At 51.7% G+C, this 123,713-nt stretch overlaps 2 protein-coding genes across 4 annotated transcripts; both read left to right on the top strand.

The window, feature by feature from the left end:
- Positions 1–20,509: 20,509 nt before the first annotated feature.
- LOC146009840 (uncharacterized) lies at positions 20,510–32,735 on the top strand. The gene is made up of 5 exons (XM_083150374.1): positions 20,510–20,542; positions 22,228–22,306; positions 23,463–23,559; positions 24,326–24,533; positions 30,293–32,735. The coding sequence occupies exons 4-5, from the start codon at positions 24,344–24,346 to the stop codon at positions 31,459–31,461; spliced, it is 1,359 nt and encodes a 452-aa protein (XP_083006500.1). The 5' UTR covers positions 20,510–20,542; positions 22,228–22,306; positions 23,463–23,559; positions 24,326–24,343; the 3' UTR covers positions 31,462–32,735.
- Positions 32,736–38,670: 5,935 nt separating this feature from the next.
- On the top strand, positions 38,671–64,901 carry LOC146009836 (gastrula zinc finger protein XlCGF48.2-like). 3 transcript variants are annotated; one of them, XM_083150366.1, is made up of 7 exons: positions 38,671–38,822; positions 39,605–39,750; positions 41,603–41,794; positions 43,157–43,235; positions 47,697–47,794; positions 47,938–48,043; positions 61,328–64,901. In XM_083150366.1, the coding sequence occupies exons 2-7, from the start codon at positions 39,673–39,675 to the stop codon at positions 62,251–62,253; spliced, it is 1,479 nt and encodes a 492-aa protein (XP_083006492.1). In that variant the 5' UTR covers positions 38,671–38,822; positions 39,605–39,672; the 3' UTR covers positions 62,254–64,901. The 3 variants fall into 3 exon arrangements, with proteins under 3 accessions (XP_083006492.1, XP_083006490.1, XP_083006491.1); XM_083150364.1 differs by having other exon boundaries at positions 61,325–64,901; XM_083150365.1 differs by lacking the exon at positions 38,671–38,822 and adding an exon at positions 38,980–39,005 and having other exon boundaries at positions 61,325–64,901.
- The last annotated feature ends 58,812 nt before the right edge of the window (positions 64,902–123,713 follow it).

Genomic DNA, 123,713 nt, shown 5'->3' with positions numbered 1-123,713 from the left:
CTCCGGGGCAGGCTCTCATCCAGGAAGTCTCTGTACATTGCCGCATCCATCTTCCCTCTATCCTGACCCGTCTCCCCGGTCTGAGGTCGGGAGCGCTCCGGGGCAGGCTCTCATCCAGGATGTCTCTGTACATTGCCGCATCCATCTTCCCTCTATCCTGACCCGTCTCCCCAGTCTGAGGTCGGGAGCGCTCCGGGGCAGGCTCTCATCCAGGATGTCTCTGTACATTGCCGCATCCATCTTCCCTCTATCCTGACCCATCTCCCCGGTCTGAGGTCGGGAGCGCTCCGGGGCAGTCCCTCATCCAGGATGTCTCTGTACATTGCCGCATCCATCTTCCCTCTATCCTGACCCGTCTCCCCGGTCTGAGGTCAGGAGAGGCTCCGGGGCAGGTTCTCATCCAGGATGTCTCTGTACATTGCCGCATCCATCTTCCCTTTATCCTGACCCGTCTCCCCGGTGTGAGGTCGGGAGCGCTCCGGGGAAGGCTCTCATCCAGGATGTCTCTGTACATTGCCGCATCCATCTTCCCTCTATCCTGACCCGTCTCCCCAGTCTGAGGCCGGGAGCGCTCCGGGGCAGGCTCTCATCCAGGATGTCTCTGTACAATACCGCATCCATCTTCCCTCTATCCTGACCCGTCTCCCCGGTCTGAGGTCGGGAGCACTCCGGGGCAGGCTCTCATCCAGGATGTCTCTGTACATTGCCGCATCCATCTTCCCTCTATCCTGACCCATCTCCCCGGTCTGAGGTCGGGAGCGCTCCGGGGCAGGCTCTCATCCAGGATGTCTCTGCACATTGCCGCATCCATCTTCCCTCTATCCTGACCCGTCTCCCCGGTCTGAGGTCGGGAGCGCTCCGGGGCAGGCTCTCATCCAGGATGTCTCTGTACATTGCCGCATCCATCTTCCCTCTATCCTGATACGTCTCCCCAGTCTGAGGCCGGGAGCGCTCCGGGGCAGGCTCTCATCCAGGATGTCTCTGTACATTGCCGCATCCATCTTCCCTCTATCCTGACCCGTCTCCCCGGTGTGAGGTCGGGAGCGCTCCGGGGCAGGCTCTCATCCAGGATGTCTCTGTACATTGCCGCATCCATCTTCCCTCTATCCTGACCCGTCTCCCCGGTGTGAGGTCGGGAGCGCTCCGGAGCAGGCTCTCATCCAGGGTGTCTCTGTACATTGCCGCATCCATCTTCCCTTTATCCTGACCCGTCTCCCCGGTCTGAGGTCGGGATCGCTCCGGGGCAGGCTCTCATCCAGGATGTCTATGTACATTGCCGCATCCATCTTCCCTCTATCCTGACCCGTCTCCCCAGTCTGAGGTCGGGAGCGCTCCGGGGCAGGCTCTCATCCAGGATGTCTCTGTACATTGCCGCATCCATCTTCCCTCTATCCTGACCCGTCTCCCCGGTCTGAGGTCAGGAGCGCTCCGGGGCAGGCTCTCATCCAGGATGTCTCTGTACATTGCCGCATCCATCTTCCCTCTATCCTGACCCGTCTCCCCAGTCTGAGGTCGGGAGCGCTCCGGGGCAGGCTCTCATCCAGGATGTCTCTGTACATTGCCGCATCCATCTTCCCTCTATCCTGACCCGTCTCCCCGGTCTGAGGTCGGGAGCGCTCCGGGGCAGCCCCTCATCCAGGATGTCTCTGTACATTGCCGCATCCATCTTCCCTCTATCCTGACCCGTCTTCCCGGTGTGAGGTCGGGAGCGCTCCGGGGCAGGCTCTCATCCAGGATGTCTCTGTACATTGCCGCATCCATCTTCCCTCTATCCTGACCCGTCTCCCCGGTGTGAGGCCGGGAGCGCTCCGGGGCAGGCTCTCATCCAGGATGTCTCTGTACATTGCCGCATCCATCTTCCCTCTATCCTGACCCGTCTCCCCGGTCTGAGGTCAGGAGCGCTCCGGGGCAGCCCCTCATCCAGGATGTCTCTGTACATTGCCGCATCCATCTTCCCTCTATCCTGACCCGTCTCCCCGGTGTGAGGTCGGGAGCGCTCCGGGGCAGGCTCTCATCCAGGAGGTCTCTGTACATTGCCGCATCCATCTTCCCTCTATCCTGACCCGTCTCCCCAGTCTGAGGCCGGGAGCACTCCGGGGAAGGCTCTCATCCAGGATGTCTCTGTACATTGCCGCATCCATCTTCCCTTTATCCTGACCCGTCTCCCCGGTCTGAGGTCGGGAGCGCTCCGGGGCAGCCCCTCATCCAGGAGGTCTCTGTACATTGCCGCATCCATCTTCCCTCTATCCTGACCCGTCTCCCCGGTGTGAGGTCGGGAGCGCTCCAGGGCAGGCTCTCATCCAGGGTGTCTCTGTACATTGCCGCATCCATCTTCCCTCTATCCTGACCCGTCTCCCCGGTGTGAGGTCGGGAGCGCTCCGGGGCAGGCTCTCATCCAGGAAGTCTCTGTACATTGCCGCATCCATCTTCCCTTTATCCTGACCCGTCTCCCCGGTGTGAGGTCGGGAGCGCTCCGGGGCAGGCTCTCATCCAGGATGTTTCTGTACATTGCCGCATCCATCTTCTCTCTATCCTGACCCGTCTCCCCGGTCTGAGGTCGGGAGCGCTCCGGGGCAGGCTCTCATACAGGATGTCTCTGTACATTGCCGCATCCATCTTCCCTTTATCCTGACCCGTCTCCCCGGTCTGAGGTCGGGAGCGCTCCGGTGCAGGCTCTCATCCGGGAGGTCTCTGTACATTGCCGCATCCATCTTCCCTCTATCCTGACCCGTCTCCCCGGTGTGAGGTCGGGAGCACTCCGGGGCAGGCTCTCATCCAGGATGTCTCTGTACATTGCCGCATCCATCTTCCCTCTATCCTGACCCGTCTCCCCGGTCTGAGGTCGGGAGCGCTCCGGGGCAGGCTCTCATCCAGGAGGTCTCTGTACATTGCCGCATCCATCTTCCCTCTATCCTGACCCGTCTCCCCGGTGTGAGGTCGGGATCGCTCCGGGGCAGGCTCTCATCCAGGATGTCTCTGTACATTGCCGCATCCATCTTCCCTCTATCCTGACCCGTCTTCCCGGTCTGAGGTCGGGAGCGCTCCGGGGCAGCCCCTCATCCAGGAGGTCTCTGTACATTGCCGCATCCATCTTCCCTCTATCCTGACCCGTCTCCCCGGTCTGAGGTCGGGAGCGCTCCGGGACAGGCTCTCATCCAGGATGTCTCTGTACATTGCCGCATCCATCTTCCCTCTATCCTGACCCGTCTCCCCGGTCTGAGGTCGGGAGCGCTCCGGGGCAGCCCCTCATCCAGGATGTCTATGTACATTGCCGCATCCATCTTCCCTCTATCCTGACCCGTCTCCCCGGTCTGAGGTCGGGAGCGCTCCGGGACAGGCTCTCATCCAGGATGTCTCTGTACATTGCCGCATCCATCTTCCCTCTATACTGACCCGTCTCCCCGGTGTGAGGTCGGGAGCGCTCCGGGGCAGCCCCTCATCCAGGATGTCTCTGTACATTGCCGCATCCATCTTCCCTCTATCCTGACCCGTCTCCCCGGTCTGAGGTCGGGAGCGCTCCGGGGCAGGTTCTCATCCAGGATGTCTCTGTACATTGCCGCATCCATCTTCTCTCTATCCTGACCCGTCTCCCCGGTCTGAGGTCGGGAGCGCTCCGGGGCAGGCTCTCATCCAGGATGTCTCTGTACATTGCCGCATCCATCTTCCCTCTATCCTGACCCGTCTCCCCGGTGTGAGGTCGGGAGCGCTCCAGGGCAGGCTCTCATCCAGGATGTCTCTGTACATTGCCGCATCCATCTTCCCTCTATCCTGACCCGTCTCCCCGGTGTGAGGTCGGGAGCGCTCCAGGGCAGCCCCTCATCCAGGGTGTCTCTGTACATTGCCGCATCCATCTTCCCTCTATCCTGACCCGTCTCCCTGGTCTGAGGTCGGGAGCGCTCCGGGGCAGGCTCTCATACAGGATGTCTCTGTACATTGCCGCATCCATCTTCCCTTTATCCTGACCCGTCTCCCCGGTGTGAGGCCGGGAGCGCTCCGGGGCAGGTTCTCATCCAGGATGTCTCTGTACATTGCCGCATCCATCTTCCCTCTATCCTGACCCGTCTCCCCGGTCTGAGGTCGGGAGCGCTCCGGGGCAGGCTCTCATCCAGGATGTCTCTGTACATTGCCGCATCCATCTTCTCTCTATCCTGACCCGTCTCCCTGGTCTGAGGTCGGGAGCGCTCCGGGGCAGGCTCTCATACAGGATGTCTCTGTACATTGCCGCATCCATCTTCCCTCTATCCTGACCCGTCTCCCCGGTCTGAGGTCGGGAGCGCTCCGGGGCAGGCTCTCATCCAGGATGTCTCTGTACATTGCCGCATCCATCTTCCCTCTATCCTGACCCGTCTCCCCGGTCTGAGGTCGGGAGCGCTCCGGGGCAGGCTCTCATCCGGGATGTCTCTGTACATTGCCGCATCCATCTTCCCTCTATCCTGACCCGTCTCCCCGGTGTGAGGCCGGGAGCGCTCCGGGGCAGGCTCTCATCCAGGATGTCTCTGTACATTGCCGCATCCATCTTCCCTCTATCCTGACCCGTCTCCCCGGTGTGAGGCCGGGAGCGCTCCGGGGCAGCCCCTCATCCAGGGTGTCTCTGTACATTGCCGCATCCATCTTCCCTCTATCCTGACCCGTCTCCCCAGTCTGAGGTCGGGAGCGCTCCGGGGCAGGCTCTCATCCAGGATGTCTCTGTACATTGCCGCATCCATCTTCCCTCTATCCTGACCCGTCTCCCCAGTCTGAGGTCGGGAGCGCTCCGGGGCAGGCTCTCATCCAGGATGTCTCTGTACATTGCCGCATCCATCTTCCCTCTATCCTGACCCGTCTCCCCAGTCTGAGGCCGGGAGCGCTCCGGGGCAGACCCTCATCCAGGATGTCTCTGTACATTGCCGCATCCATCTTCCCTCTATCCTGACCCGTCTCCCCGGTCTGAGGTCGGGAGCGCTCCGGGGCAGCCCCTCATCCAGGATGTCTCTGTACATTGCCGCATCCATCTTCCCTCTATCCTGACCCGTCTCCCCGGTGTGAGGTCGGGAGCGCTCCGGGGCAGGCTCTCATCCAGGATGTCTCTGTACATTGCCGCATCCATCTTCCCTCTATCCTGACCCGTCTCCCCGGTCTGAGGTCGGGAGCGCTCCGGGGCAGGCTCTCATCCAGGATGTCTCTGTACATTGCCGCATCCATCTTCCCTCTATCCTGACCCGTCTCCCCGGTGTGAGGTCGGGAGCGCTCCGGGGCAGGCTCTCATCCAGGATGTCTCTGTACATTGCCGCATCCATCTTCCCTCTATCCTGACCCGTCTCCCTGGTCTGAGGTCGGGAGCGCTCCGGGGCAGGCTCTCATCCAGGATGTCTCTGTACATTGCCGCATCCATCTTCCCTTTATCCTGACCCGTCTCCCCGGTCTGAGGTCGGGAGCGCTCCGGGGCAGGCTCTCATACAGGATGTCTCTGTACATTGCCGCATCCATCTTCCCTCTATCCTGACCCGTCTCCCCGGTCTGAGGTCGGGAGCGCTCCGGGGCAGGCTCTCATCCAGGATGTCTCTGTACATTGCCGCATCCATCTTCCCTCTATCCTGACCCGTCTCCCCGGTCTGAGGTCGGGAGCGCTCCGGGGCAGGCTCTCATCCAGGATGTCTCTGTACATTGCCGCATCCATCTTCCCTCTATCCTGACCCGTCTCCCCGGTCTGAGGTCGGGAGCGCTCCGGGGCAGGCTCTCATCCAGGATGTCTCTGTACATTGCCGCATCCATCTTCCCTCTATCCTGACCCGTCTCCCCGGTGTGAGGCCGGGAGCGCTCCGGGGCAGGCTCTCATCCAGGATGTCTCTGTACATTGCCGCATCCATCTTCCCTCTATCCTGACCCGTCTCCCCGGTGTGAGGTCGGGAGCGCTCCGGGGCAGGCTCTCATCCACGATGTCTCTGTACATTGCCGCATCCATCTTCCCTCTATCCTGACCCGTCTCCCCGGTGTGAGGTCGGGAGCGCTCCGCCTATTACATATATACCTGTGTGACTGGGAGGTACCGCCTATTACATATATAAATGTGTGACTGGGAGGCACCGCCTATTACATATATACCTGTGTGACTGGGAGGCTCCGCCTATTACATATATACCTGTGTGACTGGGAGGCTCCGCCTATTACATATATACCTGTGTGACTTGGAGGCTCTGCCTATTACATATATACCTGTGTGACAGCGAGGTACCGCCTATTACATATATACCTGTGTGACAGCGAGGCACCGCCTATTACAGATATACCTGTGTGACTGCGAGGTACCGCCTATTACATATATACCTGTGTGTCAGCGAGGTACCGCCTATTACATATATACCTGTGTGACAGTGAGGTACCACCTATTACATATATACCTGTGTGACAGTGAAGTACCGCCTATTACATATATACCTGTGTGACTGGGAGGCACCGCCTATTACATATATACCTGTGAGACAGTGAGGCACCGCCTATTACATATATTCCATATATTCCTGTGTGACTGGGAGGCACCGCCTATTACATATATACCTGTGTGACTGGGAGGTACCGCCTATTACATATATACCTGTGTGACAGCGAGGTACCTTCTTTTACATATATACCTGTGTGACTGGGAGGCTCCGCCTATTACATATATACCTGTGTGACAGCGGGGTACCGCCTATTACATATATACCTGTGTGACTGGGAGGTACCGCCTATTACATATATACCTGTGTGACAGCGAGGTACCTTCTTTTACATATATACCTGTGTGACTGGGAGGCTCCGCCTATTACATATATACCTGTGAGACAGTGAGGCACCGCCTATTACATATATTCCATATATTCCTGTGTGACAGCGGGGTACCACCTATTACATATATACCTGTGTGACTGGGAGGTACCGCCTATTACATATATACCTGTGTGACAGCGAGGTACCTTCTTTTACATATATACCTGTGTGACTGGGAGGCTCCGCCTATTACATATATACCTGTGTGACAGCGGGGTACCGCCTTTTACATATATACCTGTGTGACTGGGAGGTACAGCCTATTACATATATACCTGTGTGACTGGGAGGCTCCGCCTATTACATATATACCTGTGTGACAGTGAGGTACCGCCTATTATATATATACCTGTGTGACTGGGAGGTACCGCCTATTACATATATACCTGTGTGACAGCGGGGTACCACCTATTACATATATACCTGTGTGACTGGGAGGCACCGCCTATTACATATATACCTGTGTGACTGGGAGGTACCGCCTATTACATATATACCGGTGTGACTGGGAGGTACCGCCTATTACATATATACCTGTGTGACTGGGAGGCACCGCCTATTACATATATACCTGTGTGACTGGGAGGTACCGCCTATTACATATATACCTGTGTGACAGTGAGGTACCACCTATTACATATATACCTGTGTGACAGTGAGGTACCGCCTATTACATATATACCTGTGTGACAGTGAGGGTCCGTCTATTACATATATACCTGTGTGACAGTGAGGCTCCGCCTATTACATATATACCTGTGTGACAGTGAGGTACCGCCTATTACATATATACCTGTGTGACAGTGAGGTACCGCCTATTACATATATACCTGTGTGACTGGGAGGTACCGCCTATTACATATATACCTGTGTGACTGGGAGGCTCCGCCTATTACATATATACCTGTGTGACAGTGAGGCTCCGCCTATTACATATATACCTGTGTGACAGTGAGGCTCCGCCTATTACATATATACCTGTGTGACAGTGAGGTACCGCCTATTACATATATACCTGTGTGACATTGAGGCTCCACCTATTACATATATACCTGTGTGACTGGGAGGTACCGCCTATTACATATATACCTGTGTGACTGGGAGGCTCCGCCTATTACATATATACCTGTGTGACAGTGAGGCTCCGCCTATTACATATATACCTGTGTGACAGTGAGGCTCCGCCTATTACATATATACCTGTGTGACAGTGAGGTACCGCCTATTACATATATACCTGTGTGACAGTGAGGCACCGCCTATTACATATATACCTGTGTGACAGTGAGGCTCCGCGGGACGAAAAACGTGATATATTTGTTGGAATGTGAATGCGGTATCCAATATGTGGGCAGAACGGGCAGAATGCTCAAAGAAAGATTAGGGGAGCACATCCGCAATATTAAGAAAGGGAATGAACTCCATAATGTATCTTTACATTTCAAAAAAGAACATGCATGTGATGTTAAATTTTTAAAATATTTTTGTGGCATTAAAATATGTAACAAAAATTGGAGGACCAAGAACACAGAACAAGATTTAGCAAAGTTAGAAATGAAGACTATATTCGAACTAAAAACATTGGTCCCGAGAGGTCTTAATGTAGATTTTGAATATAAATGGTTTATCTAACATGATATATTCTTTTAGGCTGCTTTTTCTATATATTTGTTACTAATATCTTGTTTTTATGTCTGTTTGTCCTTTTTATACCCAGCTCTATATTACTATGAGATATATTACTATGAGACATGTTATAATATGTATGATATATAATTCTTGTATCGATGTTTTTATGATATCGATGTTTTTATGGACTTTTATCGATGCACATGTATTTTTGTAATTTTTGTATTTTTATATGCCCATTTATATATTTTTATATGCTTATTTGTATTTTTATATACGCATTTGTATTTATAATAATATGTATTTATTTGCCGTTATCATGCGATAATATGTTGTTCAGTACAAGAGAGCCGGGTTTTGTAGGTTACAGGTATGAACCATGATAGGTGGAAACACGATCATGTGATCTTGCCATTTAGTATAAATTAAATACTGTGATAGACAGCAGTACGTCTTGAAGAAGGAGGAATCCGAAACGCGTTGACGTCAGTACTGCTTGCTGGCTCACCTTATCCCAGCGCGTCAGACAAGGTGAATAGGATCCGTCTGCGGCTCTGTCCTAAGCGTCTGCAGCGCCTGAGACAAAGAACTTTTCATCCCGCAGCAGCGTCCTGGATCTCCTACCGTGTGTGTTTTTATCGTGTTATATCTTTGAATAAATCTGTGAGACCTATCCTGGAGATTGGATCGTGATTTTAAAGATACCATTATGTGAACGCGGGTCAGAAATAAAAAGTAAGTTGTACCCCATATGTACCGATCTGCCTATTATCGTTTATTGATGCTTTGAAGATACAAAGATACCTTTTTGTGCACTCGTGATTGAAACAATAAGTAAGTGTCCAGAACCTTGTACCTTTCCGCTTAAAGAAACTGTTACGTGAACTCGAGACAGAACCAAAAAGTAAGTGTGCTTATTAACCCACCCACAACGTCAGCTGTGCTCTGATCTCCAGCTCACGATCAAGTTTCAACTCAGCGCTGATATATACCTGTGTGACTGGGAGGCTCTGCCTATTACATATATACCTGTGTGACAGTGAGGTACCGCCTATTATATATATACCTGTGTGACTGGGAGGCTCCGCCTATTACATATACACCTGTGTGACAGTGAGGTACCGCCTATTATATATATACCTGTGTGACTGGGAGGCTCCGCCTATTACATATATACCTGTGTGACTGGGAGGCTCTGCCTATTACATATACACCTGTGTGACAGTGAGGTACCGCCTATTATATATATACCTGTGTGACTGGGAGGCTCCGCCTATTACATATATACCTGTGTGACTGCGAGGTACCGCCTATTACATATATACCTGTGTGACAGCGAGGTACCGCCTATTACATATATACCTGTGTGACAGTGAGGTACCGCCTATTACATATATACCTGTGTGACTGGGAGGCTCCGCCTATTACATATATACCTGTGTGACAGTGAGGTACCGCCTATTACATATATACCTGTGTGACTGGGAGGCTCCGCCTATTACATATATACCTGTGTGACAGCGAGGCTCCGCCTATTACATATATACCTGTGTGACAGGGAGGTACCGCCTATTACATATATACCTGTGTGACAGTGAGGCTCCGCCTATTACATATATACCTGTGTGACTGGGAGGCTCCGCCTATTACATATATACCTGTGTGACAGTGAGGCTCCGCCTATTACATATATACCTGTGTGACAGCGAGGTACCGCCTATTACATATATACCTGTGTGACTGGGAGGTACCGCCTATCACATATATACCTGTGTGACTGCCGCCTATTACATATATACCTGTGTGACAGCGAGGTACAGCCTATTACATATATACCTGTGTGACTGGGAGGCTCCGCCTATCACATATATACCTGTGTGACTGGGAGGCTCCGCCTATCACATATATACCTGTGTGACAGTGAGGCTCCGCCTATTACATATATATACCTGTGTGACTGGGAGGCTCCGCCTATTACATATATACCTGTGTGACTGGGAGGTACCGCCTATCACATATATACCTGTGTGACAGTGAGGCTCCGCCTATTACATATATATACCTGTGTGACTGGGAGGCTCCGTCTATTACATATATACCTGTGTGACAGGGAGGCTCCGCCTATTACATATATACCTGTGTGACAGCGAGGTACCGCCTATTACATATATACCTGTGTGACTGGGAGGCTCTGCCTATTACATATACACCTGTGTGACAGTGAGGTACCGCCTATTATATATATACCTGTGTGACTGGGAGGCTCCGCCTATTACATATATACATGTGTGACTGCGAGGTACCGCCTATTACATATATACCTGTGTGACAGCGAGGTACCGCCTATTACATATATACCTGTGTGACAGTGAGGTACCGCCTATTACATATATACCTGTGTGACTGGGAGGCTCTGCCTATTACATATATACATGTGTGACTGCGAGGTACCGCCTATTACATATATACCTGTGTGACAGCGAGGTACCGCCTATTACATATATACCTGTGTGACTGGGAGGTACCGCCTATTACATATATACCTGTGTGACTGGGAGGTACCGCCTATTACATATATACCTGTGTGACTGGGAGGTACCGCCTATTACATATATACCTGTGTGACTGGGAGGCTCTGCCTATTACATATATACCTGTGTGACTGGGAGGCTCTGCCTATTACATATATACCTGTGTGACAGCGAGGTACCGCCTATTACATATATACCTGTGTGACTGGGAGGTACCGCCTATCACATATATACCTGTGTGACTGCCGCCTATTACATATATACCTGTGTGACAGCGAGGTACAGCCTATTACATATATACCTGTGTGACTGGGAGGCTCCGCCTATCACATATATACCTGTGTGACTGGGAGGTACCGCCTATCACATATATACCTGTGTGACAGTGAGGCTCCGCCTATTACATATATATACCTGTGTGACTGGGAGGCTCCGCCTATTACATATATACCTGTGTGACAGGGAGGCTCCGCCTATTACATATATACCTGTGTGACAGCGAGGTACCGCCTATTACATATATACCTGTGTGACTGGGAGGCTCCGCCTATTACATATATACCTGTGTGACTGGGAGGCTCCTCCTATTACATATATACCGGTGTGACAGCGAGGCTCCGCCTATTACATATATACCTGTGTGACAGTGAGGCACCGCCTATTACATATACACCTGTGTGACAGTGAGGCTCCGCCTATTACATATATACCTGTGTGACTGGGAGGCTCTGCCTATTACATATATACCTGTGTGACTGGGAGGTACCGCCTATTACATATATACCTGTGTGACTGCGAGGTACCGCCTATTACATATATACCTGTGTGACAGCGAGGTACCGCCTATTACATATATACCTGTGTGACAGTGAGGTACCGCCTATTACATATATACCTGTGTGACTGGGAGGCTCTGCCTATTACATATATACCTGTGTGACTGGGAGGCTCTGCCTATTACATATATACCTGTGTGACTGGGAGGTACCGCCTATTACATATATACCTGTGTGACTGCGAGGTACCGCCTATTACATATATACCTGTGTGACAGCGAGGCTCCGCCTATTACATATATACCTGTGTGACAGCGAGGTACCGCCTATTACATATATACCTGTGTGACTGGGAGGTACCGCCTATCACATATATACCTGTGTGACTGGGAGGCTCCACCTATTACATATATACCTGTGTGACAGCGAGGTACCGCCTATTACATATATACCTGTGTGACTGGGAGGCTCCGCCTATTACATATATACTGGTGTGACAGCGAGGCACCGCCTATTACATATATACCTGTGTGACAGCGAGGTACCGCCTATTACATATATACCTGTGTGACTGGGAGGCTCCGCCTATTACATATATACCTGTGTGACAGCGAGGCTCCGTCTATTACATATATACCTGTGTGACAGTGAGGTACCGCCTATTACATATATACCTGTGTGACAGTGAGGTACCGCCTATTACATATATACCTGTGTGACTGGGAGGCTCCGCCTATTACATATATACCTGTGTGACTGGGAGGTACTGCCTATTACATATATACCTGTGACTGAGAGGCTCCGCCTATTACATATATACCTGTGTGACTGGGAGGCTCCGCCTATTACATATATACCTGTGTGACTGGGAGGCTCCGCCTATTACATATATACCTGTGTGACTGGGAGGCACCGCCTATTTCATATATACCTGTGTGACAGCGAGGCACCGCCTATTACATATATACCTGTGTGACTGGGAGGCTCCGCCTATTACATATATACCTGTGTGACTGGGAGGCTCTGCCTATTACATATATACCTGTGTGTCACAACTGAAGGGCTGGATGAAGTCGTGTGGTGTGTAGCAACCGGAGACGGACCAGAGGAGGAAGGATTAAATCGTGCAGGTTTAATAATAGAATTCATAAATGAAATAATACACACTTGAATACTTTCTTAAAGTGGCAGTTAGTGGTAATAAGACTTGAGCCAGCACGGCACTTTGAAAGAAGAAAAAGTTCATTGAAACAATAACAGTTCACATACTGCGGACAGCAGGCTGGGGTCTTGAGAAATGAAGAAATCCGGAAAGAGAATGTACTTGATGGTAATGAGGGATCCTTGAAGACTGAAAGAAGCTGGATAATGACAGAAGAATGGGAAGTTGCTTGGAAGCAGACGGCTTGAAGGGCTTAGGCCAGGAAGCTCAGGGATGCAGGCAGAGACCAGACTGTGGAGAGAACTGGCAGCGATGGGGTTAAGCTGAATCGAGTCCAACACAGAGCACTGAAGCAAGGCACCAAGTCAGGAGAGGTGAGTCAGAGAGCCGGAGTCAGCTGGGAGCTGTGAACGCCTCTGGAGACTCTTTGTACTGACACTGAACAGGCCTAGGCAGATCCCCTATATCCCTAGAGGGCGGCTGCCATTGGCTGTCAGGTCAGTATGGGCGGAAACCTCAGACAAGGACCAATCTGCTATTTGCCCTTAACCAAGATGGCGGCGCCGGCCTCCCGGCGCCCTTACAGCACATGCCGCTACACTTGCCGGCGTCCCACGCTGCCTGCTGCCCACCAGACTGCCGCTGCCTGCTGCCGCTGAACTGGAGACCACTACACGCTAGCCGACGGCGGGCGCGAACGGGTGAGTAGTAAGCCCGCCGCGCACCGCCGCGGCTGAGTGTGACAGTACCCCCCCCTTTCTGGGTGACCCCAGGGCACCTACGCACCTTGTGTGGATTCCTTTGAAAGAATTGTCTCACCAGACGGGGAGCATGGAGATCTGCAGCATCAACCCAGGAATTCTCTTCAGGACCGAATCCAAGCCACTCTACCAGATACTGAAGATGGGTATTGCGGCAACGTGAGTCGATAATGCGCTTCACCTCGAACTCTGTCTCTCTCTCTGAGCCAATCTTGGGCGGTTTAGGCACCTTTTTCTGATATAAGTTCAGTCGTAAAGGTTTCAAAAGAGACACGTGAAAAGAGTTTGATATCTTTAAGGAAGAAGGGAGCTGTAGTCTGTAGGCCACCGGATTAATTACCTGAGTGATTGGGTACGGCCCGATGAACCGAGGAGCCAGCTTCATGGATGGTAACCGAAGGCGTATATGGCGGGTAGACAGCCATACTCGATCTCCAACCTTCAACTTAGGAGCCGCTCTTCTTTTCCTGTCTGCCATCCTTTTATATCGAGCGGATGCTTTGAGGAGAGCGGTATGGACGTCTGACCAGATCTTTGCAAACCGTTGTAGGGAAGAAGCAGCTGCAGGGACATCGGGCAATGATAGATCTGAAAACTCTGGAGATCGGGGATGTTTGCCAAAGACAGTAAAAAAGGGAGTGGTGCCGGAGGATGAATGATAGGAATTGTTGTGCGCAAACTCCGCCCAAGGCAGAAGGTCTACCCAGTCGTCTTGAGAGGAAGAGATGAATAAACAAATGAAGGCTTCCAAGTCCTGGTTGACACGTTCTGTCTGCCCGTTGGTTTGTGGGTGGAAAGCAGTGGAGAACTTGAGCTTGACTTGTACAGCGGAACATAGGGACCTCCAAAACTTTGCGACGAACTGCACGCCACGGTCAGATATAATTTCTTTGGGCAACCCATGGAGTTTGAAGATGGTGGAAATGAAGAGCTGAGCCAACACTGGAGCAGATGGAAGACCTTTCAATGGGAAGAAGTGCACCATCTTTGAAAACCGGTCAACCACCACCCAAATTACTGTATGCCCTTTGGAGGGAGGAAGTTCGCAGATAAAGTCCATAGACAGGTGGGACCATGGTTCTGTTGGTATGGCTAGAGGTAGAAGAGGACCGACAGGAGACGTTCTGGAGGACTTATGCTGAGCGCACTTTACACAGGAGGCGACAAAGGTGGTTACATCGCGACGAATGGTAGGCCACCAGTATGAACGCAACAGGAACATTAAGGTCTTCTGTGCCCCGGTATGCCCTGCGAAACGGGAAGCGTGTGCCCAGGAAAGCACTCTCTTTCGGAGACTGAGGGGAACGAAGGTCTTGCCTGGTGGAGGTGAAGGCTGGACTGTTACTTGAGCAAAGACCAGAGGATCGAGGATGGGTCGAGAAGGAGTGTCAAGATCAGCTGAAGTTTCAAAAGAGCGTGAAAGAGCATCGGCCTTGGCATTCATCGTCCCGGGTCTGAATCTGATTTGGAAATCGAAGCGTTCGAAGAACATGGCCCAGCGGGCTTGACGAGCTGTAAGACATTGGGCGTGCTTGAGGAATGAGAGATTCTTATGGTCGGAGTACACAGTAATTTTATGTCGTGCCCCCTCCAGGAGGTACCGCCACTCCTCCAACGCAGATTTGACTGCCAGTAACTCCTGCTCTCCAATGGGGTAATTCTTTTCTGCTGGAAGAAACTTCTTGGAGAAGAAGGCACAGGGATGAAGCACCTGGTCCTCCCCTCTCTGCGACAAGATTGCCCCCACCCCCTCTGAGGATGCGTCCACCTCAAGAATAAAGGGTTTGTCGAGGTTTGGCTGAAGAAGGATTGGGGCGGAGACAAAAGCATCCTTTAGTTGTTGGAAGGCTTGGGAGGCCTCAGGTGACCACTGACTCGGATCAGAACCCTTGTGGGTTAGAGCTGTAAGAGGTGCAGCAAGGGTGGAGAAGTTCCGGATGAAACGACGATAGTAATTTGAAAAGCCCAGGAACCTCTGGATGCCTTTGAGCGTTGTGGGCGCTGTCCAGTCTAAGATGGCTCTTACTTTTTCTGGATCCATCTCTATCCCAGTGCTGGAGAGGATGTGGCCAAGGAATGGAATGGAAGTGACCTCAAAGACGCACTTGTCTAGCTTGCAGAATAATTTATTTTGGCGAAGGCGCCGCAAGACCTCAGCTACTGTTTGCCGATGGAGATGGAGGTTAGACGAGAAGATGAGGATGTCATCGAGATACACCACGATGGAATGATATAGTAAATCTCGAAATATGTCATTTACAAATTGTTGGAAGACGGCTGGAGCGTTGCAAAGACCAAATGGCATCACCAGGTATTCGTAGTGGCCATCTCGTGTGTTGAAAGCCGTCTTTCACTCATCTCCAGATCGGATACGGATCAAGTTATACGCCCCTCTTAAATCCAGTTTAGTAAAGATGGAAACCCCTCGGATTTTGTCGAATAATTCGGTGATAAGAGGTAAAGGATAGCGGTTCTTGATCGTGATATCGTTCAGGCCCCTGTAATCGATACACGGCCGGAGGGTTCCATCTTTTTTTTTCACAAAGAAAAACCCCGCTCCGGCTGGCGAAGTGGACGGGCGAATGAACCCCTTATCCAAGTTTTCTCGAATGTAGTCAGACATGACTTTGGTCTCCGGCAGAGACAAGGGGTAGATGCGGCCCCACGGTGGGAACTTCCCAGGTATCAACTCTATCGGACAGTCCCAGGAACGATGAGGCGGCAGGGTATCGGCACCTCCCTTGCTGAAGACGTCAGAAAAAGAAAGATATGGTGTGGGTAACGACAAGGGTGGAGCTGATGAAGACAAAAGACTGGGACCTCCTACTTCTTGAGGATTAGTTTGATGGAGTGGAATGACACGAGGCATGCAAGTAGTTAGGCAGTTCGTACCCCAGGCTGTGATCTCCATACTGGTCCAATCAATGTGAGGGTTGTGCTTAGTAAGCCATGGTAGGCCCAGGACTACCTGGTGTGAGGATTGAGGAAGGACAAAAAATTCAAGAGTCTCTTGATGTAAGGCACCGATGAGAACTGTCACTGGATCGGTTTGAAGGGTGATTTGCCCACTGCTGATGCGACTCCCATCTACTGCAGTGAGGGCCAACGGATGGGCCAAAGGTTGCACCGTCAAGGAATGTTGCTGGACGAAAGAAGAAGAAAGGAAGTTCCCGGCTGCTCCGGAATCTAGTAGAGCCTGGATCTTGATTTTTCCCTGAGGGCACACAAGGGTAACAGGAATGGTGGGCACAGTTGAAGAGGGAGATGAAAGCAGGACTCCTAACCTGACCTCCCTCTGGGAGGTTAGGAGCGGTCGTTTCCCGGACGCAGTGGACAGGAAGCCAACAGATGAGCGGAAGAACCGCAGTACATGCATAGATTCTCACGACGTCTACGGGACTTTTCCTCCACGGAAAGCCGAGAGCGGTTGATCTGCATGGGTTCGTCTGGTGGTGTGGTTGTGGAAGGCCCAGATCTAGGAACAGGAACAGCGTTGGTGGTGAGACGAGGGCGGAGACGATCGGAGCGATTTCTCTCTAGTTGACGCTCCTGCATCCGTAGATCCACTTTGTTGCACAAGGAGATGAGTTCAGCCAAAGTAGCAGGAGAGTCATGGGTAGTTAATTCGTCCTTGATACGACCTGCCAGCCCATTCCAGAAGGCGGAGATGAGAGCCTCTTCGTTCCACTTTAATTCTGAAGCCAGAGTCTGGAACTGCACAGCATATTGTCCCACTGAACGACTACCCTGGCGAATCCTCAGGATCTCAGTAGCGGCAGACGACACTCTGCCAGGTTCGTCGAAGATGCGACGGAAAGAGGTAATAAAAGCTTCATAGTCATTGAGCAGGGGATCAGCACGTTCCCAGAGAGGGGAACCATCATATTTGCTGGGGGTTGGTAATTGCATGTGATGAGGAACTATTGGTCCAGGTGTAGAAACAGGGACTGGAACCTCTGGAGCTGAAGCCACAGAAACTGAGGGAGCCGTCTGGGGCGGAGCCAAGACCTGAAGGAATTGAGCCACTTGACGTTGGGTAGCCTCCACTTGCTCCAGACGAGCCATGATGCTGTGAAGTGCGTCCGCCATGGAAGCCTGTTCTTCACCCGACTCCATCGGGTCAGTACAAACTGTCACAACTGAAGGGCTGGATGAAGTCGTGTGGTGTGTAGCAACCGGAGACGGACCAGAGGAGGAAGGATTAAATCGTGCAGGTTTAATAATAGAATTCATAAATGAAATAATACACACTTGAATACTTTCTTAAAGTGGCAGTTAGTGGTAATAAGACTTGAGCCAGCACGGCACTTTGAAAGAAGAAAAAGTTCATTGAAACAATAACAGTTCACATACTGCGGACAGCAGGCTGGGGTCTTGAGAAATGAAGAAATCCGGAAAGAGAATGTACTTGATGGTAATGAGGGATCCTTGAAGACTGAAAGAAGCTGGATAATGACAGAAGAATGGGAAGTTGCTTGGAAGCAGACGGCTTGAAGGGCTTAGGCCAGGAAGCTCAGGGATGCAGGCAGAGACCAGACTGTGGAGAGAACTGGCAGCGATGGGGTTAAGCTGAATCGAGTCCAACACAGAGCACTGAAGCAAGGCACCAAGTCAGGAGAGGTGAGTCAGAGAGCCGGAGTCAGCTGGGAGCTGTGAACGCCTCTGGAGACTCTTTGTACTGACACTGAACAGGCCTAGGCAGATCCCCTATATCCCTAGAGGGCGGCTGCCATTGGCTGTCAGGTCAGTATGGGCGGAAACCTCAGACAAGGACCAATCTGCTATTTGCCCTTAACCAAGATGGCGGCGCCGGCCTCCCGGCGCCCTTACAGCACATGCCGCTACACTTGCCGGCGTCCCACGCTGCCTGCTGCCCACCAGACTGCCGCTGCCTGCTGCCGCTGAACTGGAGACCACTACACGCTAGCCGACGGCGGGCGCGAACGGGTGAGTAGTAAGCCCGCCGCGCACCGCCACGGCTGAGTGTGACACTGTGTGACAGTGAGGCACCGCCTATTACATATATACCTGTGTGACTGGGAGGCTCCGCCTATTACATATATACCTGTGTGACTGGGAGGCTCCGCCTATTACATATATACCTGTGTGACAGTGAGGCTCCGCCTATTACATATATACCTGTGTGACTGGGAGGCACCGCCTATTACATATATACCTGTGTGACTGGGAGGCTCCGCCTATTACATATACACCTGTGTGACTGGGATGCTCCGCCTATTACACATACACCTGTGTGACTGGGAGGCTCCGCCTATTACATATATACCTGTGTGACTGGGAGGCACCGCCTATTACATATATACCTGTGTGACAGCGAGGCACCGCCTATTACATATATACCTGTGTGACTGGGAGGCTCCGCCTATTACATATATACCTGTGTGACTGGGAGGCTCCGCCTATTACATATATACCTGTGTGACAGTGAGGTACCGCCTATTACATATATACCTGTGTGACTGGGAGGCACGGCCTATTACATATATACCTGTGTGACAGTGAGGCTCCGCCTATTACATATATACCTGTGTGACTGGGAGGCACCGCCTATTACATATATACCTGTGTGACTGGGAGGCTCCGCCTATTACATATATACCTGTGTGACTGGGAGGCACCGCCTATTACATATATACCTTTGTGACTGGGAGGCTCCGCCTATTACATATATACCTGTGTGACTGGGAGGCTCCGCCTATTACATATATACCTGTGTGACAGCGAGGCACCGCCTATTACATATATACCTGTGTGACTGGGAGGCACTGCCTATTACATATATACCTGTGTGACTGGGAGGCTCCGCCTATTACATATACACCTGTGTGACTGGGAGGCTCCGCCTATTACATATACACCTGTGTGACTGGGAGGCTCTGCCTATTACATATATACCTGTGTGACAGCGAGGCTCCGCCTATTACATATATACCTGTGTGACAGCGAGGCACCGCCTATTACATATATACCTGTGTGACTGGGAGGCTCCGCCTATTACATATATACCTGTGTGACTGGGAGGCTCCGCCTATTACATATATACCTGTGTGACAGTGAGGTACCGCCTATTACATATATACCTGTGTGACTGGGAGGCTCCGCCTATTACATATATACCGGTGTGACAAGGAGGTACCGCCTATCACATATATACCTGTGTGACAGCGAGGCTCCGCCTATTACATATATACCTGTGTGACAGTGAGGTACCGCCTATTACATATATACCTGTGTGACTGGGAGGCTCCGCCTTTTACATATATACCTGTGTGACAGCGAGGCTCCGCCTATTACATATACACCTGTGTGACAGCGAAGCTCCGCCTATTACATATATACCCGTGTGACTGGGAGGCTCCGCCTATTACATATATACCTGTGTGACAGTGAGGCTCCGCTTATTACATATATACCTGTGTGACTGGGAGGCTCCGCCTATTACATATATACCTGTGTGACTGGGAGGCTCCGCCTACTACATCCCAATATAGGTGCAGACGTTGGGCCCCTCGGTGGGAGCTGACTGGGGCCCCCAGTTGAAGGAGATGTTAGGTAGAGAGCAGCCAGGGAGCTGTGTAACAAGTGTCCGACCGTAAGGGGGAGACAGCAGCCCCCTCCAACCCCGCACCCGCTGCCTGCACCCTGTTATATCCGTCCCCGCATCTCTATGTACGTACTGACCGCCGGTCCTCTGCCCGGAGCCGCCACACACCCCACTTCCGCACTGTGCGTTCCACCCGACTTCCGCACTGTGCGTTCCACCCGACTTCCGCACTGTGCGTTCCAAATAACTCCCGCCCTCTCCGTTTCTGTTTACTTCCGCCCACAATCTGCTTTCCACAATCATCCACAGTGTTGAGTATGAAAAAAGAGAAGGTAAATGTACAGGAGGAGCAGCCTGCAGTGCCTGATATTATACAGGAGGAGCAGCCTGCAGTGCCTGATATTATATAGGGGGAGCAGCCTGTGGTGCCTGATATTATACAGGGGGAGCAGCCTGCGGTGCCTGATATCATACAGGGGGAGCAGCATGCGGTGCCTGATATTATACAGGGGGAGCAGCCTGCAGTACCTGATATTATACAGGGGGAGCAGCCTGCGGTGCCTGATATCATACAGGGGGAGCAGCCTGCGGTGCCTGATATTATACAGGGGGAGCAGCCTGTGGTGCCTGATATTATACAGGAGGAGCAGCCTGTAGTGCCTGATATTATACAGGGGGAGCAGTCTGCGGTGCCTGATATTACACAACACTTTTATTGGCAAGCTGCTCAATCAGAGATAATGTCATTCAGGTGCCAACAGGGAGGGGTTAATCTGGTTAGGAAAAAAAAAACAGTTTGTATCCCAATTGCACACTGAATGAGAAATATACATATAATAATCAGATAATACAGAGATCTTGGTTGCATATATCTGCAGATATAGGGCTAAGCCCCCAGGCCGTACGTCAAGGCATCTCTGTCACTGGGGGTCCCTAATACTGGGTGTGGGTCTGGGGTGTGGGCCCCCAATATGCCGGCACAGGCTGACTACTCCAGGGCAGCACACAAACCCTATTATACAGGGGGAGCAGCCTGTGGTGCCTGATATTATACAGGGGGAGCAGCCTGTGGTGCCTGATATTATACAGGGGGAGCAGCCTGCGGTGCCTGATATCATACAGGGGGAGCAGCCTGCGGTGCCTGATATTATACAGGGGGAGCAGCCTGTGGTGCCTGATATTATACAGGGGGAGCAGCCTGTGATGCCTGATATTATACAGGAGGATCAGCCTGCAGTGCCTGATATTATACAGGGGGAGCAGCCTGTAGTGCCTGATATTATACAGGGGGAGCAGCATGCAGTGCCTGATATTATACAGGGGGAGCAGCCTGAAGTGCCTGATATTATACAGGGGGAGCAGCCTGCGGTGCCTGATATTGTACAGGGGGAGCAGCCTGTGGTGCCTGATATTATACAGGGGGAGCAGCCTGCGGTGCCTGATATCATACAGGGGGAGCAGCCTGCGGTGCCTGATATTATACAGGGGGAGCAGCCTGTGGTGCCTGATATTATACAGGAGGAGCAGCCTGTAGTGCCTGATATTATACAGGGGGAGCAGTCTGCGGTGCCTGATATTATACAGGGGGAGCAGCCTACAGGTGCCTGATATTATACAGGGGGAGCAGCCTGCAGTGCCTGATATTATAAAGGGGGAGCAGCCTGTGGTGCCTGATATTATACAGGGGAGCAGTCTGCGGTGCCTGATATTATACAGGGGGAGCAGCCTACGGGTGCCAATATTATACAGGGGGAGCAGCTTGCGGTGCCTGATATTGTACAGGGGGAGCAGCCTGCAGTGCCTAATATTAAACAGGAAGAGCAGCCTGCGGTGCCTGATATTATACAGGGGGAGCAGCCTGCGGTGCCTGATATTATACAGGGGGAGCCGCCTGCGGTGCCTCATATTATACAGGGGGAGCAGCCTGTGGTAGACTGTGATACGTGGCACTTGTAAATCTGTATACCGCACAGTGTTCCAAGTTGTATAATCTGGTACTGTTTATCTGTCCATGCAGGAGGGGGTGTATATAGAGGAACACAGGGGTCTGTACAAGGACGTGATGATGGAGAATCACCGGCCCCTCACATCACTGGGTAAGAAGAGACATTTATTGTACAGGGGAGAGTAGGTATGGGGGTCCCCTATATACACCCAGCATCTGATAATCTCATATATACAATGTCCTCAGTCACTGTGTGTCTCCTACAGATGGGCCCAGTAACAGGAATACCCCAGAGAGATGTCCCCGTCCTCTGTATTCCTAGGATAATCACATATATATACCATGTCCTCAGTCACTGTGTGTCTCCTACAGATGGGCCCAGTAACAGGAATACCCCAGAGAGATGTCCCTGTCCTCTGTATTCCCAGGATAATCACATATATACCATGTCCTCAGTCACTGTGTGTCTCCTACAGATGGGCCCAGTAACAGGAATACCCCAGAGAGATGTCCCCGTCCTCTGTATTCCCAAGATAATCACATATATACAATGTCCTCAGTCACTGTGTGTCTCCTACAGATGGGGCCAGTAACAGGAATACCCCAGAGAGATGTCCCCGTCCTCTGTATTCCCAGGATAATCACATATATACAATGTCCTCAGTCACTGTGTGTCTCCTACAGATGGGCCAGTAACAGGAATACCCCAGAGAGATGTCCCTGTCCTCTGTATTCCCAGGATAATCACATATATACCATGTCCTCAGTCACTGTGTGTCTCCTACAGATGGGCCCAGTAACAGGAATACCCCAGAGAGATGTCCCCGTCCTCTGTATTCCCAGGATAATCACATATATACAATGTCCTCAGTCACTGCGTGTCTCCTACAGATGGGCCCAGTAACAGAGATACCCCAGAGAGATGTCCCCGTCCTCTGTATTCCCAGGATAATCACATATATACAATGTCCTCAGTCACTGTGTGTCTCCTACAGATGGGCCCAGTAACAGGAATACCCCAGAGAGATGTCCCCGTCCTCTGTATTCCCAGGATAATCACATATATACAATGTCCTCAGTCACTGTGTGTCTCCTACAGATGGGCCCAGTAACAGGAATACCCCAGAGAGATGTCCTCGTCCTCTGTATTCCCAGGATAATCACATATATACCATGTCCTCAGTCACTGTGTGTCTCCTACAGATGGGCCCAGTAACAGGAATACCCCAGAGAGATGTCCCCGTCCTCTGTATTCCCAGGATAATCACATATATACCATGTCCTCAGTCACTGTGTGTCTCCTACAGATGGGCCAGTAACAGAGATACCCCAGAGAGATGTCCCCGTCCTCTGTATTCCCAGGATTGTACAAAGGAGAATCACAGGACCCCACAGGAGGATCAGGTAGGTGGAATTTAGGGTCTCACCAATATAGTAGTAGTAGTACGTTTATTTATATGGCGCCGCAAAGTGTCCGCAGCGCCGTACATAGCAAACAAAAAAAAATGACGAGGTAACGTACAGGGTGTGTTGAAAAATACAGTATAAATGGGGGTATAGCTGGTAGAACTAAAATCAGCATCAGTTCAGAAGTAGGTGTCAAAATTGTCAAGGAGACTAAAGATGAAGTAGAGGAAGGGAAGAACAGGACAGGAGCACAGGTGAGGTAAAGAGGTAGGGTGAGTACGTGAGGAAGGAGGGCCCTACTCATAAGAGTTAACATACTAAAAATAGGTGGGTGGACGAACGAAAAACAATAGGATAAGTAGGAACGGAGGGGAACGGAGGCAGGATAAGAGGATCAAAAGAGGTTAGGAGGAGGGATAGGCTAGTCGAAAAAAGTGGGTTTTGAGGGAGCGCTTGAAGGAGGTAAGGGAATCAGAAAGCCTGATGGGTGGCGGGAGGTTGTTCCAGTGCAGGGGGGCAGCGCGAGAGAAGTCTTGGACACGGGAGTGGGAGGAGGTGATTAGGTGAGAGGTCAGTCGGCGGTCAGTGATGGAGCGAAGAGGACGGGAGGGAGTGTGGATAGAGATCAGTGAAGAGAGGTAAGGAGGGGTGAGGAGGAGAGAGCTTTGTAGGTGGTGGTGAGGAGTTTAAATATACCACAATGACTGTCACTATATGATCTGTGCAGAAGCTGTGGGTCTTATACACTGATATTATACTGTAGGGTGAATCCCTGACCGATATGAAGGCAGAAGGTACAGATGGAGAAGAAGAGACGTATGTGACTGATATGAAGGTAGAAGATACAGAGGGAGAAGAAGAGACGTATGTGACTGATATGAAGGCAGAAGGTTCAGAGGGAGAAGAAGAGACATATGTAAGGGTTGATCACCGGTTTAAGGAGGAAGAAGTCCATACAGATATCAGCACAGGTGAGTAATAAATACATATTACAGAAAATTATCAAATATTCTTCTTGCTCAGTCACTACAGCAATCTCTTATCCTACATTCTTTGCTGTCTGCCTCTCCCCTCACGTCATGCCACTGTGTTACCAGCCCAGAGATCTGACCAGTCTCCTCCCCGCACTCTCTGGTGTATCTCATACATCAGGAGCCATCAGCCCCTATTATACTCCTGCTCTCCCCTCACATCATGTCACTGTGTGTTACCAGCCCAGAGATCTGACCAGTCTCCTCCCCGCACTCTCTGGTGTATCTCATACATCAGCAGCCATTAGCCCCTATTATACTCCTGCTCTCCCCCTCACATCATGTCACTGTGTGTTACCAGCCCATAGATCTGACCAGTCTCCTCCCCGCACTCTCTGGTGTATCTCATACATCAGGAGCCATCAGCCCCTATTATACTCCTGCTCTCCCCTCACATCATGTCACTGTGTGTTACCATCCCAGAGATATGACCAGTCTCCTCCCCGCACTCTCTGGTGTATCTCATACATCAGCAGCCATCAGCCCCTATTATACTCCTGCTCTCCCCCTCACATCATGTCACTGTGTGTTACCAGCCCATAGATCTGACCAGTCTCCTCCCCGCACTCTCTGGTGTATCTCATACATCAGGAGCCATCAGCCCCTATTATACTCCTGCTCTCCCCCTCACATCATGTCACTGTGTGTTACCAGCCCAGAGATCTGACCAGTCTCCTCCCCGCACTCTCTGGTGTATCTCATACATCAGGAGCCATCAGCCCCTATTATACTCCTGCTCTCCCCCTCACATCATGTCACTGTATGTTACCAGCCCAGAGATCTGACCAGTCTCCTCCCCGCACTCTCTGGTGTATCTCATACATCAGCAGCCATCAGCCCCTATTATACTCCTGCTCTCCCCCTCACATCATGTCACTGTGTGTTACCAGCCCAGAGATCTGACCAGTCTCTTCCCCGCACTCTCTGGTGTATCTCATACATCAGCAGCCATCAGCCCCTATTATACTCCTGCTCTCCCCCTCACATCATGTCACTGTGTGTTACCAGCCCAGAGATCTGACCAGTCTCCTCCCCGCACTCTCTGGTGTATCTCATACATCAGGGGCCATCAGCCCCTATTATACTCCTGCTCTCCCCCTCACATCATGTCACTGTGTGTTACCAGCCAAGATCTGACCAGTCTCCTCCACGCACTCTCTGGTGTAACTCATACATCAGGAGCCATCAGCCCCTATTATACTCCTGCTCTCCCCTCACATCATGTCACTGTGTGTTACCAGGCCAGAGATCTGACCAGTCTCCTCCCCGCACTCTCTGGTGTATCTCATACATCAGGATCCATCAGCCCCTATTATACTCCTGCTCTCCCCCTCACATCATGTCACTGTGTGTTACCAGCCCAGAGATCTGACCAGTCTCCTCCCCGCACTCTCTGGTGTATCTCATACATCAGCAGCCATCAGCCCCTATTATACTCCTGCTCTCCCCCTCACATCATGTCACTGTGTGTTACCAGCCCATAGATCTGACCAGTCTCCTCCCCGCACTCTCTGGTGTATCTCATACATCAGGAGCCATCAGCCCCTATTATACTCCTGCTCTCCCCCTCACATCATGTCACTGTGTGTTACCAGCCCAGAGATCTGACCAGTCTCCTCCCCGCACTCTCTGGTGTATCTCATACATCAGGAGCCATCAGCCCCTATTATACTCCTGCTCTCCCCCTCACATCATGTCACTGTGTGTTACCAGCCCAGAGATCTGACCAGTCTCCTCCCCGCACTCTCTGGTGTATCTCATACATCAGCAGCCATCAGCCCCTATTATACTCCTGCTCTCCCCCTCACATCATGTCACTGTGTGTTACCAGCCCAGAGATCTGACCAGTCTCTTCCCCGCACTCTCTGGTGTATCTCATACATCAGCAGCCATCAGCCCCTATTATACTCCTGCTCTCCCCCTCACATCATGTCACTGTGTGTTACCAGCCCAGAGATCTGACCAGTCTCCTCCCCGCACTCTCTGGTGTATCTCATACATCAGGGGCCATCAGCCCCTATTATACTCCTGCTCTCCCCCTCACATCATGTCACTGTGTGTTACCAGGCCAGAGATCTGACCAGTCTCCTCCCCGCACTCTCTGGTGTATCTCATACATCAGGATCCATCAGCCCCTATTATACTCCTGCTCTCCCCCTCACATCATGTCACTGTGTGTTACCAGCCCAGAGATCTGACCAGTCTCCTCCCCGCACTCTCTGGTGTATCTCATACATCAGGATCCATCAGCCCCTATTATACTCCTGCTCTCCCCCTCCCATCATGTCACTGTGTGTTACCAGCCCAGAGATCTGACCAGTCTCCTCCCCGCACTCTCTGGTGTATCTCATACATCAGGATCCATCAGCCCCTATTATACTCCTGCTCTCCCCCTCACATCATGTCACTGTGTGTTACCAGCCCAGAGATCTGACCAGTCTCCTCCCCGCACTCTCTGGTGTATCTCATACATCAGGAGCCATCAGCCCCTATTATACTCCTGCTCTCCTCCTCACATCAGGTCACTGTGTGTTACCAGCTCAGTGATCTGACTAGTCTCCTCCCCACACTCTCTGGTGTATCTCCTACAACAGGAGCCATCAGCCCCTATTATACTCCTGCTCTCCCCCTCACATCATGTCACTGTGTGTTACCAGCCCAGAGATCTGACCAGTCTCCTCCCCGCACTCTCTGGTGTATCTCATACATCCGGTGCCATCAGCCCCTATTATACTCCTGCTCTCCCCCTCACATCATGTCACTGTGTGTTACCAGCCCAGAGATCTGACCAGTCTCCTCCCTCACTCTCTGGTGTATCTCATACATCAGCAGCCATCAGCCCCTATTATACTCCTGCTCTCCCCCTCACATCATGTCACTGTGTGTTACCAGCCCAGAGATCTGACCAGTCTCCTCCCCGCACTCTCTGGTGTATCTCATACATCAGGTGCCATCAGCCCCTATTATACTCCTGCTCTCCCCCTCACATCATGTCACTGTGTGTTACCAGCCCAGAGATCTGACCAGTCTCCTCCCCGCACTCTCTGGTGTATCTCATACATCAGGAACCATCAGCTCCTATTATACTCCTGCTCTCCCCTCACATCATGTCACTGTGTGTTACCAGCCCAGATATCTGACCAGTCTCCTCCCCGCACTCTCTGGTGTATATCATACATCAGCAGCCATCAGCCCCTATTATATTCCTGCTCTCCCCCTCACATCATGTCACTGTGTGTTACCAGCCCAGAGATCTGACCAGTCTCCTCCCCGCACTCTCTGGTGTATCTCCTACAACAGGAGCCATCAGCCCCTATTATACTCCTGCTCTCCTCCTCACATCATGTCACTGTGTGTTACCAGCCCAGAGATCTGACCGGTCTCCTCCCCGCACTCTCTGGTGTATCTCATACATCAGGAGCCATCAGCCCCTATTATACTCCTGCTCTCCCCCTCACATCATGTCACTGTGTGTTACCAGCCCAGAGATCTGACCGGTCTCCTCCCCGCACTCTCTGGTGTATCTCATACATCAGGAGCCATCAGCCCCTATTATACTCCTGCTCTCCCCCTCACATCATGTCACTGTGTGTTACCAGCCCAGAGATCTGACCGGTCTCCTCCCCGCACTCTCTGGTGTATCTCATACATCAGGAGCCATCAGCCCCTATTATACTCCTGCTCTCCCCGTCACATCATGTCACTGTGTGTTACCAGCCCAGAGATCTGACCGGTCTCCTCCCCGCACTCTCTGGTGTATCTCATACATCAGGAGCCATCAGCCCCTATTATACTCCTGCTCTCCCCCTCACATCATGTCACTGTGTGTTACCAGCCCAGAGATCTGACCAGTCTCCTCCCCGCACTCTCTGGTGTATCTCATACATCAGGAGCCATCAGCCCCTATTATACTCCTGCTCTCCCCTCACATCATGTCACTGTGTGTTACCAGCCCAGAGATCTGACCAGTCTCCTCCCCGCACTCTCTGGTGTATCTCATACATCAGGAACCATCAGCTCCTATTATACTCCTGCTCTCCCCTCACATCATGTCACTGTGTGTTACCAGCCCAGATATCTGACCAGTCTCCTCCCCGCACTCTCTGGTGTATCTCCTACAACAGAAGCCATCAGCCCCTATTATACTCCTGCTCTCTCCCTCACATCATGTCACTGTGTGTTACCAGCCCAGAGATCTGACCAGTCTCCTCCCCGCACTCTCTGGTGTATCTCCTACAACAGGAGCCATCAGCCCCTATTATACTCCTGCTCTCCCCCTCACATCATGTCACTGTGTGTTACCAGCCCAGAGATCTGACCAGTCTCCTCCCCGCACTCTCTGGTGTATCTCATACATCAGGAGACATCAGCCCCTATTATACTCCTGCTCTCCCCCTCACAATATGTCACTGTGTGTTACCAGCCCAGAGATCTGACCGGTCTCCTCCCTGCACTCTCTGGTGTATCTCATACATCAGGAGCCATCAGCCCCTATGATACTCCTGCTCTCCCCCTCACATCATGTCACTGTGTGTTACCAGCCCAGAGATCTGACCAGTCTCCTCCCCGCACTCTCTGGTGTATCTCATACATCAGGAGCCATCAGCCCCTATTATACTCCTGCTCTCCCCCTCACATCATGTGACTGTGTGTTACCAGCCCAGAGATCTGACCAGTCTCCTCCCCGCACTCTCTGGTGTATCTCATACATCAGGAGCCATCAGCCCCTATTATACTCCTGCTCTCCCCTCACATCGTGTCACTGTGTGTTACCAGCCCAGAGATCTGACCAGTCTCCTCCCCGCACTCTCTGGTGTATCTCATACATCAGGAGCCATCAGCCCCTATTATACTCCTGCTCTCCCCCTCACATCATGTCACTGTGTGTTACCAGCCCAGAGATCTGACCAGTCTTTTACCCGCACTCTCTGGTGTATCTCATACATCAGGAGTCATCAGCCCCTATTATACTCCTGCTCTCCCCCTCACATCATGTCACTGTGTGTTACCTGCCCAGAGATCTGACCAGTCTCCTCCCCGCACTCTCTGGTGTATCTCATACATCAGGAGTCATCAGCCCCTATTATACTCCTGCTCTCCCCCTCACATCATGTCACTGTGTGTTACCAGCCCAGAGATCTGACCAGTCTCCTCCCCGCACTCTCTGGTGTATCTCATACATCAGGAGCCATCAGCCCCTATTATACTCCTGCTCTCCCCCTCACATCATGTCACTGTGTGTTACCAGCCCAGAGATCTGACCAGTCTCCTCCCCGCACTCTCTGGTGTATCTCATACATCAGGAGCCATCAGCCCCTATTATACTCCTGCTCTCCCCCTCACATCATGTGACTGTGTGTTACCAGCCCAGAGATCTGACCAGTCTCCTCCCCGCACTCTCTGGTGTATCTCATACATCAGCAGCCATCAGCCCCTATTATACTCCTGCTCTCATAGAAGGGATGTTTGCAGCGTGGTTGAATCGCCATCAGCTTGTGGGCACCATATTTGGGACACCAAGGACATATAAGTTGTTGCCCCTCTGTATATAAAGCAGTAGCGATGTCACATGACACCCACATGTAATCAGTTGTAGTTGTGGAATGTAAATGCAACAACTGAACCTCTTGATCTCACTAATTGTATAATGTGTTCCTGGTGGTAACAATACCCTATTGTCATACGTGTATTTCCAGCAGATGGAGGCACCGGCAGGAAGACCTCGGAGGGAGATCTCATATTGTCCCCAGATAGTAATATACAAGATGACATCACACAGGACTCTCCAGGAGACATCCCCGTTACTGTATATATACATCCTGTACCTGACAGCGCTGTTATATCATCTGATCCCGCTAATCATGGGAAATGTTCTACACCTAGTGCTGCTCACACAGGGGATTCAGTCTTTATCTGTTCTCAGTGTGGTAAAGGTTTTGTACATAGGTCATTGTTAATTATACATCAGAGAAGTCACACAGGGGAGAGGCCATATCCATGTTCTGAGTGTGGGAAATGTTTCACACGCAAATCTAATCTTGTTATACATGAGAGAAAACACACAGGTGAGAATCTATTCCAGTGCTCTGAGTGTGGGAGATGTTTTACACAGAAATCACATCTTGTAATACATGAGAGAAAACACACAGGTGAGAATCTATTTCCATGCTCTGAGTGCCAAAAATGTTTCATACAGAAATCACATCTTGTTACACATCAGAAATATCACACAGGTGAGAAACCATTTCCATGTTCTGAGTGTGAAAAATGTTTTATACAGAAATCAGATCTTGTTAGACATCAGAGAAGTCACACAGGTGAGAAACCATTTCCATGTTCTGATTGTGGGAAATGTTTTACACACAAATCAGATCTTGTTATACATCAGAGAAGTCACACAGGTGAGAGGCCATTTCCATGTTCTGAGTGTGGGAGATGTTTTAAATGCAAATCACATCTTGTTACACATCTGAGAAGTCACACAGGTGAGAGGCCATTTCCATGTTCTGAGTGTGGGAAATGTTTTATACAGAAATCAGTTCTTGTTAGACATCAGAGAAGTCACACAGGTGAGAAACCATTGCCATGTTCTGATTGTGGGAAATGTTTTACACACAAATCAGATCTTGTTATACATCAGAGAAGTCACACAGGTGAGAGGCCATTTCCATGTTCTGAGTGTGGGAAATGTTTTACATACAAATCACATCTTGATAGACATCAGAGAAGTCATACAGGTGAGAAACCATTTCCATGCTCTGAGTGTGGGAAATACTTTAAACGCAAATCACATCTTGTTACACATCTGAGAAGCCACATAGGTGCATCGGATTGGTGGTCCATGACCGATTCAAATTCATTATTGTAAATATAATAGGCAAAACCAATGCTTGTTGCTGTCAATAATAAATGATGTTGACAAACAGAAGCACATATTGCCGCTCACTACATAAATATCCCATGGATAAAATTCTGATACTATCGGGTGCAGTTATTCTAAAAAGTTTGGGAATCACTGTTGTAACCATTTCCACGTTCTGAGTGTGGGAAATGTTTTACATACAAATAAGATCTTGTTAGACATCAGTGAAGTCACACAGGTGGGAGATCATTTCCATGTACTGAGGGTATGATTTGGATTTGTACGCAAGCCATATGATTTGCCTACCAGTCTGCAGTATCAGCCGCAGATTTCCTGCACCTGGATATCTCTAATCCAATGGCCAATAGGCGGACTTGTCCAAAAGGACAAGTTGGACCGGATTTCCCCAGCAGCTCCCTGGGAGGGGTCAAATACAATTAGGACTTGCCAAGTTTTGCATCTGATAAATCACCTCGGATCGGGTGTCATACGCATGCGATTTGGGAATCCATCAGATCTGGGTGAAATTGGGCCCAAATCGCAGTGTATGGGGGTTCTTCGGGAGACGTCAGGGACCACAGGGCTAATGCTGGGTAGTGAGCGGGAGAGCGACCAGAAAGGTTAAACTTCTCTGCTGTTCCCAAACAGCCCTTTCTCTACCCCACCTCCAGGCCAGGAAGCTCAGTGTTTTTGCTGCTGGCAGGAGCTAACATGCACCACAGAGGGGCTGTATTAAGCAGCTGGGGGTCTTAGACACCTGCGCTGCTGCTCCATCACCCAGGCCTGGCTGCCGCACACCATGGCGGGTGCGTGGCTGGACGAAGGCACTTGGGGGACCGCAGCGTCAGACCGGGCACCGCAAAACCGAATAAGGTAACATGCTCCCTGCACGCACTGGTAACGGCTGGGGGGGACTGCTGGGCTGCACTAGTAAGCGGCCGGACTGGTCAGTCATCCTCCCCGCTGGACCACCAGGATAATTATTGTGTGTGTGGGCAGCGGCATTGGTAAGTGGGGCCGCCAGGCGTGCGCCAGATCTCTGCCATTTTACCGGCACCGCATGAGGTCATCATTCCCTGGGCGGCCATTTGCTAGTAGGGGGGAGTGGGCTCTCCTTAGACAGCCCCTCCCCCAGGGACAGGAGGAAGGGTATACCCACTTGGGCAAGTCCCTCCTGTACCTCTCCTACAAGGACACAGGTTACAGAGTTTTATGCTCCAGTCAGCCATAGCTGCTTTAGGGAGCTCAGTGCCATTGCATGCCTGTGAATGTTTGCTGTATCTTGGGCCTAATTCAGATCTGATCGCAGTAAAATTTGTTCTCAAAATGGGCAAAACCATGTGCACTGCAGGTGGGTCAGATGTAACATGTGCAGAGAGAGTTAGATTTGTATGAGTTATTTTGTTTCTGTGCAGGGTAAATACTGGCTGCATTATTTTTACACTGCAATTTAGTTTCAGTTCCAACACACCTTACCCAAATCTAACTCTCTCTGCACACGTTACATCTGCCCCACCTGCAGTGCACATGGGTTTACACATTTTGAGAACACATTTGTACTGCAATCAGATCTGAATAAGGGCCCTTATGTACCGATTTAACACTATCACTGCCTGTCAGAAGTATATTGTGTCAGTCTAGGCTGCCTGTTTCCTGTAAGATGTCTTATAGAGAAAGCATCATTAGCGACACAGGGTGCAGGGTACAGTTTGCACAGCAGGCCTATCCCCACTTGACTACATGCAGGAGGGCCTTTGCCAAAGGTGTCACAATGCGCAGGCGCAGCCCACAGATATGACCTCCTCTCAGGAGCCTGCTTGGGCCATGTCCCTTACTCAGGTGATGGCGCAGCTAGTAGATAAGCGTTCATCTGCACCGTCCCTGCAAGCCCCCTAGGGCGCGTGCTTTATCTGCCTCTGTCCAGGGCATCCAAAAAGCCTTACAGGGTAAGACTGTGTTAGACAGTGAAACGTATACGTTGGCATAGATCCCTGAAATGCTTGTTAGCCTGAGATAAAATATCGCTGTAATATGAGATCCCCAAAATGTGAGGCAAAACTATCATTCCCCAATTAAGAAGAGAGATGGAAAGCTTTGTGGGATAATCACACAAGAAATATGTGCGATACGATACCAGTGCTACATGAACCATAGAAATTGAGTGGGATATCTATGACCAGCAGAGGGTACACACAGAGAACAACATACTCACCAATCCAGGATCCAGCGCTGTCCACTCTCCTGCATAGCCGGCGCAGCCTGCACTGACAGCGGGCTGAACCGGCTTTCATCGCCGCTGATAACAGCCTCTCACGCTGTCCCTGCGCTACAGAGGCTGAGAGCGTCTTGGGCTTATGCGTCTCCATGGAGACAAATAGCTCAGCCAAGGCTGAGCTATGCGTCTCCATGGAGATGCATCGACCAATCACGTTCTTAGCCTCTGTAGCGCAGGGACAGCGTGAGAGGCTGTTATCAGCGGCGATGAAAGCCGGTTCAGCCCGCTGTCAGTGCGGGCTGCGCCGGCTATGCAGGAGAGTGGACAGCGCTGGATCCTGGATCGGTGAGTATGTGGTTGTAAAAGTGAGATGTGTGTGTGTGTGTATGTAATAAAGTTTTACTTTTCTGTGTGTGTCTTTTCTTTTAACATTCTTTTTACAGGTGGACTACAAGTCCCAGTGGGCACATTAATGCCCCGTCCAAGGCTGACCAGCCACGGTGCTCCTCATGTTTTGGCCGGGGGACCTTATGTAAAAAGTGTCCCCCGACTGTGGCATGACAACCTGGGCTGTTAGAGCCTGTGCTGGTTTCAAAATACGGGGGCTCAATGAGCCCGGGGCTGGTTATGCTCAGGAGGGGGGACCTCACGTGTATTTATTTTTTTTTTTACAAACACAAAATCACACATTACCTCAAATTCACACATTTTCATGCCTAAAATTCGCACATTATCGCACTATTCTTTCCGGAACACGCAGCTCATTAAATATGCAAATCCACCGCAAAAATGCCATATTAAAAAGTGCGATAATGGGCGATTTTGAAAGTGCGAAAAAAACGCATCCTATTAAGTGTTTATATGTTTGTATGTCTGTGATTTTACCTCTATTTTTCACTGTGGTTCCAAATTCCGTATAAGTAACATAGGAAATATTAAATAAAACTAATAAAGGTTATATTTTATTATTATTGATCATTAGTGCATTCTCCACAAACAGTCCCTTTCTCTCTTTTTCTTGGAAATATAAGACTGGTAGCTGCAGGGCTCCAGTCCAGGGTGCCCCTTCCCTCCTGCCCCAACTTGTTGACGACAAGGATGATGAGGAGGGCAACACTGCAAGAGGGGATGCCTCGTCACACATTGATGTAGCCGCCTTGATAACAGCAGTTAAAGAGGTCCTAAATTTACAGGACCCTGCTGAGCTGCCCGGGTCCCCAGGCCCTACTTTTAAACAGACCCTGCCGGAATTCCCTGAATCTTAGAACTTGGAGGATACCCTTTCGGAGGCCTGGGTGATGCCAAATAAGTTTGCTCTTGCAAAACGCACATGTTGCTAAGATTGTGATCCTCTACTCTCCCTATTCCAACCATGTCCCTTATGGACTCAGCTGATCGGAAGTTGCAGAGGGGGGGGGGGTAGTGCAGATGACTTGTTGCCTGCTATTGACATCATGCATCACACCACACACTATTTGGGGGAGGCTGCACTTGATGCAACTACCTTTACCTCCCGTGTGTCCGCTATGGCAGCACGTCTGTCCCTGTGGCTCCGCTCCTGGTGAGGTGGAGTCGGCAGACACAAATACGTTTAAAATAACAAGGCAAGTTTATATAACTAAGCGCAGGAAACCAGCAGTTGGTCCTTGCTGCCGTCTAGAAGGGATACTCAACCCTTCTTAAAGAACAAAAAGAAATGACAAAAGTAGACGGCGCTAATGGACACACTTAATAATCCAATCTTTGTTAAAAATACATATATGTTTTAATATTATTTTATCAATCTGTGAATAAAAACAGGGCACCGGCCGGTGAGACCAAATATCAAAACATTAATTACATACAATAGGAAACACATAAAATAATAGCACACTTTTGCAGTACTCTCCAAATGATACCAGTCGCTCACTGAGCAGCTTTTGGCGTTAGTATGATCTGGCTTATGATCAAAGCAGAAAGAGCTAAATGGCTGTTAGCTTGATTTTTGCATACAAAGAGTTAGTCATTTATTCCTGTCCAGCAAGGGTTGATGACCGTTATTTAGAGAGGCAGACTGCCTGTTTTTAGCATAGGAAAGAATTTCAATCTGCACTCATTGGCTCTTATTTAGATAGAGTTAGTAGGTCAGTCATACACAAACTGGTTAGCATATATTAATGCAGAGAAAGAAGGAGTAGTATACTTATTCTCCTGTGGCTGCGAAAGTGCTGTGTTTTGTAATCCACTTTTTAGGGGTTAGATGCCCATGCCTCAAGCGGGTTCCCGGCTGCGCTGTGTCTCCGAAAACGCCAGCCTTATCTGATGAAGCCGCTGACATCTTGCTAGGCGGGGAAACGCGTCATCGACAAGTGCCTGTCACAGGAACCACCGTTGTTTGGGAGACCCGGAAGCCGGAGCAGAGAGTTCCAGATAAGGCTGGCGTTATCGGGAACCCGCTTGAGGCGGAAGGGTATCACAGCTGATATGTATAAGAAATCTGGACCCGTTAAGGGAATTGAATAACCAGAATTTTTTTTTTATTACATATAAAATAACAGATAAAATAAAGTGCAGGTGCAGATTTTGAAAGTGCAAATGCAGTAGTTCATATGAACAAAGTATAAAAACAACAATTTATACCATAAAAACGGGGGTAGATATCAATATTGATCTCACCATATGAGGTGTGTGCGGTGGGCTAGGTGCTCAATGCAGATGGTGAGTCCCGGGGAAGCAGTATGACGCACCACGTACAGGCGTTTTCAAATATGATACCAGATGGTTTTCCTCCCGTCAGTGTATTGGCATCCCGCGTAACATGTTTCGGAGGTAACTCCTTCTTCAGACGTGGATGCCAATACTCTGAAGACTCCTGGTTTTTAAACCCTTTCAATTAGTGTCCATACTCCACACGTGTGTGTCACTTCTGCTGGTGTGTCCGGGAATGCAGTCCCCTTCTGAGGACCATCTCGTTTAGCCACAATTCACCCGGACACCAGAAACCGGATGTGATGCTTTTGCGTTCCAGCGGGCTTCTCTCATGCGTTCCAATGTTCCGTCTTTTGAGAGAGAATAACCGCCGGTTCCTAGGTTTTAAAAGGTTTTATTCTTTCATTTATGCAGAGTGGATCATCGTGGTAGGTATCCATTTATGTTTCATACACCATGGGGCGGTTTCTATCCGTTTTTTTAAATTGGGCATACGAGACTTAATCCGCCATTTTGGAAAAGGGCACAGATCTTTCATATTTTCTTGATGAAACAGAATCCCACGGAAAAGAGGGACTGCCTAACATCAGGATGCCACATCTGCAAACTAAGCCCTATTTTATGTTCAGGCTGTGACCATCCCTATATGTGGCATCCTTTCTCGAGGTGGGTTATCTCTTGTATAATAAAAGATATAAAAGAGATAAAAAAAATGCATTAATAACAAGAATAAAAATGTTTTTTAAGACAGAAAGAAATACCAAACACATCAAGAAATTATTCTAAAAACCATTTGAGTTCAAACTCAATGTTTAACCCATTGGGAACCAAAGTGTCTAGTGCAAATATCCAACGCATCTCACTTTAGGCCAAGCGCTTTTCCATATTCCTATCCTTCCAATTATTCTTAATCATTTGTATTCCTAGGAATCTTTTAATGCAATTTTCCTTGCTATCATGCTTAGTTTTGAAGTGCTCCGACACTGAGTGACTACTAAGTCCTTTTCTGATATTGTAGACATGTTCGGCTAATCTCACTTTTAGGCCTCTGGAAGTTTTGCCTACATAGATGTAGCCACAATTGCATTCAAGGAAATATATCACATTTCTTGAATTACATGTGATGAAATCTTTTATTTTGTAGGTTTTGCCTTTTATCTTGAATTCAGTGCTTTTTCTTTCTATATTTGGTTTAGTTGTTGTTTTGTGTGGAAACCTAGATTCCTTGTGCTAGGTACTTTCTCTAGTAGAGCACTTTTACCTAATTTATTCTTCAAGGAGTTTGCTCTCCTATAAATAAAGGAAGGTTTCTCTGCTCCTCCTGCCCGACTCCCCCCTTCAACTCAGAAAAGAGTGATTAGGGGATTAGATCTCCAGTGTCAGTAACGTCTCCTGATGCCAGTGGCAGATGCTGCTAGGAGGCCGGGCACAGGGAGGGCAGAAAGAGGCTAGTAGGTAGCCAGACAGTATATAGTGGCAGGACACAGCAGCCCTGGACACGGCTTCCACAATGCAGGCTTCCGCACTGGCTCCCACCACCTGTCCCCATCAGGCCGCCGGGCACCAGCTGCACTTTGTCTTCTACTTCCCCAGTAAGGCTGCCATCATGCTCCATGCGCGCTCCCAGCTGGGCGGCCGCTTGTTCTCGTCCAGCATGTCCGCGGGAGGTCAGGCAGCATGTCCGCGGGAGGTGCGGGAGGTCAGGCAGCATGTCCGCGGGAGGTGCGGGAGGTCAGGCAGGAGTATTTATACACACACAGTGACACTACAATATCTTGTAGATATAGTTATTCATACATGACCAGGGAAGCCCAGGAACAGAGCATTTTCTCCGGCATGGAGAGGGTCAGGTAGACAACTACGCACCAGTGACACTACAATATCTTGTAAACAGAATAATAAACAATACAACCCAATAACACAGATGAGTATCAGCCTCTCCGTGGCAGCGGGAGCTTGCACTTAGCAGCACAGAGATCCTTTTCTCTGGATAAGATATAAAGATTCCTGGTAACGACGTTATATTATCAGGGATATGTCGAGGCGGTCACGTCCGGCACCATGGTGCTTTGTATGGTGCTCACACAGGTCACGTCACCTCCTCACATGTTCCTTCTGTATTACACACTGGTGGTGGTGGCAATTTCTGTGTGCAGGCACGGGTGGGGAACGAGGCTTGGCATACAGGAAGTCCAGGTCACGTGAGGGACGGACAAATCATAGAGGGAATCTTAATCACGTGATGCAGATCCTTCCGTACCCTCCTGGGAATCCAGACTCCTCTCTATGGTTACTGCACCACGTGACCAGAACTTCCGGTATCCTGGATGACTCGCTATGATTTCTCCCTCACGTGACCGTCACTTCCTGTATGCTAAGCCTCGTTCCCAGCTGCGCGCCCTCTGACCTCTCTTACGCTCCTCCCCCTGGAGATTGCTGCCAGTGACCGGGCTCCTCTGCTCCGGTAAGTTCTGTCCTTCATCTGCCTGGTGCTGGGGGAGGGCGGGGCCTGGTAATGGGAGAGGGAGGGGCCTCGTACTGGGTGAGGGAGGGGCCTGGTACTGGCGGGGTCACTGGGAGAGGGGGGGTGACTGGGAGAGGGGGGGAGTGTTACTGGTACTGAGAGAGGGAGTGTAACTGGTACTAGGTGAGGGGGAGAGGTAGGGACCTCTTACTGGGTGAGGGAGGGGCCTGGTACTGGGAGAGGGGTGTGTGACTGATGCTGGGAGAGGGGGTGTGACTGGTACTGGGAAGGGGTGTGACTGGTACTGGGTGAGGGGGAGAGGTAGGGACCTCTTACTGGGTGAGGGAGGGGCCTGGTACTGGGAGAGGGGTGTGTGACTGATGCTGGGAGAGGGGGTGTGACTGGTACTGGGAAGGGGTGTGACTGGTACTGGGTGAGGGGGAGAGGTAGGGACCTCTTACTGGGTGAGGGAGGGGCCTGGTACTGGGAGAGGGGTGTGTGACTGATGCTGGGAGAGGGGGTGTGACTGGTACTGGGAAGGGGTGTGACTGGTACTGGGTGAGGGGGAGAGGGAGGGACCTCTTACTGGGTGAGGGAGGGGCCTGGTACTGGGAGAGGGGTGTGTGACTGATGCTGGGAGAGGGGGTGTGACTGGTACTGGGAAGGGGTGTGACTGGTACTGGGAGGGGGGGTGGGTGATGTACTGGGTGAGGGGGGGGGGTGTGACTTGTACAGGGAGGTGATCTTGTAATGTAGATAATAATAATTCTGTTTATTCCCAGACTACAGTGCAGTGAGGGCCGAGAGCCTTTTATACTGGGAATACTGTATTATCCCTGATTCCCTGAGGATGGAGACCGACGGGAGTCACATGTCTGAGAGGATACTAAGTCTCACCCTGGAGATCATCTACCTGCTGACCGGGGAGGTGACAGTGACATCACTTATATCTATAGTAATAATTCAGGGACGTGACCGGGGCGGTGACAGTGACATCACTTATATCTATAGTAATAATCCAGGGACGTGACCGGGGAGGTGACAGTGACATCACTTATATCTATAGTAATAATACAGGGATGTGACCGGGGAGGTGACAGTGACATCACTTATATCTATAGTAATAATACAGGGACGTGACCAGGGAGGTGACAGTGACATCACTTATATCTATAGTAATAATACAGGGAGGTGACCGGGGAGGTGACAGTGACATCACTTATATCTATAGTAATAATACAGGGATGTGACCGGGGAGGTGACAGTGACATCACTTATATCTATAGTAATAATACAGGGACGTGACCAGGGAGGTGACATCACTTATATCTATAGTAATAATACAGGGATGTGACCGGGGAGGTGACATCACTTATATCTATAGTAATAATACAGGGATGTGACCGGGGAGGTGACGGTGACATCACTTATATCTATAGTAATAATACAGGGACGTGACCGGGAAGGTGACATCACTTATATCTATAGTAATAATACAGGGATGTGACCGGGGAGGTGACGGTGACATCACTTATATCTATAGTAATAATACAGGGACGTGACCGGGGAGGTGACAGTGACATCACTTATATCTATAGTAATAATACAGGGACGTGACATCACTTATATCTATAGTAATAATACAGGGACGTGACCGGGGAGGTGACAGTGACATCACTTATATCTATAGTAATAATACAGGGACGTGACCAGGGAGGTGACATCACTTATATCTATAGTAATAATACAGGGAGGTGACCAGGGAGGTGACAGTGACATCACTTGTATCTATAGTAATAATACATGGACGTGACCGGGGAGGTGACAGTGACATCACTTATATCTATAGTAATAATACAGGGATGTGACCGGGGAGGTGACAGTGACATCACTTATATCTATAGTAATAATACAGGGACGTGACCGGGGAGGTGACAGTGACATCGCTTATATCTATAGTAATAATACAGGGATGTGACCGGGGAGGTGACAGTGACATCGCTTATATCTATATAGTGTTCCTTCTAGGAACGAAATGAGGCAGGGCGCTGGAGGGGCGGACCGGGCACGCCAACGTCAGTACAGGGGGCGTGCCCGGGCCGCCGACGTCACTACGGGGGGCGTGCCCGGGCTGCCAACGTCACTACGGGGGGGGGCGTGCCCGGGCCGCCGACGTCACTACGGGGGGGCGTGCCCGGGCCGAGCTGCCGGGACGTAGCCATGGCCGGGCAAGCCCCCTTCAGCGATGCGACGGCCCGGGCACTCCGGCGGGACAGACTGCAGGCTGATTTAGCGGGGCGCTGCTAGAGGGGCAGGGCGCATTTTGCCCATTAAAAATCGGGCAGGGCGCAGTGCCCCGCTAAAACAGCCTAGCGGGAACACTATCTATAGTAATAATACAGGAACGTGACCGGGGAGGTGACAGTGACATCACTTATATCTATAGTAATAATACAGGACCGTGACCGGGGAGGTGACAGTGACATCACTTATATCTATAGTAATAATCCGGGGAGGTGACATCACTTAAATCTATAGTAATAATACAGGGCCGTGACCGGGGAGGTGACAGTGACATCACTTATATCTATAGTAATAATACAGGGACGTGACCGGGGAGGTGACAGTGACATCACTTATATCTATAGTAATAATACAGGGATGTGACCGGGGAGGTGACAGTGACATCACTTATATCTATAGTAATAATACAGGTATAGGGAGGTGAGGGGAATCTGGTATTGTATATAATGATATTTGATGTCTTCCCCAATACGCAGGATTACACAGTAGTGAAGAAGACATCCGGTGCGTGTGAGACACCCAGCAGCCATCACCGTGTGTCAGGAGGACTGAGCAGGACCCAGAGCCCCATCACGGTGCCTCCACCTCACTCACTGATACATGAGAGGCACAATGACCAGAAGATCCTGGAACTCACCAACAAGATCATTCAGCTGCTGACCGGAGAGGTGACTGCTGGGAATGGGACGTTATACAGTAACACCGGGGGATGTGACCGGAGAGGTGACTGCTGGGAATGGGACGTTATACAGTAACACCGGGGGATGTGACCAGAGGTGACTGCTGGGAATGGCACGTTATACAGTAACACCAGGGGATGTGACCGGAGAGGTGACTGCTGGGAATGGGACGTTATACAGTAACACCGGGGGATGTGACCAGAGGTGACTGCTGGGAATGGCACGTTATACAGTAACACCGGGGGATGTGACCGGAGAGGTGACTGCTAGGAATGGGGCGTTATACAGTAACACCGGGGGATGTGACCGGAGAGGTGACTGCTGGGAATGGGATGTTATACAGTAACAGCGGGGGATGACTGGAGAGGTGGCTGCTGGGAATGGGACGTTATACAGTAACACCGGGGGATGTGACTGGAGAGGTGGCTGTTGGGAATGGGACGTTATACAGTAACACCGGGGGATGTGACCGGAGAGGTGACTGCTGGGAATGGGATGTTATACAGTAAAACCGGGGGGATGTGACCAGAGAGGTGACTGCTGGGAATGGGACGTTATACAGTAACACCGGGGGATGTGACAGGAGAGGTGACTGCTGGGAATGGGACGTTATACAGTAACACCTGGGGATGTGACCGGAGAGGTGACTGCTGGGAATGGGACGTTATACAGTAACACCGGGGGGATGTGACAGGAGAGGTGACTGCTGGAAATGGGACGTTATACAGTAACAGCGGGGAATGTGACCGGAGAGGTGACTGCTGGGAATGGGACGTTATACAGTAACACCGGGGGATGTGACCGGAGAGGTGGCTGCTGGGAATGGGACGTTATACAGTAACACCGGGGGATGTGACCAGAGAGGTTACTGCTGGGAATGGGACTTTATACAGTAACACCGGGGGATGTGACCAGAGAGGTGACTGCTGGGAATGGGACGTTATACAGTAACACCGGACAGGTGACTGCTGGGAATGGGACATTATACAGTAACATCGGGGAATGTGACCGGAGAGGTGACTGCTGGGAATGGGACGTTATACAGTAACACCGGGGGATGTGACAGGAGAGATGACTGCTGGGAATGGGTCGTTATACAGTAACACCGGGGGATGTGACCGGAGAGGTGACTGCTGGGAATGGGACGTTATACAGTAACACCGGGGAATGTGACCGGAGAGGTGACTGCTGGGAATGGGACGTTATACAGTAACACCGGGGGATGTGTCCGGAGAGGTGACTGCTGGGAATGGGACGTTATACAGTAACACCGGGGTATGTGTCTGGGTGATGACTGTATCATTGTGTGTCAGGTTCCTATAAGGTGTCACTGTCTATCTCTCCATGCAGGAGGGGGAGTATATAGAGGAACACAGGGGTCTGTACAAGGATGTGATGATGGAGAATCACCGGCCCCTCACATCACTGGGTAAGAGGGGACATTTATTGTACAGGGGAGAGCAGGTATGGGGGTCCCCTATATACACCCAGCATCTGATAATCACATATATACAATGTCCTCAGTCACTGCGTGTCTCCTACAGATGGGCCAGTAACAGGAATACCCCAGAGAGATGTCCCCGTCCTCTGTATTCTCAGGATAATCACATATATACCGTGTCCTCAGTCACTGTGTGTCTCCTACAGATGGGCCAGTAACAGGAATACCCCAGAGAGATGTCCCCGTCCTCTGTATTCCCAGGATAATCACATATATACAATGTACTCAGTCACTGTGTATCTCCTACAGATGGGGCCAGTAACAGGAATACCCCAGAGAGATGTCCCCGTCCTCTGTATTCCCAGGATAATCACATATATACAATGTCCTCAGTCACTGCGTGTCTCCTACAGATGGGCCCAGTAACAGGAATACCCCAGAGAGATGTCCCCGTCCTCTGTATTCCCAGGATAATCACATATATACCATGTCCTCAGTCACTGCGTGTCTCCTACAGATGGGCCCAGTAACAGAGATACCCCAGAGAGATGTCCCCGTCCTCTGCATTCCCAGGATAATCACATATATACCATGTCCTCAGTCACTGTGTGTCTCCTACAGATGGGCCCAGTAACAGAGATACCCCAGAGAGATGTCCCCGTCCTCTGTATTCCCAGGATAATCACATATATACCATGTACTCAGTCACTGTGTGTCTCCTACAGATGGGCCCAGTAACAGAGATACCCCAGAGAGATGTCCCCGTCCTCTGTATTCCCAGGATAATCACATATATACAATGTCCTCAGTCACTGTGTGTCTCCTACAGATGTGCCCAGTAACAGGAATACCCCAGAGAGATGTCCCCGTCCTCTGTATTCCCAGTATAATCACATATATACCATGTCCTCAGTCACTGCGTGTCTCCTACAGATGGGCTCAGTAACAGGAATACCCCAGAGAGATGTCCCCGTCCTCTGTATTCCCAGGATAATCACATATATACCATGTCCTCAGTCACTGTGTGTCTCCTACAGATGGGCCCAGTAACAGAGATACCCCAGAGAGATGTCCCCGTCCTCTGTATTCCCAGGATAATCACATATATACAATGTCCTCAGTCACTGTGTGTCTCCTACAGATGGGGCCAGTAACAGGAATACCCCAGAGAGATGTCCCCGTCCTCTGTATTCCCAGGATAATCACATATATACCATGTCCTCAGTCACTGCGTGTCTCCTACAGATGGGACCAGTAACAGGAATACCCCAGAGAGATGTCCCCGTCCTCTGTATTCCCAGGATAATCACATATATACAATGTCCTCAGTCAGTGCGTGTCTCCTACAGATGGGCCCAGTAACAGGAATACCCCAGAGAGATGTCCCCGTCCTCTGTATTCCCAGGATAATCACATATATACCATGTCCTCAGTCACTGTGTGTCTCCTACAGATGGGCCCAGTAACAGGAATACCCCAGAGAGATGTCCCCGTCCTCTGTATTCCCAGGATAATCACATATATACCATGTCCTCAGTCACTGTGTGTCTCCTACAGATGGGCCCAGTAACAGAGATACCCCAGAGAGATGTCCCCGTCCTCTGTATTCCCAGGATAATCACATATATACAATGTCCTCAGTCACTGTGTGTCTCCTACAGATGGGCCCAGTAACAGGAATACCCCAGAGAGATGTCCCCGTCCTCTGTATTCCCAGGATAATCACATATATACCATGTACTCAGTCACTGTGTGTCTCCTACAGATGGGCCCAGTAACAGGAATACCCCAGAGAGATGTCCCCGTCCTCTGTATTCCCAGGATAATCCCATATATACAATGTCCTCAGTCACTGCGTGTCTCCTACAGATGGGCCAGTAACAGGAATACCCCAGAGAGATGTCACCGTCCTCTGTATTCCCAGGATAATCACATATATACCGTGTCCTCCGTCACTGTATGTCTCCTACAGATGGGCCCAGTAACAGGAATACCCCAGAGAGATGTCCCCGTCCTCTGTATTCCCAGGATAATCACATATATACCGTGTCCTCAGTCACTGTATGTCTCCTACAGATGGGCCCAGTAACAGAGATACCCCAGAGAGATGTCCCCGTCCTCTGTATTCCCAGGATAATCACATATATACCATGTCCTCAGTCACTGTGTGTCTCCTACAGATGGGCCCAGTAACAGGAATACCCCAGAGAGATGTCCCCGTCCTCTGTATTCTCAGGATAATCACATATATACCGTGTCCTCAGTCACTGCGTGTCTCCTACAGATGGGCCAGTAACAGGAATACCCCAGAGAGATGTCCCCGTCCTCTGTATTCCCAGGATAATCACATATATACCGTGTCCTCAGTCACTGCGTGTCTCCTACAGATTGGCCCAGTAACAGGAATACCCCAGAGAGATGTCCCCGTCCTCTGTATTCCCAGGATAATCACATATATACCGTGTCCTCAGTCACTGCGTGTCTCCTACAGATGGGCCCAGTAACAGGAATACCCCAGAGAGATGTCCCCGTCCTCTGTATTCCCAGGATAATCACATATATACCATGTACTCAGTCACTGTGTGTCTCCTACAGATGGGCCCAGTAACAGGAATACCCCAGAGAGATGTCCCCGTCCTCTGTATTCCCAGGATAATCACATATATACCATGTCCTCAGTCACTGCGTGTCTCCTACAGATGGGCCCAGTAACAGGAATACCCCAGAGAGATGTCCCCGTCCTCTGTATTCCCAGGATAATCACATATATACCATGTCCTCAGTCACTGCGTGTCTCCTACAGATGGGCCCAGTAACAGGAATACCCCAGAGAGATGTCCCCGTCCTCTGTATTCCCAGGATAATCACATATATACAATATCCTCAGTCACTGCGTGTCTCCTACAGATGGGCCAGTAACAGGAATACCCCAGAGAGATGTCCCCGTCCTCTGTATTCCCAGGATAATCACATATATACCATGTCCTCAGTCACTGCGTGTCTCCTACAGATGGGCCCAGTAACAGGAATACCCCAGAGAGATGTCCCCGTCCTCTGTATTCCCAGGATAATCACATATATACCATGTACTCAGTCACTATGTGTCTCCTACAGATGGGCCCAGTAACAGAGATACCCCAGAGAGATGTCCCCGTCCTCTGTATTCCCAGGATAATCACATATATACCATGTCCTCAGTCACTGCGTGTCTCCTACAGATGGGGCCAGTAACAGGAGTACCCCAGAGAGATGTCCCCGTCCTCTGTATTCCCAGGATAATCACATATATACAGATGGGTCAGGTCCCATCCTTGCTGGCAGGTCGCCATGGCGTCTGCGCTGGCGACCCGCCAGCAGCCACGCCAGCGAATGCACTGAGACGCGCGTGCGTCTCACGCGCACGCGCGTCTCAGTCTCCGTCGCCAGCGCGACGGAAACCCTGTCCGTCTCCGCCTCAGGGAGACGGACAGGGTTAGGGGGGGATGCGGGCAGGCGGCGGGGACCCCGGGTTACCGTCGGCAAGCCGGCGGGGACCCGGGGGAACGGATGGAAGCGCCGTCGGAAGGGGACGCGCGCGCCTCTCGTGCGCGCGCGTCCCCTTCTCACCATCGCCATGGCGCTGGCGGGGGATGGCGGCTGGCGACGCCAGCGCCATCCCCTGCCAAGATGGGACAAGACCCATCTGTACAATGTCCTCAGTCACTGCGTGTCTCCTACAGATGGGCTCAGTAACAGGAATACCCCAGAGAGATGTCCCCGTCCTCTGTATTCCCAGGATAATCACATATATACAATGTCCTCAGTCACTGTGTGTCTCCTACAGATGGGCCCAGTAACAGGAATACCCCAGAGAGATGTCCCCGTCCTCTGTATTCCCAGGATAATCACATATATACAATGTCCTCAGTCACTGCGTGTCTCCTACAGATGGGGCCAGTAACAGGAATACCCCAGAGACATGTCCGCGTCCTCTGTATTCCCAGGATAATCACATATATACCATGTACTCAGTCACTGCGTGTCTCCTACAGATGGGGCCAGTAACAGGAATACACCAGAGAGATGTCCCCGTCCTCTGTATTCCCAGGATAATCACATATATACAATGTCCTCAGTCACTGTGTGTCTCCTACAGATGGGACCAGTAACAGGAATACCCCAGAGAGATGTCCCCGTCCTCTGTATTCCCAGGATAATGACATATATACAATGTACTCAGTCACTGCGTGTCTCCTACAGATGGGGCCAGTAACAGGAATACCCCAGAGAGATGTCCCCATCCTCTGTATTCCCAGGATAATCACATATATATACCATGTCCTCAGTCACTGTGTGTCTCCTACAGATGGGCCCAGTAACAGGAATACCCCAGAGAGATGTCCCCGTCCTCTGTATTCCCAGGATAATCACATATATACAATGTCCTCAGTCACTGTGTGTCTCCTACAGATGGTCCCAGTAACAGAGATACCCCAGAGAGATGTCCCCGTCCTCTGTATTCCCAGGATTGTACAGAGGAGAATCACAGGACCCCACAGAAGGATCAGGTAGGTGGGATTTAGATTCTCCCCAATATACCACAGTGACTGTCACTATATAATCTGTAAAGAAGCTGGGTGTCTGTTTAGTCTCAGTTGATTTAAATAAGAAATGATTTAACTGTTGTTATATTGTTTTGTGTGTTTTTTAGGATTATTACCCAACTACTATAAAGGTAGAATATACTGAAGAAGAGACGTATGTGAGGGGTGACCAGCAGTGTAAGGAGGAGGAGATCCCTACAGATATCAGCACAGGTGAGTAATACCCACTTACTACAGAAGAGAGTCACATATGGTTTGTAAAGGTGGATTCGTGATAAAGTCAGAACCACAAATACCTTAAAACATTGTTTTCTCTCTCATCTAACTGGGGTACATTGCTGACTATGGGGGATGTTCCTGAGAATACAGGGACCGGCATTTAACTAGTTAAAATTCTCAGGTGTAAAGTTCTCATGCTCCAAAACCTCTCTCAGTAATTCCTGGTGACCCGGGGAGCTAGATATGCAGGAGGTCCTATTCCTTGTGACCAGGGGAGCTAGATATGCAGGAGGTCCTATTCCTGGTGACCCGGGGAGCTAGATATGCAGTAGGTCCTATTCCTGGTGACCCGGGGAGCTAGATATGCAGTAGGTCCTATTCCTGGTGACCCGGGGAGCGATGCATGCAGTAGGTCCTATTCCTGGTGACCCGGGGAGCTAGATATGCAGTAGGTCCTATTCCTGGTGACCCGGGGAGCTAGATATGCAGAAGGTCCTATTCCTGGTGACCCGGAGAGCTAGATATGCAGTAGGTCCTATTCCTGGTGACCTGGGGAGCTAGATATGCAGTAGGTCCTATTCCTGGTGACCCGGAGAGCTAGATATGCAGTAGGTCCTATTCCTGGTGACCCGGGGAGCTAGATATGCAGAAGGTCCTATTCCTGGTGACACGGGGAGCTAGATATGCAGGGGGTCCTATTCCTGGTGACCCGGAGAGCTAGATATGCAGGGGGTCCTATTCCTGGTGACCTGGAGAGCTAGATATGCAGGAGGTCCTATTCCTGGTGACCCAGAGAGCTAGATATGCAGGAGGTCCTATTCCTGGTGACCCAGGGACCGGGGCATGCAGGAGGTCCTATTCCTGGTGACCCGGGGAGCTAGATATGCAGGAGGTCCTATTCCTGGTGACCCGGGGAGCGGTGCATGCAGGAGGTCCTATTCCTGGTGACCCGGGGAGCTAGATATGCAGGAGGTCCTATTCCTGGTGACCCGGGGAGCTAGATATGCAGGGGGTCCTATTCCAGGTGACCCGGAGAGCGGTGCATGCAGTAGGTCCTATTCCTGATGACCCGGAAAACTAGATATGCAGGAGGTCCTATTCCTGGTGACCCGGAGAGCGGTGCATGCAGTAGGTCCTATTCCTGGTGACCCGGAGAGCTAGATATGCAGGAGGTCCTATTCCTGGTGACCCGGGGAGCTAGATATGCAGGAGGTCCTATTCCTGGTGACCCGGAGAGCGGTGCATGCAGGAGGTCCTATTCCTGGTGACCCGGGGAGCTAGATATGGAGGAGGTCCTATTCCTGGTGACCCGGAGAGCGGTGCATGCTGGAGGTCCTATTCCTGGTGACCCGGAGAGCTAGATATGCAGGAGGTCCTATTCCTGGTGACCCGGAGAGCCGTGCATGCAGGAGGTCCTATTCCTGGTGACCCGGAAAACTAGATATGCAGGAGGTCCTATTCCTGGTGACCCGGGGAGCTAGATATGCAGGAGGTCCTATTCCTGGTGACCCGGAGAGCGGTGCATGCAGTAGGTCCTATTCCTGATGACCCGGAAAACTAGATATGCAGGAGGTCCTATCCCTGGTGACCCGGAGAGCGGTGCATGCAGTAGGTCCTATTCCTGGTGACCCGAAGAGCTAGATATGCAGGAGGTCTTATTCCTGGTGACCCGGAGAGCGGTGCATGCTGGAGGTCCTATTCCTGGTGACCCGGGGAGCTAGATATGCAGGAGGTCCTATTCCTGGTGACCCGGAGAGCCGTGCGTGCTGGAGGTCCTATTCCTGGTGACCCGGGGAGCCGTGCATGCAGTAGGTCCTATTCCTGGTGACCCGGAGAGCAGGGCATGCAGGAGGTCCTATTCCTGGTGACCCGGAGAGCAGGGCATGCAGGAGGTCCTATTCCTGGTGACCCGGAGAGCAGGGCATGCAGGAGGTCCTATTCCTGGTGATCCGGAGAGCAGGGCATGCAGGAGGTCCTATTCCTGGTGACCCGGGGAGCTAGATATGCAGGAGGTCCTATTCCTGGTGACCCGAGGAGCTAGATATGCAGGAGGTCCTATTCCTGGTGACCCGGGGAGCTAGATATGCAGTAGGTCCTTTTTCTGGTGACCCAGGGAGCGGTGCATGCAGGAGGTCCTATTCCTGGTGATCCGGAGAGAGGGGCATGCAGGAGGTCCTATTTCTGGTGACCCAAAGAGCGGGGCATTCAGAAGGTCCTATTCCTGGTGACCCGAAGAGCGGTGCATGCTTGAGGTCCTATTCCTGGTGACCCGGAGAGCGGTGCATGCAGGAGGTCCTATTCCTGGTGACCCGGAGAGCCGAGCATGCAGGAGGTCCTATTCCTGGTGACCCGGAGAGCTAGATATGCAGGAGGTCCTATTCCTAGTGACTCGGGGAGCTAGATATGCAGGAGGTCCTATTCCTGGTGACCCCGGAGAGCTAGACATGCAGTAGGTCCTATTCCTGGTGACCCGGAGAGCGGGGCATGCTGGAGGTCTTATTCCTGGTGACCCGGAGAGCAGGGCATGCAGGAGGTCCTATTCCTGGTGACCCGGAGAGCTAGATATGCAGGAGGTCCTATTCCTGGTGATCCGGAGAGCAGGGCATGCAGGAGGTCCTATTCCTGGTGACCCGGAGAGCCGTGCATGCAGGAGGTCCTATTCCTGGTGACCCGGAGAGAGGTGCATGCTTGAGGTCTTATTTCTGGTGACCCGGAGAGCGGTGCATGCAGGAGGTCCTATTCCTGGTGATCCGGAGAGCGGTGCATGCAGGAGGTCCTATTCCTGGTGATCCGGAGAGCGGTGCATGCAGGAGGTCCTATTCCTGGTGACCCGTAGAGCTAGATATGCAGTAGGTCTTGTTCCTGGTGACCCGGAGAGCTAGATATGCAGTAGGTCCTATTCCTGGTGACCCGGGGAGCGGTGCATGCAGGAGGTCCTATTCCTGGTGATCCGGAGAGAGGGGCATGCAGGAGGTCCTATTTCTGGTGACCCAAAGAGCGGGGCATGCAGAAGGTCCTATTCCTGGTGACCCGGAGAGCAGTGCATGCTTGAGGTCTTATTCCTGGTGACCCGGAAAGTGGGGCATGCTTGAGGTCCTATTCCTGGTGACCCGGAGAGCGGTGCATGCAGGAGGTCCTATTCCTGGTGACCCAGAGAGCCGTGCATGCAGGAGGTCCTATTCCTGGTGACCCGGAGAGCTAGATATGCAGGAGGTCCTATTCCTGGTGACCCGGGGAGCTAGATATGCAGGAGGTTCTATTCCTGGTGACCCCGGAGAGCTAGATATGCAGTAGGTCCTATTCCTGGTGACCCGGAGAGCGGGGCATACTGGAGGTCCTATTCCTGGTGACCCGGAGAGCAGGGCATGCAGGAGGTCCTATTCCTGGTGACCCGGAGAGCTAGATATGCAGGAGGTCCTATTCCTGGGGACCCGGAGAGCCGTGCATGCAGGAGGTCCTATTCCTGGTGACCCGGAGAGAGGTGCATGCTTGAGGTCTTATTTCTGGTGACCCGGAGAGCGGTGCATGCAGGAGGTCCTATTCCTGGTGATCCGGAAAACTAGATATGCAGGAGGTCCTATTCCTGGTGACCCGGGGGGCTAGATATGCAGGAGGTCCTATTCCTGGTGACCCGGAGAGCGGTGCATGCAGTAGGTCCTATTCCTGATGACCCGGAAAACTAGATATGCAGGAGGTCCTATCCCTGGTGACCCGGAGAGCGGTGCATGCAGTAGGTCCTATTCCTGGTGACCCGAAGAGCTAGATATGCAGGAGGTCTTATTCCTGGTGACCCGGAGAGCGGTGCATGCTGGAGGTCCTATTCCTGGTGACCCGGGGAGCTAGATATGCAGGAGGTCCTATTCCTGGTGACCCGGAGAGCCGTGCGTGCTGGAGGTCCTATTCCTGGTGACCCGGGGAGCCGTGCATGCAGTAGGTCCTATTCCTGGTGACCCGGAGAGCAGGGCATGCAGGAGGTCCTATTCCTGGTGACCCGGAGAGCAGGGCATGCAGGAGGTCCTATTCCTGGTGACCCGGAGAGCAGGGCATGCAGGAGGTCCTATTCCTGGTGATCCGGAGAGCAGGGCATGCAGGAGGTCCTATTCCTGGTGACCCGGGGAGCTAGATATGCAGGAGGTCCTATTCCTGGTGACCCGAGGAGCTAGATATGCAGGAGGTCCTATTCCTGGTGACCCGGGGAGCTAGATATGCAGTAGGTCCTTTTTCTGGTGACCCAGGGAGCGGTGCATGCAGGAGGTCCTATTCCTGGTGATCCGGAGAGAGGGGCATGCAGGAGGTCCTATTTCTGGTGACCCAAAGAGCGGGGCATTCAGAAGGTCCTATTCCTGGTGACCCGAAGAGCGGTGCATGCTTGAGGTCCTATTCCTGGTGACCCGGAGAGCGGTGCATGCAGGAGGTCCTATTCCTGGTGACCCGGAGAGCGGTGCATGCAGGAGGTCCTATTCCTGGTGACCCGGAGAGCCGAGCATGCAGGAGGTCCTATTCCTAGTGACCCGGGGAGCTAGATATGCAGGAGGTCCTATTCCTGGTGACCCCGGAGAGCTAGACATGCAGTAGGTCCTATTCCTGGTGACCCGGAGAGCGGGGCATGCTGGAGGTCCTATTCCTGGTGACCCGGAGAGCAGGGCATGCAGGAGGTCCTATTCCTGGTGACCCGGAGAGCTAGATATGCAGGAGGTCCTATTCCTGGTGATCCGGAGAGCAGGGCATGCAGGAGGTCCTATTCCTGGTGACCCGGAGAGCCGTGCATGCAGGAGGTCCTATTCCTGGTGACCCGGAGAGAGGTGCATGCTTGAGGTCTTATTTCTGGTGACCCGGAGAGCGGTGCATGCAGGAGGTCCTATTCCTGGTGATCCGGAGAGCGGTGCATGCAGGAGGTCCTATTCCTGGTGATCCGGAGAGCGGTGCATGCAGGAGGTCCTATTCCTGGTGACCCGGAGAGCTAGATATGCAGTAGGTCTTGTTCCTGGTGACCCGGAGAGCTAGATATGCAGTAGGTCCTATTCCTGGTGACCCGGGGAGCGGTGCATGCAGGAGGTCCTATTCCTGGTGATCCGGAGAGAGGGGCATGCAGGAGGTCCTATTTCTGGTGACCCAAAGAGCGGGGCATGCAGAAGGTCCTATTCCTGGTGACCCGGAGAGCAGTGCATGCTTGAGGTCTTATTCCTGGTGACCCGGAAAGCGGGGCATGCTTGAGGTCCTATTCCTGGTGACCCGGAGAGCGGTGCATGCAGGAGGTCCTATTCCTGGTGACCCAGAGAGCCGTGCATGCAGGAGGTCCTATTCCTGGTGACCCGGAGAGCTAGATATGCAGGAGGTCCTATTCCTGGTGACCCGGGGAGCTAGATATGCAGGAGATTCTATTCCTGGTGACCCCGGAGAGCTAGATATGCAGTAGGTCCTATTCCTGGTGACCCGGAGAGCGGGGCATACTGGAGGTCCTATTCCTGGTGACCCGGAGAGCAGGGCATGCAGGAGGTCCTATTCCTGGTGACCCGGAGAGCTAGATATGCAGGAGGTCCTATTCCTGGGGACCCGGAGAGCCGTGCATGCAGGAGGTCCTATTCCTGGTGACCCGGAGAGAGGTGCATGCTTGAGGTCTTATTTCTGGTGACCCGGAGAGCGGTGCATGCAGGAGGTCCTATTCCTGGTGATCCGGAGAGCGGTGCATGCAGGAGGTCCTATTCCTGGTGATCCGGAGAGCGGTGCATGCAGGAGGTCCTATTCCTGGTGACCCGGAGAGCTAGATATGCAGTAGGTCTTGTTCCTGGTGACCCGGAGAGCTAGATATGCAGTAGGTCCTATTCCTGGTGACCCGGGGAGCGGTGCATGCAGGAGGTCCTATTCCTGGTGATCCGGAGAGAGGGGCATGCAGGAGGTCCTATTTCTGTTGACCCAAAGAGCGGGGCATGCAGAAGGTCCTATTCCTGGTGACCCGGAGAGCAGTGCATGCTTGAGGTCTTATTCCTGGTGACACGGAAAGCGGGGCATGCTTGAGGTCCTATTCCTGGTGACCCGGAGAGCGGTGCATGCAGGAGGTCCTATTCCTGGTGACCCAGAGAGCCGTGCATGCAGGAGGTCCTATTCCTGGTGACCCGGAGAGCTAGATATGCAGGAGGTCCTATTCCTGGTGACCCGGGGAGCTAGATATGCAGGAGGTTCTATTCCTGGTGACCCCGGAGAGCTAGATATGCAGTAGGTCCTATTCCTGGTGACCCGGAGAGCGGGGCATACTGGAGGTCCTATTCCTGGTGACCCGGAGAGCAGGGCATGCAGGAGGTCCTATTCCTGGTGACCCGGAGAGCTAGATATGCAGGAGGTCCTATTCCTGGGGACCCGGAGAGCCGTGCATGCAGGAGGTCCTATTCCTGGTGACCCGGAGAGAGGTGCATGCTTGAGGTCTTATTTCTGGTGACCCGGAGAGCGGTGCATGCAGGAGGTCCTATTCCTGGTGATCCGAAGAGCGGTGCATGCAGGAGGTCCTATTCCTGGTGATCCGGAGAGCGGTGCATGCAGGAGGTCCTATTCCTGGTGACCCGGAGAGCTAGATATGCAGTAGGTCCTATTCCTGGTGATCCGGAGAGCTAGATATGCAGGGGGTCCTATTCCTGGTGACCCGGAGAGCTGTGCATGCAGGAGGTCCTATTCCTGGTGACCCGGAGAGCTAGATATGCAGGAGGTCCTATTCCTGGTGACCCGGAGAGCTAGATATGCAGGAGGTCCTATTCCTGGTGACCCGGAGAGCAGGGCATGCAGGAGGTCCTATTCCTGGTGACCCGGAAAACTAGATATGCAGGAGGTCCTATTCCTGGTGACCCGGGGAGCTAGATATGCAGGAGGTCCTATTCCTGGTGACCCGGGGAGCTAGATATGCAGGAGGTCCTATTCCAGGTAACCCGGAGAGCGGTGCATGCAGTAGGTCCTATTCCTGATGACCCGGAAAACTAGATATGCAGGAGGTCCTATTCCTGGTGACCCGGAGAGCGGTGCATGCAGTAGGTCCTATTCCTGGTGACCCGGAGAGCTAGATATGCAGGAGGTCCTATTCCTGGTGACCCGGGGAGCTAGATATGCAGGAGGTCCTATTCCTGGTGACCCGGAGAGCGGTGCATGCAGGAGGTCCTATTCCTGGTGACCCGGGGAGCTAGATATGGAGGAGGTCCTATTCCTGGTGACCCGGAGAGCGGTGCATGCTGGAGGTCCTATTCCTGGTGACCCGGAGAGCTAGATATGCAGGAGGTCCTATTCCTGGTGACCCGGAGAGCCGTGCATGCAGGAGGTCCTATTCCTGGTGACCCGGAAAACTAGATATGCAGGAGGTCCTATTCCTGGTGACCCGGGGAGCTAGATATGCAGGAGGTCCTATTCCTGGTGACCCGGAGAGCGGTGCATGCAGTAGGTCCTATTCCTGATGACCCGGAAAACTAGATATGCAGGAGGTCCTATCCCTGGTGACCCGGAGAGCGGTGCATGCAGTAGGTCCTATTCCTGGTGACCCGAAGAGCTAGTTATGCAGGAGGTCTTATTCCTGGTGACCCGGAGAGCGGTGCATGCTGGAGGTCCTATTCCTGGTGACCCGGGGAGCTAGATATGCAGGAGGTCCTATTCCTGGTGACCCGGAGAGCCGTGCGTGCTGGAGGTCCTATTCCTGGTGACCCGGGGAGCCGTGCATGCAGTAGGTCCTATTCCTGGTGACCCGGAGAGCAGGGCATGCAGGAGGTCCTATTCCTGGTCACCCGGAGAGCAGGGCATGCAGGAGGTCCTATTCCTGGTGACCCGGAGAGCAGGGCATGCAGGAGGTCCTATTCCTGGTGATCCGGAGAGCAGGGCATGCAGGAGGTCCTATTCCTGGTGACCCGGGGAGCTAGATATGCAGGAGGTCCTATTCCTGGTGACCCGAGGAGCTAGATATGCAGGAGGTCCTATTCCTGGTGACCCGGGGAGCTAGATATGCAGGAGGTCCTATTCCTGGTGACCCGGGGAGCTAGATATGCAGGGGGTCCTATTCCTGGTGACCCGGAGAGCGGTGCATGCTGGAGGTCCTATTCCTGGTAATCCGGAGAGCAGGGCATGCATGAGGTCCTATTCCTGGTGAACCGGAGAGCAGGGCATGCAGGAGGTCCTATTCCTGGTGACCCGGAGAGCGGTGCATGCTGGAGGTCCTATTCCTGGTGACCCGGGGGAGCGGTGCATGCAGGAGGTCCTATTCCTGGTGACCCGGAGAGCAGTGCATGCAGGAGGTCCTATTCCTGGTGACCCGGAGAGCGGGGCATGCTGGAGGTCCTATTCCTGGTGACCCGGAGAGCCGTGCATGCAGGAGGTCCTATTCCTGGTGATCCAGAGAGCGGTGCATGCAGTAGGTCCTATTCCTGGTGACCCGGAGAGCGGGGCATGCAGGAGGTCCTATTCCTGGTGACCCGGAGAGCAGGGCATGCAGGAGGTCCTATTCCTGGTGACCTGGAGAGCTAGATATGCAGGAGGTCCTATTCCTGCTGACCCGGAAAGCCGTGCATGCAGGAGGTCCTATTCCTGGTGACCCGGAGAGAGGTGCATGCTTGAGGTCTTATTTCTGGTGACCCGGAGAGCGGTGCATGCAGGAGGTCCTATTCCTGGTGATCCGAAGAGCGGTGCATGCAGGAGGTCCTATTCCTGGTGATCCGGAGAGCGGTGCATGCAGGAGGTCCTATTCCTGGTGACCCGGAGAGCTAGATATGCAGTAGGTCCTATTCCTGGTGATCCGGAGAGCTAGATATGCAGGGGGTCCTATTCCCGGTGACCCGGAGAGCTGTGCATGCAGGAGGTCCTATTCCTGGTGACCCGGAGAGCTAGATATGCAGGAGGTCCTATTCCTGGTGACCCGGAGAGCTAGATATGCAGGAGGTCCTATTCCTGGTAACCCGGAGAGCAGGGCATGCAGGAGGTCCTATTCCTGGTGACCCGGAAAACTAGATATGCAGGAGGTCCTATTCCTGGTGACCCGGGGAGCTAGATATGCAGGAGGTCCTATTCCAGGTGACCCGGAGAGCGGTGCATGCAGTAGGTCCTATTCCTGATGACCCGGAAAACTAGATATGCAGGAGGTCCTATTCCTGGTGACCCGGAGAGCGGTGCATGCAGTAGGTCCTATTCCTGGTGACCCGGAGAGCTAGATATGCAGGAGGTCCTATTCCTGGTGACCCGGGGAGCTAGATATGCAGGAGGTCCTATTCCTGGTGACCCGGAGAGCGGTGCATGCAGGAGGTCCTATTCCTGGTGACCCGGGGAGCTAGATATGGAGGAGGTCCTATTCCTGGGGACCCGGAGAGCGGAGCATGCTGGAGGTCCTATTCCTGGTGACCCGGAGAGCTAGATATGCAGGAGGTCCTATTCCTGGTGACCCGGAGAGCCGTGCATGCAGGAGGTCCTATTCCTGGTGACCCGGAAAACTAGATATGCAGGGAGGTCCTATTCCTGGTGACCCGGGGAGCTAGATATGCAGGAGGTCCTATTCCTGGTGACCCGGAGAGCGGTGCATGCAGTAGGTCCTATTCCTGATGACCCGGAAAACTAGATATGCAGGAGGTCCTATTCCTGGTGACCCGGAGAGCTAGATATGCAGGAGGTCCTATTCCTGGTGACCCGGGGAGCTAGATATGCAGGAGGTCCTATTCCTGGTGAGCCGGGGAGCTAGATATGCAGGAGGTCCTATTCCTGGTGACCCGGAGAGCTAGATATGCAGGAGGTCCTATTCCTGGGGACCCGGAGAGCCGTGCATGCAGGAGGTCCTATTCCTGGTGACCCGGAGAGAGGTGCATGCTTGAGGTCTTATTTCTGGTGACCCGGAGAGCGGTGCATGCAGGAGGTCCTATTCCTGGTGATCCGAAGAGCGGTGCATGCAGGAGGTCCTATTCCTGGTGATCCGGAGAGCAGTGCATGCAGGAGGTCCTATTCCTGGTGACCCGGAGAGCTAGATATGCAGGAGGTCCTATTCCTGGTGACCCGGAGAGCTAGATATGCAGGAGGTCCTATTCCTGGTGACCCGGAGAGCTAGATATGCAGGAGGTCCTATTCCTGGTGACCCGGAGAGAGGTGCATGCAGGAGGTCCTATGCCTGGTGATCCGGAGAGCAGGGCATGCAGGAGGTCCTATTCCTGGTGACCCGGAGAGCAGGGCATGCAGGAGGTCCTATTCCTGGTGACCCGGAGAGCTTGATATGCAGGAGGTCCTATTCCTGATGACCCGGAGAGCGGTGCATGCAGGAGGTCCTATTCCTGGTGACCCGGAGAGCAGGGCATGCAGGAGGTCCTATTCCTGGTGACCCGGAGAGCAGGGCATGCAGGAGGTCCTATTCCTGGTGACCCGGAGAGCAGGGCATGCAGGAGGTCCTATTCCTGGTGACCCGGAGAGCAGGGCATGCAGGAGGTCCTATTCCTGGTGACCCGGAGAGCGGTGCATGCAGGAGGTCCTATTCCTGGTGATCCGGAGAGCAGGGCATGCAGGAGGTCCTATTCCTGGTGACCCGGAGAGCAGGGCATGCAGGAGGTCCTATTCCTGGTGATCCGGAGAGCTAGATATGCAGGAGGTCCTATTCCTGGTGATCCGGGGAGCTAGATATGCAGGGGGTCCTATTCCTGGTGACCCGGAGAGCGGTGCATGCTGGAGGTCCTATTCCTGGTGATCCGGAGAGCAGGGCATGCTGGAGGTCCTATTCCTGGTGATCCGGAGAGCAGGGCATGCAGGAGGTCCATAGCTGCGGCTGTGGTTTATGTAGGTGGGTAGCGGTGACGTGGCATTCGGTCGCTGGTGGTGGCGAGCATGCCTTCCTTAGTTTCTTGCCGTCACAAACAGTGCAGACAGGAAGTGAGGTGCCACCCATTACTGATGAGGTCACTAGGCCAGCAGGAAGGGGTATGCAGGGAATGGTATAGCCCCATGGTTAGTGTGGTGATGTCCCTGGAACATCGGGATGATTAAAGACCATAACCTGACCTTGGTGTGCTGGCCGGTGGTGAATAAAATGGCAAGATTAACGATCCAACATGTTTCCCTGCTTACATACGATCCAACGCTTACAACGATCCAACATGTTTCCCCTGTACACCTCCTCTCTGGGTGCACTCATTACCTCTTTTGGCTTCCAATATCATCTCTATGCAGATGACACCCAAATCTACCTCTCCTCTCCTGATCTGTCCCCCACTGTTCTCTCTCAGGTTTCCAACTGCCTCTCTGCCATCTCCTCCTGGATGTCTGAGCGATTTCTGAAGCTGAATATGGACAAAACCGAACTTATTATCTTTCCCCCACCCAGAGCTATGCCCCCTACTAATATCTCTATCACTGTTAACAACACCATCATCTCCCCTGTTCCCCAATTCCGCTGCCTGGGTGTCACTCTCGAGTCCTCCCTCTCCTTTGCACCCCACATCCAAGCCCTGGCCCATTCTTGCCTGTTCGTTACGCAACATTGCTCGCATCAGGGCCTTTCTCTCACAGAGTGCAACTAAGCTGATCACCACTCATTGGTCATCTCACGGCTTGACTACTGTAATGTTCTTCTCACTGGCCTCGCTCAATCCCAACTAGCTCCTCTCCAATCTGTCCTCAATGCTGCAGCCAGGCTTATCTTCCTCTCCCGCCGCTCTAATTCTGCCACTCCCCTTCAACAAAATCTGCACTGGCTTCCATTCCCCTACAGAATCCTCTTCAAACACCTCACACTCACATACAGGGCCATCTCTAATTCCATTGCTCCATATATCTCTAACCTCATCTCCATTCATACACCCTCCCGCCCTCTACGGTCGGCTGATGACTGTCGTCTCTCCTCCACCCTGATCACTGCTTCCCATGCTAGAGTACAGGACTTTGCCCGTGCTGCACCCCTTCAGTAGAACGCACTCCCTCGCTCCATTAGACTCTCCCCGACCTTGCAAAGCTTCAAACGGGCACTGAAAACTCACCTATTCATCAAAGCATATCCTTCCACTGCATAAACCAGATGGTTCTCCGACCCCTTGCCTGTTTACATCCTGCTATCTAACCACCACTCCCTCGCTTGCACGTCATGTAATCTGTCTGTCTCCCCTTCCTACTAGATTGTAAGCTCCTCCGAGCAGGGCCCTCTTCCCTCCTGTTGTCAAAGCCCTCTTCTCTTCACATGTCACTCACAGCTCTCCTTTACTCCAACACTTAGTGACCATCTTCGTCTGCATACTCATCTCCATCATTGGCATCTAGCCTCTAGTTGTATGTTGATTGAGTCCTCACTACTTATATCCAAGCTGTAATGTGTATTGAACTGTGGCGCTCTTTATTTGTACTGTATTTTTGTTATTTATTCAATGTTATGCCAAGCTTTGTCTCCCTGTATTGTTCCTTTGTACGGCGCTGCGAAACACTTGTGGCGCCTTATAAATACAATTATAATAATAATAATAATAATAATAATACATCCGTCAGCAGATTTTTCAAGGATCAAGTGTGACATTCAGACAGTGGCACAGCAGTTGTCTGTATATATCTCCAGGGAAGAACCAAGACTTCCCCTGGCTGTGAGAGGCTTGCTCCTTAGTCTTGGCCAGAGATTTGTGCATCAGACGCATCCGTGGTCTTTTTCCCTAGACTAGAGCTTTGGGATCAGATTAAATGATCAGTCTGTTCCTGCACAAAGAAGTATTCAGCAGCCTGGTGGATCAGTGGGCTCAGCCCGAAGTAGGTCAACAAGACACCCAGGTTTCGATGCGGATCCAGGTATCTGTTGTCACTTCTGGAGCATCCAGCTACCTTACATCTTCCCAACAGTCCTATTCTCAAGAAAATCGGAAGAGAAAGAATCCCCGTGGCCAAAGAGGGTTTGTGCTAAATATGGCAGCCGGTGCAGGTCTCCGTTTCCCGCTACAGAACCACCTGTCCTAGTGAGCATGTTCCTAAGTGAAGCAATGGTTTCTTCATACCATGACCAGGACTATGAAGTGGGGTCCTCAGAGAGTCATCGAGTCTGGGGAATCGACCTTGATGACCTCTCTTTTTCGTCCCGAGACTTTCTGTTCCATGGGGCCGGTCTAGAAATAAGCCTATGGTTCCCGAACCATATGATCCAGGCAGATAAGACATTTCTTATAGGGGTTTTAGACGTTTCGCCCCCATGGTCAGCAGTGTCCCGCAGGTGGATTTACCAGTAAGCGAGCACCAAGACCACTATTGTTACTCATGTAAGTAACCTTTCACTGTGATGTAGGAAGATACTAATATTCTTATTTCCTCTGTTATTCCCAGCAGATGGACGCAGCAGCTGGAACGTCTCAGTGGAACGTCTCATTGTATCTCCAGATTGTAAAATAGAAAATTATTTAATTACACAAGATGGTCCAGGAGGAAATGCTACTGCTTCCATGGTACATCCTGGTCTTCACAATGCAGATGTCTTATCTGGTCCAATCTATCATGAGGAAAGTTCTGCGGCTAACTCAGATAATGGAACTATATATAGCAGGGTTCTTCCTGCAGATCCAATGTCTAGGTTATCTATAGATGGTGCTCGGAACATGAAGCTTGTTCCCCTTCAGACCGCTAAGGGAGGCGAGAGACCATTTCCATGTTCTGAGTGTGGGAAATGCTTTTCAGAGAAATCCTCTCTCAATAGACATGAGAAAATTCACACAGGTGCCAAGCCATTTTCATGTTCCCAGTGTGGGAAATGTTTTACCGAGAAATCCTCTCTCATCAACCACCAGAGACTTCACACGGGTGAGAAACCGTTTTCATGTTCTCAGTGCGGGAAAAGTTTTATGCACAAATCCTCTCATATCGCACATCAGAGAAGTCACACGGGCGAGAAACCCTTTAAGTGCTCCCAGTGCGGGAAATGTTTTACGGATAAATCCTCTGTTGTCATCCATCAAAGAATACACACAGGCGAGAAGCCGTTTGTGTGTGCTCAGTGTGGAAAATGTTTTACAAATAAATCGGGTCTGGTTAAACATCACAGGATTCACACAGGCGAGAAGCCGTTCACGTGCTTGGAGTGTGGGAAATGTTTTACAGATAAATCGCATCTTGTTAAGCACAATAGAATTCACACCGGAGAGACACCATTTTCATGTTCTCAGTGTGAGAGAAGCTTTAGACACAAATCCTCTCTTGTAGAACATCAGAGAACGCACAACAGAGACAAACCATTTCCACATCCAAAGCGCGGGAAGTGACTGCGCTATGATCTTTGTAAACCATTTCCACATCCAAAGCGCGGGAAGTGACCGCGCTATGATCTTTGTAAACCATTTTCACATCCAAAGCGCGGGAAGTGACCGCGCTATGATCTTTGTAAACCATTTCCACATCCAAAGCGCGGGAAGTGACTGCGCTATGATCTTTGTAAACCATTTCCACATCCGAAGCGCGGGAAGTGACTGCGCTATGATCTTTGTAAACCATACGCTCATTATTTGCACTTGTTTATGCAGGTGGATTTATTTATTATAAATGATTATTGCATAGTATTGACATTTGGAGTGTACGATGCCATGGAACTTATAGATTTTTATTTTACACTCTGTGCTTTGTGTACTGACCCCTTACTGTGTGGTTATTAATTGCATTTATATTTTTGTCCTTTCTGTGACATCACTATAAGGTTGGTACTCTTCTGTGACATCACTAGTCACTAAGGCCCTTATTCTGATCGGTGCGGATATATCCGCGTGCGTTCGGGCCGCCGATGTTTTGTGTCTGCGCATGTGCAGAGGCGTCTCTGCGCATGTGCGAGCGGGGCGTACGGCCAAATCCCGCATGAAATGTGAACACTCCGAACAGGGGGTGGAGAGGGGCGTGAAGGGCTATTTGGGCTCATTACCATATGCATACGCCCCGCGTTTCATGGGCGTTCCCATGGAAACGCTGGGCGTACGTATGGTAATGCGGCCGTGACGCACGTGTAGGGGGCGGACATATGACATCGCCGGATGTCAGCTGCCCGCCCAGATCCCTGCTTTTGCACGGAAAAATGTCCGTGTGGTCTGAGGTTGCGGGAGCTGGTGGAACACTCGGTCCTGCATTCGATGGTCGCAGGGGGAGGTTCCCTTAGATGGAGGAGGCGTATTCCATGAAAAATACACGTGCGGTCCGTTCGGCCAGCTTCTTACCGCGTACGGACGGAGTTGGCGATCCGTATGGAAGGCGGGGTTTCGCACGCACGGTGCTGGCCGCATATTCGGATCCGGCCGCACCGATCAGAATAAGGCCCTAAGTTTGGTAATGTCTTTTCATTTATTTACAGTGTCTTATATAGCGCAGCAGATTCCGTTACAGTGTCTTATATAGCGCAGCAGATTCCGTTACAGCGTATTATATTGCGCAGCAGATTCTGTTACAGTGTCTTATATAGCGCAGCAGATTCCGTTGCGCTTTACAGTAGTAGACAGTGATAAAACAAACTGGGTAACGACAGGCAGACTTGAAGGTAGGAGGGCCCTGCTGCAAGCTTACAATCTATAGGGACATAGGAGGGAATAACAAGGACAGGCACCAGTAATAAAAGATTCCATTCTAAAGGCTAATGCCAGGGATGTTTCAAACAGAAAATGTAGTAAAAACCATTTTTTGGGGTTTTGAACACATTTTTATATGTATCAACGCGGGACCGCCTCATTTCTGCCACAGATGATAACGTCAGCTTTTTCCAGCGGTACTCTTTATAAGCCTATGGGCTTCTCTTCGCAATCCCCGCCCCCCTCACCTGCTGTCCAGGCAGCCTCCTGCGGTGCTGCTCAGACCCCGTGACCACCTCCCTAGCAGCCATACTTCCCCTTCCTGGGGCAGAAAGGAGAAGGAGCCTGGGAGTCCCGTCAGCTCCCGGGCGTAGGACGTGAGAGGGAACAGCGGGCACCCTCTAACCCGGCGCCGGCAGCTTTTCGCAAGAACTGTCCTTTGCAATACTTTTCACATATGTTAGTACATGTGCAATTAGTATCAATGTCATGTGTTGCGGGATGTACCGGTGCGGTACATCCCGCCACACATGACCATGATTAGGTGGGATGCTTAGTACATCCCGCCCCATTACAGCTAAACAACAAGTTTTGGTTCCCTCCTTCCAAACTTGTAATGAAATAGTTGTTGAGGTATCAGGGTTTTGGAGGCCAAAGCTAGGCTGTGCTCAGGACTGTAGGACCCATCGATTCCCCCATCTGGTCATACTGAGGATTTCTGTCTGTGACGATACATCGATGGTGTAGTCATCCCCTAGGTCGCTCACCGTATATGGTAAATAAGGACAGCTGCATCATGGGACAGGACACTGAGATAATTATTAGGGTGGCTGAGATCCAGTGTAATACCTACCCAGGGGCCTGATTCAGAGACGTATGCAGTAAGCACAGCAGCAACAAAGTCGAGATGACATATCTCCATTTTGGGAAATGCTTTGCTGCCCCCTAACCCCCCAGCGAGGCTTGGCAGCTGGGTAATGCCACCCTTGCACCTTATTTGCAGCGCTGTTACATAGCATGTTGCTTGCGGATGCAGGAGAATATAGGCATGCTGCATTATAATCATCAGCAGCTGCTTGTGCGCCACACATAGCGATGTGAATATCATGCAGGGGAGCTGGTGTGCCCCAATTCATTACACAAGGAGGCTAGGTGAGGAACGACGCAGCGAGATTTGTTAGAATGTAGAAATGGTTTCCAAATGTTTGGTTTAAGAAAACTTTTTTTTAGGAAACTTATTCATTTTTAAAATTGGTTCTTCCCCGACCACATGAAGCAGCAGCAACGATCGTCCTACACAGGTAAAAACAACTAATTAGGCCGGGACATACATATATTGTGCTCAAATATGTCAAATAAACTGTATTTAAAAGAGAATGTGTCGTGTCCTAGGTCTTGATTTCAGTGATAAGTCTATGAGCTGTTTGGGAAGAATTGTGCTGTATTGTAATGACAACACATGTAACATAGATATGAAGCACTGAGTCCTCCTCTAGCCCCCATGTCACACAGCCCTGGTCACACATCAGACGCCCCAGTGACAGCTCATAGCCAGGACACCAAAGGCTGCTTCCCTGTATAATAATAACAGGACACTACAGGCTGCTCCCCCTGTATACTAATTATAATACAGAGCACACATGTAACATAGATATGAAGCACTGAGTCCTCCTCTATCCCCCATGTCACACAGCCCTGGTCACACATCAGACACCCCAGTGACTGTCACACAATGCGGTATTGCTAATAGGTTACACCACACAGCTCATAGCCAGGACACCACAGGCTGCTCCCCCTGTATAATAATAACAACACCACAGGCTGCTCCCCTGTATAATAATTATACTACACAGCACAGAGCACACATGTAACATAGATATGAAGCACTGAGTCCTCCTCTATCCCCCATGTCACACAGCCCTGGTCACACATCAGACGCCCCAGTGACAGCTCATAGCCAGGACACCAAAGGCTGCTCCACCTGTATAATAACAACAGAACACCACAGGCTGCTCCCCTGTATAATAATTATACTACACAGCACAGAGCACACATGTAACATAGATATGAAGCACTGAGTCCTCCTCTATCCCCCATGTCACACAGCCCTGGTCACACATCAGACGCCACAGTGACTGTCACACAATACGGTATGGCTAATAGGTTACACCGCACAGCTCATGGCCAGGACACTACAGGTTGCTACTCCTGTATAATTATAATAACAATATCAAGACACCACAGGCTGCTACCCCTGTATAATAATAACAGGACACCACAGGCTGCTCCCCCTGTATAATAATAAGAAGACACCACAGGTTGCTCCCCCTGTATAATAATAACAGGACACTACAGGCTTCTCCCCTGTATAATATTACCAGGACACCACAGGCTGCTCCCCCTGTATAATATTACCAGGACACCACAGGCTACTCCCCCTGTATAATAATAATAGGACACTACAGGCTGCTCCCCCTGTATAATATTACCAGGACACCACAGGCTGCTCCCCCTGTATAATAATAACAGGACACTACAGGCTGCTCCCCCTGTATAATATTACCAGGACACCACAGGCTGCTCCCCCTGTATAATATTACCAGGACACCACAGGCTGCTCCCCCTGTATAATAATAATAGGACACTACAGGCTGCTCCCCCTGTATAATATTACCAGGACACCACAGGCTGCTCCCCCTGTATAATAATAACAGGACACCACAGGCTGCTCCCCCTGTATAATAATAACAGGACACTACAGGCTGCTCCCCCTGTATAATATTACCAGGACACCACAGGCTGCTCCCCCTGTATAATAATAACAGGACACCACAGGCTGCTCCCCCTGTATAATAATAACAGGACACCACAGGCTGCTCCCCATGTATATCAGGACACCACAAGCCGATCCCCCTGTATAGTAGGATACGACAGGCCGCTCCCCCTGTATATCAGGACACCACAGGCTGCTCCCCTATATAATAATAATAGGACACCACAATCTGCTCCCCCTGTATAATAATAACAGGACAACACAGGCTGCTCCCTGTATAATAATACAGGATACTACAGGCTGCTCCCCCTGTATAATAACAGGACACCACAGGCTGCTCCCCCTGTATAATAATAATAGGACACCACAATCTGCTCCCCCTGTATAATAATAACAGGACAACACAGGCTGCTCCCTGTATAATAATACAGGATACTACAGGCTGCTCCCCCTGTATAATAACAGGACACCACAGGCTGCTCCCCCTGTATAATAATAGAACACCACAGGCTGCTCCCCCTGTATAATAATAACAGGACACCACCGGCTGCTCCTCCTGTACAATAATAATAACAGGACACCACAGGCTGCTCCCCCTGTATAATAACAGGAAAACACAGGCTGCTCCACCTGTATAATAATACAGGACAACACAGGCTGCTCCCCCTGTATAATAATAACAGGACAACACAGGCTGCTCCCCCTGTATAATAATAACAGGACACCACAGGCTGCTCCTCCTGTATAATAATAACAGGACACCACAGGCTGCTCCCCCTGTATAATAATAACAGGACACCACAGGCTGCTCCCCCTGTATAATAATAATAACAGGACACCACAGGCTGCCCCGCTGTATAATAATAATAACAGGACACCACAGGCTGCTCCCCCTGTATAATAATAACAGGACACCACAGGCTGCTCCCCCTGTATAATAATAACAGGACACCACAGGCTGCTCCCCCTGTATAATAATAATACAGGACACTACAGGCTGCTCCCCCTGTATAGTAGTAGTAATACTCATACTGTGCCCGGTGTGTACGATCACCTGGCTGTAGGCCGTGTGGACCTAACCACCACATACCCTTTTATGGTCCCAGCATTTATCATTGGGATGAGCCGCGGTCAGGCGCAGAAGCTTGTTACATTGTATTCTCTGTCATACACACAGGACAATGTCACCATGTGTGCTGTGCACTGGTCCTGCCCCTACAGGGCTCTGATCACTGGCAGCAGCTTCTATAATGGCAGAGCACACTATCAGTAATCCATAGAAGCGCTGTTACTGCAATATTACCTCACATACATAGAACAGTAACACTCACTGCTCCTAACTTCTATGTATGTGAGGTAATATTGCAGTAACAGCGCTTCTATGGATTACTGATAGTGTGCTCTGCCATTATAGAAGCTGCTGCCAGTGATCAGAGCCCGGCTGCTGTGCGGAAGTCCGGACGTATCCTGTCTGTGACCCGGTGACTCAGAACAGTAACACTCACTGCTCCTAACTTCTGAGTCACCGGGTCACAGACAGGATACGTCCGGACTTCCGCACAGCAGCCGGGCTCCGATCACTGGCAGCAGCAGCTTCTATAATGGCAGAGCGCACTATCAGTAATCCATAGAAGCGCTGTTACTGCAATATTACCTCACATACATAGAAGTTAGGTGCAGTGAGTGTTACTGTTCTGAGTCACTGGGTCACAGCCTGGACACGTCCGGACTTCCGCACAGCAGCCGGGCTCCGATCACTGGCAGCAGCAGCTTCTATAATGTCAGAGCGCACTATCAGTAATCCATAGAAGCGCTGTTACTGCAATATTACCTCATATACATAGAAGTTAGGAGCAGTGAGTGTTACTGTTCTGAGTCACCGGGTCACAGCCTGGATACGTCCGGACTTCCACACAGCAGCTGGGCTCCGATCACTGGCAGCAGCAGCTTCTATAATGGCGGAGCGCACTATCAGTAATCCATAGAAGCGCTGTTACTGCAATATTACCTCACATACATAGAAGTTAGGAGCAGTGAGTGTTACTGTTCTGAGTCACCAGGACACAGTCTGGATACGTCCGGACTTCCGCACAGCAGCCGGGCTCCGATCACTGGCAGCAGCAGCTTCTATAATGGAGGAGCACACTATCAGTAATCCATAGAAGCGCTGTTACTGCAATATTACCTCACATACATAGAAGTTAGGAGCAGTGAGTGTTACTGTTCTGAGTCACTGGGTCACAGCCTGGATACGTCCGGACTTCCGCACAGCAGCCGGGCTCCGATCACTGGCTGCAGCAGCTTCTATAATGGCAGAGCGCACTATCAGTAATCCATAGAAGCGCTGTTACTGCAATATTACCTCACATACATAGAAGTTAGGTGCAGTGAGTGTTACTGTTCTGAGTCACCGGGTCACAGCCTGGATACGTCCGGACTTCCACACAGCAGCAGGGCTCCGATCACTGGCAGCAGCAGCTTCTATAATGGCAGAGCGCACTATCAGTAATCCATAGAAGCGCTGTTACTGCAATATTACCTCACATACATAGAAGTTAGGAGCAGTGAGTGTTACTGTTCTGAGTCACCGGGTCACAGACAGGATACGTCCGGACTTCCGCACAACAGCCGGGCTCCGATCACTGGCAGAAGCAGCTTCTATAATGGCGGAGCGCACTATCAGTAATCCATAGAAGCGCTGTTACTGCAATATTACCTCACATACATAGAAGTTAGGAGCAGTGAGTGTTACTGTTCTGAGTCACTGGGTCACAGCCTGGATACGTCCGGACTTCCGCACAGCAGCCGGGCTCCGATCACTGGCTGCAGCAGCTTCTATAATGGCAGAGCACACTATCAGTAATCCATAGAAGCGCTGTAACTGCAATATTACCTCACATACATAGAAGTTAGGTGCAGTGAGTGTTACTGTTCTGAGTCACCGGGTCACAGCCAGGATACGTCCGGACTTCCGCACAGCAGCAGGGCTCCGATCACTAGCAGCAGCTTCTATAATGGCAGAGCGCACTATCAGTAATCCATAGAAACGCTGTTACTGCAATATTACCTCACATACATAGAAGTTAGGAGCAGTAAGTGTTACTGTTCTGAGTCACCGGGTCACAGCCTGGACACGTCCGGACTTCCGCACAGCAGCCGGGCTCCGATCACTGGCAGCAGCATCTATAATGGCAGAGCACACTATCAGTAATCCATAGAAGCGCTGTTACTGCAATATTACCTCACATACATAGAAGTTAGGTGCAGTGAGTGTTACTGTTCTGAGTCACCAGGTCACAGCCTGGATACATCCGGACTTCTGCACAGCAGCCGGGCTCCGATCACTAGCAGCAGCTTCTATAATGGCAGAGCGCACTATCAGTAATCCATAGAAACGCTGTTACTGCAATATTACCTCACATACATAGAAGTTAGGAGCAGTAAGTGTTACTGTTCTGAGTCACCGGGTCACAGCCTGGACACGTCCGGACTTCCGCACAGCAGCCGGGCTCCGATCACTGGCAGCAGCAGCTTCTATAATGGCGGAGCGCACAATCAGTAATCCATAGAAGCGCTGTTACTGCAATATTACCTCACATACATAGAAGTTAGGAGCAGTGAGTGTTACTGTTCTGAGTCACCGGGTCACAGACAGGATACGTCCGGACTTCCGCACAGCAGCCGGGCTCCGATCACTGGCAGCAGCAGGTTCTATAATGGCAGAGCGCACTATCAGTAATCCATAGAAGCGCTGTTACTGCAATATTACCTCACATACATAGAAGTTAGGTGCAGTGAGTGTTACTGTTCTGAGTCACCGGGTCACAGCCAGGATACGTCCGGACTTCCGCACAGCAGCAGGGCTCCGATCACTGGCTGCAGCAGCTTCTATAATGGAGGAGCACACTATCAGTAATCCATAGAAGTGCTGTTACTGCAATATTACCTCACATACATAGAAGTTAGGAGCAGTGAGTGTTACTGTTCTGAGTCACCAGGACACAGTCTGGATACGTCCGGACTTCCGCACAGCAGCCGGGCTCCGATCACTGGCAGCAGCAGCTTCTATAATGGCGGAGCACACTATCAGTAATCCATAGAAGCGCTGTTACTGCAATATTAGCTCACATACATAGAAGTTAGGAGCAGTGAGTGTTACTGTTCTGAGTCACCGGGTCACAGCCTGGATACTTCCGCACAGCAGCAGGGCTCTGATCACTGGCAGCAGCAGCTTCTATAATGGCAGAGCGCACTATCAGTAATCCATAGAAGCGCTGTTACTGCAATATTACCTCACATACATAGAAGTTAGGGGCAGTGAGTGTTACTGTTCTGAGTCACCGGGTCACAGCCAGGATACGTCCGGACTTCCGCACAGCAGCCGGGCTCCGATCACTGGCAGCAGCAGCTTCTATAATGGTGGAGCACACAATCAGTAATCCATAGAAGCGCTGTTACTGCAATATTACCTCACATACATAGAAGTTAGGGGCAGTGAGTGTTACTGTTCTGAGTCACCGGGTCACAGCCAGGATACGTCCGGACATCCGCACAGCAGCCGGACTCCGATCACTGGCAGCAGCAGCTTCTATAATGGAGGAGCACACTATCAGTAATCCATAGAAGCGCTGTTACTGCAATATTAGCTCACATACATAGAAGTTAGGGGCAGTGAGTGTTACTGTTCTGAGTCACCAGGTCACAGCCTGGATACTTCTGGACTTCCGCACAGCAGCCGGGCTCCGATCACTGGCAGCAGCAGCTTCTATAATGGTGGAGCACACAATCAGTAATCCATAGAAGCGCTGTTACTGCAATATTACCTCACATACATAGAAGTTAGGAGCAGTGAGTGTTACTGTTCTGAGTCACCGGGTCACAGACAGGATACGTCCGGACTTCTGCACAGCAGCAGGGCTCCGATCACTGGCAGCAGCAGCTTCTATAATGGCAGAGCACACTATCAGTAATCCATAGAAGCGCTGTTACTGCAATATTACCTCACATACATAGAAGTTAGGAGCAGTGAGTGTTACTGTTCTGAGTCACCAGGACACAGCCTGGATATGTCCGGACTTCCGCACAGCAGCCGGGCTCCGATCACTGGCAGCAGCAGCTTCTATAATGGCAGAGCACACTATCAGTAATCCATAGAAGCGCTGTTACTGCAATATTACCTCACATACATAGAAGTTAGGAGCAGTGAGTGTTACTGTTCTGAGTCACCGGGTCACAGCCTGGATACGTCCGGACTTCCGCACAGCAGCAGGGCTCCGATCACTGGCAGCAGCAGCTTCTATAATGGCAGAGCGCACAATCAGTAATCCATAGAAGCGCTGTTACTGCAATATTACCTCACATACATAGAAGTTAGGTGCAGTGAGTGTTACTGTTCTGAGTCACCGGGACACAGCCTGGATACGTCCGGACTTCCGCACAGCAGCCGGGCTCCGATCACTGGCAGCAGCAGCTTCTATAATGGTGGAGCGCACTATCAGTAATCCATAGAAGCGCTGTTACTGCAATATTACCTCACATACATAGAAGTTAGGTGCAGTGAGTGTTACTGTTCTGAGTCACCGGGTCACAGCCTGGATAAGTCCGGACTTCCACACAGCAGCTGGGCTCCGATCACTGGCAGCAGCAGCTTCTATAATGGCAGAGCGCACTATCAGTAATCCATAGAAGTGCTGTTACTGCAATATTAGCTCACATACATAGAAGTTAGGAGCAGTGAGTGTTACTGTTCTGAGTCACCGGGTCACAGCCGGATACGTCCGGACTTCCGCACAGCAGCCGGGCTCCGATCACTGGCAGCAGCAGCTTCTATAATGGCAGATCACACTATCAGTAATCCATAGAAGTGCTGTTACTGCAATATTACCTCACATACATAGAAGTTAGGTGCAGTGAGTGTTACTGTTCTGAGTCACCGGGTCACAGCCGGATACGTCCGGACTTCCGCACAGCAGCCGGGCTCCGATCACTGGCAGCAGCAGCTTCTATAATGGCAGAGCGCACTATCAGTAATCCATAGAAGTGCTGTTACTGCAATATTAGCTCACATACATAGAAGTTAGGAGCAGTGAGTGTTACTGTTCTGAGTCACCGGGTCACAGCCTGGATACGTCCGGACTTCCGCACAGCAGCAGGGCTCTGATCACTGGCAGCAGCAGCTTCTATAATGGCAGAGCGCACTATCAGTAATCCATAGAAGCGCTGTTACTGCAATATTAGCTCACATACATAGAAGTTAGGAGCAGTGAGTGTTACTGTTCTGAGTCACCAGGACACAGTCTGGATACGTCCGGACTTCCGCACAGCAGCCGGGCTCCGATCACTGGCAGCAGCAGCTTCTATAATGGCAGAGCGCACTATCAGTAATCCATAGAAGCGCTGTTACTGCAATATTACCTCACATACATAGAAGTTAGGTGCAGTGAGTGTTACTGTTCTGAGTCACCGGGTCACAGCCTGGATACGTCCGGACTTCCGCACAGCAGCCGTGCTCCGATCACTGGCAGCAGCAGCTTCTGTAATGGCAGAGCACACAATCAGTAATCCATAGAAGTGCTGTTACTGCAATATTACCTCACATACATAGAAGTTAGGTGCAGTGAGTGTTACTGTTCTGAGTCACCGGGTCACAGCCTGGATACGTCCGGACTTCCGCACAGCAGCCGGGCTCCGATCACTGGCAGCAGCAGCTTCTATAATGGCGGAGCACACTATCAGTAATCCATAGAAGCGCTGTTACTGCAATATTACCTCACATACATAGAAGTTAGGAGCAGTGAGTGTTACTGTTCTGAGTCACCGGGTCACAGACAGGATACGTCCGGACTTCCGCACAGCAGCCGGGCTCCGATCACTCGCAGAAGCAGCTTCTATAATGGCGGAGCGCACTATCAGTAATCCATAGAAGCGCTGTTACTGCAATATTACCTCACATACATAGAAGTTAGGAGCAGTGAGTGTTACTGTTCTGAGTCACCGGGTCACATCCTGGATACGTCCGGACTTCCGCACAGCAGCCGGGCTCCGATCACTGGCAGCAGCAGCTTCTATAATGGCGGAGCACACTATCAGTAATCCATAGAAGCGCAGTTACTGCAATATTACCTCACATACATAGAAGTTAGGTGCAGTGAGTGTTACTGTTCTGAGTCACCGGGTCACAGCCTGGATACATCCGGACTTCCGCACAGCAGCCGTGCTCCGATCACTGGCAGCAGCAGCTTCTATAATGGCGGAGCACACTATCAGTAATCCATAGAAGCACTGTTACTGCAATATTACATCACATACATAGAAGTTAGGAGCAGTGAGTGTTACTGTTCTGAGTCACCGGGTCACAGCCTGGATACGTCCGGACTACCGCACAGCAGCCGGGCTCCGATCACTGGCTGCAGCAGCTTCTATAATGGAGGAGCACACTATCAGTAATCCTTAGAAGCGCTGTTACTGCAATATTACCTCACATACATAGAAGTTAGGTGCAGTGAGTGTTACTGTTCTGAGTCACCGGGTCACAGCCAGGATACGTCCGGACTTCCGCACAGCAGCAGGGCTCCGATCACTGGCAGCAGCAGCTTCTATAATGGCGGAGCACACTATCAGTAATCCATAGAAGCGCTGTTACTGCAATATTACCTCACATACATAGAAGTTAGGAGCAGTGAGTGTTACTGTTCTGAGTCACCGGGTCACAGCCTGGATACGTCCGGACTTCCGCACAGCAGCCGGGCTCCGATCACTGGCAGCAGCAGCTTCTAAAATGGAGGAGCACACTATCAGTAATCCATAGAAGCGCTGTTACTGCAATATTACCTCACATACATAGAAGTTAGGAGCAGTGAGTGTTACTGTTCTGAGTCACCGGGTCACAGCCTGGATACGTCCGGACTTCCGCACAGCAGCCGGGCTCTGATCACTGGCAGCAGCTTCTATAATGGCGGAGCACACTATCAGTAATCCATAGAAGCGCTGTTACTGCAATATTACCTCACATACATAGAAGTTAGGAGCAGTGAGTGTTACTGTTCTGAGTCACTGGGTCACAGCCTGGATACTTCCGGACTTCCGCACAGCAGCCGGGCTCCGATCACTGGCAGCAGCAGCATCTATAATGGCAGAGCGCACTATCAGTAATCCATAGAAGCGCTGTTACTGCAATATTACCTCACATACATAGAAGTTAGGTGCAGTGAGTGTTACTGTTCTGAGTCACCGGGTCACAGCCTGGATACGTCCGGACTTCCGCACAGCAGCAGGGCTCTGATCACTGGCAGCAGCAGCATCTATAATGGCAGAGCGCACTATCAGTAATCCATAGAAGCGCTGTTACTGCAATATTACCTCACATACATAGAAGTTAGGAGCAGTGAGTGTTACTGTTCTGAGTCACCGGGTCACAGCCAGGATACGTCCGGACTTCCGCACAGCAGCAGGGCTCCGATCACTGGCAGCAGCAGCTTCTATAATGGCGGAGCACACTATCAGTAAACCATAGAAGCGCTGTTACTGCAATATTACCTCACATACATAGAAGTTAGGAGCAGTGAGTGTTACTGTTCTGAGTCACTGGGTCACAGCCAGGATACGTCCGGACTACCGCACAGCAGCCGGGCTCCGATCACTGGCAGCAGCAGCTTCTATAATGGCAGAGCGCACTATCAGTAATCCATAGAAGCGCTGTTACTGCAATATTACCTCACATACATAGAAGTTAGGAGCAGTGAGTGTTACTGTTCTGAGTCACCGGGTCACAGCCTGGATACGTCCGGACTTCCACACAGCAGCAGGGCTCCGATCACTGGCAGCAGCAGCTTCTATAATAGCAGAGCGCACTATCAGTAATCCATAGAAGCGCTGTTACTGCAATATTACCTCACATACATAGAAGTTAGGAGCAGTGAGTGTTACTGTTCTGAGTCACCGGGTCACAGCCTGGATACGTCCGGACTTCCACACAGCAGCAGGGCTCCGATCACTGGCAGCAGCAGCTTCTATAATGGCAGAGCGCACTATCAGTAATCCATAGAAGCGCTGTTACTGCAATATTACCTCACATACATAGAAGTTAGGAGCAGTGAGTGTTACTGTTCTGAGTCACCGGGTCACAGCCAGGATACGTCCGGACTTCCGCACAGCAGCAGGGCTCTGATCACTGGCAGCAGCAGCTTCTATAATGGCAGAGCGCACTATCAGTAATCCATAGAAGCGCTGTTACTGCAATATTACCTCACATACATAGAAGTTAGGTGCAGTGAGTGTTACTGTTCTGAGTCACCAGGTCACAGTCTGGATACATCCGGACTTCCGCACAGCAGCCGGGCTCCGATCACTGGCAGCAGCAGCTTCTATAATGGCAGAGCACACAATCAGTAATCCATAGAAGCGCTGTAACTGCAATATTACCTCACATACATAGAAGTTAGGAGCAGTGAGTGTTACTGTTCTGAGTCACTGGGTCACAGCCTGGATACGTTTGGACTTCCGCACAGCAGCCGGGCTCCGATCACTGGCAGCCGCAGCTTCTATAATGGCGGAGTACACTATCAGTAATCCATAGAAGCGCTGTTACTGCAATATTAGCTCACATACATAGAAGTTAGGAGCAGTGAGTGTTACTGTTCTGAGTCACAGGGTCACAGCCTGGATACGTCCGGACTTCCGCACAGCAGCCGGGCTCCGATCACTGGCAGCAGCAGCTTCTATAATGGCAGAGCGCACTATCAGTAATCCATAGAAGCGCTGTTACTGCAATATTACCTCACATACATAGAAGTTAGGGGCAGTGAGTGTTACTGTTCTGAGTCACCGGGTCACAGCCAGGATACGTCCGGACTTCCGCACAGCAGCCGGGCTCCGATCACTGGCAGCAGCAGCTTCTATAATGGTGGAGCACACTATCAGTAATCCATAGAAGCGCTGTTACTGCAATATTACCTCACATACATAGAAGTTAGGTGCAGTGAGTGTTACTGTTCTGAGTCACCGGGTCACAGCCTGGATACTTCTGGACTTCCGCACAGCAGCCGGGCTCCGATCACTGGCAGCAGCAGCTTCTATAATGGCAGAGCGCACAATCAGTAATCCATAGAAGCGCTGTTACTGCAATATTACCTCACATACATAGAAGTTAGGAGCAGTGAGTGTTACTGTTCTGAGTCACCGGGTCACAGCCTGGATACGTCCGGACTTCCGCACAGCAGCTGGGCTCCGATCACTGGCAGCAGCAGCTTCTATAATGGCAGAGCGCACTATCAGTAATCCATAGAAGCGCTGTTACTGCAATATTAGCTCACATACATAGAAGTTAGGAGCAGTGAGTGTTACTGTTCTGAGTCACTGGGTCACAGCCTGGATACGTCCGGACTTCGGCACAGCAGCCGGGCTCCGATCACTGGCAGCAGCAGCTTCTATAATGGCAGAGCACACTATCAGTAATCCATAGAAGTGCTGTTACTGCAATATTACCTCACATACATAGAAGTTAGGAGCAGTGAGTGTTACTGTTCTGAGTCACCGGGTCACAGCCTGGATACGTCCGGACTTCCGCACAGCAGCCGGGCTCCGATCACTGGCAGCAGCAGGTTCTATAATGGCGGAGCACACTATCAGTAATCCATAGAAGCGCTGTTACTGCAATATTACCTCACATACATAGAAGTTAGGAGCAGTGAGTGTTACTGTTCTGAGTCACCGGGTCACAGCCAGGATACGTCCGGACTTCCGCACAGCAGCAGGGCTCCGATCACTGGCAGCAGCAGCTTCTATAATGGTGGAGCTAACAATCAGTAATCCAGAGAAGCGCTGTTACTGCAATATTACCTCACATACATAGAAGTTAGGAGCAGTGAGTGTTACTGTTCTGAGTCACCGGGTCACAGCCTGGATACGTCCGGACTTCCGCACAGCAGCCGGGCTCCGATCACTGGCAGCAGCAGCTTCTATAATGGCGGAGCACACTATCAGTAATCCATAGAAGCGCTGTTACTGCAATATTACCTCACATACATAGAAGTTAGGAGCAGTGAGTGTTACTGTTCTGAGTCACCAGGTCACAGCCTGGATACGTCCGGACTTCCGCACAGCAGCCGGGCTCTGATCACTGGCAGCAGCAGCTTCTATAATGGCAGAGCACACTATCAGTAATCCATAGAAGCGCTATTACTGCAATATTACCTCACATACATAGAAGTTAGGAGCAGTGAGTGTTACTGTTCTGAGTCACCGGGTCACAGCCTGGATACGTCCGGACTTCCGCACAGCAGCCGGGCTCCGATCACTGGCAGCAGCAGCTTCTATAATGGCGGAGCACACTATCAGTAATCCATAGAAGCGCTGTTACTGCAATATTACCTCACATACATAGAAGTTAGGTGCAGTGAGTGTTACTGTTCTGAGTCACCGGGTCACAGCCTGGATACATCCGGACTTCTGCACAGCAGCCGGGCTCCGATCACTGGCAGCAGCAGCAGCTTCTATAATGGCAGAGCGCACTATCAGTAATCCATAGAAGCGCTGTTACTGCAATATTACCTCACATACATAGAAGTTAGGAGCAGTGAGTGTTACTGTTCTGAGTCACCAGGTCACAGCCTGGATACGTCCGGACTTCCGCACAGCAGCCGGGCTCCGATCACTGGCAGCAGCTTCTATAATGGCAGAGCACACAATCAGTAATCCATAGAAGCGCTGTTACTGCAATATTACATCACATACATAGAAGTTAGGAGCAGTGAGTGTTACTGTTCTGAGTCACCGTGTCACAGCCAGGATACGTCCGGACTTCCGCACAGCAGCCAGGCTCTGATCACTGGCAGCAGCAGCTTCTATAATGGCGGAGCACACTATCAGTAATCCATAGAAGCGCTGTTACTGCAATATTACCTCACATACATAGAAGTTAGGGGCAGTGAGTGTTACTGTTCTGAGTCACCCGGTCACAGCCAGGATACGTCCGGACTTCCTCACAGCAGCCGGGCTCCGATCACTGGCAGCAGCAGCTTCTATAATGGTGGAGCACACTATCAGTAATCCATAGAAGCGCTGTTACTGCAATATTACCTCACATACATAGAAGTTAGGTGCAGTGAGTGTTACTGTTCTGAGTCACCGGGTCACAGCCTGGATACGTCCGGACTTCCGCACAGCAGCCGGGCTCCGATCACTGGCAGCAGCAGCTTCTATAATGGCAGAGCACACTATCAGTAATCCATAGAAGCGCTGTTACTGCAATATTACCTCACATACATAGAAGTTAGGTGCAGTGAGTGTTACTGTTCTGAGTCACCGGGTCACAGCCAGGATACGTCCGGACTTCCGCACAGCAGCAGGGCTCCGATCACTGGCAGCAGCAGCATCTATAATGGCAGAGCGCACTATCAGTAATCCATAGAAGCGCTGTTACTGCAATATTACCTCACATACATAGAAGTTAGGTGCAGTGAGTGTTACTGTTCTGAGTCACCGGGTCACAGCCTGGATACGTCCGGACTTCCGCACAGCAGCAGGGCTCCGATCACTGGCAGCAGCAGCATCTATAATGGCAGAGCGCACTATCAGTAATCCATAGAAGCGCTGTTACTGCAATATTACCTCACATACATAGAAGTTAGGTGCAGTGAGTGTTACTGTTCTGAGTCACCGGGTCACAGCCTGGATACGTCCGGACTTCCGCACAGCAGCCGGGCTCCGATCACAGGCAGCAGCTTCTATAATGGCAGAGCGCACTATCAGTAATCCTTAGAAGCGCTGTTACTGCAATATTACCTCACATACATAGAAGTTAGGAGCAGTGAGTGTTACTGTTCTGAGTCACCGGGTCACAGCCTGGATACGTCCGGACTTCCGCACAGCAGCCGGGCTCCGATCACTGGCAGCAGCAGCTTCTATAATGGCAGAGCGCACTATCAGTAATCCATAGAAGCGCTGTTACTGCAATATTACCTCACATACATAGAAGTTAGGAGCAGTGAGTGTTACTGTTCTGAGTCACCGGGTCACAGCCAGGATACGTCCGGACTACCGCACAGCAGCAGGGCTCCGATCACTGGCAGCAGCAGCTTCTATAATGGCGGAGCACACTATCAGTAATCCATAGAAGCGCTGTTACTGCAATATTACCTCACATACATAGAAGTTAGGTGCAGTGAGTGTTACTGTTCTGAGTCACCGGGTCACAGCCTGGATACGTCCGGACTTCCGCACAGCAGCCGGGCTCCGATCACTGGCAGCAGCAGCTTCTATAATGGCAGAGCACACTATCAGTAATCCATAGAAGCGCTGTTACTGCAATATTACCTTACATACATAGAAGTTAGGAGCAGTGAGTGTTACTGTTCTGAGTCACCGGGTCACAGCCTGGATACGTCCAGACTTCCGCACAGCAGCCGGGCTCCGATCACTGGCAGCAGCTTCTATAATGGCGGAGTACACTATCAGTAATCCACAGAAGCGCTGTTACTGCAATATTACCTCACATACATAGAAGTAAGGAGCAGTGAGTGTTACTGTTCTGAGTCACCGGGTCACAGCCTGGATACGTCCGGACTTCCACACAGCAGCCGTGCTCCGATCACTGGCAGCAGCAGCTTCTATAATGGCAGAGCACACTATCAGTAATCCATAGAAGCGCTGTTACTGCAATATTACCTCACATACATAGAAGTTAGGAGCAGTGAGTGTTACTGTTCTGAGTCACCGGGTCACAGCCTGGATACGTCCGGACTTCCGCACAGCAGCAGGGCTCCGATCACTGGCAGCAGCAGCTTCTATAATGGCAGAGCGCACTATCAGTAATCCATAGAAGCGCTGTAACTGCAATATTACCTCACATACATAGAAGTTAGGTGCAGTGAGTGTTACTGTTCTGAGTCACCGGGTCACAGCCAGGATAAGTCCGGACTTCCGCACAGCAGCCGGGCTCCGATCACTGGCAGCAGCAGCTTCTATAATGGCGGAGCACACTATCAGTAATCCATAGAAGCGCTGTTACTGCAATATTACCGCACATACATAGAAGTTAGGAGCAGTGAGTGTTACTGTTCTGAGTCACTGGGTCACAGCCTGGATACGTCCGGACTTCCGCACAGCAGCAGGGCTCCGATCACTGGCAGCAGCAGCTTCTATAATGGCGGAGCACACTATCAGTAATCCATAGAAGCGCTGTTACTGCAATATTACCTCACATACATAGAAGTTAGGTGCAGTGAGTGTTACTGTTCTGAGTCACCGGGTCACAGCCTGGATACGTCCGGACTTCCGCACAGCAGCCGGGCTCCGATCACTGGCAGCAGCAGCTTCTATAATGGCGGAGCACACTATCAGTAATCCATAGAAGCGCTGTAACTGCAATATTACCTCACATACATAGAAGTTAGGAGCAGTGAGTGTTACTGTTCTGAGTCACTGGGTCACAGCCAGGATACGTTTGGACTTCCGCACAGCAGCCGAGCTCCGATCAGCAGCTTCTATAATGGCAGAGCACATAATCAGTAAATCATAGAAGACGCATTGTTATTGATAATGAGCGTACGCAATAGGCAATTTTAGTGACACATCGTTAATGATACTGAGCGTACGCACACTGGGCGATGTTAGTGACGCACCGTTAATGATAATGAGCGTTCGTACTGGGTGATGTTAGTGATGCATCGTTAATGATACTGAGCATACATACTGGGCGATGTTAGTGATGCATCATTAATGATACTGAGAGTATGCACTGGGCGATGTTAGTGATGCATCGCTAATGATAATGAGTATAAGCACTGGGTGATGTTAGTGGTGCATCGTTAGTGATAATGAGCGTACGCACTGGGCGATGTTAGTGATGCATCCTTAATGATAATGAGTGTACGCACTGGGCGATGTTAGTGATGCATCGTTAATGATAATGAGTATACGCACTGGGTGATGTTAGTGGTGCATCATTAATGATAATGAGCGTACATACTGGGCGATGTTAGTGATGCATCATTAATAATACTGAGCGTATGCACTGGGCGATGTTAGTGATGCATCGCTAATGATAATGAGTATAAGCACTGGGTGATGTTAGTGGTGCATCGTTAGTGATAATGAGCGTACGCACTGGGCGATGTTAGTGATGCATCCTTAATGATAATGAGTGTACGCACTGGGCGATGTTAGAGATGCATCGTTAATGATAATGAGTATACGCACTGGGTGATGTTAGTGGTGCATCGTTAATGATAATGAGCGTACATACTGGGCGATGTTAGTGATGCATCATTAATAATACTGAGCGTATGCACTGGGCGATGTTAGTGATGCATCGCTAATGATAATGAGTATACGCACTGGGTGATGTTAGTGGTGCATCGTTAGTGATAATGAGCGTACGCACTGGGCGATGTTAGTGATGCATCCTTAGTGATAATGAGTGTACGCACTGGGCGATGTTAGAGATGCATCGTTAATGATAATGAGTATACGCACTGGGTGATGTTAGTGGTGCATCGTTAATGATAATGAGCGTACATACTGGGCGATGTTAGTGATGCATCATTAATAATACTGAGCGTATGCACTGGGCGATGTTAGTGATGCATCGCTAATGATAATGAGTATACGCACTGGGTGATGTTAGTGGTGCATCGTTAGTGATAATGAGCGTACGCACTGGGCGATGTTAGTGATGCATCGTTAGTGATCATGAGCGTACCTACTGGGCGATGTAAGTAATGCATCCTTAATGATAATGAGCGTACGCACTGGGCGATGTTAGTGACGCATCGTTAGTGATAATGAGCGTACCTACTGGGCGATGTTAGTGATGCATCGTTAATGATAATGAGCGTACGCACTGGGCAATGTTAGTGACGATTTGCGCCCTTCATCACATATTTAATAAAGGGACAGCACACATAAATAAAGGGTGTGGTATCACAGTAGTGCCCCTTATACACAATGTCCATAGAAGTATTATACACAATGCCAACAAAAGTAGTGCCCTTTTAACAATGCCCACTGTGGTGCCACTTAAAAAAAACCACAGTAGTATTTCCCTTTATACATAACTCCCATAGTAGTGTTACTTAAAAACACAATACCCATAATAGTAGTGTGCGCACAATACAATATTTATTTATTTTATTTATTTACAGTTTCTTATATAGCGCAGCAGATTCCGTTGCGCTTTACAATAGTAGACAGTGATAAGACAAACTGGGTAACAACAGACAGACATGGAGGTAGGAGGGCCCTGCTGCAAGCTTACAATCTATAGGGATATAGGGGGGAAACATAAGGACAGGCACCAGTAATAGCATAGCAGTTACAAGTCCAGAAGGGAAGCTATATAATACATAAGTGCCTCGGAGGGTTATGCATGTAGAACTTAAATATGATAGGCTTGCCTGAAGAGGTGAGTTTTCAGGGAACGCTTGAAAGTTTGGAGACTGGTGGAGAGTCTTAATGTGCGTGGAAGGGCATTCCATAGGATGGGAGCAGCCCGATAAAAGTCCTGTAATAATGAATGGGAGCTAGTGATCCGTGCAGAAGAGAGACGCAGATCTTGTGCAGAGCGGAGTGGTCGAGATGGGAGATATTTTGTGATAAGTGCAGAGATATATGCTGGTGCAGTATGGTTAATAGCTTTATAAGCAAGTAGAAGTGTTTTATATTGAATACGGTAATATACAGGCAACCAATGGAGGGACTGGCAGAGCGGATCAGCAGACGATGAGCGTCTTGCAAGGAAGATCAGCCTAGCAGCAGCATTTAAAATTGATTGCAGTGGTGAGAGTCTGTTCTTGGGAAGACCAGTTAGGAGACTATTGCAATAATCAATGCGGGATATAATGAGTGCATGGATAAGAGATTTGGTAGTGTCTTGTGTGAGATAGGGTCGTATTTTGGATATGTTTTTTAGATGCATGTAACATGATTTGGAGACAGATTGAATGTGGGGAAGAAAGGACAGTTCAGAGTCGAGGATGACCCCTAAGCAACGAGCTTGTGGGGTAGGGTAGATTATCGAGTTGTCAACAGCGATGGAGATGTCAGGATGGTAACTGTTCTTAGTTGGCGGGAATATAAGTAATTCCGTTTTGGAAATATTGAGTTTGAGTTGGCGACAAGACATCCAAGATGAGATGGCAGAGAGACAATCAGAAACTCGACCCAAAACCACTGGTGACAACTCTGGGGTTGATAGATAGATTTGAGTATCATCAGCATACAAGTGATACTGAAATCCGAAAGAGCTGATTAGTTTGCCAAGAGAGGAGGTATAGATTGAGAAGAGCAGAGGACCTAAGACTGAACCTTGCGGAACTCCGACTAACAGAGGTAATGAAGAGGAAGTAGAGTTAGAGAAGCGAACACTGAAAGAGCGATCAGATAGGTAAGATGTGAACCAGGAAAGGGCTGTATCATTAAGACCTAGGGAGTGTAGTGTTTGTAAGAGAAGAGAGTGATCGACGGTGTCAAAGGCAGCAGAAAGATCAAGAAGAATAAGTAGTGAGTAATGGCCTTTAGACTTAGCCGTTACCAGATCATTCACCACTTTAGTCAGTGCTGTCTCAGTGGAGTGTTGAGAGCGAAAACCTGACTGAAGTGGGTCTAATAGGGTGTTAGAGTTAAGAAAGTTTGTGAGGCGAGAGTAGACAAGTCTCTCCAGTAGCTTGGAGAGGCATGGGAGCTGAGATATAGGACGATAGTTAGAGAGAGAGTTAGGGTCAGAATTCTGTTTTTTTAGAATAGGAGTTATCACTGCATGTTTGAGCAGAGAAGGAAAAGTACCAGTAGTAAGAGAGAGATTGCAGATTTTAGTTAAGGTTGGAATAATCACAGGAGATATATTTTTAATGACTTGCGCAGGTATAGGATCGAGAGGAGAGGTAGTAGAGTAAGAGGATAAGAAGAGTGCGGATACTTCCTTTTCATTTGTGGGCTCAAATGAAGAGAAAGTGCCAGAGGGTTCAGGTGGGAAAGAAAGAGGGTTAGAGGTTGTGGAAGAGCATACCATTTCATCTCGGATGTTATCAATCTTGTCCTTAAAGTAGGAGGCAAGTTCTTGTGCACTGATGGTAGCCGGTGGGGGAGGAGGGGGAGGGTACAGAAGAGACTTAAAGGTGTTAAAAAGTCGCTTAGGGTTGGTGGCATGAGAAGAGATGAGAGATTGGTAGTATGTTTGTTTGGCAGTGTCCAAAGCATTGGTGTAGGAGTAGTAGCTAGTTTTATATGCGAGGAAATCAGTCGTACTACGAGATTTGCGCCATTGGCGTTCTACTTTACGTGACTGATTTCATAGTTGTCTTGTTGTTTTGGTGTGCCACGGTTGGCATCTGAGCCTACGTGGGGTGTAATGGGTAGCTGGAGCCACGTCATCAAGGGCTGTTTCAAGAGTCTGGTAGAGGTGGGAAACAGCAGAGTCAGGAGAGGTAAATGTAGAAATTAGTGACAGCTGTTGTTGCAGGGAGGTGGTAAGTTGTGGAAAATTAATTGCATTAGTATTTCTGCGGGTTAAAGTAGGCTTGCATGATTTCAGTGTCAGTGAGCTTGGGGTAATGGAAGAGAGTGAGAGGGTAATGAGATTGTGATCAGAGAGAGGGAAGGGAGTGTTAGTAAAATCAGAGACTGAGCACAGCCTGGTGAAAACAAGGTCAATAGTGCCCATTACACATTAAGTCCACAGTAGTAATGCACCTTATGCACATAATGCTCACAGTAGTAATGCACCTTATGCACATAATGCCCACAGTAGTAATGCACCTTATGCACATAATGCCCACAGTAGCAATGCACCTTATGCACATAATGCCCACAGTAGTAATGCATCTTATGCACATAATGCCTACAGTAGTAATGCACCTTATGCACATAATGCCCACAGTAGTAATGCACCTTATGTACATAATGCCTACAGTAGTAATGCACCTTATGTACATAATGCCTACAATAGTAATGCACCTTATGCACATAATGACCACAGTAGTAATGCACCTTATGCACATAATGCCCACAGTAGTAATGCATCTTATGCACATAATGCCTACAGTAGTAATGCACCTTATGCACATAATGCCCACAGTAGTAATGCACCTTATGTACATAATGCCTACAATAGTAATGCACCTTATGCACATAATGACCACAGTAGTAATGCACCTTATGCACATAATGCCCACAGTAGTAATGCACCTTATGCACATAATGCCTACAGTAGTAATGTACCTTATGCACATAATGCTCACAGTAGTAATGCACCTTATGCACATAATGCCCACAGTAGTAATGCACCTTATGCACATAATGCCCACAGTAGTAATGCACCTTATGCACATAATGCCCACAGTAGTAATGCACCTTATGCACATAATGCCCACAGTAGTAATGCACCTTATGCACATAATGCTCACAGTAGTAATGCACCTTATGCACATAATGCCCACAGTAGTAATGCACCTTATGCACATAATGCCCACAGTAGCAATGCACCTTATGCACATAATGCCCACAGTAGTAATGCATCTTATGCACATAATGCCTACAGTAGTAATGCACCTTATGCACATAATGCCTACAATAGTAATGCACCTTATGCACATAATGCCCACAGTAGTAATGCACCTTATGCACATAATGCCTACAGTAGTAATGCACCTTATGCACATAATGCCCACAGTAGTAATGCACCTTATGCACATAATGCCTACAGTAGTAATGCACCTTATGCACATAATGCCCACAGTAGTAATGCATCTTATGCACATAATGCCTACAGTAGTAATGCACCTTATGCACATAATGCCTACAGTAGTAATGCACCTTATGCACATAATGCCCACAGTAGTAATGCATCTTATGCACATAATGCCCACAGTAGTAATGCACCTTATGCACATAATGCCTACAGTAGTAATGCACCTTATGCACATAATGCCCACAGTAGTAATGCACCTTATGCACATAATGCCTACAGTAGTAATGTACATAATGCCCACAGTAGTAATGCACCTTATGCACATAATGCCCTTAGTAGTAATGCACCTTATGCACATAATGCCCACAGTAGTAGTGACGTAAGGTGGGAAGAGAGCAAAAGAGTAATATGAAAGGGAAGGTACGAGAAGGGGAAATTGGAGAGGCAGTTAGTTGTGAGGGGAGCAAGGGAAAAGTGGGTGTTGTTGGAAAATGCTGAAATATGGATAGAGTATAGAAATTATAGATGGTGTACAAGGAAAAAAGATAGGAGGGAAAAGGGAGCCAGATGCTGGGCAGAGAGAACGGTACAGATGCTGGGCAGAGAGAGAGGGTAGGACAGCCAAATGCTGGCCGGGGAGAGGAGGACAGTTGCTGGGCAGAGAGTTATTGGAGGAAAGGGGGGGGGGAACATAAGATGGGCAGAGAGTGGGGGGCTGATGCTGGGAAAACGGGGGAGATATGATGGGCAGGGAGAAGGGGGACAGATGCTGGGGAGAGGGTGGCAGATTTGCATATGCTTGGCAAAGAGAGGGATGGATGTGGTGAGAGGGATAGATGTTAGATAGAGATAGGGTGGTACAGATGTGGAGAGAAGGGGGCTAGATGTTGGGCAGAGAGTAAAGGGGGAGAGATGATGGGCAGAGAGAAATGGGAGAGATGGTGGGTAGAGAGAGGGGAGTCGGATGGTGGGCAGGGACAGGAAGGCAGATACTGGGCAGGGAGGGGCAGATGATTGGCAGGTAGAGGGGGACAGATGGTGGGCAGGTGTTGGTACAGGATAGAAACTGGGCAGGGAGGGGGTGGGACAGATGATGTTCATGGAGAGGGGGCAGATACTGGCCAGTGAGAGGGGAACAGGTGGTGGTCAGGAGGGGGGCAGGACAGATGCTGGCAGAGAAAGGGGGCATATACAGGGCAGGAAGGGTGGTTGGAATGGATGATGAGCAGGGAGAGGGCAGATACAGGGCAGGGAGGGGGTGGGACAGATGATGGGCAGGGAGAGGAGGCAGATACAGGACAGGGAGGGGGTGGGGCAGATGATGGGCAGGGAGAGGAAGGCAGATACTGGGTAGAGAGTGGGTGAGACAGATGATGGGCAGGGAGAGGGTGGAACAGAGGATGGGCAGGGAGAGGGTGAGACAGATACTAGGAAGAGAGGGGGTGGAACAGATGAGTGGCAGGGAGAGGAGGCAGATATAGGGCAGGGAGGAGGTGGGGCAGATGATGGGCAGGGAGAGGAAGGCAGATACTGGGCAGGGAGGGGCAGATGATTGGCAGGTAGAGGGGGACAGATGGTGGGCAGGTGTTGGTACAGGATAGAAACTGGGCTGGGAGGGGGTGGGACAGATGATGGGCAGGGAGAGGAGGCAGATACAGGACAGGGAGGGGGTGGGGCAGATGATGTTCAGGGAGAGGAGGCAGATACAGGGCAGGGAGGAGGTGGGGTAGATGATGGGCAGGAAGAGGAAGGCAGATACTGGGCAGGGAGGGGCAGATGATTGGCAGGTAGAGGAGGACAGATGGTGGGCAGGTGTTGGTACAGGAAAGAGACTGGGCTGGGAGGGGGTGGGACAGATGATGTTCAGGGAGAGGGGGCAGATACAGGACAGGGAGGGGGTGGGGCAGATGATGTTCAGGGAGAGGAGGCAGATACAGGGCAGGGAGGAGGTGGGGTAGATGATGGGCAGGAAGAGGAAGGCAGATACTGGGCAGGGAGGGGCAGATGATTGGCAGGTAGAGGGGGACAGATGGTGGGCAGGTGTTGGTACAGGATAGAGACTGGGCTGGGAGGGGGTGGGACAGATGATGTTCAGGGAGAGGGGGCAGATACTGGCCAGTGAGAGGGGAACAGATGGTGGTCAGGAGGGGGGCAGGACAGATGCTGCACAGGGAGAGGAAGGTAGATACTGGGCAGGGAGGGGGTGGGACAGATGATGGGCAGGGAGAGAGGGCCGATACTGGGCAGGGAGAGGGGGGCAGGACAGGTGCTGGGCCAGGAGAGGGGGCAGATACTGGGCAAGGAGGGGTGAGACAGCTGGTGGGAAGGAGGGGGTACAGGACAGATGATGGTCAAGGAGAGGGGGCATATACAGGGCTGGGAGGGGGATGGGACAGATGATGGGCAGGGAGAGGGCAGATACAGGGCAGGGAGGAGGTGGGACAGATGATGGGCAGGGAGAGGGTGGAACAGATGATGGGCAGGGAGAGGAAGGCAGATACTGGGCAGAAAGGGGGTGAGACAGATGATGGGCAGGGAGAGGGTGGGACAGATACTAGGCAGAGAGGGGGTGGGGCAGATGATGGGCAGGGAGAGGAAGGCAGATACTGGGTATAAAGTGGGTGAGACAGATGATGGGCAGGGAGAGGGTGGGACAGATACTAGGCAGAGAGGGGGTGGGACAGATGCTGGTTTATCTCATACATCAGGAGCCATCAGCCCCTATTATACTCCTGCTCTCCCCCCTCAGATCATGTCACTGTGTGTTACCAGCCTAGAGATCTGACCAGTCTCCTCCCCGCACTCTCTGGTGTATCTCATACATCAGGAGCCATCAGCCCCTGTTATACTCCTGCTCTCCCCCTCACATCATGTCACTGTGTGTTACCAGCCCAGAGATCTGACCAGTCTCCTCCCCGCACTCTCTGGTGTATCTCATACATCAGGAGCCATCAGCCCCTATTATACTCCTGCTCTCCCCCTCACATCATGTCACTGTGTGTTACCAGCCAGAGATCTGACCAGTCTCCTCCCCGCACTCTCTGGTGTATCTCATACATCAGGAGCCATCAGCCCCTATTATACTCCTGCTCTCCCCCTCACATCCTGTCACTGTGTGTTACCAGCCCAGAGATCTGACCAGTCTCCTCCCCGCACTCTCTGGTGTATCTCATACATCAGCAGCCATCAGCCCCTATTATACTCCTGCTCTCTCCCCTCACATCATGTCACTGTGTTACCAGCCCAGAGATCTGACCAGTCTCCTCCCCGCACTCTCTGGTGTATCTCATACATCAGGAGCCATCAGCCCCTATTATACTCCTGCTCTCCCCCTCACATCATGTCACTGTGTGTTACCAGCCCAGAGATCTGACCAGTCTCCTCCCCGCACTCTCTGGTGCATCTCATACATCAGGAGCCATCAGCCCCTATTATACTCCTGCTCTCCCCCTCACATCATGTCACTGTGTGTTACCAGCCCAGAGATCTGACCAGTCTCCTCCCTGCACTCTCTGGTGTATCTCATACATCAGCAGCCATCAGCCCCTATTATACTCCTGCTTTCCCCTCACATCATGTCACTGTGTGTTACCAGCCAGAGATCTGACCAGTCTCCTCCCCGCACTCTCTGGTGTATCTCATACATCAGGAGCCATCAGCCCCTATTATACTCCTGCTCTCCCCCTCACATCCTGTCACTGTGTGTTACCAGCCCAGAGATCTGACCAGTCTCCTCCCCACACTCTCTGGTGTATCTCATACATCAGGTGCCATCAGCCCCTATTATACTCCTGCTCTCCCCCTCACATCATGTCACTGTGTGTTACCAGCCCAGAGATCTGACCAGTCTCCTCACCGCACTATCTGGTGTATCTCATACATCAGGAGCCATCAGCCCGTATTATACTCCTGCTCTGCCCCTCACATCATGTCACTGTGTGTTACCAGCCAGAGATCTGACCAGTCTCCTCCTGCACTCTCTGGTGTATCTCATACATCAGGAGCCATCAGCCCCTATTATACTCCTGCTCTCCCCCTCACATCATGTCACTGTGTGTTACCAGCCCAGAGATCTGACCAGTCTCCTCCCCGCACTCTTTGGTGTATCTCATACATCAGCAGCCATCAGCCCCTATTATACTCCTGCTCTCCCCCTCACATTATGTCACTGTGTGTTACCAGCCCAGAGATCTGACCAGTCTTCTCCCCCCCACTCTCTGGTGTATCTCATACATCAGGAGCCATCAGCCTCTATTATACTCCTGCCCTCCCCCTCACATCATGTCACTGTGTGTTACCAGCCCAGAGATCTGACCAGTCTCCTCCCCGCACTCGCCAGTGTACTAGGAAATGTAAAAAAATATGTATAGGACCCCATAGAACAAGTAAAACTTATTTTTAAGATACTGTCATTTCCCTGAGCTGGGTTACCTCTGCTGCGATGGTCGACTTGGGGAATGGTGTCTTCTCCTGCCCTCTGGACAGGTCTGTGGACGGCACTTCCTCTGGCTGCCACCGGGACAGTGACTGAGACACCAGGGAGGAGACGGGTGATTGTGGTGTTTGCTGCATGCAGCCATGTTGCTGTTGAGCAGCTGGCCTTAGGAGAGACCAATTCTTGGCTTGATGCTCTGCACCAATCACAGTCCTTCTACAGGTATAAAGCTGGTTTTCCAATTCAGGAAGTTGCTTGAAAAACGATAGGCCTTTCTCTCGCTCGAGGTTGATGCCTTTAATGTGGATGTTGTTGCTGTGCTCTTCCAAACCACCCATGATGGGGAAACCACATCCTTGTGGGTTCTTCTCGTGAAAATCTCTTCCTGCTGAGAAGAACTATTCCATTGGTGATCAAGAGCTTTTGGCAATCAAATTATCTATCATGGCTATGAGTTTTGTGAACCCAGCGTGTGTGTAAAGTCTGTGCAAGAGGGTGGAAACAGGTGAAGAGACAGAGAGCAATCCTTGACCGGGAATCGAACCCTGGCTTCAGCAGAGAGAGCCGTATCCTGACCATTGGATCACCAGGGAGTTGGTATTGAAAGCAGCATAATGAATGTATAGTTGTATGACTGAATTGTACAGGTTATTAGTGTTCTATGGACGAGACAAGATATTGAATAGGACTGTCCCGGACTGGAAACTGGAAACAACTGAACTGGGCTGAATAGGACTGGACGGCTGGAGGCCAGAATGATTCACCAGGGGACTGGACCAGACTTGAAGGAGACAAGAAGAGGAGTAGAGGCCGGAAGGATTCACCAGGAGTTCTAGATCAGATGTCTGGAGGAGGTAGCACAGAGGTAGTACTGGCAGCATTGGGTGCACAGGAGCTGATAGTCGTGGTTGAGGGATTAGTAGATGAAGCACAGGAGCTGGTAGCTGGAGGTGCACAGGAGCTGGTAGCTGGAGGTGCACAGGACACTCAGATACCAAGCTGAGCTGTGTGACTTGAGGAACTGACAGCCTTGGAGTCCCAGGTCTCTCTATTTATACCTGGGTGATTGATGACTGGAGACAGGTGATTCAGAGAGACTCAGGCTGACACAGGATTGGATGACTCATGGTAAGATGATCAGACCCTGTGATGTCAGATCTCCAGGTAGGCTTTGAAGTGGAGAGAGGTCGGTACTTGTGTAATATCTGGGCGCCCGATTTTTTCATTGTATTGCATCGCATCGCATGCAATATAGTGGCATACAATTCATGCGATGCGATTTTTCATTGTAAAGACCTGATTTTTAATTGTATAGTCACCCATGGGTGATTTCATACCCCCACTATCCAACTACGCATGGAGTTGATCTTATATAGTGTGGCGAGCCCGAAGCGTGGAAAACCCAGCGAGGGGACGCAGAATACATGTAAAGTAATCCGCGTCCGCTCGCCACGCTTCGGGCTCGCCACACTATATAACATCAACTCCATGCGTAGTTGGATAGTGGGGGTATGAAATCACCCATGGGTGACTATACCATTAAAAATCGGGTCTTTACAATGAAAAGTCGCATCGCATGCCTTAAGTAGTGGCATGCAATGAAAAAATCGGGCGCCCAGATAATACACAAGTACCGAGAGGTCTAGTAGGCAGCAAAACACTGAAGCCTAACTCCTAACATGCACAGGGAATGCTGACTTTCAGATCCAGATACAAAGCGCTGATTTGCAGAGGTAATCAAGGGCTGAACCAAGGTTGTAATAATTACTCAGTGAAAGTTCAAATGGAGAAATGCTTACCTACTGCAGCAGGGAGCTAAGGGGTTACAGCTGTCAGAACACTGGGCTGGAGTCTCTCAGGTGTGTAATTAGGGAGAGCTGACCATAGTTTCCCACACACAGTGATTGCAGGCTGAATGAATCCAGGCAGAATACACTGAAAGACCATGTAGAAACTGGGGAACAGAAGAACAAACACCCATGATCGTGACAGAGGGGGTGGGACAGATGATGGGCAGAGAGAGAAAGAAATAGGAAGAATCTACAGGGAGAGGCAGGAGCTACAGAGAAGGCAAAGTGTATACTTACAGAGGAAGCCATGGCATGCTGTGAGATCCATTCTAGAGATGGGCCATTTGCGAATGAAGCGGATCTTTTGGACGAATGACTGTAAAGATTGAGTGAGCTGCTGATCCCAAAAAGGTGATCCGTCATTATTTTTCTTTGATTTTTTATCGTGTATGGCCCACCCACCCACCTGACGGCTTTGTAATTTAACCACAGGGGAAATCTCACGAGAGCTACCGAACCACTCGCGAGATTTTATGCTTCATTATTATAAAATTAACCCTTTTTCAATGTGAGCCGATGATCCGTCTAAACGATCAGGATCCTTTTATGGATCGATCACTGGATCCCAGCTCTTTTTAGAGACCCGTTTTGCCCATCTCTAATCCATTCCTCTGAGTTTCAGGGATCAAAGGAGCATGTGATACGCTCCTCCAATCAGGCGCTCCTTCAATCAGCATGTGCCGAGCTCCTCCAATCACATGCTGTCCTGACCACTGATGCTGAGATGAGGGGGGAGGGTCTTGGCACTGCAGTGAGGGAGATGCAGGGACTTCCCCTGCTGCTGCATCAGAATCCGATGTTAGTCCTCTATCCCCTCTGCTACCAGCGCTGCTGTCTGTCATACACTGAGATTGGCAGCTGCACACAGTGGCAGAGTCACAGAGCAGGGAGAGTACCTACATAGTCTGGTGCCTCCCTGCTTTGCACCGGCCCTGGTTACATACAATCCCCACTACCAGAATCCGATGTTAGTCCTCTCTCCCTCTGCTGCCAGCGCTGCTCTCTGTCATACACTGAGATTGGCAGCTGCACACAGCGGCAGTCACAGAGCAGCGAGAGCGTCTACATAGTCTGGTGCCTCCCTGCTTTGCACCGGCCCTGGTTACATCTGATCCCCAGTACCAGAATCCTACATAAGTCCTCTATCCCTCTGCTGCCAGCGCTGCTGTCTGTCATACACTGAGATTGGCAGCTGCACACAGTGGCAGAGTCACAGAGCATGGAGAACGCCTACATAGTCTGGTGCCTCCCTGCTTTGCACCGGCCCTGGTTACATCTGATCCCCAGTACCAGAATCCTACATAAGTCCTCTATCCCTCTGCTGCCAGCGCTGCTGTCTGTCATACACTGAGATTGGCAGCTGCACACAGTGGCAGAGTCACAGAGCAGGGAGAGTACCTACATAGTCTGGTGCCTCCCTGCTTTGCACCGGCCCTGGTTACATACGATCCCCAGTACCAGAATCCGATGTTAGTCCTCTCTCCCTCTGCTGCCAGCGCTGCTCTCTGTCATACACTGAGATTGGCAGCTGCACACAGCGGCAGTCACAGAGCAGCGAGAGCGCCTACATAGTCTGGCGCCTCCCTGCTTTGCACCGGCCCTGGTTACATCCGCTCCCCAGTACCAGAATCCAATGTAAGTCCTCTCTCCCCTCTGCTGCCAGTGCTGCTGTCTGCTATACACTGAGATTGGCAGCTGCACACAGCAGCAGTCACAGAGCAAGGAGAGCGTCTACATAGTCTGGTGCCTCCCTGCTTTGCACCGGCCCTGGTTCCATCCGATCCCCAGTACCAGAATCCTATGTAAGTCCTCTATCCCTCTGCTGCAAACGCTGCTGTCTGCTATACACTGAGATTGGCAGCTGCACACAGCGGCAGAGTCACAGAGCATAGAGAACGCCTACATAGTCTGGCGCCTCCCTGCTTTGTACCGGCCCTAGTTACATCCGCTCCCCAGTACCAGAATCCAATGTAAGTCCTCTCTCCCCTCTGCTGCCAGTGCTGCTGTCTGCCATACACTGAGATTGGCAGCTGCACACAGCGGCAGAGTCACAGAGCATGGAGAACGCCTACATAGTCTGGTGCCTCCCTGCTTTGCACCGGCCCTGGTTACATCTGATCCCCAGTACCAGAATCCTATGTAAGTCCTCTATCCCTCTGCTGCCAGCGCTGCTGTCTGCTATACACTGAGATTGGCAGCTGCACACAGCGGCAGAGTCACAGAGCAGCGAGAGTGCCTACATAGTCTGGTGCCTCCCTTCTTTGCACCGGCCCTGGTTACATCCGCTCCCCAGTACCAGAATCCTATGTAAGTCCTCTATCCCTCTGCTGCCAGCGCTGCTGTCTGCTATACACTGAGATTGGCAGCTGCACACAGCGGCAGAGTCACAGAGCAGCGAGAGTGCCTACATAGTCTGGTGCCTCCCTGCTTTGCACCGGCCCTGGTTACATCCGCTCCCCAGTACCAGAATCCTATGTAAGTCCTATATCCCTCTGCTGCCAGCGCTGCTGTCTGCTATACACTGACATTGGCAGCTGCACACAGCGGCAGAGTCACAGAGCATGGAGAACGCCTACATAGTCTGGTGCCTCCCTGCTTTGCACCGGCCCTGGTTACATCTGATCCCCAGTACCAGAATCCTATGTAAGTCCTCTATCCCTCTGCTGCCAGCGCTGCTGTCTGCTATACACTGACATTGGCAGCTGCACACAGCGGCAGAGTCACAGAGCATGGAGAACGCCTACATAGTCTGGTGCCTCCCTGTTTTGCACCGGCCCTGGTTACATCCGATCCCCAGTACCAGAATCCTATGTAAGTCCTCTATCCCTCTGCTGCCAGCGCTGCTGTCTGCTATACACTGAGATTGGCAGCTGCACACAGCGGCAGAGTCACAGAGCAGCGAGAGTGCCTACATAGTCTGGTGCCTCCCTGCTTTGCACCGGCCCTGGTTACATCCGCTCCCCAGTACCAGAATCCTATGTAAGTCCTCTATCCCTCTGCTGCCAGCGCTGCTGTCTGCTATACACTGAGATTGGCAGCTGCACACAGCGGCAGAGTCACAGAGCAGCGAGAGTGCCTACATAGTCTGGTGCCTCCCTGCTTTGCACCGGCCCTGGTTACATCCGCTCCCCAGTACCAGAATCCTATGTAAGTCCTATATCCCTCTGCTGCCAGCGCTGCTGTCTGCTATACACTGAGATTGGCAGCTGCACACAGCGGCAGAGTCACAGAGCATGGAGAACGCCTACATAGTCTGGTGCCTCCCTGCTTTGCACCGGCCCTGGTTACATCTGATCCCCAGTACCAGAATCCTATGTAAGTCCTCTATCCCTCTTTTGCCAGCGCTGCTGTCTGCTATACACTGACATTGGCAGCTGCACACAGCGGCAGAGTCACAGAGCATGGAGAACGCCTACATAGTCTGGTGCCTCCCTGTTTTGCACCGGCCCTGGTTACATCCGATCCCCAGTACCAGAATCCTATGTAAGTCCTCTATCCCTCTGCTGCCAGCGCTGCTGTCTGCTATACACTGAGATTGGCAGCTGCACACAGCGGCAGAGTCACAGAGCATGGAGAATACCTACATAGTCTGGTGCCTCCGTGCTTTGCACCGGCCCTGGTTACATCTGATCCCCAGTACCAGAATCCTATGTAAGTCCTCTATCCCTCTGCTGCCAGCGCTGCTGTCTGCTATACACTGACATTGGCAGCTGCACACAGCGGCAGAGTCACAGAGCATGGAGAACGCCTACATAGTCTGGTGCCTCCCTGTTTTGCACCGGCCCTGGTTACATCCGATCCCCAGTACCAGAATCCTATGTAAGTCCTCTATCCCTCTGCTGCCAGCGCTGCTGTCTGCAATACACTGAGATTGGCAGCTGCACACAGCGGCAGAGTCACAGAGCATGGAGAATGCCTACATAGTCTGGCGCCTCCCTGCTTTGCACCGGCCCTGGTTACATCCGCTCCCCAGTACCATAATCCAATGTAAGTCCTCTCTCCCCTCTGCTGCCAGTGCTGCTGTCTGCTATACACTGAGATTGGCAGCTGCACACAGCAGCAGTCACAGAGCAAGGAGAGCGTCTACATAGTCTGGTGCCTCCCTGCTTTGCACCGGCCCTGGTTCCATCCGATCCCCAGTACCAGAATCCTATGTAAGTCCTCTATCCCTCTGCTGCCAGCGCTGCTGTCTGCCATACACTGAGATTGGCAGCTGCACACAGCGGCAGTCACAGAGCATGGAGAACACCTACATAGTCTGGTGCCTCCCTGCTTTGCACCGGCCCTGGTTACATCCGATCCCCAGTACCAGAATCCTATGTAAGTCCTCTATCCCTCTGCTGCCAGCGCTGCTGTCTGCTATACACTAAGATTGGCAGCAGCACACAGCGGCAGAGTCACTGAGCAGCGAGAGTGCCTACATAGTCTGGAGCCTCCCTGCTTTGCACCGGCCCTGGTTACATCCGCTCCCCAGTACCAGAATCCTATGTAAGTCCTCTATCCCTCTGCTGCCAGCGCTGCTGTCTGCTATACACTGAGATTGGCAGCTGCACACAGCGGCAGAGTCACAGAGCAGCGAGAGTGCCCTGGTTACATCCGATCCCCAGTACCAGAATCCTATGTAAGTCCTCTATCCCTCTGCTGCCAGCGCTGCTGTCTGCTATACACTGAGATTGGCAGCTGCACACAGCGGCAGAGTCACAGAGCAGCGAGAGTGCCTACATAGTCTGGAGCCTCCCTGCTTTGCACCGGCCCTGGTTACATCCGCTCCCCAGTACCAGAATCCTATGTAAGTCCTCTATCCCTCTGCTGCCAGCGCTGCTGTCTGCTATACACTGAGATTGGCAGCTGCACACAGCGGCAGAGTCACAGAGCAGCGAGAGTGCCCTGGTTACATCCGATCCCCAGTACCAGAATCCTATGTAAGTCCTCTATCCCTCTGCTTCCAGCGCTGCTGTCTGCTATACACTGAGATTGGCAGCTGCACACAGCGGCAGAGTCACAGAGCAGCGAGAGTGCCTACATAGTCTGGTGCCTCCCTGCTTTGCACCGGCCCTGGTTACATCCGATCCCCAGTACCAGAATCCTATGTTAGTCCTCTCTCCCTCTGCTGCTAGTGCTGCTGTCTGCTATACACTGAGATTGGCAGCTGCACACAGCGGCAGAGTCACAGAGCAGCGAGAGTGCCTACATAGTCTGGAGCCTCCCTGCTTTGCACCGGCCCTGGTTACATCCGCTCCCCAGTACCAGAATCCTATGTAAGTCCTCTATCCCTCTGCTGCCAGCGCTGCTGTCTGCTATACACTGAGATTGACAGCTGCACACAGCGGCAGAGTCACAGAGCATGGAGAACGCCTACATAGTCTGGTGCCTCCCTGCTTTGCACCGACCCTGGTTACATCCGATCCCCAGTACCAGAATCCTATGTTAGTCCTCTCTCCCTCTGCTGCTAGTGCTGCTGTCTGTCATACACTGAGATTGGCAGCTGCACACAGCGGCAGTCACAGAGCAGCGAGAGTACCTACATAGTCTGGAGCCTCCCTGCTTTGCACCGGCCCTGGTTACATCCGCTCCCCAGTACCAGAATCCTATGTAAGTCCTCTATCCCTCTGCTGCCAGCGCTGCTGTCTGCTATACACTGACATTGGCAGCTGCACACAGCGGCAGAGTCACAGAGCATGGAGAACGCCTACATAGTCTGGAGCCTCCCTGCTTTGCACCGGCCCTGGTTACATCCGATCCCCAGTACCAGAATCCTATGTAAGTCCTCTATCCCTCTGCTGCCAGCGCTGCTGTCTGCTATACACTGAGATTGGCAGCTGCACACAGTGGCAGAGTCACAGAGCAGCGAGAGTGCCTACATAGTCTGGAGCCTCCCTGCTTTGCACCGGCCCTGGTTACATCCGATCCCCAGTACCAGAATGACATGGCACTTGGCTGAAGCTTCTTATTCAGAACATTCAGTTTTGGAAGGCATAACAAGTCTTGGGCCACAAATGTGACCCCTGAAATCAACTGAGTGGGGTCACTTTCATGTACTTTGCCTTGCCCAACACTGGTTTGGGCCGAGCAAAATACATTTAGGGGGTTATTCTGGTTCACTCGCAAAGGCAAAATCACTTTCTAATGGACAAAACCATGTGCACTGCAGGTGGGGCAGATGTAACATGTGCAGAGAGAGTTAGATTTGGGTGAGTTATTTTGTTTCTGTGCAGGGTAAATACTGGCTGCATTATTTTTACACTGCAATATAGATCTCAGTTTGAAGTACACCCCCCACCCAAATCTAACTCTCTCTGCACATGTTACATCTGCCCCACCTGCAGTGCACATGGTTTTGCCCATTAGACAGTGAATTTGCCTTTGCGAGTGAACCAGAACAACCCCCTTAGTGTTTATGCAAGTGACCCCGCTCTGTTGATTTCTGGGGTCACATTTGTTATAGAAACATAGAGGGGGAAATTTACTAAGATGTGTATTCTACGTCACATGTGATGTTGCTATAGGCATCCAATCAGATTCTGTCTACTATCTTCTAGAGCAGCCATTCCCAACCACGGTCCTCAGGGCACACCAACAGTGCAGGTTTCAGTAATATCCAGGCTTCAGCACAGGTGACTTAATTAGTACCTGAGGGATTCTGATTAAACCATCTGTGCTAAAGCCTGGATATCACTGAAACCTGCACTGTTGGTGTGCCCTGAGGACCGTGGTTGGGAATGCCTGCACTGTGGGTGTGCCCTGAGGACCGTGGTTGGGAATGGCTGCTCTAGAAGATAGTAGACAGGATCTGATTGGATGCCCATAGCAACATCACATGTGACGTAGAATACACATCTTAGTAAATTTCCCCCAGAATGTGCCGGCAGATAAGAACCACTTGGCCCATCTAGTCTGCCCCTTTATTAAACATGTTACCTCAAACCATATTTGATCCTTATTTCTGTGTAAGGATATCAATATGCCTATCCCAAGCATGTTTACATTGTACTACTGTATTTGCGTCTACCACCTCTGATGGGAGGCTATTCCACTTATCTACTACTCTTTCTGTGAAGTAATTCTTCCTCACATTTCCCCTGAATCTTCCTCCCCCTAGTGTCAGTGCATGTCCCCGTGTTCTGCTGCTCCTGTTCCTGTGACTAGTGTCTCCCACCTGTACCTTCCTCCCTCCAGTGTCAGTGCATGTCCTCGTGTTCTGCTGCTCCTCTTCCTGTGATGAATGTCTCCCACCTGTACCTTCCTCCCTCTAGTGTCAGTGCATGTCCTCGTGTTCTGTTGCTTCTCTTCCTGTGAAGAATGTCTCCCACCTGTACCTTCCTCCCCTAGTGTCAGTGCATGTCCTCGTGTTCTGCTGCTCCTCTTCCTGTGACTAATGTCTCCCACCTGTACCTTCCTCCCCTAGTGTCAGTGCATGTCCTCGTGTTCTGCTGCTCCTCTTCCTGTGACTAATGTCTCCCACCTGTACCTTCCTCCCCCCAGTGTCAGTGCATGTCCTCGTGTTCTGCTGCTCCTCTTCCTGTGACTAATGTCTCCCACCTGTACCTTCCTCCTCTAGTGTCAGTGCATGTCCTCGTGTTCTGCTGCTCCTCTTCCTGTGACTAATGTCTCCCACCTGTACCTTCCTCCCCTAGTGTCAGTGCATGTCCTCGTGTTCTGCTGCTCCTGTTCCTGTGACTAGTGTCTCCCACCTGTACCTTCCTCCCTCTAGTGTCAGTGCATGTCCTCATGTTCTGCTGCTCCTCTTCCTGTGAAGAATGTCTCCCACCTGTACCTTCCTCCCCCTAGTGTCAGTGCATGTCCTCGTGTTCTGCTGCTCCTCTTCCTGTGACTAATGTCTCCCACCTGTACCTTCCTCCCCCTAGTTTCAGTGCATGTCCTCGTGTTCTGCTGCTCCTCTTCCTGTGAAGAATGTCTCCCACCTGTACCTTCCTCCCCCTAGTGTCAGTGCATGTCCTCGTGTTCTGCTGCTCCTCTTCCTGTGAGGAATGTCTCCCACCTGTACCTTCCTCCCCCTAGTGTCAGTGCATGTCCTCGTGTTCTGCTGCTCCTCTTCCTGTGAAGAATGTCTCCCACCTGTACCTTCCTCCCTCTAGTGTCAGTGCATGTCCTCGTGTTCTGCTGCTCCTCTTCCTGTGAAGAATGTCTCCCACCTGTACCTTCCTCCCCCTAGTGTCAGTGCATGTCCTCGTGTTCTGCTGCTCCTCTTCCTGTGACTAATGTCTCCCACCTGTACCTTCCTCCCTCTAGTGTCAGTGCATGTCCTCGTGTTCTGCTGCTCCTCTTCCTGTGAAGAATGTCTCCCACCTGTACCTTCCTCCCTCTAGTGTCAGTGCATGTCCTCGTGTTCTGCTGCTCCTCTTCCTGTGACTAATGTCTCCCACCTGTACCTTCCTCCCCCTAGTGTCAGTGCATGTCCTCGTGTTCTGCTGCTCCTCTTCGTGTGACTAATGTCTCCCACCTGTACCTTCCTCCCTCTAGTGTCAGTGCATGTCCCCGTGTTCTGCTGCTCCTCTTCCTGTGAAGAATGTCTCCCACTTGTACCTTCCTCCCCCTAGTGTCAGTGCATGTCCTCCTGTTCTGCTGCTCCTCTTCCTGTGAAGAATGTCTCCCACCTGTACTTTCCTCCCTCCAGTGTCAGTGCATGTCCTCGTGTTCTGCTGCTCCTCTTCCTGTGACTAATGTCTCCCACCTGTACCTTCCTCCCCCTAGTGTCAATGCATGTCCTCGTGTTCTGCTGCTCCTCTTCCTGTGACTAATGTCTCCCACCTGTACCTTCCTCCCTCTAGTGTCAGTGCATGTCCCCGTGTTCTGCTGCTCCTCTTCCTGTGAAGAATGTCTCCCACTTGTACCTTCCTCCCCCTAGTGTCAGTGCATGTCCTCGTGTTCTGCTGCTCCTCTTCCTGTGAAGAATGTCTCCCACCTGTACTTTCCTCCCTCCAGTGTCAGTGCATGTCCTCGTGTTCTGCTGCTCCTCTTCCTGTGACTAATGTCTCCCACCTGTACCTTCCTCCCCCTAGTGTCAGTGCATGTCCTCGTGTTCTGCTGCTCCTCTTCCTGTGACTGTCTCCCACCTGTATCTTCCTCCCCCTAGTGTCAGTGCATGTCCCCGTGTTTTGCTGCTCCTCTTCCTGTGAAGAATGTCTCCCACCTGTACCTTCCTCCCCCTAGTGTCAGTGCATGTCCTCGTGTTCTGCTGCTCCTCTTCCTGTGACTAATGTCTCCCACCTGTACCTTCCTCCCCCTAGTGTCAGTGCATGTCCTCGTGTTCTGCTGCTCCTCTTCCTGTGACTAATGTCTCCCACCTGTACCTTCCTCCCTCTAGTGTCAGTGCATGTCCTCGTGTTCTGCTGCTCCTCTTCCTGTGACGAATGTCTCCCACCTGTACCTTCCTCCCTCTAGTGTCAGTGCATGTCCCCGTGTTCTGCTGCTCCACTTCCTGTGAAGAATGTCTCCCACCTGTACCTTCTTCCCTCTAGTGTCAGTGCATGTCCTCGTGTTCTGCTGCTCCTCTTCCTGTGAAGAATGTCTCCCTCCTGTACCTCCCTCCCCCTAGTGTCAATGCATGTCCCCGTGTTCTGCTGCTCCTCTTCCTGTGAAGAATGTCTCCCACCTGTACCTTCCTCCCTCTAGTGTCAGTGCCTGTCCTCGTGTTCTGCTGCTCCTCTTCCTGTGAGGAATGTCTCCCACCTGTACCTTCCCCCCTCTAGTGTAAGTGCATGTCCTCGTGTTCTGCTGCTCCTCTTCCTATGAAGAATGTCTACCACCTGTACCTTCCTCCCTCTAGTGTCAGTGCATGTCCTCGTGTTTTGCTGCTCCTCTTCCTGTAACTAATGTCTCCCACCTGTACCTTCCTCCCTCTAGTGTCAGTGCCGGTCCTCGTGTTCTTCTGCTCCTCTTCCTGTGAAGAATGTCTCCCACCTGTACCTTCCTCCCTCCAGTGTCAGTGCATGTCCTCGTGTTCTGCTGCTCCTCTTCCTGTGACTGTCTCCCACCTGTACCTTCCTCCCTCTAGTGTCAGTGCATGTCCTCGTGTTCTGCTGCTCCTCTTCCTGTGAAGAATGTCTCCCACCTGTACCTTCCTCCCCCTAGTGTCACTGCATGTCCTCGTGTTCTGCTGCTCCTCTTCCTGTGAAGAATGTCTCCCACCTGTACCTTCCTCCCTCTAGTGTCAGTGCATGTCCCCGTGTTCTGCTGCTCCTCTTCCTGTGAAGAATGTCTCCCACCTGTACCTTCCTCCCTCTAGTGTCAGTGCATGTCCTCGTGTTCTGCTGCTCCTCTTCCTGTGAAAAATGTCTCCCTCCTGTACCTCCCTCCCCCTAGTGTCAGTGCATGTCCCTGTGTTCTGCTGCTCCTCTTCCTGTGAAGAATGTCTCCCACCTGTACCTTCCTCCCTCTAGTGTCAGTGCCTGTCCTCGTGTTCTGCTGCTCCTCTTCCTGTGAAGAATGTCTCCCACCTGTACCTTCCCACCTCTAGTGTCAGTGCATGTCCTCGTGTTCTGCTGCTCCTCTTCCTGTGAAGAATGTCTCCCACCTGTACCTTCCTCCCTCTAGTGTCAGTGCATGTCCTCGTGTTCTGCTGTTCCTCTTCCTGTGACTGTCTCCCACCTGTACCTTCCTCCCTCTAGTGTCAGTGCATGTCCTCGTGTTCTGCTGCTCCTCTTCCTGTGAAGAATGTCTCCCACCTGTACCTTCCTCCCCCTAGTGTCAGTGCATGTCCTCGTGTTCTGCTGCTCCTCTTCCTGTGAGGAATGTCTCCCACCTGTACCTTCCTCCCTCTAGTGTCAGTGCATGTCCTCGTGTTCTGCTGCTCCTCTTCCTGTGAGGAATGTCTCCCACCTGTACCTTCCTCCCTCCAGTGTCAGTGCATGTCCTCGTGTTCTGCTGCTCCTCTTCCTGTGAAGAATGTCTCCCACCTGAATCTTCCTCCCCCTAGTGTCAGTGCATGTCCTCGTGTTCTGCTGCTCCTCTTCCTGTGAAGAATGTCTCCCACCTGTACCTTCCTCCCTCTAGTGTCAGTGCATGTCCCCGTGTTCTGCTGCTCCTCTTCCTGTGAAGAATGTCTCCCACCTGTACCTTCTTCCCTCTAGTGTCAGTGCATGTCCTCGTGTTCTGCTGCTCCTCTTCCTGTGAAGAATGTCTCCCTCCTGTACCTCCCTCCCCCTAGTGTCAGTGCATGTCCCCGTGTTCTGCTGCTCCTCTTCCTGTGAAGAATGTCTCCCACCTGTACCTTCCTCCCTCTAGTGTCATTGCCTGTCCTCGTGTTCTGCTGCTCCTCTTCCTGTGAAGAATGTCTCCCACCTGTACCTTCCCCCCTCTAGTGTCAGTGCATGTCCTCGTGTTCTGCTGCTCCTCTTCCTGTGAAGAATGTCTCCCTCCTGTACCTCCCTCCCCCTAGTGTCAGTGCATGTCCCCGTGTTCTGCTGCTCCTCTTCCTGTGAAGAATGTCTCCCACCTGTACCTTCCTCCCTCTAGTGTCAGTGCCTGTCCTCGTGTTCTGCTGCTCCTCTTCCTGTGAGGAATGTCTCCCACCTGTACCTTCCTCCCTCCAGTGTCAGTGCATGTCCTCGTGTTCTGCTGCTCCTCTTCCTGTGAAGAATGTCTCCCACCTGAATCTTCCTCCCCCTAGTGTCAGTGCATGTCCTCGTGTTCTGCTGCTCCTCTTCCTGTGAAGAATGTCTCCCACCTGTACCTTCCTCCCTCTAGTGTCAGTGCATGTCCCCGTGTTCTGCTGCTCCTCTTCCTGTGAAGAATGTCTCCCACCTGTACCTTCTTCCCTCTAGTGTCAGTGCATGTCCTCGTGTTCTGCTGCTCCACTTCCTGTGAAGAATGTCTCCCTCCTGTACCTCCCTCCCCCTAGTGTCAGTGCATGTCCCCGTGTTCTGCTGCTCCTCTTCCTGTGAAGAATGTCTCCCACCTGTACCTTCCTCCCTCTAGTGTCAGTGCCTGTCCTCGTGTTCTGCTGCTCCTCTTCCTGTGAAGAATGTCTCCCACCTGTACCTTCCCCCCTCTAGTGTCAGTGCATGTCCTCGTGTTCTGCTGCTCCTCTTCCTTTGAAGAATGTCTCCCACCTGTACCTTCCTCCCTCTAGTCTCAGTGCATGTCCTCGTGTTCTGCTGCTCCTCTTCCTGTGACTGTCTCCCACCTGTACCTTCCTCCCTCTAGTGTCAGTGCATGTCCTTGTGTTCTGCTGCTCCTCTTCCTGTGACTGTCTCCCACCTGTACCTTCCTCCCTCTAGTGTCAGTGCATGTCCTCGTGTTCTGCTGCTCCTCTTCCTGTGAGGAATTTCTCCCACCTGTACCTTCCCCCCTCTAGTGTCAGTGCATGTCCTCGTGTTCTGCTGCTCCTCTTCCTTTGAAGAATGTCTCCCACCTGTACCTTCCTCCCTCTAGTCTCAGTGCATGTCCTCGTGTTCTGCTGCTCCTCTTCCTGTGACTGTCTCCCACCTGTACCTTCCTCCCTCTAGTGTCAGTGCATGTCCTTGTGTTCTGCTGCTCCTCTTCCTGTGACGGTCTCCCACCTGTACCTTCCTCCCTCTAGTGTCAGTGCATGTCCTCGTGTTCTGCTGCTCCTCTTCCTGTGAGGAATGTCTCCCACCTGTACCTTCCTCCCTCTAGTGTCAGTGCATGTCCCCGTGTTCTGCTGCTCCTCTTCCTGTGAATAATGTCTCCCACCTGTACCTTCTTCCCTCTAGTGTCAGTGCATGTCCTCGTGTTCTGCTGCTCCTCTTCCTGTGAAGAATGTCTCCCTCCTTTACCTCCCTCCCCCTAGTGTCAGTGCATGTCCCCGTGTTCTGCTGCTCCACTTCCTGTGAAGAATGTCTCCCTCCTGTACCTCCCTCCCCCTAGTGTCAGTGCATGTCCCCGTGTTCTGCTGCTCCTCTTCCTGTGAAGAATGTCTCCCACCTGTACCTTCCTCCCTCTAGTGTCAGTGCCTGTCCTCGTGTTCTGCTGCTCCTCTTCCTGTGAAGAATGTCTCCCACCTGTACCTTCCTCCCCCTAGTGTCAGTGCATGTCCTCGTGTTCTGCTGCTCCTCTTCCTGTGACTAATGTCTCCCACCTGTACCTTCCTCCCTCTAGTGTCAGTGCATGTCCCCGTGTTCTGCTGCTCCTCTTCCTGTGAAGAATGTCTCCCACTTGTACCTTCCTCCCCCTAGTGTCAGTGCATGTCCTCGTGTTCTGCTGCTCCTCTTCCTGTGAAGAATGTCTCCCACCTGTACTTTCCTCCCTCCAGTGTCAGTGCATGTCCTCGTGTTCTGCTGCTCCTCTTCCTGTGACTAATGTCTCCCACCTGTACCTTCCTCCCCCTAGTGTCAGTGCATGTCCTCGTGTTCTGCTGCTCCTCTTCCTGTGACTGTCTCCCACCTGTATCTTCCTCCCCCTAGTGTCAGTGCATGTCCCCGTGTTCTGCTGCTCCTCTTCCTGTGAAGAATGTCTCCCACCTGTACCTTCCTCCCCCTAGTGTCAGTGCATGTCCTCGTGTTCTGCTGCTCCTCTTCCTGTGACTAATGTCTCCCACCTGTACCTTCCTCCCCCTAGTGTCAGTGCATGTCCTCGTGTTCTTCTGCTCCTCTTCCTGTGACTAATGTCTCCCACCTGTACCTTCCTCCCTCTAGTGTCAGTGCATGTCCTCGTGTTCTGCTGCTCCTCTTCCTGTGACGAATGTCTCCCACCTGTACCTTCCTCCCTCTAGTGTCAGTGCATGTCCTCGTGTTTTGCTGCTCCTCTTCCTGTAACTAATGTCTCCCACCTGTACCTTCCTCCCTCTAGTGTCAGTGCCTGTCCTCGTGTTCTTTTGCTCCTCTTCCTGTGAAGAATGTCTCCCACCTGTACCTTCCTCCCTCCAGTGTCAGTGCATGTCCTCGTGTTCTGCTGCTCCTCTTCCTGTGACTGTCTCCCACCTGTACCTTCCTCCCTCTAGTGTCAGTGCATGTCCTCGTGTTCTGCTGCTCCTCTTCCTGTGAAGAATGTCTCCCACCTGTACCTTCCTCCCCCTAGTGTCACTGCATGTCCTCGTGTTCTGCTGCTCCTCTTCCTGTGAAGAATGTCTCCCACCTGTACCTTCCTCCCTCTAGTGTCAGTGCATGTCCCCGTGTTCTGCTGCTCCTCTTCCTGTGAAGAATGTCTCCCACCTGTACCTTCCTCCCTCTAGTGTCAGTGCATGTCCTCGTGTTCTGCTGCTCCTCTTCCTGTGAAAAATGTCTCCCTCCTGTACCTCCCTCCCCCTAGTGTCAGTGCATGTCCCTGTGTTCTGCTGCTCCTCTTCCTGTGAAGAATGTCTCCCACCTGTACCTTCCTCCCTCTAGTGTCAGTGCCTGTCCTCGTGTTCTGCTGCTCCTCTTCCTGTGAAGAATGTCTCCCACCTGTACCTTCCCCCCTCTAGTGTCAGTGCATGTCCTCGTGTTCTGCTGCTCCTCTTCCTGTGAAGAATGTCTCCCACCTGTACCTTCCTCCCTCTAGTGTCAGTGCATGTCCTCGTGTTCTGCTGTTCCTCTTCCTGTGACTGTCTCCCACCTGTACCTTCCTCCCTCTAGTGTCAGTGCATGTCCTCGTGTTCTGCTGCTCCTCTTCCTGTGAAGAATGTCTCCCACCTGTACCTTCCTCCCCCTAGTGTCAGTGCATGTCCTCGTGTTCTGCTGCTCCTCTTCCTGTGAGGAATGTCTCCCACCTGTACCTTCCTCCCTCTAGTGTCAGTGCATGTCCTCGTGTTCTGCTGCTCCTCTTCCTGTGAGGAATGTCTCCCACCTGTACCTTCCTCCCTCCAGTGTCAGTGCATGTCCTCGTGTTCTGCTGCTCCTCTTCCTGTGAAGAATGTCTCCCACCTGAATCTTCCTCCCCCTAGTGTCAGTGCATGTCCTCGTGTTCTGCTGCTCCTCTTCCTGTGAAGAATGTCTCCCACCTGTACCTTCCTCCCTCTAGTGTCAGTGCATGTCCCCGTGTTCTGCTGCTCCTCTTCCTGTGAAGAATGTCTCCCACCTGTACATTCTTCCCTCTAGTGTCAGTGCATGTCCTCGTGTTCTGCTGCTCCTCTTCCTGTGAAGAATGTCTCCCTCCTGTACCTCCCTCCCCCTAGTGTCAGTGCATGTCCCCGTGTTCTGCTGCTCCTCTTCCTGTGAAGAATGTCTCCCACCTGTACCTTCCTCCCTCTAGTGTCAGTGCCTGTCCTCGTGTTCTGCTGCTCCTCTTCCTGTGAAGAATGTCTCCCACCTGTACCTTCCCCCCTCTAGTGTCAGTGCATGTCCTCGTGTTCTGCTGCTCCTCTTCCTGTGAAGAATGTCTCCCTCCTGTACCTCCCTCCCCCTAGTGTCAGTGCATGTCCCCGTGTTCTGCTGCTTCTCTTCCTGTGAAGAATGTCTCCCACCTGTACCTTCCTCCCTCTAGTGTCAGTGCCTGTCCTCGTGTTCTGCTGCTCCTCTTCCTGTGAGGAATGTCTCCCACCTGTACCTTCCTCCCTCCAGTGTCAGTGCATGTCCTCGTGTTCTGCTGCTCCTCTTCCTGTAAAGAATGTCTCCCACCTGAATCTTCCTCCCCCTAGTGTCAGTGCATGTCCTCGTGTTCTGCTGCTCCTCTTCCTGTGAAGAATGTCTCCCACCTGTACCTTCCTCCCTCTAGTGTCAGTGCATGTCCCCGTGTTCTGCTGCTCCTCTTCCTGTGAAGAATGTCTCCCACCTGTACCTTCTTCCCTCTAGTGTCAGTGCATGTCCTCGTGTTCTGCTGCTCCACTTCCTGTGAAGAATGTCTCCCTCCTGTACCTCCCTCCCCCTAGTGTCAGTGCATGTCCCCGTGTTCTGCTGCTCCTCTTCCTGTGAAGAATGTCTCCCACCTGTACCTTCCTCCCTCTAGTGTCAGTGCCTGTCCTCGTGTTCTGCTGCTCCTCTTCCTGTGAAGAATGTCTCCCACCTGTACCTTCCCCCCTCTAGTGTCAGTGCATGTCCTCGTGTTCTGCTGCTCCTCTTCCTGTGAAGAATGTCTCCCACCTGTACCTTCCTCCCTCTAGTGTCAGTGCATGTCCTCGTGTTCTGCTGCTCCTCTTCCTGTGACTGTCTCCCACCTGTACCTTCCTCCCTCTAGTGTCAGTGCATGTCCTTGTGTTCTGCTGCTCCTCTTCCTGTGACTGTCTCCCACCTGTACCTTCCTCCCTCTAGTGTCAGTGCATGTCCTCGTGTTCTGCTGCTCCTCTTCCTGTGAGGAATGTCTCCCACCTGTACCTTCCTCCCTCTAGTGTCAGTGCATGTCCCCGTGTTCTGCTGCTCCTCTTCCTGTGAATAATGTCTCCCACCTGTACCTTCTTCCCTCTAGTGTCAGTGCATGTCCTCGTGTTCTGCTGCTCCTCTTCCTGTGAAGAATGTCTCCCTCCTTTACCTCCCTCCCCCTAGTGTCAGTGCATGTCCCCGTGTTCTGCTGCTCCTCTTTCTGTGAAGAATGTCTCCCACCTGTACCTTCCTCCCTCTAGTGTCAGTGCCTGTCCTCGTGTTCTGCTGCTCCTCTTCCTGTGAAGAATGTCTCCCACCTGTACCTTCCCCCCTCTAGTGTCAGTGCATGTCCTCGTGTTCTGCTGCTCCTCTTCCTGTGACTGTCTCCCACCTGTACCTTCCTCCCTCTAGTGTCAGTGCATGTCCTCGTGTTCTGCTGCTCCTCTTCCTGTGAAGAATGTCTCCCACCTGTACCTTCCTCCCCCTAGTGTCAGTGCATGTCCTTGTGTTCTGCTGCTCCTCTTCCTGTGAAGAATGTCTCCCACCTGAATCTTCCTCCCCCTAGTGTCAGTGCATGTCCTCGTGTTCTGCTGCTCCTCTTCCTGTGAAGAATGTCTCCCACCTGTACCTTCCTCCCTCTAGTGTCAGTGCATGTCCCCGTGTTCTGCTGCTCCTCTTCCTGTGAAGAATGTCTCCCACCTGTACCTTCTTCCCTCTAGTGTCAGTGCATGTCCTCGTGTTCTGCTGCTCTTCTTCCTGTGAAGAATGTCTCCCACCTGTACCTTCCTCCCTCTAGTGTCAGTGCCTGTCCTCGTGTTCTGCTGCTCCTCTTCCTGTGAAGAATGTCTCCCACCTGTACCTTCCCCCCTCTAGTGTCAGTGCATGTCCTCGTGTTCTGCTGCTCCTCTTCCTGTGAAGAATGTCTCCCACCTGTACCTTCCTCCCTCTAGTGTCAGTGCATGTCCTCGTGTTCTGCTGCTCCTCTTCCTGTGACTGTCTCCCACCTGTACCTTCCTCCCTCTAGTGTCAGTGCATGTCCTTGTGTACTGCTGCTCCTCTTCCTGTGACTGTCTCCCACCTGTACCTTCCTCCCTCTAGTGTCAGTGCATGTCCTCGTGTTCTGCTGCTCCTCTTCCTGTGAGGAATGTCTCCCACCTGTACCTTCCTCCCTCTAGTGTCAGTGCATGTCCCCGTGTTCTGCTGCTCCTCTTCCTGTGAATAATGTCTCCCACCTGTACCTTCTTCCCTCTAGTGTCAGTGCATGTCCTCGTGTTCTGCTGCTCCTCTTCCTGTGAAGAATGTCTCCCTCCTTTACCTCCCTCCCCCTAGTGTCAGTGCATGTCCCCGTGTTCTGCTGCTCCTCTTTCTGTGAAGAATGTCTCCCACCTGTACCTTCCTCCCTCTAGTGTCAGTGCCTGTCCTCGTGTTCTGCTGCTCCTCTTCCTGTGAAGAATGTCTCCCACCTGTACCTTCCCCCCTCTAGTGTCAGTGCATGTCCTCGTGTTCTGCTGCTCCTCTTCCTGTGACTGTCTCCCACCTGTACCTTCCTCCCTCTAGTGTCAGTGCATGTCCTCGTGTTCTGCTGCTCCTCTTCCTGTGAAGAATGTCTCCCACCTGTACCTTCCTCCCCCTAGTGTCAGTGCATGTCCTTGTGTTCTGCTGCTCCTCTTCCTGTGAAGAATTACTCCCACCTGAATCTTCCTCCCCCTAGTGTCAGTGCATGTCCTCGTGTTCTGCTGCTCCTCTTCCTGTGAAGAATGTCTCCCACCTGTACCTTCCTCCCTCTAGTGTCAGTGCATGTCCCCGTGTTCTGCTGCTCCTCTTCCTGTGAAGAATGTCTCCCACCTGTACCTTCTTCCCTCTAGTGTCAGTGCATGTCCTCGTGTTCTGCTGCTCTTCTTCCTGTGAAGAATGTCTCCCTCCTGTACCTCCCTCCCCCTAGTGTCAGTGCATGTCCCCGTGTTCTGCTGCTCCTCTTCCTGTGAAGAATGTCTCCCACCTGTACCTTCCTCCTTCTAGGGTCAGTGCCTGTCCTTGTGTTCTGCTGCTCCTCTTCCTGTGAAGAATGTCTCCCACCTGTACCTTCCCCCCTCTAGTGTCAGTGCATGTCCTCGTGTTCTGCTGCTCCTCTTCCTGTGAAGAATGTCTCCCTCCTGTACCTCCCTCCCCCTAGTGTCAGTGCATGTCCCCGTGTTCTGCTGCTCCTCTTCCTGTGAAGAATGTCTCCCACCTGTACCTTCCTCCCTCTAGTGTCAGTGCCTGTCCTCGTGTTCTGCTGCTCCTCTTCCTGTGAGGAATGTCTCCCACCTGTACCTTCCTCCCTCCAGTGTCAGTGCATGTCCTCGTGTTCTGCTGCTCCTCTTCCTGTGAAGAATGTCTCCCACCTGAATCTTCCTCCCCCTAGTGTCAGTGCATGTCCTCGTGTTCTGCTGCTCCTCTTCCTGTGAAGAATGTCTCCCACCTGTACCTTCCTCCCTCTAGTGTCAGTGCATGTCCCCGTGTTCTGCTGCTCCTCTTCCTGTGAAGAATGTCTCCCACCTGTACCTTCTTCCCTCTAGTGTCAGTGCATGTCCTCGTGTTCTGCTGCTCCACTTCCTGTGAAGAATGTCTCCCTCCTGTACCTCCCTCCCCCTAGTGTCAGTGCATGTCCCCGTGTTCTGCTGCTCCTCTTCCTGTGAAGAATGTCTCCCACCTGTACCTTCCTCCCTCTAGTGTCAGTGCCTGTCCTCGTGTTCTGCTGCTCCTCTTCCTGTGAAAAATGTCTCCCACCTGTACCTTCCCCCCTCTAGTGTCAGTGCATGTCCTCGTGTTCTGCTGCTCCTCTTCCTGTGAAGAATGTCTCCCACCTGTACCTTCCTCCCTCTAGTGTCAGTGCATGTCCTCGTGTTCTGCTGCTCCTCTTCCTGTGACTGTCTCCCACCTGTACCTTCCTCCCTCTAGTGTCAGTGCATGTCCTTGTGTTCTGCTGCTCCTCTTCCTGTGACTGTCTCCCACCTGTACCTTCCTCCCTCTAGTGTCAGTGCATGTCCTCGTGTTCTGCTGCTCCTCTTCCTGTGAGGAATGTCTCCCACCTGTACCTTCCTCCCTCTAGTGTCAGTGCATGTCCCCGTGTTCTGCTGCTCCTCTTCCTGTGAATAATGTCTCCCACCTGTACCTTCTTCCCTCTAGTGTCAGTGCATGTCCTCGTGTTCTGCTGCTCCTCTTCCTGTGAAGAATGTCTCCCTCCTTTACCTCCCTCCCCCTAGTGTCAGTGCATGTCCCCGTGTTCTGCTGCTCCTCTTTCTGTGAAGAATGTCTCCCACCTGTACCTTCCTCCCTCTAGTGTCAGTGCCTGTCCTCGTGTTCTGCTGCTCCTCTTCCTGTGAAGAATGTCTCCCAACTGTACCTTCCCCCTTCTAGTGTCAGTGCATGTCCTCGTGTTCTGCTGCTCCTCTTCCTGTGAGGAATGTCTCCCACCTGTACCTTCCTCCCTCTAGTGTCAGTGCATGTCCTCGTGTTCTGCTGCTCCTCTTCCTGTGAAGAATGTCTCCCACCTGTACCTTCCTCCCTCTAGTGTCAGTGCATGTCCTCATGTTCTGCTGCTCCTCTTCCTGTGAGGAATGTCTCCCACCTGTACCTTCCTCCCTCCAGTGTCAGTGCATGTCCTCGTGTTCTGCTGCTCCTCTTACTGTGAAGAATGTCTCCCACCTGAATCTTCCTCCCCCTAGTGTCAGTGCATGTCCTCGTGTTCTGCTGCTCCTCTTCCTGTGAAGAATGTCTCCAACCTGTACCTTCCTCCCTCTAGTGTCAGTGCATGTCCCCGTGTTCTGCTGCTCCTCTTCCTGTGAAGAATGTCTCCCATCTGTACCTTCTTCCCTCTTGTGTCAGTGCATGTCCTCGTGTTCTGCTGCTCCTCTTCCTGTGAAGAATGTCTCCCACCTGTACCTTCCTCCCTCTTGTGTCAGTGCCTGTCCTCGTGTTCTGCTGCTCCTCTTCCTGTGAAGAATGTCTCCCACCTGTACCTTCCCCCCTCTAGTGTCAGTGCATGTCCTCGTGTTCTGCTGCTCCTCTTCCTGTGAAGAATGTCTCCCACCTGTACCTTCCTCCCTCTAGTGTCAGTGCATGTCCTCGTGTTCTGCTGCTCCTCTTCCTGTGACTGTCTCCCACCTGTACCTTCCTCCCTCTAGTGTCAGTGCATGTCCTTGTGTTCTGCTGCTCCTCTTCCTGTGACTGTCTCCCACCTGTACCTTCCTCCCTCTAGTGTCAGTGCATGTCCTCGTGTTCTGCTGCTCCTCTTCCTGTGAGGAATGTCTCCCACCTGTACCTTCCTCCCTCTAGTGTCAGTGCATGTCCCCGTGTTCTGCTGCTCCTCTTCCTGTGAATAATGTCTCCCACCTGTACCTTCTTCCCTCTAGTGTCAGTGCATGTCCTCGTGTTCTGCTGCTCCTCTTCCTGTGAAGAATGTCTCCCTCCTTTACCTCCCTCCCCCTAGTGTCAGTGCATGTCCCCGTGTTCTGCTGCTCCTCTTTCTGTGAAGAATGTCTCCCACCTGTACCTTCCTCCCTCTAGTGTCAGTGCCTGTCCTCGTGTTCTGCTGCTCCTCTTCCTGTGAAGAATGTCTCCCACCTGTACCTTCCCCCCTCTAGTGTCAGTGCATGTCCTCGTGTTCTGCTGCTCCTCTTCCTGTGACTGTCTCCCACCTGTACCTTCCTCCCTCTAGTGTCAGTGCATGTCCTCGTGTTCTGCTGCTCCTCTTCCTGTGAAGAATGTCTCCCACCTGTACCTTCCTCCCCCTAGTGTCAGTGCATGTCCTTGTGTTCTGCTGCTCCTCTTCCTGTGAAGAATGTCTCCCACCTGAATCTTCCTCCCCCTAGTGTCAGTGCATGTCCTCGTGTTCTGCTGCTCCTCTTCCTGTGAAGAATGTCTCCCACCTGTACCTTCCTCCCTCTAGTGTCAGTGCATGTCCCCGTGTTCTGCTGCTCCTCTTCCTGTGAAGAATGTCTCCCACCTGTACCTTCTTCCCTCTAGTGTCAGTGCATGTCCTCGTGTTCTGCTGCTCTTCTTCCTGTGAAGAATGTCTCCCTCCTGTACCTCCCTCCCCCTAGTGTCAGTGCATGTCCCCGTGTTCTGCTGCTCCTCTTCCTGTGAAGAATGTCTCCCACCTGTACCTTCCTCCTTCTAGGGTCAGTGCCTGTCCTTGTGTTCTGCTGCTCCTCTTCCTGTGAAGAATGTCTCCCACCTGTACCTTCCCCCCTCTAGTGTCAGTGCATGTCCTCGTGTTCTGCTGCTCCTCTTCCTGTGAAGAATGTCTCCCTCCTGTACCTCCCTCCCCCTAGTGTCAGTGCATGTCCCCGTGTTCTGCTGCTCCTCTTCCTGTGAAGAATGTCTCCCACCTGTACCTTCCTCCCTCTAGTGTCAGTGCCTGTCCTCGTGTTCTGCTGCTCCTCTTCCTGTGAGGAATGTCTCCCACCTGTACCTTCCTCCCTCCAGTGTCAGTGCATGTCCTCGTGTTCTGCTGCTCCTCTTCCTGTGAAGAATGTCTCCCACCTGAATCTTCCTCCCCCTAGTGTCAGTGCATGTCCTCGTGTTCTGCTGCTCCTCTTCCTGTGAAGAATGTCTCCCACCTGTACCTTCCTCCCTCTAGTGTCAGTGCATGTCCCCGTGTTCTGCTGCTCCTCTTCCTGTGAAGAATGTCTCCCACCTGTACCTTCTTCCCTCTAGTGTCAGTGCATGTCCTCGTGTTCTGCTGCTCCACTTCCTGTGAAGAATGTCTCCCTCCTGTACCTCCCTCCCCCTAGTGTCAGTGCATGTCCCCGTGTTCTGCTGCTCCTCTTCCTGTGAAGAATGTCTCCCACCTGTACCTTCCTCCCTCTAGTGTCAGTGCCTGTCCTCGTGTTCTGCTGCTCCTCTTCCTGTGAAGAATGTCTCCCACCTGTACCTTCCCCCCTCTAGTGTCAGTGCATGTCCTCGTGTTCTGCTGCTCCTCTTCCTGTGAAGAATGTCTCCCACCTGTACCTTCCTCCCTCTAGTGTCAGTGCATGTCCTCGTGTTCTGCTGCTCCTCTTCCTGTGACTGTCTCCCACCTGTACCTTCCTCCCTCTAGTGTCAGTGCATGTCCTTGTGTTCTGCTGCTCCTCTTCCTGTGACTGTCTCCCACCTGTACCTTCCTCCCTCTAGTGTCAGTGCATGTCCTCGTGTTCTGCTGCTCCTCTTCCTGTGAGGAATGTCTCCCACCTGTACCTTCCTCCCTCTAGTGTCAGTGCATGTCCCCGTGTTCTGCTGCTCCTCTTCCTGTGAATAATGTCTCCCACCTGTACCTTCTTCCCTCTAGTGTCAGTGCATGTCCTCGTGTTCTGCTGCTCCTCTTCCTGTGAAGAATGTCTCCCTCCTTTACCTCCCTCCCCCTAGTGTCAGTGCATGTCCCCGTGTTCTGCTGCTCCTCTTTCTGTGAAGAATGTCTCCCACCTGTACCTTCCTCCCTCTAGTGTCAGTGCCTGTCCTCGTGTTCTGCTGCTCCTCTTCCTGTGAAGAATGTCTCCCAACTGTACCTTCCCCCTTCTAGTGTCAGTGCATGTCCTCGTGTTCTGCTGCTCCTCTTCCTGTGAGGAATGTCTCCCACCTGTACCTTCCTCCCTCTAGTGTCAGTGCATGTCCTCGTGTTCTGCTGCTCCTCTTCCTGTGAAGAATGTCTCCCACCTGTACCTTCCTCCCTCTAGTGTCAGTGCATGTCCTCATGTTCTGCTGCTCCTCTTCCTGTGAGGAATGTCTCCCACCTGTACCTTCCTCCCTCCAGTGTCAGTGCATGTCCTCGTGTTCTGCTGCTCCTCTTACTGTGAAGAATGTCTCCCACCTGAATCTTCCTCCCCCTAGTGTCAGTGCATGTCCTCGTGTTCTGCTGCTCCTCTTCCTGTGAAGAATGTCTCCCACCTGTACCTTCCTCCCTCTAGTGTCAGTGCATGTCCCCGTGTTCTGCTGCTCCTCTTCCTGTGAAGAATGTCTCCCATCTGTACCTTCTTCCCTCTTGTGTCAGTGCATGTCCTCGTGTTCTGCTGCTCCTCTTCCTGTGAAGAATGTCTCCCACCTGTACCTTCCTCCCTCTTGTGTCAGTGCCTGTCCTCGTGTTCTGCTGCTCCTCTTCCTGTGAAGAATGTCTCCCACCTGTACCTTCCCCCCTCTAGTGTCAGTGCATGTCCTCGTGTTCTGCTGCTCCTCTTCCTGTGAAGAATGTCTCCCACCTGTACCTTCCTCCCTCTAGTGTCAGTGCATGTCCTCGTGTTCTGCTGCTCCTCTTCCTGTGACTGTCTCCCACCTGTACCTTCCTCCCTCTAGTGTCAGTGCATGTCCTTGTGTTCTGCTGCTCCTCTTCCTGTGACTGTCTCCCACCTGTACCTTCCTCCCTCTAGTGTCAGTGCATGTCCTCGTGTTCTGCTGCTCCTCTTCCTGTGAGGAATGTCTCCCACCTGTACCTTCCTCCCTCTAGTGTCAGTGCATGTCCCCGTGTTCTGCTGCTCCTCTTCCTGTGAATAATGTCTCCCACCTGTACCTTCTTCCCTCTAGTGTCAGTGCATGTCCTCGTGTTCTGCTGCTCCTCTTCCTGTGAAGAATGTCTCCCTCCTTTACCTCCCTCCCCCTAGTGTCAGTGCATGTCCCCGTGTTCTGCTGCTCCTCTTTCTGTGAAGAATGTCTCCCACCTGTACCTTCCTCCCTCTAGTGTCAGTGCCTGTCCTCGTGTTCTGCTGCTCCTCTTCCTGTGAAGAATGTCTCCCACCTGTACCTTCCCCCCTCTAGTGTCAGTGCATGTCCTCGTGTTCTGCTGCTCCTCTTCCTGTGACTGTCTCCCACCTGTACCTTCCTCCCTCTAGTGTCAGTGCATGTCCTCGTGTTCTGCTGCTCCTCTTCCTGTGAAGAATGTCTCCCACCTGTACCTTCCTCCCCCTATTGTCAGTGCATGTCCTTGTGTTCTGCTGCTCCTCTTCCTGTGAAGAATGTCTCCCACCTGAATCTTCCTCCCCCTAGTGTCAGTGCATGTCCTCGTGTTCTGCTGCTCCTCTTCCTGTGAAGAATGTCTCCCACCTGTACCTTCCTCCCTCTAGTGTCAGTGCATGTCCCCGTGTTCTGCTGCTCCTCTTCCTGTGAAGAATGTCTCCCACCTGTACCTTCTTCCCTCTAGTGTCAGTGCATGTCCTCGTGTTCTGCTGCTCTTCTTCCTGTGAAGAATGTCTCCCTCCTGTACCTCCCTCCCCCTAGTGTCAGTGCATGTCCCCGTGTTCTGCTGCTCCTCTTCCTGTGAAGAATGTCTCCCACCTGTACCTTCCTCCTTCTAGGGTCAGTGCCTGTCCTTGTGTTCTGCTGCTCCTCTTCCTGTGAAGAATGTCTCCCACCTGTACCTTCCCCCCTCTAGTGTCAGTGCATGTCCTCGTGTTCTGCTGCTCCTCTTCCTGTGAAGAATGTCTCCCTCCTGTACCTCCCTCCCCCTAGTGTCAGTGCATGTCCCCGTGTTCTGCTGCTCCTCTTCCTGTGAAGAATGTCTCCCACCTGTACCTTCCTCCCTCTAGTGTCAGTGCCTGTCCTCGTGTTCTGCTGCTCCTCTTCCTGTGAGGAATGTCTCCCACCTGTACCTTCCTCCCTCCAGTGTCAGTGCATGTCCTCGTGTTCTGCTGCTCCTCTTCCTGTGAAGAATGTCTCCCACCTGAATCTTCCTCCCCCTAGTGTCAGTGCATGTCCTCGTGTTCTGCTGCTCCTCTTCCTGTGAAGAATGTCTCCCACCTGTACCTTCCTCCCTCTAGTGTCAGTGCATGTCCCCGTGTTCTGCTGCTCCTCTTCCTGTGAAGAATGTCTCCCACCTGTACCTTCTTCCCTCTAGTGTCAGTGCATGTCCTCGTGTTCTGCTGCTCCACTTCCTGTGAAGAATGTCTCCCTCCTGTACCTCCCTCCCCCTAGTGTCAGTGCATGTCCCCGTGTTCTGCTGCTCCTCTTCCTGTGAAGAATGTCTCCCACCTGTACCTTCCTCCCTCTAGTGTCAGTGCCTGTCCTCGTGTTCTGCTGCTCCTCTTCCTGTGAAGAATGTCTCCCACCTGTACCTTCCCCCCTCTAGTGTCAGTGCATGTCCTCGTGTTCTGCTGCTCCTCTTCCTGTGAAGAATGTCTCCCACCTGTACCTTCCTCCCTCTAGTGTCAGTGCATGTCCTCGTGTTCTGCTGCTCCTCTTCCTGTGACTGTCTCCCACCTGTACCTTCCTCCCTCTAGTGTCAGTGCATGTCCTTGTGTTCTGCTGCTCCTCTTCCTGTGACTGTCTCCCACCTGTACCTTCCTCCCTCTAGTGTCAGTGCATGTCCTCGTGTTCTGCTGCTCCTCTTCCTGTGAGGAATGTCTCCCACCTGTACCTTCCTCCCTCTAGTGTCAGTGCATGTCCCCGTGTTCTGCTGCTCCTCTTCCTGTGAATAATGTCTCCCACCTGTACCTTCTTCCCTCTAGTGTCAGTGCATGTCCTCGTGTTCTGCTGCTCCTCTTCCTGTGAAGAATGTCTCCCTCCTTTACCTCCCTCCCCCTAGTGTCAGTGCATGTCCCCGTGTTCTGCTGCTCCTCTTTCTGTGAAGAATGTCTCCCACCTGTACCTTCCTCCCTCTAGTGTCAGTGCCTGTCCTCGTGTTCTGCTGCTCCTCTTCCTGTGAAGAATGTCTCCCAACTGTACCTTCCCCCTTCTAGTGTCAGTGCATGTCCTCGTGTTCTGCTGCTCCTCTTCCTGTGAGGAATGTCTCCCACCTGTACCTTCCTCCCTCTAGTGTCAGTGCATGTCCTCGTGTTCTGCTGCTCCTCTTCCTGTGAAGAATGTCTCCCACCTGTACCTTCCTCCCTCTAGTGTCAGTGCATGTCCTCATGTTCTGCTGCTCCTCTTCCTGTGAGGAATGTCTCCCACCTGTACCTTCCTCCCTCCAGTGTCAGTGCATGTCCTCGTGTTCTGCTGCTCCTCTTACTGTGAAGAATGTCTCCCACCTGAATCTTCCTCCCCCTAGTGTCAGTGCATGTCCTCGTGTTCTGCTGCTCCTCTTCCTGTGAAGAATGTCTCCCACCTGTACCTTCCTCCCTCTAGTGTCAGTGCATGTCCCCGTGTTCTGCTGCTCCTCTTCCTGTGAAGAATGTCTCCCATCTGTACCTTCTTCCCTCTTGTGTCAGTGCATGTCCTCGTGTTCTGCTGCTCCTCTTCCTGTGAAGAATGTCTCCCACCTGTACCTTCCTCCCTCTTGTGTCAGTGCCTGTCCTCGTGTTCTGCTGCTCCTCTTCCTGTGAAGAATGTCTCCCACCTGTACCTTCCCCCCTCTAGTGTCAGTGCATGTCCTCGTGTTCTGCTGCTCCTCTTCCTGTGAAGAATGTCTCCCACCTGTACCTTCCTCCCTCTAGTGTCAGTGCATGTCCTCGTGTTCTGCTGCTCCTCTTCCTGTGACTGTCTCCCACCTGTACCTTCCTCCCTCTAGTGTCAGTGCATGTCCTTGTGTTCTGCTGCTCCTCTTCCTGTGAAGAATGTCTCCCACCTGTACCTTCCTCCCTCTAGTGTCAGTGCATGTCCTCGTGTTCTGCTGCTCCTCTTCCTGTGAGGAATGTCTCCCACCTGTACCTTCCCCCCTCTAGTGTCAGTGCATGTCCTCGTGTTCTGCTGCTCCTCTTCCTGTGACTGTCTCCCACCTGTACCTTCCTCCCTTTAGTGTCAGTGCATGTCCTCTTGTTCTGCTGCTCCTCTTCCTGTGAAGAATGTCTCCCACCTGTACCTTCCTCCCCCTAGTGTCAGTGCATGTCCTCGTGTTCTGCTGCTCCTCTTCCTGTGAGGAATGTCTCCCACCTGTACCTTCCTCCCTCTAGTGTCAGTGCATGTCCTCGTGTTCTGCTGCTCCTCTTCCTGTGAGGAATGTCTCCCACCTGTACCTTCCTCCCTCCAGTGTCAGTGCATGTCCTCGTGTTCTGCTGCTCCTCTTACTGTGAAGAATGTCTCCCACCTGAATCTTCCTCCCCCAAGTGTCAGTGCATGTCCTCGTGTTCTGCTGCTCCTCTTCCTGTGAAGAATGTCTCCCACCTGTACCTTCCTCCCTCTAGTGTCAGTGCATGTCCCCGTGTTCTGCTGCTCCTCTTCCTGTGAAGAATGTCTCCCACCTGTACCTTCTTCCCTCTAGTGTCAGTGCATGTCCTCGTGTTCTGCTGCTCCTCTTCCTGTGAAGAATGTCTCCCACCTGTACCTTCCCCCCTCTAGTGTCAGTGCATGTCCTCGTGTTCTGCTGCTCCTCTTCCTGTGAAGAATGTCTCCCACCTGTACCTTCCTCCCTCTAGTGTCAGTGCATGTCCTCGTGTTCTGCTGCTCCTCTTCCTGTGACTGTCTCACACCTGTACCTTCCTACCTCTAGTGTCAGTGCATGTCCTTGTGTTCTGCTGCTCCTCTTCCTGTGAAGAATGTCTCCCACCTGTACCTTCCTCCCTCTAGTGTCAGTGCATGTCCTCGTGTTCTGCTGCTCCTCTTCCTGTGAGGAATGTCTCCCACCTGTACCTTCCTCCCTCTAGTGTCAGTGCATGTCCTCGTGTTCTGCTGCTCCTCTTCCTGTGAGGAATGTCTCCCACCTGTACCTTCCTCCCTCCAGTGTCAGTGCATGTCCCCGTGTTCTGCTGCTCCTCTTCATGTGAAGAATGTCTCCCACCTGTACCTTCCTCCCTCTAGTGTCAGTGCCTGTCCTCGTGTTCTGCTGCTCCTCTTCCTGTGAAGAATGTCTCCCACCTGTACCTTCCCCCCTCTAGTGTCAATGCATGTCCTCGTGTTCTGCTGCTCCTCTTCCTGTGAAGAATGTCTCCCACCTGTACCTTCCTCCCTCCAGTGTCAGTGCATGTCCCCGTGTTCTGCTGCTCCTCTTCATGTGAAGAATGTCTCCCACCTGTACCTTCCTCCCTCCAGTGTCAGTGCATGTCCCCGTGTTCTGCTGCTCCTCTTCATGTGAAGAATGTCTCCCACCTGTACCTTCTTCCCTCTAGTGTCAGTGCCTGTCCTCGTGTTCTGCTGCTCCTCTTCCTGTGAAGAATGTCTCCCACCTGTACCTTCCCCCCTCTAGTGTCAGTGCATGTCCTCGTGTTCTGCTGCTCTTCCTGTGAAGAATGTCTCCCACCTGTACCTTCTTCCCTCTAGTGTCAGTGCATGTCCTCGTGTTCTGCTGCTCCTCTTCCTGTGAAGAATGTCTCCCACCTGTACCTTCCTCCCTCTAGTGTCAGTGCATGTCCTCGTGTTCTGCTGCTCCTCTTCCTGTGAGGAATGTCTCCCACCTGTACCTTCCTCCCTCTAGTGTCAGTGCATGTCCCCGTGTTCTGCTGCTCCTTCCTGTGAAGAATGTCTCCCCCCTGTACCTTCCTCCCCCTAGTGTCAGTGCTTGTCCTCGTGTTCTGCTGCTCCTCTTCCTGTGAAGAATGTCTCCCACCTGTACCTTCCTCCCTCTAGTGTCAGTGCGTGTCCTCGTGTTCTGCTGCTCCTCTTCCTGTGACTAATGTCTCCCACCTGTACCTTCCTCCCTCCAGTGTCAGTGCATGTCCTCGTGTTCTGCTGCTCCTCTTCCTGTGACTAATGTCTCCCCCCTGTACCTTCCTCCCCCCAGTGTCAGTGCATGACCCTGTGTTCTGTTGCTCCTCTTCCTGTGACTAATGTCTCCCACCTGTACCTCCCTCCCCCTAGTGTCAGTGCATGTCCTCGTGTTCTGCTGCTCCTCTTCCTGTGAAGAATGTCTCCCACCTGTACCTTCCTCCCTCTAGTGTCAGTGCATGTCCTCGTGTTCTGCTGCTCCTCTTCCTGTGACGAATGTCTCCCACCTGTACCTTCCTCCCTCTAGTGTCAGTGCATGTCCTCGTGTTCTGCTGCTCCTCTTCCTGTGACGAATGTCTCCCACCTGTACCTTCCTCCCCCTAGTGTCAGTGCATGTCCTCGTGTTCTGCTGCTCCTCTTCCTGTGAAGAATGTCTCCCACCTGTACCTTCCTCCCCTTAGTGTCAGTGCGTGCCCTCAGATTCCAGGCCGCAACCATCCCTAGTGTCCAAGCCGCATTTGCTACCAGCTCCCAAGCTGCATCTTCCCTCTGCTTCCAGGCCGCAAAAATCCCCGGCAACTAAGCTGCACCTGTCCTCAGCTTCCAGGCCGCAACCGTCCCTGGTGTCTAAGCCGCATCTGCTACCAGCTCCCAGGCTGCTTCTGCCCTCTGCTTCCAGGCTGCAACCATCCCCAGCATCTAAGCTGCACCTGCCCTCAGCTTCCAGGCTGCAACCGTCCCTGGTGTCTAAGCCGCATCTGCTACCAGCTCCCAGGCTGCATCTGTGCTCGGCTTCCAGGCCGCAACCATCCCCAGCATCTAAGCTGCACCTGGCCTCAGCTTCCAGGCTGCAACCGTCCCTGGTGTCTAAGCCGCATCTGCTACCAGCTCCCAGGCTGCATCTGTGCTCGGCTTCCAGGCCGCAACCATCCCCAGCATCTAAGCTGCACCTGCCCTCAGCTTTCAGGCCGCAACCGTCCCTGGTGTCTAAGCCGCATCTGCTACCAGCTCCCAGGCTGCTTCTGCCCTCTGCTTCCAGGCCGCAACCATCTCCGGCAACTAAGCTGCACCTGCCCTCAGATTCCAGGCTGCAACCGTCCCTGGTGTCTAAGCCGCATCTGCTACCAGCTCCCAGGCTGCTTCTGCCCTCTGCTTCCAGGCCGCAACCATCCCCAGCATCTAAGCTGCACCTGCCCTCAGCTTTCAGGCCGCAACCGTCCCTGGTGTCTAAGCCGCATCTGCTACCAGCTCCCAGGCTGCTTCTGCCCTCTGCTTCCAGGCCGCAACCATCTCCGGCAACTAAGCTGCACCTGCCCTCAGATTCCAGGCTGCAACCATCCCTGGTGTCCAAGCCGCATTTGCTACCAGCTCCCAAGCTGCATCTTCCCTCTGCTTCCAGGCCGCAAAAATCCCCGGCAACTAAGCTGCACCTGTCCTCAGCTTCCAGGCCGCAACCGTCCCTGGTGTCTAAGCCGCATCTGCTACCAGCTCCCAGGCTGCTTCTGCCCTCTGCTTCCAGGCTGCAACCATCCCCAGCATCTAAGCTGCACCTGCCCTCAGCTTCCAGGCTGCAACCGTCCCTGGTGTCTAAGCCGCATCTGCTACCAGCTCCCAGGCTGCATCTGTGCTCGGCTTCCAGGCCGCAACCATCCCCAGCATCTAAGCTGCACCTGGCCTCAGCTTCCAGGCTGCAACCGTCCCTGGTGTCTAAGCCGCATCTGCTACCAGCTCCCAGGCTGCATCTGTGCTCGGCTTCCAGGCCGCAACCATCCCCAGCATCTAAGCTGCACCTGCCCTCAGCTTTCAGGCCGCAACCGTCCCTGGTGTCTAAGCCGCATCTGCTACCAGCTCCCAGGCTGCTTCTGCCCTCTGCTTCCAGGCCGCAACCATCTCCGGCAACTAAGCTGCACCTGCCCTCAGATTCCAGGCTGCAACCGTCCCTGGTGTCTAAGCCGCATCTGCTACCAGCTCCCAGGCTGCTTCTGCCCTCTGCTTCCAGGCCGCAACCATCTCCGGCAACTAAGCTGCACCTGCCCTCAGCTTCCAGGCTGCAACCGTCCCTGGTGTCTAAGCCGCATCTGCTACCAGCTCCCAGGCTGCTTCTGCCCTCTGCTTCCAGGCCGCAACCATCCCCAGCATCTAAGGTGCACCTGCCCTCAGATTCCAGGCTGCAACCGTCCCTGGTGTCTAAGCCGCATCTGCTACCAGCTCCAAGGCTGCTTCTGCGCTCGGCTTCCAGGCCGCAACTATCCCCAGCATCTAAGCTGCACCTGCCCTCAGCTTCCAGGCCGCAACCGTCCCTGGTGTCTAAGCCGCATCTGCTACCAGCTCCAAGGCTGCTTCTGCGCTCGGCTTCCAGGCCGCAACCATCCCCAGCATCTAAGATGCACCTGCCCTCAGCTTCCAGGCCGCAACCGTCCCTGGTGTCTAAGCCGCATCTGCTACCAGCTCCAAGGCTGCTTCTGCGCTCGGCTTCCAGGCCGCAACCATCCCCAGCATCTAAGCTGCACCTGCCCTCAGCTTCCAGGCTGCAACCGCCCCTGGTGTCTAAGCTGCTCCTGCTACCAGCTCCCAGGCTGCTTCTGCCCTCTGCTTCCAGGCCGCAACCATCCCCAGCATCTAAGATGCACCTGCCCTCAGCTTCCAGGCCGCAACCGTCCCTGGTGTCTAAGCCGCATCTGCTACCAGCTCCAAGGCTGCTTCTGCGCTCGGCTTCCAGGCCGCAACT

Source organism: Crinia signifera, chromosome 6 (genome assembly GCF_055691185.1).
Source record: "Crinia signifera chromosome 6, ASM5569118v1, whole genome shotgun sequence".
Taxonomy (NCBI): domain Eukaryota; kingdom Metazoa; phylum Chordata; class Amphibia; order Anura; family Myobatrachidae; genus Crinia; species Crinia signifera.
Note: the sequence above shows the minus strand (reverse complement) of the source record. Positions and strands in the feature narration are given on the sequence as shown.

What these genes read in the sequence shown, in the direction of transcription:
- LOC146009840 (XM_083150374.1), top strand. Translation starts at nt 24,344, where the DNA reads ATGAAGGCAGAAGGTACAGATGGAGAAGAAGAGACGTATGTGACTGAT. An exon ending in CCATACAGATATCAGCACAG is followed by an intron (nt 24,534 to 30,292) that starts GTGAGTAATAAA and finishes TATTTCCAGCAG; the next exon opens with ATGGAGGCACCGGCAGGAAG.
- LOC146009836 (XM_083150364.1), top strand. Translation starts at nt 39,673, where the DNA reads ATGGAGACCGACGGGAGTCACATGTCTGAGAGGATACTAAGTCTCACC. An exon ending in CCGGCCCCTCACATCACTGG is followed by an intron (nt 43,236 to 47,696) that starts GTAAGAGGGGAC and finishes TGTCTCCTACAG; the next exon opens with ATGGTCCCAGTAACAGAGAT. An exon ending in GGACCCCACAGAAGGATCAG is followed by an intron (nt 47,795 to 47,937) that starts GTAGGTGGGATT and finishes TGTGTTTTTTAG; the next exon opens with GATTATTACCCAACTACTAT.